Consider the following 142,984-nt stretch of genomic DNA (forward strand, 5'->3'; position numbering starts at 1 on the left):
AAAAGGGCTCCAAACTAGTCTAAAAAAGATCTGTATCGGTTATAGAATCGATTCAGGTGTAAATAGTAATTGGACCTGTTTCAGATCTGATATGATCCAATCTGGATCCAAATCTAGTTAGAACAGATCTCGGGTCAGATACCCCTAGTTCAGATTTAATCTGGATCCATACCCATAATGACCGGGTCCCAAATTGGATCCATTGATCCAAAAACTAATTTGAACCCAAATCCAGTCCATGGCAGGACCCGGTTCGAGTCCAAAAACCGTACCCGATCCTGACCCAGATCTGGTTGGGTCGGGATCTTGACTCGGTCTAATCGGATCAGATCAGACACAATCCTTACCCGGTCAGATTGGATCTGAATCATGACCAGGTTCGTTCGTATCGGACCAGACCTGGAACCCAAATGGGTTTGATTCTGATCCAACCGGGTCGAATCCAGTTACCGACCCCAAAGATTCGGATCAAACCCAAATTTGAACCATATCTGGATTCGGTTAGATCCTGATTTCAACCTGGTTCATTTGGATCGGATCAGACCCGAAATACAAATGGTTCTAGTTCCTATCCAACCGAGTCGGATCTGGTCATCAACCTATTGTACGGATCAGACCCAAACCCAGAACTGTAATGGGTCCGAGTGCAAGGCTGGGTTGTGACAAAGCCAATTGGATCTGGGCAAACCTGATCCACCCAAACGGGTTTGGATCAAGCCTGCCACTGGGTTGGAATAAGCAATCCAACTCGGGTCGCGACAACATTAAACCGAAGTGTTGTTTTGGTTTCTAAGATTTCTAAAAAATCGAAATCCATAGCATTCAACGGCACCGACGAGGCCGCCAACGATCCACAGCGGAAACCCCCTTTCAACGAAGGGCATCAGCCATCCGATCCTGCTGACAAAACCGAAAGCACCACCGGCGAACGACGATGCTCCAGATCTGCAAGCGGCACCGGCGAGGCCGCCAGCAATCGTCGACCCCTTCACCTCCCCGACGAAAGCCACAAAGGGTAAAGGGTATAGTTTTTTTTTTTGTACATGGTTATCCATTCCACTGGCTACCGATTGTAGAGGACAGCTCCAGTGAAGGCCGACGACATCGTGTTTCTCCCGGTTCCCCTTGTTTCCTAGCAAAAGTCGTTTCTGCGAAGAGGGGGCAGGATCTCCCCCCTGTTGTTCTAAAAAACCAACTATGGCATGGGTAGCGACACGCATACCGTCGGCGACCCCCTCACCTCCTCGACGAAAGCCACGAAGGGTAAAGGGTATACTTTTTTTTTACATGGCTATCCATTCCACCGAGTGCCGGTTGTAGAGGACAGCTCCGGTGAAGGCCAGCGGAGCCACGCGTCTCCAGGTTCCCCCTTCCTTCCCGACGAAAGCCGTTTCTGCGAAGTGGGGGCCGGATGCCCCCCCTGCTGTTTCAGAAAACCAACTGTGGTAGGGGTAGTAGCACGCATACCGTTGGTGACCTGCATCCAGCAAGGTCGTCGGTCACCAGCAGCACACAGGCAATCCTACATGCCGGCCTCGATCCTGCTACCCGTTGTCTCCAGCACCAGTGATAGTTACCGTTAGCGGCACAGGAATGCGACAGCAGACCCGAGTCTGTGTTAGCAGCCCCAAGTCAGCGTCATAAGCGATAACTGGATATGCTATTATCGGCGAGCGTAAACTGAACGCTCCTGACGTACCCATATGCACAGTGGAATGCAGTGTTGCGGGTCTATAACCCACTATTATGCTTCAAAATCAAATTCTGAATGCTAATTCAACACATACCGGTAGACGTCAAACCCAAATCCAAATCCAAATCTAAATTTAATATTTACCTCAGAGACCAAATCCAAATTTAGTATTCAATATTTAATATTCATTTGACAAGCCCAATTAATGCACCTTGAACTCTTTAAGACAACACTCTTCATTTTAAATACATAGAGTTTTTAAAAGATGATGAATACGAGACTAAACATTTTTTCATAAAATAGGCTTTTTCAAATGACCTATTCTTCCGTACTTCATATGAGTTTCATAATAATTGGAATTAGTTCTACAACAGATGCGAGAGACTCAATGGAGCCATTTTACAAATAATCTCTCTATGAATTTATTGGTGCTGCATTTTTTTTTCCTGGCAGGAACAAGTTATGATAAAATTCGTCTTTGTTATCTTAACAAATGGGAGGAATAACTATACCAATGCCAATAATCTTTACGATGTTCAATAGCTTCTCGATGGCTTCTCTTGCATTACAAAAAATGCATGGTTTTGTTGCAGAATTGGTGATATTTTTTGAATAATTACTAGCCCAAAATACCTTGTAGTGTAAAAAATACTAGTTACTTTTGTAATGACAATTGGAATGATATTGACTCCTATTTATTCATTATTTATCTCACGCTAGATGTTCTATGGATACATGTTATTCAATATTCCAAACTCTTTGCAAAAAATTCAGAACTGCATTCTTACTGTAATGGGTAAGGCATTAGTCTTTATTAAGATCGTGTTTGGTTAGAATCCTGCCTTTCATGTCTTTTTTCGCTAAGAATTCTTAGTATGCATAGAACCTTTTCAGTAATAATAATCAAAAGACATGTTTTTGCTTAATGATAGGTCCCACAATATTTTTTTTTAATAAATCTTGTTTAAGCTCGGCTCGGAACCGAACCGAGTTCAGACAACACCTTACAAGCTCGGCTCCGAGATCGAGTCGAGCCTGGACAAAGTGATTTTGAACCAAGCCGAGTTCGAACAATCCAGGCGCGGCACATGTGCATCCTTAGGGGTCGGGTTGAGTTATGATTTTTGCCAGATTTCCAACTCAACTTGATTGCCCTAAGTGTTGTTTTAAACATTTTATTTTAAAAATGTAAAAAAAAAATTGCCGTAAAAAATTATTTTTAAATTATTCAGGTTAGGCTTGAGATTCTATTCTTCTCAACTCAATATAAGCTGAACACAAACCTAAGCCTTAGTGCTCGTTGTTTGGGCGGTTTCGATGCATCTGGGCAGGTCAGATATCTGACCCATTAAAAACCCTAAATATATTGAGGTTCAAAGGGTTTTTTTATAAAAAATTGAAAGGGTTTTTTTGCAAAACAGTTCCCTTCCTTTTCAGCGATTTACAGATCAGTCTCAGCCTTATGTGCTTTTGCAAATGTGTCCTCGCTTTTTTATTAACTCTTGCAATTTAGTCCCCAAGGTTAACATTCTGTTGTATTCTCTGGCGCTCACCATTAAGGGCAGGAAAATTGATGGTTTTGCCCTTATGAAGGATCATGCTGCAAAATACAAATAAGTCATTGATTAATTTATAAAAATTGGAAAAATTACTCTTCTAATCCCATCCAAGGACCATTTTGAGTGTAAGACCATAACAATCCCTTTTGAAACAATACCAAAATAAAGAAAAAGAAAGAGAAGATTTTATTATTGTTGTTTCTTGAAATCCTTCCTTTTCTCTTTTACTTAGGCCCCTGTTTGGAAGCTGTCAGTTGGTGCAGCTAAGGATGCAATTATGAAACTCCCAAATTTTTGTTGTTTTAGCAAAACCCACATGGTTGTTTGGAAAAAGTGGAATGGTTCAGCTGAGGAATGCAGTTGAAAATCTGAAATTAAAACTGGAAGAGCATTGAGAAGGTCGTCAAAGCAGTCACCTGTGTGGGAATTTTTGACCATCAAGAAAGTTGCAGCAATGATGGAAGCACAAGGGAGATGAATGACAGAGAAGACTAGGAAGAGAGAGGGAATTGAGGCCACTTTGGAAGAGAGGGAGAAGGATAAAGGAGAGGAAAGTTGAGATGGTTAGAGGGTAGTGAGAGAGTTAGGATGAGGAGAATCTCTAATCAAAGTAGTTAGAGCCAATTCTTTAGCCAATGTGCTCAGTAAAAGACCAAAAGAAATTATATTACATGCATGAATAAAAATGAGTGGGCTTGGGTACTTACAGACCCTAAGCTAACCCACTTGCCACCTTAGCTAACCACCTCAATCCATTCTTAATGACCATTTTACCCATTACAAAGCATAATTTTTCATCCCAAGTTTCCTTGAACCTGCCTAAGCTAAACCCTCTAGCTAATTCTCTCAAACTAAGCTAGTCGACTAGTGTATGTCATCTGGGTTTGGCCTTGGGACATATCAATTTCCCCATTCTAAAAAATGCATTGTCTTCAAGGCATGAAGTCCGAAAATAAGCCATGAGTGAATTTTCTTTTTCTGAGTTGAGTTATTCCTTGTTGAGTTTATCTATATGAGTTTTCTTGGTCTTCTCTTCAATATTACTAGCTGAGTTTGAAAATTTGATGATTTTTTCTCAATTTCTTTCACATGGTGAGAATCTACAGGTAGTGTGAGAAAATATTTTCATTTTTTATGGTGAGAATCCATGGGTGGTGTGGGAGAATGCTTGCTCCTTAATTCTCAGAGTAAATCCTTGAAAAGCATGAGAGTATACATTTCTGTTTGCCCCAATGATCTTCTTTCTTGGGCATATGTTTTTTGCTTCTTAATGGCTTGAATTCTTTGATGTGTGAACCTCTTAGACTCTTGAAAAACCTCCTTCAACTTTCGAGATGTGACCTCATGATCTGATTGGTGAGGCTTGATGTTCAAGTATTGCTCCTCTAAAGCATTTATGACAAATGCTTGTAGCCTTTCTTCAGCAAATTTGGCAATTTTTTTGGAATCGGTACACTCAATTTGAGGAGTCTTGTTGGCCTCATGATCTTAGATTGGAAGCCTCTTACTGCAACTTAGGATAAGAATTGAAGGGCACTTCACTGGCTTTGTGGTGGCCATGAGTACTTGTAATCCCTCTTTTTCAATTCGGTTCATTCTTTGGTGCTACTTTTGTTTAGTCCCATATCATGATCATCTTATCTTTGTAACAAATATCATAAGATTTATAAAAATCTCGTGATAATATCATGAGAAATTGCCTGAAAGTTTAAAACGGTAATTTCTTATGAGATTTTTAATCCGTGACAAATATCATGATATTTACCATTTTAGTAGATATTTATCACAAGATTTTCATTTTTAAATGTGTTTTATTTAAATTTTCCTATAAAATTTTTTTTTTATATTTTTAATTTTCAAGATTTTGCCAAAAAAAATGTAAGATTTATGAAAATTTTCAAAATCTCTAGAGTTTTTTACTCCCTAGATTTTGCCGTTTTTAACTTTTGTCACTATGCATCCTTTTTCTTTTTTACAATTCTAGCTTGCTCATAACCTTGCATCAAGCTTGTGGGTCTTGAGGCCTATTCTTCAATCATGATATCAGCCTTGAGTCTAGCAATAAAAGTTTCTGTGAGTGTTTCTTGTGACCAACCCTTCACAAGGTCCCTAATCCTCTCAAATTCAGCTTGATAGTACATGATGCTTCCCATGATAATGTGACATTATGGTTGATGAAGGCTGATGGTCCTAACCTCAATAGAATTGCTTTTGCAAAGAATTCCTAATATGAAGTCCCAATTTGAGATTCATACCATGAATACCATCTAATAGCTTCTTCTTCTTCCAAGTGGAAATCTCTCTTCTTGTGTCATACCATGAATACCATCTAATAACTCCTATGGATTTTTCATGCTAAGAGATATTTCACTCAACAAATCTCTCTTCAAACTTTCCTTTAAAAGTCATCAAATCTTGTTGTAACCCAGTCCTTGGCTCAGCTCTCACTCCTTCAGCCAATTCTTGTGCTCTAGTTGTCATGGTGTTAGGCTATGGGATTGGTTTGGATTTTATTTGGATGTCTTGTCTGTCTACAGTCCAAATTTAGGCTAGGTCTAAGTTGGGTTTTAAAGGCTCACAAATGAAACATGTCAGAATAGGTCAAGTTCGGTTGGTCACAGTTTGGCTAAAACAGGGTTCACCATGACATTGGTTTCTCTGAGAACAGGTATTAAAAAATTCTGAAATTTGAAGGGCTGGTAACTAACACATGCAGAAAGCTACAATAAAAATTTTGGGTTTAGATTCTAAAGAAATTGAGAGATGAATTTTTGAAGTTGGACAATTTTCTGGATCTGGTTGTGTTGGCCTGAACTGAATAGGTTACTTCCCAAGATCAAGAACATAGTCACTCTACCTACAAACGAGATTTCAACACTCCAAAAAACATCCAACAGCTGCAAAATCACATAAACTTCAACTGCAACTCAATTCTAAAGTGATCAAGATCAAGATCTTGAGAACTCAAACAAGACCTTGAAAGAACCTTGTGAATTCAATCAAGATTCTACCCAACTTTGTTGTGGATCACCCCAAGACTTCAATTCGCATGTCAATAAATTTATTAATGTTCTTTTCACATGTATCATACCGAAAAGAGAATTGAAACAAGAACTATGAGAATTTTTAAGAAAATAATCTACTTAGAAACACAACATGAAGGTGGCCATGCAATACGTAGTGCAATCAAGACTCAACCCAAAAACGTGGGGAATTGTAATTGGCTCAAATTCTTATAAAAGCTCAAAATCCAGTGTTCTTGAACATATATATAGGATCCAAAACAAAATGAATATCAAATTTCATGAAATTTCTTTAAAATCGTCCAAGGGTTTTCTTCTTGAAACTCAATAGTGGAGTGAAAACTCTCACTAGAGCTCAACAAGGTATGCCGATCTTCTTCAAGAATTACCACCCAAAATGAGTTAAAGTTGTAACTCTCCTATTTTTCAGCCCTTGATCAGATGATCTACATGTGAATTATGATGCAACACTTTCTTCTTCACACATTCTTGGAGATGGAATGGCGATTTCACCAAACTTCAAACGGTAGAGCTAATCTAGCCGAGTACAACTCTTTAAGCCTTCTTGGGATTGAATGAAGATGATCCACCATCCTTTTGGGATCCGTAGCTCTAATATCAAATGTTGTGACCCTCAAAAAAGTTGCAGCAATGGTAAAAGCATATGGAAGATGAAGGAGAGAGAAGAGGGAACAGGTCAGCGAGGGGAAACTAGGGAGAGAGAGGGAATGAGGGTGACTGGGAGAGAGAAGGGATAAGGAAGTTGCAATGGTTAGGGGGTTGTGAGGGAGTTAGGATGAGGGAAATCTCTAACCACAGTAGTTAGAGTCAATTCTCTAACTAATGTCACTTTGAGACTAATTCTTATTAAGAGATCAAAAGAGATCATGAATACAAAATAAGAGAACTTGTATTTTATAGACCCTAAGCTATCTAACCAACTTGCCACCTTAGCTAACTAACCCAATCACCTCAGCCCATTCCTGATCACCCTTTTACCCATTTCAAAGCATAATTTTTTAGCCCAAGTCGCCTTGAACCCACCCAGGTTAAACCCTCTAGTTGATTCTCCCAAACTAGGCTAGCCAACTAGAGTATGTGGTCTTGGCTTTTCCTTGGGTTATATCCCAACTGGTGTAGTATTTGGCAACTACCACCTCATCTAGGTTAAGTGAAATATGTAGTTGGAGGTGTCAAATACCACCCTAGTTTCATCATTTCCTACAACTACATCCATCCCAAACAATTTTGGCACAGGGTATTTCTCACTACACTTAGTTTCCAAACAGGGCCTTAGTCTTCTATTGGGTGGGTTCTTTGTTCAATTTAGCATCAAGCAGCAAAAGTTGCCATAACAAGGAAGTGAAGCCTAAGAAGCACATAGCCAAGGAAATCACTGCATGAATCGATGCTACCATGACAAACGAGAGGAGAGGGAAAGCTGGTCAAGCTGACCGAGAAGGCCTCGAAAAGGGCCGTTACACCAAGTTTGAATGCCCTCTCTGCAAGCCGATAGCCCACGATGATAAATCCATGCAGATGCACACAATGATGCCAAGCAGGGGCGGAGCCAAGATTCTAAACTAAGGGGCACAAACACAAAATAAAAAATAATAATAATTACTAACAAATTATAATAACAATATGCTTTAAAAAACTAAATCAAAGCCTCATAAATTCAGTATTTATGCTAATTGGTAAAAAAAACCCAATATCCTTAACCAAAATCAAATCACACAATATTCATGGATTCAACAAAAACAACACAAAAGAAAACCCTAAACCATATCATTCTAAAAAAAAGCAAATCAAAACCCTAATTACTATAACATCATAAATTAGGCATTTATGCTAATTGATAAAAAAAAACTAATATTTATGCCTAATGATAACTGAAAAAACCACAACAAAAATCCTGAAACACATAACTAAACATTTGTCATTCTAAAAAAACCAAACCAAAACCCTAATTCCTCCATACATCATAAATATGCATTTATTAATAATTAATAAAAAATCATTAATATTCTAACCAAAATAAAATCACATAATATTCATGGAGTCATGCCTAATGGTAATTAAAACACACCCACACAAAAACCTTAAAACCATGAACTAAACATTTATGTCATTCTAAAAAATCCAAATAAAAACCTTAAATCCTAGCAAACATCATTTATAGATATGCTAATTGAAAAAAAAAACTTAATTAAATACTATATCATTTGAAAAACCAATATAAAATATATAATCTTAACAAAAATCAAAGATTTGGGGGTTTGATAACCAAAACCAAGCATTTATTAAAGGAATCACACTTAGTGATAATTAAAAAGAAAATAGCAAATAACAAACCCTAAAGTCTTAATTATATATTCATGTCATTTGAAAAAATCCAAATCAATACCCAAATTCCTAAAAGAAGTCATAGATTTATGATAATTAAAAAACAAGACATAAAACCCTTGATATTCTAACCAAGTTCAAGCATTCATTACTCATGCCTAATGCTAATTGAAAACAACCTTAATTAAACGTTCATGCGATTTCAAAAAATGACTAAACCAAAAACCTAAACCCTAACAATATATAATACTAATTGCAAAAATAAGTAAAACCCCTAAAATCAAAACTATATCAAGAATTAAAAAAAAAGTAGAAAGAAGAAGAGGAAGAAGGAAATCCAACCACTAGGGCCAGGGAAGTGTACCATAGAGGCCGGATGGAAGATGGCTGGACACAATCCCACAAAGTTTTGGGAGCAGGGATCGGAGTTAGAGGGGAAGGGGCATGGGTCAGGTCTTACAATGTCCACCTTGACCTTATAGAGGGTGAGGGTGGGCATGTGACCACCCTCGACTGAAGGTATCTCCGCCCCTAATGCCAAGCACCCTTACGCCTGTGAATATGAACATGAATTTTGTTGATGATTGCTTGAATTAGTTGCGCCCTTGAGTATGTGGTATTCATAGAAGCAAGGAGAGTGATGGATCCCTCTTATATATATATATATATATATATATAGGCCACTAAAACATGTTAACTGAAAATATGTGAACTAGAGTTAAGGATGGTAGTGGAACGGGCCTGCCCTGCCTCTCTCCGTTTGGACCGGAGATGGATGTTAAAATTAAAACTCATGCGGGGATAGAGGTGAGGATGAATATCAAAATTTTGAGACGGGGCAGGGGTGGAGACCTTGTCCCCCACCCCTGCCCTAGTCCACTGCCATCCCTAATTGGAGTGTGAATCGAGTTTTTTATGGGTTTTTATTTTTTTTTCTTAAATTTCACCATAAGAATGTGATCTAGATATGCTTGGTTTTATAGAAATAGACTCTTGGATCATCTGTTTGAAGGATCTTTTAAGGCTTGAAAATCAATGACTTTGAATTTTCATAAATATTCAAGCATCAAAAATCACATTTTTTAATAAAAAATATATGAGCCAACAGTTTATTTCTAGTAAATGGACCCCACTGAATGCATCTGCCGGTGTTGGATTTTGATAAAAAAATTGTGTCGAAAATGCTTAGTTCACATTTTGGTTCACATATTTTCAATTAGCATATCATTACTATATATGCATATTCTAACAGATTTTCCTTCGAACACGTTTGAACCCACGGCGTAAGGCTGCACATTCCTTTTTTTCGAAAAAAGGACATTTAGCAGCAGTTTTAAACAGCCGCTAAATGTCATTTTTTTCGCCCAGATATTTAGTCTAGACCACTAAATCTTTAGAGCACGCAAAAAAACAATGAATTGTCGCCATTTGATTCATCATTTAGTCTAGACCGCTAAATGATGAAGGTAATATCTATCATGTATGCTTAGAGTTAATAATTTGTGGGGGTGTAACGGTCATTTTAAGTAGCATTTAACTCTGATCACTATCTGATCATAGTTTGTCTGATGCCTTTCTAAGAGAAGGATCATTTTGCACTTATGGCAGAAAAGATGAGTACTGATTTGCAAAATCGTATAGGTTGGGGAATAATTTGTAAATCAGTGAAAAGGAGAAAACCCTTTTGCAAAAGACTCAAATATAAAAATCCAAAGGTGAGCAGTGGGCATCAGGAGCTCATCCTATCACCCCCAAGCTTTGCTTTTTCTGTAATCTTAAGACAACCTTGAAATAGAAATTATTCCATGGGCATGCATATATTCACTTTTAGCTCACACAGGCACTCACAATGGGCCCCACAGTGAGAATGTTCCACTGAACAAGCTATTGAATTGAGAGTCAGTGGGCCTCACACTGCACACTAACTCATTAAAATGTATTTATTAAAACCCTTTCAAGAATAATGTCATTCCTTCAAGCTCCTGGCAGCCCAAGGAGGAGCAAAAGCAAGCCAATGATGGCAAAAAAGATGTTGCCAGTATCGAATCTCATCCAGCCCAGTCTTTCATCAATTTTTTACTAAATCAATTGAATTGGTTTTTATTTTATTTTTAACATTTTTTGATATTTATTGAATGCATACTTGAGAGTTTGTTTAGACCCTACTACAAGACATCATTCACTACATTTTTGTAGTTTTCTTGTTTTAGTTTTTTTTTTGTTTTAAATGATAAAATTTAAAAAAAAAAGTTGTTTTCAGTGATTTGATTCCATTAGATTGGGGCTGATTCTTTGAATACTTTTGAAAAGACTTCACATTACAAGTAGTATCTTTGCATGGTAGGCAATTAGGGGTGTCAATGGGTCATCTTTGACTGAACTTGACTCATACCAAACTCTATAGGGTCTGGGTTTGGTGATAAAATAGGAAGTCCGATTAAGAATCAGGTTGGATTCAAAAGGTCTGATTAATATACGGAGACGAGTATGGTTTGTGAGTTTTTTTAACTAGACCTGTGTACCCGAGTTTTAATTAATACATCTGATTTTTTAATATAAAAAGATAAAAAATATATAATTTTATAGGTTATGATTCATGTAATCTTTAGTAGGATCTGATGTGTTAGCCACTGACAGACCTTGCGGATGTCATCAGCACACACCTACGCCCAAGCCCCACTTAGCCATAGTGTTTTTGCTCAAAAGAGAGAAGCTTCACCAAATTTTGGAGTTGGCTACATCAGCACACATGTGGGGCCCACGAGTTTGCCACATCATCAGCCACCTCATTTTCTAAGGGGCCTACCTAGCCACATCACCGTTTGATGTGGACTAAGAGCTTGTCTAATAGACAAGCCCTTGTCATCATGGCTTAAATTGGTAGGCTGGCCTAAACCACAATAGCCAACAAAGCTAAGCATGTGGTTTTAAAAAGCAATCAAGTATTAGAATGTGGTTTTCAGTAATACATGTATTAAGTTGTAAACCATCTCCCTTAGGTCTATATAAACCCAAGGGGAGCGATTTTTCAAGGAATGGAATTTTAAGAACTTGAACTCACTTCTAAGCATTAGTTCCTAGTTAGGAAAAGTAGGAGCATAGTCTCTCTTCTTCTTCTTCAGTTAAGTGAGAGTGTATACTTAAACAAAGTGTTAGGATCCTTCCTAATCCTTATTATGTTTACTTAAGTGCCTTGAGCATTTGTGTCTACTTGGGCCACCTTTGATGATTGATCAATGAACAACGTGAAATCGGTGCACTCCCGAAGAACTTTGGGAGCATCCTCATAGATTAAAGGCTTCTTTAGGCTTTCCTTTTCACCTAAGGGAGGTTCTCCACATTGGGCTGATCAAACGGAGGTGTGCTCGTGTTGAAGCTCATCCTACAATCGCATCGGTATTTCCCGATCCTCGGTGAACGTAGTTCTAAATGTTTGGATCTCCTCCGCCCTTGTTTGTATTAATATCTTAAGCGTGCTTATCTAAACACCAAGTTAGAAGGCACATGAGATTATGCTTGTACGAGTTCCATGCTTTTATGCTTTTACAGGGTTTCGAGTAGTTAGGTGCACCTTGTGTGCACTTCTTTTGTTCGCACCCTCTCTATGCTTCTCTTAGGTAATACCTATATATGGTCTACAGGAGGGTGTTGTGTGTTCTCCCCGGAACACAAATTTGCACGAAGGAATATCTTGGGACCCATGATAATTCATATGCCAATGTTGCCCATGGTGACTTTATAATAAAATAACAAATAAAAAAGGTAGATATGCTTTTGACGAAAATGTCCTCCCGTAAGATAAATATGCGTTGGACGAAAATGTTCTCACGCTCCTCGTAAATAGATTTGCACGTTCTGCCTTTGTTTTTAGCTTGTGTTACAACACATGGTCGCCTTCTCGTTCCTGCCTTGTGTTAGATAGAAAACTTTTTCGGGTTCGTTCCTACCTCGTGGAGATAACTATAAATTGAACGGCTGGTTCGATCATCGGTGGGTGTCATAGAGGAATTTGTCGCTCATCTCTTTTTACAGTCATCTCTTCTTCTTTTCGTTAGGTAGTATGAAAAAAAACAATGATGCACAAACATTCCAACAAGTGCCATTAAAGCATAGTGAGTATCTTTCCATGTCATCATGCTATTGTTGAAGAACGTATGTCATTGTGAGTGTCATTAAGGCGTTGTTTTGTTATTGCGGGTAGATTTTATCGTTTCAATGGTTGAAAACTTGAAAATATTTGTAAGACGCTGGGACCTGTTGACAAGAATGCTTGGTTACAGATGCGAGCAAAAGCCTCTACCCTATCCGGTATCGTCCATTCACTCAGTATATGCAATGTAACGCAAATCGCGATTGTAGTAACACGTATATCAATTTGTGAGATATTGTTTTATTTGTTAATATCAATTTGTAATATATTATATTGAATTGCCGTATATCGATTTGTAAGATATTATGTATTTTCTAGTGTCGATTTGTGAGATATTGTTTTGTTTGTTAATATCGAGTTGTAATATATTATGTTGAATTGCCATATATCGATTTGTAAGATATTATGTGTTTTCTAGTGTCGATTTGTGAGATATTTTTTTGTTTATTAATATCGATTTGTAATATATTATGCTAAATTGTCGTATATCGATTTGTAAGATATTATGTGTTTCTAGTATCGATTTGTGAAATATTATTTTGTTTGTTAATATCGATTTGGAATATATTATGTTGAATTGTTGTATATCGATTTGTAAGATATTATGTATTTTCTAGTATCGATTTGTGAGATATTGTTTTGGTTGTTAATCTCGATTTATAATATATTATGTTGAATTTTCGTATATCTATTTGTAAGATATTATGTGTTTTTCAGTGTTGATTTGTGAGATATTATTTTGGTTGTTAATATCGATTTGTAATATATTATGTTGAATTATCGTATATCGATTTGTAGGATATTATATTGAATTGCCATATACCGATTTGTAATATATTATGCTTAATTGTCGTATATCAATTTGTAAGATATTATGTGTTTTCTAGTGTCGATTTGTGAGATATGGTTTTGTTCGTTATTATCGATTTGTAAGCTATTATGTTGTTGCTTTGATATTGTGATTCATTCAATCGTTTATTTGACTTGCTTAACTAATTGGTAGTCGTTGTTATATGCATCCTGAATAAATCGTAGTAAATGTATGTGTTGGCTAACACAATTTGATATTTTGTTCATGACAGTGTTGAGCATATCAACTAGTTGCAGTGAAGATGATGTATCTCAATCATTGGAAAGTCATGGAGCATCGGACATCCATACTATTGACGCACCTGAAGAAGTGAATATGTGCACTAATGATGCACATGATAAGAAGGGTGCATGCATTGGATTCACTCTTGACTTGAATATTCCAGCAGACGAAATGCAATTCGATAATGAGATAGACGATCATGACAAAGCACTTGACAAAAACGCAGGCACCTCAAGTCTACATGATAGTATACTTGACTTTATTCCCGTAGAGAGAATGCAGTTTAATAATGAAGAAGCTGCATATAAATTTTACAATGATTATGCCTTAAAATTTGGCTTCAGTTTTAGAAGGTATTCTTGGGCAAAAAATGCACAGGGTGTCATGGTGAGAAAGGCATATGTTTGTTTTGTTTGTTAATATTGATTTGTAAGCTATTATGCTGAATTTCTGTATCGATTTGTAATATACTTCACATGTACATGCTGATGTGGACTAGGAGCTTGTCTAGACGATAACCCCTTGTCATCATGGCTTAAATTGGTATGCTACAATAGCACATGCATTAAGTTGTAAACCATCTCCCTTGGGCCTATATAAACCCAAGAGGGGGCGATTTTTCAATGAATGAAATTTTAAGAACTTAAACTCAGTTGTAAGCATTAGTCATTAGTTAGAAAAATTAGGAGCTTAGTCTCTCTTTCTCATTTCCAGGTAAGTGAGAGTGTAGACTTAAGAGGGTGTTAGGATCCTTCATAATTCTCATTCAGTTCACCTAAGTGCCTTGAGCATTTTGGTTTACTTAGACCACCTTCGATGATTGGTCAATGACGAACTTCGAATCAGTGTGCACCCAATTATCTTTGGGAGTATCCTTGTGATCTAAAGGCTTGTTTAGGCTTCCCTCTTCACCTAAGGGAGGTTTCTCACATTGGGCCGATCAAACGGCAGTGTGTTCGCCTGTGACTGCGCACGACACATTAGTTATGTGTGGTAGGGTAACACTTTCAGCCTTGGCTCCATGCAATCTCGCGATTCACACATGCATTTTAGCCCATCCTTTGCGAGGTTGTCAATCTATAACTTAAGTGTTTGCGTGCATATTTGGAGCCTCATACAGGGCGTGTATCTGGGTCTTTGTACCCATTGACATATGCTTGTATCCCTAGTCTTCGGACTAGATGAAACCCCCTCTCGACCTCATTGTGTTCGTTTGTTCCTTGTGTGTGTTGTAATTCTTTCAAAGCACAACACACACCTCACACGGGCACCTCCCGGCACACAGGGGCGTAGCTAGGGGGGGGGCAGGACTGGGCTGTAGCCCAGTCCTGCCTCCCGAAACAGTTAATTTTTTTTTTTTAAAAGCCCAGTCCTACCCCAGCCCTGATTCCATATGAAATAGAATTTTATCCATTTTTGTAGCTCAGCCCTGACTGCAGCAAATAGTTTGATTTGTCCATATGAAATAGATTTTTATTAATAATTGTAGCCATTTTTTATTTTATCTCAAAAAAATTTTTTTTTTCGCTCCATTACCAATCCGCTGCGTCACCTATAAACAAAATTGAGCAGTTGATCGCATCCTCATCTGAACTACCCGGGCAGACCGCACCAGATCCGGGTGCATTTTTTCGGATAGGACCCAGTAGCAGCACCTCAAAGACAGATCTGGGTTCAGACTCACCTAAGTCCAAACCAAATCCGACCTATTGATACTCCTAGTGATCACAACCATCCATCTTGGCATTTTCCAAGATGAGTGTGGTGTAGATCTTGAAAAATGTTGAGATGGATGGTCAATAGTAGTAGTGAAGTATAAAGCTTTGCCTCATAAAACATGACCATTTTTGAAAAAAACGATTTGATTCAGAGACTGATGTTGACAACATCATCAAAATGCTCACACCCACCGACCTGAAAGCTTGCTTGAAAGGCAAGAGACACGTCTTGTTCCACTGCCTCACCCCCCATATAAGGATGCAAAGAAACAAGACCCCCAAAAGCTATCCCCACAAAAGCAGTTGAACACTTTGCAAAATGCAATGGTGGAGGCCAAAAGAAGGGGCATGCGCTTGTTGATGATACGTTGTGAGACCAATTCTTTTGTCTATGATGAAAGAAACAAGAAGCAAAGCAACAAAAGCATTGGAGAGTGGAAACACTGTTGTTCCATCCTTGTAGTCAACAGTGATCACCTAATATTGTTTCACCAAATATGACAAAAACTTGAGGCTGCAAGTTTTCCTCTCTAATTAAAGCCAAACATATCTTGTGTTGGTTAATATCCATGGCAATAACTCTGCAGGCTGTGTCACAATTAGTGCTCATATCTTGAAAATGTAAAGATTCTCTCCTGATGCTTTCAAAGCTTTTGATCTAGTAGTACAAAAGAAAAAAAGTGTACAAATTTTAAAAATATTATTGCTCTTTTAAATAGCACCTAATTTTTATGATGTTATTAACACTATAACAATAACTTATAAAAAAATATGGTACAAAATGTCTTCCTTTGCCGTGATCATGGACAGCCTCACACCAAAAGTATGCAATCACATTGCATCTGATCTTGTCTAGTGCGGAAGGAGAAGGATAAGGTTGGAGCTTTTTTTCAAAAGAAAAATGAGAGACACACACCATTCAATAGTGTGGGCCTTCCACATGTTTCCCATGGAGGTGCTTGTTTCAGCTTCCTTCATCAACATCATGTGTTTCATAAAAAAAAAAGGGGGTCTTTTTGGGTTGAAACCAATGTTGTCAGTATCGGAATTGGACCTGTATCATTTGGTCAACGATTCAGGTGAATCGGACCGATACCAATTCTCAAGTGAATCGTTCTGAATCGGCCAAAAAAAAAAATATTGTGTCAATCAAAACATGACATGTGTTAAAATTATAAAAATAATACTAAAAAATTAATTTTAAGCTATTTTTTTTTACATTTGATTAAAAATTCATTGATTCAGGTCAATATCATATCGATTTTCTGACGATACGATATTGACAACACCGGCAGAAACAAATGGCTCATAAATATCACCACAAATTTTTATTTTTCAAGATTTTTCGAGAACGAGATTTGTGACATTTGTCCCAATCAACTTTAGTTGGTCAAACCAACTATGGGTAGAGCACCATGGTACCTAGTTTTGCTGTTCACAACAAAGCAAAGATAAAGCTGAAATAAAGCTCTATGAGTATTAAGGGGCACAAACTTGCAGAGGGTTTTCCTAACCAAGCCTTTTGATTTGGTGCATGCATGTATAGATATTATTAACATAAAAGCTGCACTGGATATTTACCATTGAAAGAAGTTCTTTTCTTCCTTTTAGATGATGATGATGATGATGTTGAGAACGATACTCCATGGATCCTAAGAAAAAATAACTCTTGCTCATCTTTTACTTTATATTTCATGTCAATTACTAATCTTTGGTAAATTTTTAATCTAGTAAAGTTTTTATTTTACCTTTACTAAAAGCCATGATTGGATCTAGGCATTATCAAGTCCAACTTAATCAGGTTTGGCTTAATTGGGTTCAGATTCGAATGGAGAAAGATAAAACCAAACCCGAATCTGACTAGCTTTTTTTTATATATATAAGAACAGAAAAAACACCTTAAAGGGGTGTAAACCTAGGCGCACCCCTTGACCCCAAGAAACCACCAGCTTCCGGCTTAGGCAAGCAGAATAATGTCTGGAAATCGAAGGCCCGCTCCAACTGCGCTACCCCACTAGCTTAATACCTGATTTTTACACTTAATCAGGTCGGGTTTTTAGTCGGATTCGGATTCAAGTTTGAATACAAAACTTAATACCAAACACGGATCCAATTATTAATCAGATTCATATTTGACTACCAGACCCGCTTAATGAACTCGGATTCGGGTTGGGTGTCGGGTTGCATACCCTTATTGCAAGATTAAAGCATGGTGCATTTCTTAGTGGACGAAGAGGGCTTGCAGTCTTTATGCCAATGAGTTCATGACTGAGGGAGTTTTTGCCAATTTCCAAAAAACAAAATGTATGCTGCCCTTTTAAACACGTGATAGGACCAGTGAAGAAATGAAGGGGCAAAGGATAAAGAGTATTTGGTAATTTTTATAGCTTTTAACTCTGATTGTGATGTTTTTTTAGAATCGGAATTAGAGGTGAATTGATTGGACCGACTCACTTTCAAATCGAATTGAGCTGAATCAGCCATTTTTTATTTTTATTTTTAAATTTAAAACATTAAAAACATTAAAATATTAAAAAAATACCTGAATTGGCTGATTCAAACCCAATTCAGCCTGAATCGGGCTTGAACCACCTAGTTTTTTAAAGCAGTTGTATCGGTCCTTTCTTGCATGATTTAAGGCTGATACAGACCTATTTGATGTGATATTGACATAATATTACTTTTGATTGTGTTTTTAAAAAATTATTGTTAAAAAAAAAAATTAAATCTCATAATATTTCAAATCTCACCAGACTTTATGAAAAAGTGAATCTCGCAAAGATGAGATTTCCTTTCTAAATCTTACTTTTGAGGTACATGCCAAAAGTTTTATCTTTGATTATTTTTTGAGTAATATTCAAATGAGATTCACTTTTTAAAATGTATTATGAAGTGAATCTCATGCTATCAAACCAAACACATACCTTAAATATCACTTTTGGAGGTATGTACTAACTCACTTTTCATGAGACTTTGTGCACTGTTGAAATGAAATTCACTTTTTAAATATCAATCACATCAAGCAACTAAACGTACTCCAAATCTGCCTTTATTCAATTAGAAAATAATCAATTCACATATCATTTCAATTCATATTTTTTTAATAATTTTTAAAAATTTAACAAAATTATTTAATATTTGCTATTGTTTAATAACTCATCATCTTATGGTAAAAAAGTTGTCGATTTGTAAATGATTTGATTCGATTCTTAGACCTCTTTAAGAAACCAAGTTTAACAACATTGTTTGAAGGTAATGTTAGGTTACATCAGGTGCTTATACTACCATGGTCAGAGAAACTTAAGCTTTGTATGAAAAAAAAATCAAAAGGGTGATGTCTTTTTGAAATTTTAATCCAAAGCTAGCCCCACTAAATAAAATTTCCCAACACCTACAACTCCAAGCAAACCGGATGATTATGGTTGGTGGGACTCCCCCAACATCAAAGAAGGCACAAAAACTTTCAAGGAAAAAGTACATATTGAAAATAGGGAACCCAAAAAAAAAAAAGATCAAATCCCTAATTTCATATCAATTAATCAATCAATCAATCTTGTTTTATGAATCAAATTAACCAATCAATCAATTTTGTTCTATAAATCAAATCAAATCAAATATCAATTACTTAGTCTTCCGGATAAAACCTCTTAATTGGAAAACATAAGCTTGGGTGCAGCTCAACAACCAAAAGTTTTCTTTTTGTTCCGATAGCGACAAGCCTAATAGCCACCAAGTGGATGCGCTTTCTCCATCAAGGGAATGAGCATCACACAAACGAGGTGGTATCACATGCAGTAAGAGGGGTCCTGTGTCAAGCTGAAGCCCAGGATCAAATCCCTTGGGCACATGGGACGGCAGTTGCTCCGCCTAACCCAGCTTCTTATCAAAAGAAAAGAAAAGTGAATGAGCATCACAGATAAATTATCCTAATTAAAGTACTGTGTAACAGACAACAACGAATTTTCAAAGGATATTTTATTTTATTCACACAACCCAACTGGAGGAAAGAGATAGCAATGCATTTTGCAGGAATAATTCAAAGAAGAATGGACAAGGAAGAGACATATTGGTAGGTGGTACCTCATGCTTATTTTTCCATTAGAAGGATGGAGAAATGGAAAAATATATTAGTTAAAAAAGGTCGGGGTAGGCCCAGGAAGACTTCGATGGAGATGATAGGAAAGGATATGAATGCTTTGAACCTCACCGAGGACATGGCATTGGATGGAAATCATTGGAGGAGAAGGATTCATGTTGAAGACTCAGAATGATTTTCTTTGTTGGTTCATATCGCCGAGCCCAAATGTTTTGGGATGAAGGCATAGTTGTAGTTGTTGTATATATATATATATATATATATATATAGATATGGGTTCCTTAGGCCTCCTTTTCTTTTGGTCCCTTAGGCCCTATTCAAAAATCATAGTTTTAAGTTTTTTTTTTTTACGTAGATATTATTTATAGGTTTGTTTAGTAGGAACCAGCTTTTTGATCTTCAAATACAGGTTTTGCCCCGGCTATGAAGGTACCAGTTTTTCTTAGCTCATAAGAATATGTATATTCATTTAAAAAAACATGATCCAAGAACAAATTCTCACTAAATCTATCATGGTAAAACACATCTAACGGTCATAAAACACTTAAAAGTTATAAGGCAGAACCAGCCAGAATCAGAAATGGGGCCTAATATCTTCAGTTCTTATATATATATACTTTTTTTTCTGCCCTTTTGGTATTTTTTGAAAGTTTTGACCTCATAAATGTGTAGGGCATGGTTGATTCACGAGGAATCCACCTAGATCATGTGTTTTCGATAAAAAAAAAAAGATATTTGGAGCTTCAAAATTTTACAAGGATTTTGGACAGTTGATTTTTTAAACCTTATAAAAAACTCACCAATGTGCCAGAATCAAACACTTCAAAAGTTGAACCCTATAAAATCAAGTACATAGATCACATTTGTAAGGTTAGAATTTAAAAATAAAATAAACTAACCCTGAAAAACTCGTTTTACAAGTACCATTCAGCACCTATCATTTAGCACCTACCCATTACTATATACATTTTGACTCCACTACAATGTTATCAGTATTGGCCCTGAAACATTGGGCCACCAATTCAACTGTATCGGGCCATACCGATAACAAAATCGTTCTATATCAGCCTAAAAATAATAATAATTTATTACGATACTTGTTAAAAGCACTAAAATAGTATTACAATTTTTTTTTTGGTAAGTTTTTTTTTTTCACCGGACCCTTTACAAGCTGGAAACAGCCATAAGATGTATCGGAGAAAGGACTAACACGTAAGTGGAATGGTTTCAGTAATGAATTCCCAATCAACGATAAACAATTGAATCACCAACTGCTGGTACACTAACTGCAACTATTGAAGAAGCAGTTGGAGGAAGAACCGCTGTTAGAAAGGTTTTTCCCGAGCCGCTGTTGGTGAAATACCTAGAGCACCGATTAGAAACCTGAAGACGCAGCTCTATGGAATAGAAACCAGTTGTGGGAAGCTTGAACTGTACTAGAAGATCCGTGCTCCCGGATACCACACTTTATTTTGGCTTTGGCACTCGGAGAAAAGCACTTTGACCGAAGTGCTAGGCTCCAGTCCTTAAGAGAGTCAATGGTCTGGCAAGGTTTCGGCCGAAGAATAAGGGTCCACTTCATGCCTAGATTTATAGTCAATGAATAACTGACCTAAGCTCAAATCCTCTTAATTTCAAAGAGCTTTGTATTTATCAGCATATCAAAATTCTGCCTATGCACCGATACTGATAACATTGCTCCACCCAATTCAACCATACAATTCTTATCATGAACCCGAGCCTAATGTATAGATACTCTTTTATGCAGCAGGAAAGACAATGTGGCATATTACAATCATGTACAAAAGTGTGCTGCCCTTCAGCTAAAAAATATAAAACCTCTCCACTGCACCCATTCCTGGTTAAGATATTATTGGGATGGGCAGGCCCCAGCTTTCCCCTCCTCCTAATCGAGCACACCCAGTTTCCCACACCTGACAAGGAGTGATTATATATATATATATATATATATATATATATATATATATATATATATATATATATATATATATATAGAGAGAGAGAGAGAGAGAGAGAGAGAGAGATGTGTAGGTGATTGATTTGTTATGTCCTTGATAAAACTTGATCGTGCTGACAATCCATCACGTCTGTGATGGATGGGCAGCGTGCAAAAAACAGTAACAAAGACGCAAAATGCCCAAAAAAAAAACTTTTTACGGCGGTTTTGAAGCACTGTTAAAGGTTTTATTTTTTCTAAGACTTTTAGGGTGCTCAAAACCGCGATAAAGGTCATCCGGGGATGCATCCAGTATTTTTTTTGTTTTTGCCGCTAAATGTTGTATTTGTGTGTTTTTGTACAATAGAATGTTGAGTGTCCATCACAAGTGCGACAGACGCTTAACAAGATCAAGTTTGTTATCAACTAAGTAAGAATCAAACACCTACCACTCACTATATATATAGTGGGAAGCTACCCGACTGCATCCCTACTAGATGATACCCTATTGCTTGAGACCATCAATTTTTGGTGTTTTTTTTAAATTTTGACCTTACAGATGTGTTCAGCATGATTGGTTTACTAGAAATTAACACTTGGATCATTTGATTCCGATGCATAGATAGGTTTTTATAAAGTTCAAATATCAATGGTCTATAATTTTTATTATTTTTTTTTTTAAGATTCAAGTAGCTTTCTTTCATCCAAAATGTATGATGGATTCGTTTTCCATCCCGTAGGTTTCCATTTCTCATATATGTATATATAAAGAGAGAGAGAAGCCCGTAACAGTAACAGTGGACAATTTATCAGATGAAATCCTGTGGGGATCAATGGTGACAGTTTTTTGAACCTAAAATAGGAATTAGTGCTGGTTGCAACCGCCGCTAATTCCTGGTTGGTTCGATGATTTTATATATATATATATATATATATGCCAATTGAATTGATAGCACACTTGTAGACCTCTAAAAAGATAAAGCCAATTTGGTTGGATGCAGGCATTGGCAAATAAATGCCTTTTCTTTTCTTTTCTTTTCTTTTCTTTTCTTTTCTTTTCTTTTCTTTTAGTTTCTTTTTTTTAACAAAATGTTATCCTTTAGATTGAAACACAAATTTGGTTGGGGATGTTTTGGAGGTATCTTTTACAAGTGGGAAGAGAGACCCCAATGTGAAAACTCAAATTCTTTAGATTGGAAGTTACAATCTCAACATCTTATGATGGCGTGTTGAGCGATATAGAATAGTGTTAAACTAGAGATGAATTACAAGGAATAAAAGTATACAAAGTGATAAAGGATCAAGAGAGAAACTCACAAAATAGGCAATCTCTAAATTAGCTAAAAACTCAATCTCATACCATATTCTTAATGATAATCAGGTATACATCATCAAAGTTAGATGTACAAGGGTAAAATGATTATTGCAGTAGTTCCACAAATATAAACTTGTTTCTTAGTGCAGCAAAGTGGCAAATGCAGGTTAGTTATTTCCCATTACTGATAAAGTATCTGTCACAGTGACACGCCACGATATGAGTCGAAACATGTTATGACAAGCCGACATGACCCTGACATGTATGGACATATTTTGATAGTTTAATATTTTAATATAATATGTATTTTATATATTAAAATATAAAAAATAGGTGTTGCATCCGTTGAAAATAAGATGAGTGAGAATAGTTTACTGTGGATTGGATATATTGGGCGAAGGTCTAATGATGCTCAAGTTAGAAGGATGGAGAAATGAAAAAATATATTAGTTAAAAGAGGTCGGGGTAGGCTTAAGAAGACTTGGATGAAAATGATAGGAAAGGATATGAATGACATGACTTTGGATAGAAATGATTGGAGGAGAATGATTCATGTGGAAGACCCAGAATGATTTTCTTATTTGGTTCATATCGCCGACCCCAATTATTTTGGGATGAAGGCGTAGTAGTTGTTGTTGTAAAATATAATTAAAAAATAGTTTTTTATTGATTAAAATTTTTAAAAAATCTGTTTTGCTGCATCTTATTTTTCAAAAAAAAAATTTTGAACCCACATGTGAATGTGAGTCGGGTCATACCCGTGTCTTTACGTCATATAGGATAAAGTAAAAGATTTCGAAATTTTAAGAAACTTATATGTAGATGTTGTGTCACAAAGACATGAGGACACGTGACACCGCTTCAACTCATAAGTTGAAAATTGTTTTAGAAAACAGGACCTGAGGACATGAAAAAATTTAGTTTTTAATAAATAAAAAACTAGTTTTTTTTTTAATTTTGAGGTTAAAAGATGCAGTTTTATTAAAATAGCACAATAAAATACAATAAAATAATGATATAATACTGTTCCCCGTGCCCGTGCCCGTGCCCGTGTGCCCGTGTCCGAATCTGTCTGCTCATGTCGCTAACAAGGACATGCCACCAACATGGCGTGTCCATGCATGTGACACGGTGTAGATGACGAGGATTTCAGATAAGAAGAGTGGAAGAGATGCCAAAGAGTTCATGAAGCATTTGCCTATTTAATAAAGTTTTCCTCTAAACGGAAATGAGCGTGAAGGAGGTACCAACTGATAACTCTTTACAACTAATTAAGAGTCTCATTTGTTGAACACGTTAAACTTGAGGAGTCCTCTTTAAGATACAGTACTTGTGAAAAGAGGTATCAAAGTTTTGTTGAATGTGGGACTCTTGCTGGGATGGTTACATATGGACTCTATCTCATTAGCAGCTTCTGAAAGCACAGAGCCCTGCTGTAACGAAGTGTACATCGATTTTGATGTGCTTATTGCGACTATGTAGAATCGGATTGGCAGCGAGTTTCGTGTTTGATACTTGTCACACCAAGGTGGATGGAGAGTACACAGGTACACCAAGTTCAGGGAAGAGAGTCTGGACCCAAGAGATCTCTGTGCAGCATTGACAACTGCACGGTACTCGACTTTGATGCTGGAGCGGGCTATGACATGTTTCTTAGAGCTTCAACAGATGATATTGGGCCCAAGAAATGCAACTTAGCAGGATGTGGATTTGCGATCATCAGGAGATCCAACCCTGTCAATATTTGAGAAAACATATAAAGACATAGATGTCGACAGTTTGATTAGGAGACCATAGTGGATTGTTTCCTTGAGATAGCGAAGGATCCACTTAACAACATTGCAGTGGTCAACCATGGGTTTGTGCATGTATTGGCAGACTCTATTCACAAGGAAAGATCAGGATGAGTCAACGTTATAAGATCATATGACCATAAGTGACTATTGGAGTGGCTATTCCAACAATCACGTTTCAAGAGAAGTGTCTCTTGAGGTTGGCAGCCATTTCAACAGACACATTTCAAGAAAAGTGTCTCTTGAGGGATGAAGAGATTTCTCTCAAGGGTTGTGTCTTAAAGCTTGAACTCTCTTCGTAGTCTATAAAATGAAAGTGAAAAAGTGTATGGGATATACAATACAATATACACAAAATCCATAGCATTAATCAAAGAAGAGTGTTGAGAGTTCGGACTCCCTGGCGATTTCGAGCGTAATTGTGAGGCGTTCATCCCGCTGCAAATTCGGATTTGTGCGAAGTCGCATCTCAACATTGGTATCAGAGCACAGGTTGTGCAAGCTTGACAGGCCTCTATTGGTGAAAGTGTGCACACCGATATTTCTGCATCGCCATCGCCGGGAAAAAGAAAAACAAACAATTCAAACAGAAAAATATGTGATTAAAGTCAGTGAAGATTTTTTTTGTTTGAGAAAACTCGGTTTATCAGGGTAAATAAAAAAATTTATTTATCGTCGGACCGACTCTAGCTTGCGTTGAAACCATGCACGCCCAAATCGGGTTTTAGTGGTTTCCTCCATCCTGTAGGGTTAATGCCGAAAAACCCAAAAGAAAAAAAAACTTTCATCGTCGGTAGAAGGACGTCGGTTCGACGCCAGTCATCATGCAAGTAACATCCACTCCGGCATCAGCAAGAAGTCGGGTGTTGTGTGCAGTCGTCGGAGGTGGACACTGTGAGCTGTCGCCTGACCGACGTCTTGGTCAATCGGCAGAGAAAAAAAATCAATAGATTACCTCAAGAAGGGGCCTGGTCGGATAGTGCTTCTTTTTGCCAGAAAAATCGAACGTCGGACCGACTGGCCGACGCTAAAACTGAGAATGCCCGAATCTATAGGGTTGTTGCCAGAAAACCCAAAATGTAGCAGGTGGCTGAAGAACGTCGGGCCAACGTTGGTACGAGTTGATCCGGTGAGCCATTTCCGAAAAATCGCAGGTGGCGGCAATAGCTAACGCCCAAACTGAATAGGAACCGACAGCACAACGAAAATATCACCTGGCTGCAACCCATTGCCGAAAGAAAAAAAAATGAAAAAGAGGAAGAAGAAAGGGTTTGCTTACCAGATTTTCTCTAGAGAGGCCGGAGGAGGTCACCAAAAAAGCTGACATTGCTCAGCGCTGCCCAGCGGCGGTTTTCTCAAAACATTTCAAGAGAAAACAAAAAGGGAAAACCAGATTAGGGTTTTCCCTTTTCGTTATAACATATACCCCTTTTACATTTAAAAAAAAGGAAATTTTAGATTAAACCTGAAATTTAATTGCAAATTCTGAAAAAGGGGTTACTTTTTCTTGAAAAACAAAAAAATCGTTTCTTACTTTTCAGAAATTTCAAAAGGGTGGTTCCTTTTTTTCTGTTAAAATCATAAAATCTCTTAGTTTTGGAAAGGCATTGATTTTTTCTAAAATTACAGAAAGAAGATAAAGCCTTTCACTTTAACTCAAAAAATTTTATTTTGAGATTTCTCTTTCCAGTTTTGCTTAAAAAGGCTTCTGCCTTTCTGGAAATTATAGAAAAGTATCTGAACTTTCTGTTTAACTCATAAACTTGCAGAAACAGGTTTTTGTGCTTTTGTTTACACAGAACCCCTCTTAAATACTTTCTGGAAATTGCAGAAAAGTGATTTTGAGTTTCAAAAAACCACATGTTACTTATTTTTGTCAAAAAATACTTAAATTTAGCAATTTTTGTGAGTTTCTTGCATACTTAAAGATCGTATTGCATGATAAACTAGTTTAAAAGGATTAAAACTAGTTATATTTACAAATATTAGTTAGAATATACTTTATGGCAAATCTAGTAGCCATGGCTGAGTTGTCCAAAATCGAAAAACTCAATGAGACAAATTTTAGAATATGAAGAAGAAAAATGGAATATCTATTGACATATGACAAGTCCCTATACGTATTGAACAATGCAAAATCTGCATTAACTGATAAATCAACTGAAGAAGAGAAGAAAGCTTACAACAAGTTTATTAAAGACGATCAACTTGCCCGAGCAACTCTTCTAACATTTATGCAAGATGATCTCATCCGAGTATTTGAAGATTTTGACACTGCAAAGAGAATGATGGAAGAAGTCAAGAAAAAGTATGATATGACTTCATAAACCCATATTCAACTTCTTCTAGAGCAGTACAACTCTTGCATGATGAAAGAGTCAGATAACGTAGTCGATCATGTAAATCAAATGCTGGTTATGGCTAAAGACTTAGCCATAGCAGAAAATGATATTCCCGAGCGTATGTAAATCTCCACCATATTAAATAGTCTTCCTCCAACATAGAAGATGGTGTCGATTGCCATGAGGTTAAACTAGAAAAGCCTTACTCTAACAGAGCTCCCTCTGCAATTAGCTCTTGAGCAAGAGCACATGTCAAAAGACAAAAAGGGAGAAGTTATGAATACTCAAGAATCTTTTTCAGCAAATTCTCAGAAGTTCAAGCCTAAAGGCACATTCTTCAAAAAAATTAAAAAGAATAAATTCAACAAGAAGCGTCCAGTGCAAACCAAAAACTCTAAGACTACAATCAGGAGAGCATGTTTCTCTTATGGAAAAGTTGGGCATTTCAAGAATAATTGCCCAAATAAAACCAAGAAAGAGACTCTAGGAAAGCAAGTAAATGAAGAACGAGAATTAGTATGCATTGTATATGAATCATTGATCGCAGATAGTAATCTCCCAAGGCGGTGGATAAATTCAGAAGCGACGCTACATATGTCTAAGACAAATAAAGGACTTGTGGAAATGAAGGAGTTGAAACCTGGAGATCATAAGGTGTATATGGAAAATAACACCTATAGTGATGTGGTCGGGATAGGGACCTATAGGCTTTAGGTAGAAGGGTCGAGTCTTCTACTAACAAATATACTTTATGTACCTTCTATGAGAAGGAATCTTTTAACAGTGGGAGATTTTGTTAAAAAAGGCTTCGAAATCCGCTTTTGGGGTGATAAGGTCACTATTGGAAATGATGGAAAAGTGAAGCTCGTTGGTCGCTATGATGCTGACCATGGTTTTTTTCGTCTTAATGTAACTCCTTCTACAAGTAATGCAATGAATATTTCTGGTTATATTGATTCTACATTTAATGTAGATGCATATTTATGGCATTTAAGGTTAGGGCATGTAAATGTCAATAAAATGAAAAGAATAATTCACATGGGTTTATTACCTTTCCTTAAAAATGTAGAATTTAAAAAATACAAACCATTCATATCAAGGAAAATGACAAGAAAATATTTTCTTAGATGAAGTAGGTCATGTCATTTGTTAGTTTTAGTACACACAGATATTTGTGGACCTTTAACCGTAGAAACACATGAAAGAAAATTATATTTCATTACATTTATAGATGATTAATCTAAGTATGGATACATATACCTAATTTCTAAGAAATCAGAAAGTCTAGAAAAGTTTAAGGCATACAAACATGAAGTTGAAGGATTACTAGGAAGAAAAAATCCAGATTATCAGGTCTAATAGAGGAGGTGAATATAGCTCTGATGAGTTTAAGACCTTTTGTACTGATAATAATATAAATCCTCATACAACGATGCCTTATACGCCACAAAAGAATGGTGTAGCAGAACGAAGAAATAGAACTTTAATGGATATGACATGATCTATGTTGGCACATGCAAATCTTCTCAAGAAATTCTGGAGAGAAACAATTTGCAATGTCATGTATATCATGAATAAGGTTCCTTCTAAAGCTGTAGAGCTTACTTTCCATGAATTGTGGACTGATAGGAAGCCAGACTTGAGTTATTTATGAAAGTGAGGGTCACCTGCTCATGTATTAATTCTTAGTCAAATGAGAGACAAGTTAGATAGTAAAACTATCAAATGCATCTTCATGCGATACCTAAAGAGATCAAAGGGATATCGACCATATAATCTTGAAAAAGGATTTATAGTGAATAGAGAGGTAGAATTCTTGGAAACTCAAGAAAGCATTTTTTATCATGAAGATGATGATGTCTTTCTGGATATTATAAATGATCCTGGGATACTCATTCAAGATTTAGAGCATAACGATCCAGTTGTGAATAATGAATAAACTTCACAACCAATAACTGGACAGAAAAGAACAAGAACTCCTCCATCGTATTTGAATGATTATTATGCATTTTTGGATGAGGAATTATGTTATTCCATAGATTTGGATGAAACTCTTGATAACTTGAGTTTTGAAAATACAATTGCTTCTAATGAGTCTGGACTCTAGAAGGAAGCAATGAAAGATGAGTTGAACTCCATAGAAAAAAATGAAGTTTGGGAACTAGCTACATTGCTTAATGGATATAGGGCAATTGGTAGCAAATGGGTTCTCAAGAAGAAACTCAAGGCAGATGGATCTATTGATAGATTCAAGGCTAGATTAGTAGCAAAAGGCTATACTCAACGAAAAGTGATTGATTATAAAGAAACTTACTCTTCTGTAGCCAAACTAGCATCTATTCATATTATTTTGGCATTGATAGCTTATTTTGATCTTGACATATATCAAATGGATGTGAAAATGACCTTCTTAAATGGTGAATTAAATGAAATTATTTTCATGCAACAACCATAAGGTTTTGAAATTAAAGGTTATGAAGATAAAGTGTGCAAGTTAAATAAATCCTTGTATGGTCTTAAACAGTCACCAAGACAATGGTATTTGACTTTTCATAATGCTATAACGAAATTGAGTTATAAGGCAAATAGTTTGGATCATTGTGTATATGCCAAGAAAAGTGGGAGTAAGTTTATTGTGTTATCCCTCTATGTTAATGATATATTAATTGCAGAAAATGCTATAGACATGATAAATATGACTAAATCATGGTTAAATTCTTGATTCAAAATGAAAGATATGGGTGAAGCTTCATATATCCTTGGAATTAAAATCCACAGAGATAGAAAATTGAGATTGCTATGTCTGAGTCAAGAAAAATATTTTGATCACATTCTAAAGAAATTTAGAATGGAAAGTACCAAGGCAAAAGGTACTCCTGTAGTAAAAGGCCAAAAGCTAAGTAAGAATGATTGTCCAAAGGATGGACAAGAAAGATTGAATGTTCCCTATGCTTAGGCAATTGGAAGCCTAATGTATGCAATGCTTTGTACTAGACCTGACTTAAGCTTTATTGTAAATCCAGTAAGTAGATATCAAAGCAACCTTAGGCTCTCTCACTGGGAAGCAGTGAAGAAAATTTTTTGATATCTAAAGGAAACTAAGGAACTTAAGCTATGCTATCAGTCAGATAGTTTAAAGCTTGTAGGATACTCAGATGTTGACTTTGCTGGTGATAGGGATTAAGCAAAGTCCACCTCTGGTTATGTATTTATGTTAGGAGGTGAGGCAATTGCATGGTCTTGCAAGAAACAAGGGTGTGTGGCACAGCATACCCAGGAAGCTGAGTATATAGCCTGTAATATGGCGGCCACATTTAGTATGTGGATAAATTATTTCTTAAATGAGTTAAAATTAAACATTCCAAAAGATCTAGTTCAACTATATTGTGACAATAAAGCTGCTATAAGACTAATACAAACAGAAGCAGATAGCTCTAAAAGTAAGCATATTGAAGTTAAGTATCAATATATTCATGATATGCTTATGAAAAATGAAATAGCAGTAAACTATGTTCCTTTAAGTGACATGGTAGCAGACCTGCTAACCAAGGCAGTCACTGAGGATGTTTTCACTAGACATGTAAGTCAGATGGGACTTAGATATGTCTAAGTGGTAAATGAGTAAAGATTACTCAAAAAGTGTGTATGCAAGGTTCTGGTTGAGAACAAGCATATAAACACAAGAAGTCCCTTATAGTCAAGTGAGAGATGTAAGATCATATGGGCATAAGTGACTCTTGGAGTGGCTATTTCAACAATCACGTTCCAAGAGAAGTGTCTCTTGAGGTTGGAAGTCATTTCAACAAACACATTTCAAGAGAAGAGTCTCTTGAGGGATGAAGAGATTTCTCCCAGGGGTTGTGTCCCAAAGTTTGAACCCTCTTCGTAGTCTATATAATGCAAGTGAAACGGTGTATGGGATATATAACACAATATACACAAAATTCATAGCATTATGCAAAGAAGAGTGTTGAGAGTTCGGACTCCCTGGCGATTTTGAGCATAACTGTGAGGCCTTTATCCCGCTGCAAATTTGAATCTGTGCGAAGTCGCTTCCCAACAAACGTGACATACTGAAGTGTGCTCACAACATTGTAATAAATGGTTGGATCATGGAAGAATGTCCTTTCGTACATGAGTGTTGATGGAGTCATAGGGGTGCTGATGGACTTGGCACTAAGCATAGATATTCAGTGTAATATATTAAGCATATATTTTCACTCACTGAGTAGTAGCTCATTAGAGGTGTAACTGCTTCAATGCCTAAGAAATAATGCAAAGGATTCAAATTCTTTAAGGCAAAATTCTGACTAATACGATGAATTAGATACCTAACGAAGGTAGGTGAGCTTCCTATAACAAGAATATCATCAACATATATAAAAACATATAAGTCTTTAAATGTGATTTTCTTAAGATTAATGATGCATTCGTTCAGGATTCCACAAAACCATTGGCTAAAAGAGCATTACTCAAGTGTTGGTGTCATGCTCGAGGAGCTTGTTTGAAGCCATAGAGGGCTCTATTAAGCTTACATACATGGTACGGAAACCATGGATCCCGAAACCCCAGTTATCCGTTGACAACTTGGTACTCAAGAAATATTGAAAAATAGTTGGAGTAGGTGAGATAGAACTTAGCTCAGAGTTGGTACTTGATGAAGTCAACATGATTGTGGCACTCTACGTACACACTATTACTGTAATGCCCCAAAATTTTAACCCAAATTTAAGAGGAACTTTTTTTTTATAACAGCGAAAACAAGTAATATTATGGGGTTACACATTCTTGAACATTACAGTGGAGAGAAAGACAAAACATTTATTCTATTTCATTATCACTGAAAAATTAATGTTAGAGTTTTAAATAACATAAACAATTAAATTACAATAAACCTAAGTGATCCCTGGAACAGTAAATCCAAAAATCTCGATCCGATGCCTCGTCCTGCAGCCGCTCATAAACCCTGTTCTTTACCTGAAAAATAGTAAATTGATTGGAATTATACTACAACTGTCTAAGTAGGAATTACTGTAATTTTTCTTGCAGGTATATCATGTGTCAAGTATGTGATGTGGGTGTCGTGTATGATTTTCAGCCTTTACAGAAGCCCGTAAAGAAGTATATGCAACAACAATAACATACATATATCTAAGCAGGTAAGTAGATTATACAACAGTTATAAGCAAGTAAAACATTTTATACAACAACAACAACAATTGAGTAAGTAAGGTATTAAGCAATTAAAGCATATTCTGCAACAACAATTACAGTAACATGCATAACATCCATGCAACATTCACAATATGAATTCAATTATCTCATGTCTACACATTTCAGGATTTCGTTTCATCATAAGCTTCGAATATAAAATATGCTAAAAGAGTATGAAAATATCCCTCTAGTATCTTCACTCACTGTGATACCTAACTGATCTAAATAGTGATTATTTTATCTTATCCCGCGGGTACACACGAGCCGAGGCAACCATCACAGAAGAGAGCGTTCAGGGGTATATTATTCAAAGTTGTTTTATTAACTCGAACATTCTAACTGAGACTGAAATCCCAAGGGAGCGGCCAGTGATCAAGAGAACCTCCCAAAGGCCAAAACCAAAACAGAATGCATCACTAACTTCTGCAGAAGAGCAAAGAGCTACCACCTAGGACATATTGGTAGTCTGGGTCCCCCCAACTCCGAGGACTGGGGACCAACGAGTCATTTTAGCTCGAAACAAATAAACATGTCCCCGTAGTTTTGTACCACCTACCCTCTCCAAGGTAAGCCTGAATCTGAGTGGGTTAATCTTTTCATTTAATTATTTTCCCGAAATATGGGGGTGTTTCTCCATCTACCTCCTACTACCATAGTAGTAAGTTCTCAACCTTAGTCATTTTGCCAAGGTACACATACATCCATTTTTTTTTCATATTCATTGCACAAACCCACTCAGAGTGCTCCGGTGCCATTAAACCAGTCAAGCACACAAGCCCCGGTACCTTTAAACCAGTCAGACACTCAACCTTTAATATTAAGTTTTTCATCAATTTTATTGTCATAGCATACAAGCTAATAGTCCGAGTACCCGTATCGGGTATTCAACCCATATTGCCCATTAGGCAGGGTTTCCCAAATGACCCATTCAGAACACGTGGTAATGTAACCATGGAATCATACCCCAAACATGTCATAGCTTGAGCATTCCAATATGAGAGTCCATTATATTTTCACAAAAAGAAAACTAATCAGAACAGACTTAATGCTTTGGATTCAGCCGCAAACAACTTGCCCATACGCAGTTCTTGAACCCCGAAAAACAATAGTATTTTAGCAACCTGTGTGAAACACAATAGCATGCAGATGTGCTTTAAATAATTTACTCATGACATGATCATTCTATCATTAGAGTTTAAAACACAAGGTTTCACAATGTGTAGCATCACATATTTTCCACTACAAGTAGAATGCCCATACAAAATTTCATAGTGAATCACCGTTCTTAACAGCGATAAATATTAAAAACACAGTTTTTCACAAATGTGTAACATCACCCATTTTCAGCCATAAATATAATGCTCATACGTAGACAGCAAAGGACTGACTTATGTTGTGCCAGGGTCGAGGGTAGACTCTCTGGTCTTCTCAAGATGTTGTTAAATGAGCAATTGAGTATCGTCTTAATATGCAGCTAACTATGCATTGAACATAGAGTGAGTATGTTGTTTAATATTAAATTGAATCTCAACTTAATACGCAACTAAATAGTCATTGAGCATTAGTTTAATATGCAATTTCATATGAACAGAATATTATCATAATATGTTGCAGCTAACTAGGCATCTAGCAGTTGAATAACATGCAACTTCATACGAAATCAAAAGTCATTATAACAAGCAGTTACTAGTCATTGAGCAATCTGGAATACATGATGTACCTGAGACAAAATGTAACCAGAGACACCTTTATATATATGTTGTTTCATTTGTACAACTCCTAGGTATTGTTGTTTTTCATAACCCACTATATACATAGGCAAGAAGAGTATGTCCCAACTGAGCATGCAAGTGCAGCATAAATGTGCAGCCATTTTCATCATGGAAATGTATATCTATGTGTGTGCAGAGGTATGTGTGAGAATATTTGTATCAGGTGCCAAAAATACAGGCACGTAGTTGGGTTTACAAGAAGAAAAATGCAAACATATGATGCTATGTGTTAAACACGGGAAGTACAGTCCCTAGTAGCATGTAACCGACGTAATGTCACATATCAAGGTTGGACATGTTAAACCTATTGTATCCATTCTTGAAATCACTAGCAATCTTATATATATATATATATAAACATAAGGGCATACAGTATCGATTTATAATCCTAATAAGCACTTCGATCTCCCATCATAATACCTACTCTTCAGAACATATGAATCGCATTTTAACAGAGAATGGCTCTGAGTAACTGTTCCATAATTGATGCCACTTGACAGGATTAATCACCCAAAATTTTCAGTACCAAAACTAAAATTAGACTAACACCATCCCATAATGTCCAAGCGAAAGATGCAGATCAGGGGTTCTAATATCGAATATAAAGCCCGAGCATGCAGTTCAAGAGTTACAATATGCATACATTTCAAAATTTAAAGCATGCATACATGATCTTAACAAATTCCAGAAAATATACATAACCCCTACGTCTAGAACATGTTCTCCAATGCCCCACCCGCAGGCCAGACCTTTCACTTCAATATTCCACATGCAAAATCTAAAGCAAAATAAGCAAGCCCACACATCTACCGCCTGATTTCCCGCCGATCAGTGATACCCAAGATATTGACCGATTAGTTTCACAGAAATCACATTCTTTTGCATCTACACAAAAGCCCCCTTTTTTTCGATTTGAGATTTCTTGGACTCCCACACACACACACCAGCACACTCAATACCCAGAAGAAAATATACAGAACCCTACCTGTTCCGGCGCTCAGAGGTTGTTGTCACGAGTGGAGGGTCGCCGGCGACATCGGCAGGTGCCGATGGTCGGGGTTGTCGACAGGGATGGGAGCGAGAGAGAGAGAGAGAGAGAGACGAAAGGTTTGCCGGCGTGGGGTCTCCTTTGACAAGCCGATGAAGTTGAGGGAGTATGTGAGGGAAGGAGGAGCAGCAGTAGCATTGCCGGCGGCTGGTGGCCGGAAAAGAAACGAGAGAGAGTTGAGGAAGACTGAGAGAGAGGGTTCGGCTAAATGGGAGAGGTAGGAGGCGAGATATGGAAGGGTGCCACAAAAATCGGAAGGGGATCCATTATCCTCCCCTTCACCCGGCGGCTGCGCCTTGCCCCCTCCCCCTCCTCTTGTGATTTGGCCTGTGTTAGGGTTTTGAACCCTAACACTCCTTTTATCGGGCCTGCATAGTGCCCCCATACTTAACTTTGTTTCCTTCTTTTTTGCATTACGCGGGGTGTGGTGCGGGGCATGGATCAGCCGGATCCACGACCCGTGATCTAGCCACAGTTTGGATCAACGGCCCATCGATTGGGGTCTGATATTTGGACTCATACCGATCCAACTACAGATCCATATATATTTATAAATTATTATTATTACAAGCTTTAAAATACCCCTAATGGGCCTTGATGTGATATGGATCCTCGATCCATGGGCTCAAATACACCCATCAGGATCCTACCATCCAAAACTGTTTTCTTCATTACCAGGAGGTGAAACTTTGGATCCAGGATTGCTATGAATCCACCCAATTTTACCTTGACCCACGCATCTTTGATGCAAGGATCCGAAATACGATGTGTCCCAGATCCAATTGAAATAAAAATTAAAACAGCGATTCAAGTTTATTTATTGGATAAAAAACACGGGTATTAGAATTACTCACAAATTTTAGCGTGGTTTAAGCCGAAGAGATCTTACGTCCACGGTATCCCTCACCTCAACACTCACACACGGTGAAAAATTCCCTTCATCATGTATTTATAGATGTACAGTGTTGGCCATTTGGCGTAGACTCTTTACAATGAAGAGGCTCCTTTGTGGAACACGTTAAGCTTGAGGAGACCTCTTTAAGATACAATATTTGTGAAGGAGGTGTCCACATTTTGTTGAACGTGTGCCTCTTACTGGGGAGTCTATTACTAATACAGCGGTTTGAGATACAATGCATACGATGAATGAATGTAGGATACCTGATGGGGTAGAGGCCCTTCCTAGCATTTGCAAACAAGCATTCTTGTCAATAGGTCACAGCGTCTTACAAATATCGTATGTATAGCGATTTGTAAGATATTGAAAATCGATACGGTAGTTCAGCATAATAACTTACAACTCGACGATATAAAACCATACTATCTAAAAGGTCGATAAATATATCGTATAATAAATTACAAATCGATAAGGAAGAACTTGAGCATAATAGCAAACAAATCGATATTAACTAACAAAAATGTATCTCACAAAAACGGGAGTCTGTTACTAATACAGCGGTTTGAGATACAATGCATACGATGAATGAATGTAGGATACCTGATGGGGTAGAGGCCCTTCCTAGCATCTGCAAACAAGCATTCTTGTCAATAGGTCCCAGCGTCTTACAAATATCGATAAGTTTCCAACCTTCGTAAGAACAAGATCTACCTGCAATAACCAAACAATGCCTTAATGGCACACAAGACGACATGCCTTCTTCATCGATCGCATGATGAGATGAAAAGCTACTCACGCTGCATTAATGGCACTGGAAGGAGTGTTTGTGAATCATTGCTTTCTACCATGATGCCTAACGACAGCAAAAATGAAGAGAAGACACTGGAATGTTTTGTAACGCAAGGCAGGCACGAGAAGGCGACAGTGTGTTGTACAACAGGATAAAAAACAAGGCCGAAAGCTAGACTGGAGACGAAGGCAAAGTTTTGGTTGATAATGAGAGCAACTGTTACAGCAGATGGCGCAGGAGTTTAATGAATAAGGAACGTCTCCACTTTTAAATGGTTAACATCAAACTTTCTGGATGAAGGACTTTTTTGTCTTTTTATCGACCCGTCGTTTCACAACTTTTGAATGAAGGATATTTTTGTCATTTCCTCGAACCATCATTTCAGGGCAGGAAAAGCAAGTAAGGGTGATTAAGTCTTTGCAACAGCACCAGAGTCCGATGCAAAGTTATGTCAACATACACGGGAATACGAGCCCCATGTGCATGAATACGTGGCACTCATTCGATCCCCCGAACACAGACGTGGGATTCAGTGAATCATCGGGGGCGAACATACACCACCCTCTTTGTTTGGTTAGACTTGGTAGAGAAGGTTGGGTTTAGTGAATATGCATATTTGAATCGGTTGTAAGTTTTTTGCTTTCAAACTCAAATCCAAATTCAAGCCCAACTTACAATATGAGAAAATCTGATCAAAGAAGGTTCCAGCCCAGCCATTTTTGGGTCGTTAGCTTAAAGTAAAATGGTTGAAAAGCAAAAAAATACAAAACAGGGCTAAAAAATAAAAAGAGTTTGTCTACCCATTTTCCGATCAGCCATTGACTGGAAAATGGTGGGACTGGTACCATCCCACGAGGACGGTACCAGCTCAGTCATTTCCGGGTGGGTGTCTGGCCAGAAAATGGCCAAAAATTAAAAAAGTTACAACAAACATTAAAAATTTGGCAAAATAAAAAATATATATATATATATATATATATATATATATATATATATATATATATATATATATATATATATTTGTTCGGCCTTTTTCCAGCCAGCCACTAGCGTGAAAATTTTTGAACTGGCTCCCACCCATGAGGGTGGTACCAGCCGGGCCATTTTTGGGCCATGGCTTGCTAGAAATTAAAAAAGATACAAAAAAAAGTTTAAAAAATGGTCGGCCATTTTGCAGCCAGCAACTTATCAAAAAATAGCCGGAATGCTTCCCACCCACGAGAGTGATACAAACCCGACCAGTAGCTGGTCAGAAAATGACCAGACATAGAAAGCTTTTAAAAAAAAATGGAAAACTGCCCTGGCATTGGGTGGGTACCAGCCCGGCCATATTCCAGCTGGTGGCTGGCCGGAAAATGGCCACCGGCTGGAAAATAGCTGGCCATAGTGATGTATGAGAGTGAGGGATTGGGTACGGTGAAGGGATGGGAAGATAAGCCCCCGATAAACCCATTTTTCACCTGAAAAAACTGGCTTGGGTTGGTTCTTCATAAACCAGGTTTTTTGTTGAAAACCTGGTTTATGAAAACTGGGTTGTGTCACTCAAATGGACACAAAACCCAGTTTTCAGGCCTTAACCAGTTTTAAAACCTGATTTGCGGAGTCATCGAAACGGAGCCTAAGCTGTCCGCAAGCCCCTTTCTCCCACATTGAGTTTGTAAAGGAGTGTAATTAACTCTATTTCCATCGCATTAATGAAATTAAATTTTCTTCAAGGTTCTTATTTTTTATTTCTTGTAGATTCGAAACAGCCTTGCACGCACACACACAACCAAAAATAAAAGAAAGTAGAATCCAATAAGAAACATGGTAACAAACAGAAATGGTGTAGAAACGAATAGGAATCAACGTGAAAGCAAATATAAACCTTTTATATAGATGAAAATAACATCCAATAACATGAAAACATAAGAAACAAAACGAAAGCGATTGCAAAGCGAATAAGAAGCAAGGTGAAAATAAAGATTGAAAAGCATATAAGAATTGAGTGGGGACTGCTCTTTTCAGATGCTTCTTTAGGAGAAACATGGTTTTTCTTAAAAAGTGCACTTTAAAGGTCGAACTTTAGCTCCTATACTTTAATACAAACGCTTAAATTTGATATTTTTTTCTGTATAAATTAAAGCTAAGCCACATCCTAATACATTATTCAAATTCTGTACCGATCCAGACTATCACCATCAATGGGTACACAAACAAAGCTTTCATAGTTTCATATAGTGCAGGTTTAGCAACTCATTTGGCACCTTCAAGTTTCAAATTCTTCATTTTCAAAAAAAAAAAAAAAAGTTTCAAATTCTTCTATATATATTGTTTTGAGTCGCAAGCTGCAACCTGTATGATGCACTAGCACCATCGTTTTTTCACCTAAAAATAATACACCCAAAGGTGGGAAAACTGCTGTTAGCATTCACCAATCTTTAGAAACCACAGCCCTAAACCATACCTTAAAGCCACGTTCAGGTCAAAATAAAGAACGGAGAGAGAAGGCCAGTAGGGTATGCAGTGACCAAAAAGCAGGTGAACCGTCGGAAACCGAAACCATGAAATTCAGTTTGGGGTAATTATTTTCTTTGGCTGGAGAGAGAGAGAGAGAGTAGGGTTACCTTCTTTAGAAGGAGACAGATTGGGGTTAACTTTTTTTGCAGAGAGAGAGAGAGAGAGAGATTTGGGTTTAACTTCTTTGGAACGAGAGAGAGAGAGAGAGAGAGAGTTGGGGTTCAGATAGTTCTCCCTTTTCAAAGAAAAACATTTCTTAGAGAGAGAGGGAGTTGAGGTTAAGATAGTTCCCCTTTTAAAAGAAAAAAAAATCTTAGAGAGAGATTTGGGAGTTCCCTTTTAAAAGAAAAAAACTTCTTTGAGAGAGATTTGGGAGTTCTTTTGCACGAGAGAGTGAAAGAGTTTCCTTTGAAAACACAAAAAAACTTCTTTGAGAGAGAGAGAGAGAAGAAAGAGATTTGGGTTAACTTGTTTTGCACGAGAGAGAGGGTTAGGGTCAACCTCTTTTAGAGACAGTTTCCCTTAAAAAAAACTTCTTTGAGAGAGAGAGAGAGGGGGGGTCGTATTACCATATTGGTCAAGACCAGATATTGCGCGCCCTTTGGACGATTGAGTGGATCGAGTGCACTACTACAATTTCTCCATTTACCACCAAAAGATGCAAAATAATATTACGAAACTAAATATCTTTTTTTTCCACCAAAAAACAAAAAGGAGAAACTCATCGGAAGGATATACCCGTCTTTCATATACATGCAATGTAAACAACTAACAAGTAACAACAGGTGAAAGAAAGAAAGAAAAAAAAACAGAAGAAAAAGAGCTAAAAGAAAGGGACACTACAAAATATGACTGCCATTCTCCTGATATGGCAGAGAGTTGCATGCACTTTACTCAATTATTAAAGCCTGCCGCTCCATGTCATCACCAGCACTATCACGATCATCGTCATCACCACCGACCACCACCACACCACCACCACCGCCGCGGCCGGCCATCTCCATGCTAGTAAGCCTCCTGGCTTTCTCGGCTTCTTCGATCCAGTCGGTTCTGAGCACCACCCAGAGAACGCAGACGACGCACGCGACCTGAGAGGCGAGCAGCCCGCACCACAATCCGATGAAACCAACGCCGGAAAAGAAGGCCAACCCTATCGCCACCGGCATCCCCAAGATGTAGAACGCCACCAAGTTGATCCTCGCCCCCACCGACGGCCTCGCCGTGCCCCTCAGCACCCCGCAACCCGTCGTCTGCGGGCAGTTCCCGAGCTCGCAGACACCGATTAGAGGCAGAACAGAGCAGGCAAGAGCCACCACCGCCTCGTCGTCGGTGAAGAACCTCACCCACCTCTCCCTCACCGCCACCGTCCACCCCAGGTTCACCACCCCGACCGCTGCCGCGCACCCGAGCGCCACCACCGTCGCCGTCCTCGCCCTGCACGGCCGCCCGGCGCCGAGCTCGTTCCCTACCCGCGTCGAGACGCATGCAGCGAGCGCCATCGGCAGCGTGTACATCAGGCTCGTCGTCTGTATCACGATCGACGTCGTCGCCACCGCCACCTTCGGCTCCGGCAGGTACCCCGCCACCAGCGTGATGAGCTCGTACCACCACCACTCCAGGCATATCCCCAGGCAGCTCGGCAGGGCGAGCCTGAGCAGCGGCCACCACTGGCGGAAATCGAGCGCCGCGGCCGGCGCCCAGCCTGTCCAGGCCACCGTTCGGCCGCCGTAGAAGTAGAGATAAGCAGATAGACCGAATGCCATGTTGAAATTGGTCAGAACAGAGGCCAAGGCGACTCCCGGTACGCCGAGCTCCAAGACGAAGACGAACAAGATATTGAGAGGGACGTGGAGCAAAACGGCGACGCCGGAGCATACCATAAGGGGGGTGGTGATCTTCTGCGAGCGGAGGTAGACGCGGAGCGGCTGGAAGACGGAGTTAGTGACGAGGTCGGGAAGAGAGCAGAGGGCGTAGGTGGCCGCCACGGCGGTGATATCGGGGTCCTGTCCTAGGGCGCTAAGGAGGCGGCCGAGGTTCAGCCAGAGGACGCTGATGGGCAATGCTGCTGTGAGTAGTATGAGGATGGTCCTCTGCAACGACAGGGAGATGAGGTCCCAATTCTTCGAACCGAAGGCCTGACTGCAGATGGGCTCCATGCCGGAAGCCAGACCGAAGAGGATCGAGTACCCCGTGATGTTCGTGAACCCTACAGATAAAGCTCCGCCGGACAGCTCCAGGCTGCCGAGGCGGCCGAGGCACGCCACCGAGATGGTGGAGCGAGCGAAGACGGCGAAATTCAACAGGGCAATAGGCGCTACCATACTCCACAGCTCCTTCAGCTCCTCGGCGACCTTGCGAACCAAGTCGCGCTTGGAATCGGAGAAGAGAACGAGCATGGAGACCAGGAGGCGCTGAAGGAAAGAAGCCACCCCGGCCCCACCGGCGAGGTCTTTTGCTGCCATGTATGACGATGGTTGTAATATCAAATATGGAGAAAGAGAGAAGGGGATGGTGGTCGGTGTGGGGGGTGCTGCTTTTTAAGCACTCGTGGCCGAGGAAGGGAGAGAAAGACTAAGGGGGGGAAGAGCTAAGAGCAGAAAAAGAGAGGAAACCCGGATGGCTTGTCTGGTTTGCAGCGAACAAGTTAAGAGAAGAACTTGAGGCAGAGATCATCAAACAAACAAAGATGGGTGGTTCTCTTTTCTTTCTTTCTTTCTTTCACAAGAACAGGAAGATTTCTTTGTAGTTTCTCTCTTTGTTTCTCATTTTTCATATATATTTTTTGATAGGAGGGAGGTGCGGGGAGACAAAGAGGTTCAACGGTGAATGGGGGAATCTTCAGGAGCAGCAGGAGTGGGGATCGACCGAAGGGACGGCTGGGTTTTCTTATATATTTTTTGGGGTTTAAATAGGGTTTTAGGGGAGGGAACTGTGGTGGGACATGGGTTAGTTAATTTCTTAACTATGGTTAATCTTTACTCTGAAGTCTGCAGTCTCCAGCCGTCGACTCTGCCAGGAAGAAAGGACGGGACGGCTGCTGGCGGCGGAGGACGCAGTCACAAAAACGTCGCTTCGCACGTGCGGATGGCACTCTTCCCACCTGTGAAAGTGAAACCCCCCACCATGGTCACGTGATGACGGCCTGACGGAGGAGGCTTTATTAAGGGTGAGATTTTTTTGCCCTTTTCTTTCGTTTTTGGTTTACTTTGCAGGATAATGATGGTATCTTCGTGGTACAGTACATGCATTTCACAACAATAAAAAGGAAATTTTTTAAATGTGATGATTTTTTTGGCGTGACTGAAGAGAATGGTTTCCTGGTTTTGGAAAGTCATCAAAGGTTTATTTTGGTAAAATAGAAAAACAATTTTTTTGTAAAATTAATACTAACTCACCTTAGGTTTGTACTAAGATATGCATTTGTTTAACCTTCCAATGATGGGAGTATACTCTTGGCCTTACCCGCTAACTTGGGTTCGGAAGGTTTAAGAATTAGGAAATTTTTTATTTGACATTATTTTTTTTATTTGTGAATTTATTTTTTATTTATTTTTAAAGGGCAAGGTTACCAAACGAGAAGCCAGGTATTTTAAAATTTATAAAAAAAATATGAAACTATAAATTAATTTAAAAACAAAAAATAAAAAGTATTATGAGATTGAACGAGAAGCAAAATATTAATCAAACAAGAAAAAAATAAAAATAATAATTCTTAAATTTTATGATTTTGTAAAATAAGAATTAAATTCTTCTCAAAATGATGATTGCAAGTTGGAAAAAGGATATGAACAGTGAACGAGAAGTATAAAGGAAGCACATGAAAATTATGAAAACAAAGGTTTTCAAAATCTAAAAAAATGATTGTCAAGCGGTAGGAAGCATATAAGAAAGCAATAAAAAAACACGTGAGAAACATGAGAAAATGGAGACCATAAGTTTTGAAAGCGAAGAGTTTCGCATTTCCGAAGCGAGTTTTTGGGAAGCACGCTTCTTACCCATATATGAAGCTTTCGGTAACCTTGGGTTGGAGTCATCGAAAATACACCGGCAAAAATGTGTCAAGGGTATGATTGTTTATTAAAAAATCAAGGGTAGGGTTTTAAATGGATCGGATATAGTCATATAAACGATCCGAATGTGACATATTTTTTTAGATATGAATCATTTAAGTAAAATTCAAATCAGGTTTGGATTTGTTCAATAGGATCACTTTCAAATTTGGATCCACATTTTAAATCAGATCTAAAGTTTATCCAAATCAAAATCTGACTCGAATGCATTTTTTTTCATATAAATAGCTTGTTTTATTCTAATTTTTTCAGATCTAAAATTGTCATATATTGTATTTTGCATGGAGAGCCTGTTATGAAGCGAGGCGTAAGCCTCGAGGCGTTGAAGCCTAAGCTTCATGGTCAAAATAATAAAATATATAATATTAATAAAATAATGAAAATTTTAAATAAAAACTAATAGTATAAAATAAATTGTGTCTTCACAAGATCTATGATGGCAAATGATGGATGGTTGTGGTTGTGAGTAGGATAATCCGAATACGGAATTGACCCATAAACTTTGGATCAAGCATGCCCCACCATATCCAAACCACTTTATCACGATCTGTACTCTGAAATGGCGTTTCTGTAAATTTTGGAAAACACTGTGTTGTTTGCGAAGCAAGAAACGGGAAAGAGCCAAGTCGCCAACCATCTCTCCGGCCCGAAAGCCTCCCAACACGTCGCACTGAAGAACCGCCACCCGAGAAAAAATGCCACCACCGCCACCGGGAAATGCAACTACAGCAGCAAACCCTAGCGCTAACGTCGACCTCGACGAAGGAGGGGAAGTGCCTCCTCTCCACCTCCCTTGTCTCCCTCCTCCTCTTCATCCTCTCCTTCTCCTGCCACATGCCCTCCTCACTCCCCCCTCTCCGCTCCGCCCACTTCCTCCCCAATCCTCTGAGCCTTAACCCTAACCCAACCTTCGCCTCCATCTCCGCAGTCCTGCACCCTCCCTTCCTCGCCTACTTCATCTTCGGCTCCAACGGCGACTGCGACCACGTCCTCCGCCTCCTCCACGCTGTCTACCACCCCAAGAACCGCTACCTCCTCCACCTCGACCTCTCAGCTTCCCAGGACCAGAGAGAGCGCCTTGCCGTATCCGTGCAGTCTGTGCCAGTGTTTTGGGTTGTCAGGAACGTGGATGTCGTCGGGAAGGCGGACGCCGTCAACCCGCGGGGATCCTCCGTCATCTCCTCGACGCTCCACGGTGCAGCGATCATGATCCGGTATGCGGAAGGGTGGGACTGGTTCATCAATTTGTCCGCTACGGCATCTCCGGTGTCCTAGGCAAGGTTTTTCATTCCCTCCTCCCGCCCGCTACGACAATAAGTGGGCCACCATCGCCCACATTCTCTCCGGCCGCACAGACAACGCCATCAAGAACCACTGGAACTCCACCCTCAAGCGCAAGTGCTCCACTGTCGGCAACCCTCCGGCCAAGCGATCCAACAGCTCCGCCGGTGCCAGCCCCTCTTCCGTCACCGCCGGCGTCCTGTGTCTTAGTCCAAACAGCCCGTCGAGCTCCGATTTGAGCGACTCCAAACATGATGCGCACGCCTTAGAAGCGAAGTGCATTTCGACTTGAGGTGTGCACTTCACATGAGTGAAGCGTGTGTTTCAAGCCTGAAACGCTTCACTGCAATGCCTCAATACCTTGAGCGTGCGCTTCGCCTCTGAGGCATACGCTTCAGGCGTAGACCTCTCACAACACTGCCTGTACATTTACACATAAATCCTGTGGATTTCTGCAACATGAAAATGCACCCTCAAGGGTAAAGAAATCAACACTACATACTGGAGACATGGTTAAGATGTCGACTATTACGTATAGATGAACCGCACACGAATCTCGCACACACACATTGAGAATCATGTTTTAATGTGGTTCGGCCTGAATGACCTACCTCCACGATTCCTCTCTCTCTCTCTCTATTCAATGTGAGACATGGTTTTCTATTTATAGAGTTTACGTACATATATGGATTAACATGTTTCCTTCATGAGGACTTCTATTAACAGGTTTACATAAGTAGTCTTTCTTTACAATTTTGTTTTTGGTAAGAGTCGTATAATCTTGGATCTCCTTGAAGGACTTTCCCTCTTTAGAGGTTTCCTTCTTGGGCATGCCACCATTGGAGGTAGGCATGGCAGTGGACCGGGGGAAAGCGGGGACCCGCCCCGCCTCGCCAGGTTTGGACCGGGGATGAAGGGTATGAAACGGGGATGGAGGCAAAGACGAAGGTTAAAATCCATCCCTGTCCGGGGATGGAGGCGGAGATGGACATACACTTTTCCCCGCCCCGACCCCGTCCCCGTCCCCCCCCCCCCCCACTTTTCCCCGCAATAGCCCCGCCCCGCCTCATCCCCGTTTGAACCGGGGATGGAGGACGTGAAACGGGGATGAAGGCAGGGGTGAAGGTTCAAATCCATCCCCGTCGGGGATGGAGGTTCTAATCTTGAGGCGGGGCGGGAGTGGAGACCTTGTCCCCCGCCCCGCCCCACTGCCATCCCTAATTGGAGGAGTCCTTGCTCTGTTGGCAAATTGGATTTTGTTGGAGTTGGATCTAGTTTCAATTGGGTTGGATCCGGTTTACTTTGTAAGTCCGGTTCACATGTCTTGACATCCCCCTGTAAGCAAAACGGTTCGGCAATAATGTTAAGCTTGAAATTTAAGTAAGTGTACCGATTTAACTGAAGTGGTTTGGTGTGGCTTTGAAAGGTAGGATGGGCAATAGGGTATGTGGCAAACACATTGTCACAATAGATAATAGGCACATGTTGTCCATGTTCGCAAAGCAAGAACTGAAACCACAGACTTTCAACAGTTGCATTAGAAAAAGATCAATACTTTATCTTCAAGATCGCTAACCAATGGTCATAGGTAGGAGTATGCATGGATTGATACACGATTTATAGAAAAGGACAGGTTTGAGCGCATGAGTGTGACATACTGAAGAGCACCAATAACACTACAGTATAGCGAAGGGTTGTCAAGAGGTGTCTCGAAGTGTGTTAAGAGTTGAATAGAGGATGTCATAGGGGTAGACATAGGCTTGGCATCAAGCATGTTGGTCCACACCAGAAGATCAAAAATATACTTTTGATGGGAGAGATGAAGACCAAGGGCAAAACGATCTGCCTTAATGCTCAAGAGATAGTGCAGATCACTCAAGTCTTTAAGAGCAAAATTAATAGTGGATGAAATATCTAATCATAGGAGTTGTCTGTGTGACAATAATATCATCCACGTAGACTAACACATGGAAGCAAAAGCTGCCACGGATAAGAATAAATAATGATGAATATGTCTAAGAGTTGCACAACCCATGAACAGTAAGAACTTGACTTGACTTATGAAACCACTCATGGGGACCCGACGTAAATCATAGAGCCTTGCTCAAATGGCAAACATATTCGGGATGCTGGTGAGCATCTTGAAAGCCAAGCAGCTGAGCCACATAGACAGATTCCTTTAAATTTTCATCAAGTTGTTGAATAGGCAAATGATAACATACAGTTATAGCAAGCATAGTGTGAATAGTTTGGGGGCTTGACGATAAGACTAAAGGTCTCAAATAAGTCAAGGCCTTCTTCTTGGTGAAATCTTTTAGCAACAAGTCAGATCTTATAAAGTTTAAGAGAGCCATATATCCCACATTTAATATGAAATACCCATTTACAATCAACCATATTATGACTTCGATGAGGGAGAACCAAGATTCAGGTGTTATTATAAACAAGAGTTTGGTATTTGGTGTGCATGTCTTATTGCCAAAAAGGGTCATAGGAGGCATGTCTGTAGGTGGTGGGTTCACGGTCAGCAAAGAGTTGCACGACAAGAGTAATAAGAAGATAGTGGGTAGAGGCACAAAAGATCCTCGGTTTGAGAGTGCTATCCTGGGCATGGGTAATCATATGATGGGGGCGTTGGGAAGGGACATGAGGGATGACTTTGTTCAGAAAAATCACCAAGTAAGGTAGCACCCAACGAGGCAATGAATGCTAGGGAGGCAGGGCTTTGTGTAGAGTCAGTAGGAGGAAGTGAGGCTGGTCATAAGAGAGAAGCAGCAAGGGGCTTGGGTACCAAGGATTCACCTACAAGAATTGATGGAGCAAGGAGGGCCACTGGTTGTATGTCAAGGAGTTCAATAGAATTTTTAACAGGTACTGGTGACACCTGAAGGAGAAACTGATCTTCATCAAAGACATGGTTAGAAATGAGGGTTTTGCCAATGGTAGGGTCTAAGCAAAGGTACCCATGATGAGTAGGACTATAGCCCAAAAAAACATGAAGTTTCGATCTGAAGTCTAATTTATGGGAATGGTAAGGTCGAAGATTGGGATAACAAGTGCACCCAAAGGTTTTCAAAATATTATATATAATTGGGTTTCTTTTTTAAGAGAACTTCAAGAAGGGTTTTATTGCTTAGAATAGATGTGGGTAGGCGAATGATTAGGTAAACGGCCGTAGGGAAGGCATATGACCAATAACTAGTAGGCACCCCTGTATGTGCCATGAGAGACAAACCTATTTCAACAATGTGCATGTGTTTTCTTTTAGCCCTGCTGCTTTGCTCTTGCGTGTGAGGGCATGACACACGATGTTGGATCACACGCTGACTTAGATAGGGTCAAGGTTGTGAATTCTCTCTCCACTGTCCAATTGAAATTTTTTAATTTTCTTACTATTAGTGGTTTCCACTAAGGTTTTGAACTTTTGGAAGGCATTAAAAACATTGGATTTATGAGATAATAAATAAATCCATGCATACTAAGAGAAATCATCAACGAAGATCACATAATATCATAGTCTACTATTTCCTGGAGTAGGGGTTGGTCCCCAAACATCAAAGTAAATAAGCTCAAAAAGTTGTGTAATAGAATTAACAGAGTTTTCAAATGACAATTGATGATATTTGCCCATTTGACATGCCAGACAAACACACAATAATTTTTATTTATAAATGGCAAACCAAAATGATTAATAATTGTTTTAACAATTCTAAAGGATGGACGACCAAGTCGATGATGACACTGATATAAAGAGGCATGCTCACCAACATTGGCATCCCTATTGCATTCATTAAAAGTAATAATATATAGTCCTCACTTACTCACACCCTGATGTAGCTCACTCCCAGTCTTACCATCCTTGATGCAACAAAAATTAGGTTGAAACTCAAAAACTACCCCATTGTCTTGTAAGAGTCTCTGAACAAAAAGTAATCGCTTAGTAATCTCATATAATATACATGCAGAATATATTTTAACACAAGATTAGAAGAATTCAAAGTAAATGAACTAATTCCATTATAAAGAATATGCAAACCTTTACCATTGACTATTTTCACTGAACCAAACATCATTATTGCTCTATGAATCAAAGTTGGCCGAGTAGGCATGAAGGGGTTCACCTTCAACCTAATTTTGCATATAATGATTGCAAGATTTGGTAGTATGTTTGCTTTTGTCACAGAGTTGGCACACTGGTAGGACGTAGGACTGATCAGAATTTTGTCGAAACCCATAGCCAGAGGTATTCTGATAACCATGCCTAGGGGCTTGGTTCTGCAGAAAATGGCCTAAACCGAAATGACCTATGTTCCTTCCACTTAAGTGATTATTCAAGACACTACCTCTATTACCACAATTGGTATTGTGATAATTGTCATTGCGCTGAATAACATTGGCCTATATAGGGCTTGAATTCTCTTTGCCATCGAGGAGTTGAGCCTCATATGCAAGCAACATGTGGTGCAGTTCATTCATGGTGATGAGCTCAATACAAGTATATACAAATGTGCGAAAAGCGGCATAATCATGTAGCAACTCTCTGAGGATGTACTTCACCATGTCATCATCACTGGCTGGCTTGATAGGCATGGCCTTTTGAATATATTCTTCTACAGATTTATCACCCTTATGCATAGTCTGTATTTATCCTTTCAATTGCATAATCTTGGATCAGCATACCCCTCCCTCAATGCCTTCTACATGTCAAAGGAAATTCACAATCTGATAGCCTATATATGAACAAGTTCAGTGAGTAACAATATGATCCAGCTAATAAGGGCTTGGTGTCATCTTTTTCATACAATATTTTCAGGATTTAAATTGTGTTTTTCATTTTGGGTGATAAACTGATCTGCGATTCATCAAGGAACCCTTTCAAATCATGAGAAATAAGAAGATGAGTAAATTGGGACTCTCAGAGCATATATTTGCAGTTAACTTGGTGGAGAGCAAGTACTGCAATGAGCTTAAAGATGGTAAAATATGGTTCGATAAAGTGGAAGAACTTATCTCATAAGCTGGCGACTTCATCTGAAACGATGGTATGTGGTGGCATTAATGATGAATACTTTATCGATTAGGCTGCCTATGACTAAGCTGTTATACCGTAAAGAAATCAACACTACATACAGGGAGACATAGTTAAGAGTGTAGACGAACACACACACACATTGGAACGAATCTCGCACACACACATTGAGAATCACGTTTTAACTTGATTTGGTCTTAACGACCTATGTCCACGATCCCTTTGTCTCTCTCTATTCAACGTGAGACAGGGTTCTCTATTTATAAAATTTATGTACAAATAGGGATTAACATGTTTCCTTCATGAGGACTTTGATTAACAAGTTTATATGAGTCTCTCTTTACCGTTTTGTGTTTAGGAGTCTTATAATCTTAGATCTTTTTGGAGGACCTACCCTCTTTAGAGGTTTTCTTCTTGAGCGTGTCACCCTGGAAGGAGTCCTTACTCTCTTGGGATGTTTGGATTCTGTTAGAGCTGGATATAGTGAGCTGGGATCCGGTTTACTTTGTAGGCCTGGTTCGTATGTCTTGACAAAGGGTACCCCTTACCTGATCCCTCTCACTTTTAAAGGTCACATTTGAATTTTTGTCATAAATAAATGCTAAAACTGCTCATGAGTTTTTGCTAAAAAAAGGTTTTGCATTTTAAGATTTTTTAAAACATAGATATACTTTTTAATTATGCCAAAAAACTTGGGTGCGAAACTGAAAGTTATCCAAAAAAACAGAATGTTTTATTGTTGGTTGGTACTTATAATGCTCTGCGCATTTCACTACATCTGTCTACCAATCTTTTACTAAAAGGTTACAAAAGAGAAACAAGGAGTGGAGCTTTGGCTGTTGTGTGGTGTAATGCATGCTTGGGGCTCAAGCACATGATATTGGATTGTTGGAGTGTTTGCTTTTTCCAAGTGGGTCAGTGTAGAGGGTGCTGTTAATACCATGGTTTTAAAATCCAGTGACTCATCACTCGACTCATTCTTGAGTGACTCGTGACTCGGCCGGGTCAACTCAGTGCCTCGGCCAGGTCATGTTAACTTTATATTTTATATAAAATATATATATATATATATACTATCTATATTTTTGTAGTATTTTACCAATATATTATATATAATATGCATTATATGATATTTTTATAATATATTTAATACATAATTTTATTAATACATGTATAACCATATTTTTATATATAAAATACATAATATTTATATTATATTTTATATAATATATATAATTATATATACAAATATATTATATGTGTATATATGCATGACTCGGCTGACTCGCTCATGACTCAGCGAGTTTTGTAAAAAATGAGTTTAACCAGTTTTTTTACCCACTGATTGGGCGATCCGGGCCGAGTCACCCGGTTGACTCTACAAGTTTTTAAACTATGGTTAATACCGCTGGTGGAGCAGTGTTGTTAAACATCTAAGTCCATGTACCTTGGTTGAGGCTCCATTGGAGTTTTGGGGGTGAGCATGATATAGTTGGGGTCTTACGTATATATTTTATGTCAATGTCCCTTGGTGGGGTGCCATAGGACGCCTAGGATATTGCAGTGAACCTCCCCTTAGATAGTGGTAGGTCCTACACTTGATCATTTGTCTATTATTTCAGTGAAGATTTTTTTCAGGAAGAGTTAGGTCACAACTCTCTATTATTGCAGTGAAGCTTTTTTGAGGAAGAGTTAGGTCACAACTCTCTCTCTCTCTCTCTCTCTCTCTCAAAGCTTTCTTTATGGAGAGGCATGAGTATTATCTCACTATCAATTACAAGACTAAAGACTTGACCTTAAAGAAATAGTTTTAGAAGCAAGCATATGGAAATACAACTAAGCTAATCTTTCGTCATAATTAATTAGAATGGATCATGGAAGGATACCCACCCCATGGTTCATAATTTTATGAGAAACTAATGTAGATTATTTCCTTTTCTGTTTTTGTGAAATCTACATTGCCTTTATATATGCAAATCACACATGAATGTCCCTTTTTTGTTTGGACAAGAATTAGGTTATTTCAATTATTCATAAACTTTAGGTGAAATGTAGAAAGTTTCTATTTTCTCTGAAATTCTTGGTGGTTATTAATTCTACAAATCCAATAAGATATAACGCTTCCTTATTTTTCGCCTATGCTATAATTTCTTTTAGATTTCGCCTGCACAACTAAGAAAATTAAAGCTCTTTATTCTATGTTTGGAAGCTGGGAGCTGAATTTGGAGTTGAGGATTTGGCTTTAAATTTGGTCAGACAATTATAGTGGTCATTGTTTGGGAGAATGGCATTGAGAACACAATTTATGGAAACGAAGAAGGAGGTGAAACCAATGTTGTTAGTATCGGCATCGGCCCTGAATCGTTTGGCCAATGATTCAGGTGAATCTGCGGATACCAAGTGAATCCTTCTGAATCGGCTAAAAAATAATTAAAAATATTTCATGTCAATCAGAATGCGACATGTGTTAAAACCATTAAAATAATATTAAAAATATAATTTTAAGCATTTGTATATTTATAAAAATACCTAATTAAGGTTAGTACCATATTGATTTTCTGCCAATACGATAAGTAGAGGACGATACTGACAACATTGGGAGAGACCGACTCCTATGCATTTGCACTAAAATCTTAAAGTAACCGCTAGAAGTGGCTGCCAATTCCAAGAATTGATAGCTTCTACTTTTCCAAATGCATAAACTTCATTTTACTCAGCTTCCAAACAAAGCCTTAGTCACCAAATTATCTCCATACATTTTTTTTGGGGAAATAATTTACAGCATTGGTGTTTATCCAACTAAGTTCATTACTCTTTAATTAATAACATATTTTTAAGGATTTTGCTTGCTCTCAACCATGCTTAAGAAACCTATATACCAAAACAAAGAAATAGAACACAACATCAATTGAGCCACACTAGCCTGTGATATATATTCTAGAAGAAAGTCCCATGAGTGTGGTGCATCTGCTTAATGTCATCTGATGCATGCCATTATCTGCAACAGGATGCTCCTTGCTTTCATCACATGAAATGAATTTTCAAATAGTTCTTTGGTGGGAAACCTTTAATTATATGTTGGATATGGCCCGTACAATGAACTTTTAAGTTTGCCCTACTTCTCAAAAAGGACCCTCAGCTCATTGAAGAGTTACTTGGTTGTTTTTTCAATTAAATATGAGGTTGGGGTACCCAAGAAAACAAGATTCTGTTTCTTTTCCTTTTTTTTCCTAAAGCAAGGTGCCTTTAGGAAGATGAGCACCAAAACCCACCATGAAGGTACAACTTAGAGAGAGAGAGAGAGAGAGATTTGGTTGCTGTATACTGTATGAGGGCCTATGGGCATCCAAAAATTATTTTTCAATAATTGAAAAAGGAAGCAGTGCAATATCCCGTATTCGACATCAAAAGTCCCATCACAAGCCACATCTGAATCCATGTTTAGCTTGTAAATTATTAAAGAAACTATGACTTTTTAGCATTCATTAAAGCACAGAAAGTTGGATTGCAGACAAGCACGCATACATAAGATTGAAAGTCACAAAGCTTATTTGCCATGATCGTAACAGTAATTTTGTGATACAAAACTACTCTATGCCATGATCGTAACAGTAATTTTGTGATACAAAACTACTCTAGGATCTGTATATCTAGATTTTGTGCTTAAAAGCTAAAGGTGGAGTTGCATGTAATCTCCAAGACAAATCAAAAATAGTTTAATGCTATTATCTTCATTCAGAAAGAAAAAAAATTATGCTGCTATCAATGCACTCTTAAGGCTTCTAAGGCTCTGTTTGGGCGCCCTAGTTGGGATCAGCGATGGGGGGATTCACGGTCGTTCCAATCGAATGGGATCACATTTTTGGGAGGAGAGATGGAGATCGGAGGCGATGGCATTATAAATGGATGGATTTCAACAATATCCACATGAGGACGGTGTTGCCAAATCCTGCAATTTTTCAAAGCCCACGGAGTTTTACGCTGCCAAGACAGTGATAGTAAGTACGACAGGCAAAGCCAGTGCTGCTAGGTATCTGATCCTTGGGGTGGTTTCTTCTTGTAAATACCAAAAAAAAAAGTGACCCAAAACTATGAGCTCAAGATTTTTAAGGGGCGTTTGGAAACACCAGGCAACAGATTCTAGGTCAGATTTGGCGTGGGGCATGTGGGGGGTGGCAAAACCTGATACGACCCGCCAACCCGCCTCTTAGGCGGGTTCAGGTTGGGCAAAAACGAACCTGTTTAATAAACGGATCGACCCGCCTAACCCGTTTATTAAACTTGTCGGGTTCGTGTTAGGGGTATGCCAACCCGACTGATCCGGTTAATAAACGGGCTAGGCGGGCGGGTCAACCCGCCAACCTGATCATCTCACCCCTTAACAAAATGGGGTTAGAGGTCAAGGATCTGAGAACCGAAGTTCTTAGGTCCTTCATTTCAAAACAAAACCTACTATGAAAACCTTGGTATCCAAACAGACTCTTAAAGTATAAGCAAACAAGTTTTAATTTTGACCACAAGTTTTAATTGCATGAACAGTAATAACTACAATAAACATGTGGATTAGCGATGACCTAAATCTGTCGCTAATCCATCGTTAATTCGTCGTTAAACAGTTTAGCGACGGATTAGAGACGGATAGCTTTCATCGCGAATTTTTCGACGCTAAGTAGCGACAAAACTTATCCGTCGCTAATTTGCGATGGATTAGCGATGAAAATGATTCGTCGCGAGTCTGTCACTATTTTAAATTAGCGACGAATAATATATGTCACTAATCCGTCGCTAAATTTTTAAAAAAAAAATTAAAAAATTTTTTTGCTCATTGCCGGAAGGTATTCCGGCAGCAATAAGCCGGACTTGGAACGATTCGTCGGTGGCGACGGAGGAGGAGGACGACCCACCACCGGATCCCAGCAAGTCGTACTCCCTCGACCCCAAGATCTCCGATTGGGTCTCGCAGAGGTCGGAATGGACCGATCTCGTTGTTGATGACCATGACGGAGACGAGGCTGATGTCGGGGCGGATGGCATCGTGGAGGCGGTCGAGGTCGAGGAGGTCGTTAGAGCCGACGGGGAGGTAGGTGGCGTGGAAGCGACCTGCTCCCTGACGCGCTCGACCGCCTCGTCCGACTCCCAGCCGTAGAGGTGAGTGCGGGAATGGGGGTTGCCGAAACGGCCAGTGAAGAAGGGCAGCATCGCGTCCAGCACCCGCGGGTCCACCGGCGACGTCGCCTGCATGTCCAGGTACAACGGTCACCACGCGATCCGCACGCCCTTCATCGAGATTCCTCCGCCCTCCTCTGCTGCGTCGGAGTTGGGCGACGACAGTCGCGGCGGTCGACATCATCCGACAGGATCGTCCAGTGAGCCTTACTGTGGCGAGCATGAGGCTCGGCTTCATCGACCAGCGGGAGCACGAGGCTCAGTTTAAATCGAACATCAATTTAAATTTCGAATGGGGGAGAGAGGAAAAATTTCGCGCCTTAGGTGGGACGGTTTAAATCGAAAATTAGCGATTGATTTAGCGAGAGATTTTTCGGTCGCTAATCCGTCGCTAATTAGCGACGGATTAGCGATAGAAAAATTTCCTCGCTAAATCCGTCGCTAATTTTCTACAGTTTTGCAGTGAAAATTTTTTGTCGCCGATCTGTCGATGATTAGAGACGGATTTGAGACGGAATTTATATCGTCGCTAATTTCAAAAATATTTCAAAGATTGACGACAGATAATGTTCTCTCGCTAAGTCCGTCGCTAATTTGCGATGAAAAAAATCCGTCGCTAATAAGGGTTTTTCTTGTAGTGTCTTCACCAAGTGAACCTTTTTTTTTTCTGAAAGGCAAGCTGGGGTACCATTGGGATTTGAACTTGCAACGTCCCAACAAAAGGTGATTGTGCACTAGCTGCTCCTACCAGACAAGCGGAGCCCCCCCCCCCCCGGTGGTAGCACCAAGTAAACCTAATGTAATGCGATTGAGGTTGGTCCCAGCAATCCTTCTAGAAAGGGTTGGATACAAGTTCAACTAGACAGGGTGGCCCGTTATGTATATATATTGGCCTGCACAAATTCAAGCTCAGCACACTCAGACAGCGTTTGATGGCAGGATACTGCCATCCTGGCTTGCAACATCCTGGACACCAGCTCGTGTCCCTTGGGTGCGACTGTTAAGTCTCATTCTCGCAGGGACGTCGTGCGTTTGCGGGAAGTGGGGCCCACAGCAGGCGGGGACGCACTCATTCATCACGGTGGACGAGGGCGTCCCGCCATCAAATCGGCTCCTCAAGGTCAAGCTGAGTTTGCACTTAGTTCAAGCTATAATACATGATTGAAATAATCTTGCTCGTCAAAATCTTTGCTCAAATAAAGGAGAGGCATGAGAAGAGAATCGTCAGGCACTCACACAAAAGCTAGATATGGACCCATCATTCATATTAAAGTAACATATGGCATATTCCACGTGCACAGACTTAATAGAAGATTATGAGAAGCTTGGCCCGTTTAGCATCACTATTCCCTACATGCAACTAAAGATAGAATACTGGATTCCATTTACAACCTATAGTGAGCACTTGATTTCAAAGAATGACAAGAAGATTCTTTAGAGTGGAACAAATGCTTGAGAGATGACCAAGCAATAAAAGATAAAAGAAAAATGGAAAAGGTGGTTAGAAGAATATGTTCAATCCTCCCCTAAGGTTATTGATTTTAAGAATGTTATTAGGCTAATATATTAATAGTCACACTGTATTAAGGAAAAATGATTTGCATGATTGCCTAGCCATTTGGTAAAGAGGGTCGTGCCATTTTCTACCATCATTTACAAGGATAATAGATTTTTCCCAAAAATATTTGTAAATTTGGTATTTTATAGGGTCCTACATCTTGGATCCAACTTTAGATGATATGCAGAGAAACTATATTAGAGATCTTTGATGGAGTTGGTAAAAAAAGGTTGAAGCAACAAGGTTAGATATGGGGGATAAGAATAAAAATGCATTATACCTGGATGATATTCCTATAGAACTTAGAATTTCAACAAGATAAGTTCAATGAATGGAAAAGATCACTTTGGTCCTATGACACGTGCAACCAAGGATAGCATACTAAATTCCTTTTACATGCTATGGTGAGCACTTGATTTCAAAGAATGAAAAAAAATCACTGCGTTTTAGAGAGAGAGACTATTGTGGTTATACACTAGCATCCCCCCAACCCTTTTTGAGAGAGGAACAGTGGCAGACACCCTTGCTCACCTAGATCTAACCATCAATTGTTGAACCTAACAAGAAATATTTGTATAATATATGATTCATAAACCATGTGAGCAGATTTAATCATTTCCAATACAAGACAAGATTCAATTTTTAGGATATCAAAAAATTAATGTCATATTTCATGAACGAGTACGGTTTAAAACATCAAAAAATGATCATACGCACAGCTAATTTGACGTTCTTTCTTAAAAACCTTACAATTTTTAATATTATCTACATGTGCAAAATCACAAATATATGAATTTAAAAAAAAAACTTTTCACCCTTCGCACATGCGAACTTCATCTCAAATATGTAACTTTTTTTTGCAAAATTGTCTTTGTTCTCATATCTGCATCTCTTCTATTTGACGTTAAAAACTTACATTTTTATAGTTTTTGGAGAGCTGAAACACAAACCTATAACTTTCATATTTAATTCAAAACCAAAAACTCCTCTAAAATTTTCATTTATAAGTTCCAAAACCAAAATAGAAACATGCTCTGCAAACTGGAACAATCAAATAATAGGAAGTTTCAAATGACGTTTCGACCCAAAAAATAAAGGATTCTAAAAAATACATAAAAGAACAAAGAAACTAAACAAAAATACATTTTCAACTATACCTGATTTGTTGAAAAACAATGAAGGGGCGCTAAGAGACAACCCTGACAACGTTTTTAAAACTTGAGGGAGTCCATTGTATCTCTGTGTTCCTTTGTAATTTTCTAACAAATCAAGTGTTATTTTGCAACAAATAAGATGTAAAAGATAAAAAAGTCTTTTTAAACTCAAATATTTGCAATTTTAAACAAAAATATAAAAATTGTAAGGTTTTTAATAAAACACATCAAATTAGCCGTACAATACTATCATGTCAAAATACAAGCATTTTCTGTTAAAACATCATGCTGATTCAAATATCAGTTTTTGCTTTTGAACCAACTTAATAAACTTAGAAGTTTCTAGAACGTCTCTCTACTACTAAGCAGGCACCAAAGTTCATAGTATCTAGTGCTCAGGCTAGCACCATCCAAATGCACTATTGGCAAGGTGAAAACACATACAACTATTACTATCTAACATAAAATCATCTGGGCGAACCTAATCTGCTTGATCTGACTATAAACCCCTTCGGTGTGGTCCATTTAAGAAATTCTCTTTGGACCAAGTTGCTTCAGTGTAAAACCTTTTTTTATTGTTACATTTTGTTGCATTGCAGATCATTGATTTTTGAAGCTCCTCAAAAAAACACTTACCACAATCCCCCAATGAAAACATGTATTTTATAGATAAAATCTGCAGATCATATCCTTAGGACTTGATCCACAATACATTTGAAAATTTGTTGAAAAATAAATGGGACTCGATAGATAATACAGTATCAATGACGGTAGCTAATAATTAGATAATTTCCCACTAGCAACCATTACTCATATAATTGCCTCTGTTCCTTCCACCCAGTCTAGGGGAAGTAGTGACCTCCTTTTTTCTACTTTTGATAGAGGTTGAATGATGGTAAGCATATCAAAAAACTCACTACTTAACTGTAACAGTACAAAGTTGTATACAATTTTGAATTAATCACCCAAATAAGTATTTAGATTACATACTATCAATAAGTGGCTGCACTAATCATCCATGCATTATTATTTTCTTCTTTACCCAGCTCATTCTGATATGCTGCTCAACCATGTCTTTGTCTTTTGGAGTTCTCTGTGAAAGATTCCCACTTACCATGACCAAGTTGGCTCAAATCTTCAAGGTCTGCTATGCCAAGAAGATACTGGGTAAGCCTCACTAGCTCATTGTCACTCTTACGGTTTAGATGTGCTTTCCTGAAAGGCTTAATCACAAGTCCATTTTGTGGATTCATAACGAAATTTCTCCTGAGATCATCAAACATTATGGTGTTTTTCGAATTGTAATACTGCAAGAAATACAGTTTGTCAGTAGATAAAAATGACCATGTGCAAGTTAGGGTATAACAGAAACAATCTTACATAAGAGTACCTCTGGAAAGAGAGCCCATATCAGCCCAAGGGGCTTGCAGTCAAAGATACCATGTGAATCAGACAGCACGGTAATCATCGCCAAGTGATCAAGAAGTGCTGTGATTTTGTAGTTTGGATTATTAAGCACACCAAGCTGACCCATCTTGAGCTCAACCCACCTCATACTGAAAAAGGCGGATAAGAATTTCAGGAGCAAAACCTATTGTTGCTATAAACACATTGTAAAAGGAAAACTAATTGACAAGAAAAGATTACTTTACCTAGTTGCAGACCATATGATGATGTCATACTCAGAGTAAACAGCAGACAAGAATTCATGGAGATCTGACAAAGGAAAAGGATAGGAATGACATAAAAGTGGAGGAAACTACAGAGGGAAACAGGAGAAACTGGAAATGATACTAACAAGGCCTCATCAACTCTAGGGGATTCTCTGCTGTGGAGCGGTGATCAAACAAGGTGTAGTCAATATCCAAAACAAGCAGCTTCTTCCCTTCACGACATGGATTAAGAAGTTCAATCTGCTTTACCCAAATCAATGATCCTGTTTCATCTTAGCAAGATGGGAACTAGATTGCAGCACAATCAAATTCTACTCAATCTTTTCATGTTTTATATTTTGTACACTTACAATCTTTGAACATGACTAAGTTGAATACAAAGCAAGTTGCATATATGTGATTTATATGATGCAAATGTAAGAACAAAAATAAGTGAAACAAATGCAGGCAAGGTTGCAAGCACAATACCCAAACAAGCAACTTTTGTACATAGAAACATGGAGGAACAGTGGCAGAGCCAAAGTTTCTTTTTTTATTTTTCAGGTATATATATACAAAGAGAGATGGAAAGCTGGGATTGTATCTTGTCACTCATGGAAAACCTACTTAATAATATGCTAATTCTCTTTTCAGTGAATTGGACTCGTTAGTGTTTGCCTCCTCTCCTTGATAACCCGGACTTGAATTTCCATCTAAGAGTTCCACCTATTTCACACAAGAAAGCAAGTCGACCATAATTCAAGCCATCACTCAAGGGTCGACTCACTGCTTTTACTGCGTCCGCATTCCCAAGCTGAAGGCGCATCTATCTCTATGACAGATGATTGCCCCTTAGAGCTTGACTGACTTCGTAAATGCCACTACTCACTATAGAATGAGTGACTCTTCACTTCTACCTAAAATCTGTATAAAAGTGATCCTCGCTACAGGAGCAAAGGTATCGAAATGATTGAAACCTTTCACTAGATTTTTCCCATTTTTTAGCTAAAAATCTCATGTTACACTTGTCCAATGATCCAAAATGGAATTTTATTCAGATGAGCCAGTAGCAACCAAAAGGTTTACATCGTGTTGGTACATCTACCAGAATCCGGGTTTTATTGGACCCCTCCATAATATATATACAACAACAACAACAACAACTACGCCTTCATCCCAAAACAATTGGGGTCGCCGATATGAACCAAAAAAGAAAATCATTCTGGGTCTTCCACATGAATCCTTCTCCTTCAATCATTTCTATCCAATGACATGTCCTCGGTAAGGTTCAAAGCATTCATATCATTTCCTATCATCTTCATCCAAGTCTTCTTAGGCCTACCCCGACCTCTTTTAACTAATATATTTTCCCATTTCTCCATCCTTCTAACTGGAGCATCATTAGGCCTTCGCCGAATATGTCCAAACCACCGTAAACGATTCTCTCTCATCTTATTTTCAATGGATGCAACGCCTACCTTCTTACGTATCTCCTCGTTTTGAATCTTATCTTTTATTGTATTTTCACACATCCATCTAAGCATACGCATCTCAGCTACACTCATTTTTTGAATATGATATCTCTTGGCAGCCCAACATTCCGTGCCATATAGTAAAGTAGGCCTAATAGTCGTCCTATAAAACTTTTCCTTCAACCGCAATGGCATTCTATGATCGCACAACACTCCAGTTGCACTTTTCCATTTCATCCACCCAACCTTTATCCTATGATTTACATCTCCATCAATTTCTCCATACTTTTGAATGATAGATCTCAAATATTTGAAACAATCATCCACCGGTATTTCTTGCAAACCAAGCTTCACTACACTCCCATCACTACTTCGTTGCTTACTAAACAAACATTCCATGTATTTTGTCTTACTCTTACTCAACTTAAAACCTCTTGCTTCCAATGTATGTCTCCATAATTCTAACTTAGCATTAACCCCAGCTCTAAACTCATCAATCAAAACAATATCAGCAAACAACATACACCACGGCACATTTTCTTGAATTGATCTCGTAAGCTCATCCATCACTATAGCAAATAGGAAAGGGCTTAATGCAGATCCTTGATGTAACCCAACCGTTATAGGAAAATTGGTTGTCACCCCTCCACATGTTCGGACATTGGTTACTACTCCTTCGTACATATCTTTAATTATACTAATGTACTTGAGAGAAACACCTTTCTTCATCATTGTCCACCAGAGAACATCTCTAGGTACTCTATCGTATGTCTTCACCAAATCAATAAAAACCATATGCCTCCATAATATATATATATATAGTCACTTGTATTGTTAAAGGTAATTTCTCAGCGAGGGTATTTCTCAGAGAGATTTTCAAAAGTTGATAAATTTCAGGAATGTCTCTGGCAATATATAAAAATTTAAATACAAATTCTAAAAAATAAGTAAAAATACAGAAAAAAATAAAAAAAAAACTAAGATAAAAACCTTCAAATAGACAAGATAAATTAATAAATGAGCAACTAAGTTAGCAGCTAACAACTAACAAACAATAAATTAGTAACTACGTAACTAACAAGTAACAACTAACAACATAACAAATAATTATAGCATACATCTAACAATAGAAAAAAGAGAACAATTTAGAACTTAGAAGTAAACATGAAATGACTAACAAGTAAAACGTAAACAACTCCAAAAAAAAGTCATAACTCATTTTTTGAGAACAAGATCTTTTAAAAAAAATCATGAAATGTGCAAAACTCATCGATTTGATTTGGTTTTTTAACCAAATCAAACCAAATTTTGAGGCCAAGGTAGCCTTTTTTTTTAATAATTATAGTGATTTTTCCAAATATTTATCTTTAATAAATTTGGAGCTTTTTTTAAAAAGCAAAATCTGAAAATAGACGCAGTTTTCTGTAGCGATATTTATCACGATATTATTGCAAGATATAATTTGGCAATATATTGAAAATATCGCGATATATTCTCAATAATAACGGCTACCTTGAAATAGCTGACAATATTGCGATATTTTTAATATATCGGCGATATCGGTGACTCTAATATATATATATATAGGGTAGTGGGAAGCTACCCAACTGCGTCCCTACCAGATGGTACCCGATTGCTTGGGACCATCAATTTTTGGTGTTTTTTCGAAGGTCTGACCTTACAGTTACAGATGTGTTCAGCATGATTGATTTACTAGAAATTGACACTTGGATCATTTGATTCCGATGCATAGATAGGTTTTTATAAGGTTCAAAAAATCAACGGTCTACAATTTTCATAAACTTTTTAGGCTTCAAATATCATTTTTTATATCCAAAATGTATGATCCAAGTGTCGATATCTAGTAAATCAATCATGTTGAACACATCTATGAGGTCAGAATTTTGAAAAAAACACTGAAAAAATTCTTAGTGGGTAGGGTTGATACGTTTTCCATCTGTAAGGTTTATATATATATATATATATTATATATATATATATATATATATATATATATTGTTGGGTAAGTATTTTCATGCCAAAGTATACCTAGGTGTAATTGGTATATCCTTTTTCCCTTTGTATATCTTTTGAATTTCCTTTTGTATTCTAGGTATATCTTTGATATACAAAGATATACCCATCGAATTTTAGTCATTAGCCTAGGTATTGTATAGATTGAGTATACTTAATGTATACCATTAGGGGTAGAATAGAAATTTTACTTTATTTATTTCTTAGTCATTTTTTTAATATTTGTTTTTTTGTTCCTTAATTTTTTTTTGTCAAAATATGTGACCAATCTAGCTGTTGGACCTCTCCCAACTAGCCATTGGGATAGTCCCTCCTTTTCTCCCTCTTCCTCTCTTATATATATATATTGGTGTGTGTGCTTTGTAAAGGTGAGAGAGTGATGGATAGTTTAAGTGTGTTTATAAGTGTGTTTGTAGTGAGGTTTCTCTTGTATATTTTTGTGTTTATTTCACATCAATAAAATATTTATTTTTTATATTTTGTTTCTTCTCGTGTATTTGAATGGCATCTTGTATCTAGCCAAATGCATTTTTATAATGCATTTGGATTTCATCTATGTTGTTATTTTTTTGTTTTGTGTGTCTCACGTTTTGTGCCCTTTCATGACAATATATATATATATATATATATATATATATATATATAGAGAGAGAGAGAGAGAGAGAGAGAGTGGGGATCATCCTGCCCCTTTTTCATTAAGACCCTCCAAAAATCATATTTTATGTGCTTTATGCTCAATCTAAATCGTTAGATGTGTTTATCATTGCTTATTCATTAAAAAACAAGCTTTGTTTTCTTAAATTGTTCGTTTACACAGTGGTGATATTCTTTGTTTAATGACCCAAGACATAATCTTGTATGCAAGGAATAAAGAATAATAGATTTTTTGTTTCCTTTTTTGGTTTCTAAATCTATGAGAGCCATAAAAGATGCTTTTTGACCAATAGCTACATAAAAGCATACTACATTTTGACATTTTTTATTACGAATAGTATTTGTAGCTATTGTTGTTTTACTGGCTGTTTGTCCCCAATAATTAATTCTTGTTGACCATGTCCTATAGGGATCATCGAATCAATAGCAATAAGCCTCGTTTGAAGAAGCTCATATACAAAACTTCTCGAAATAATACCCAAAGCAGGAGACTCGATTAACTGATATTCAGAAGCTAAAATTTTACCCCTCCCATCAATAGGTTTAGCTAGGACATTTATAACATGACCCAAATAAACCTTGCTCATTGATACCTGAGCAATTCGTCATATTGCTTTTACAAAACTACCCTCTTGTATCATCAAGATATCACCCATTAATACAACACCAACATTATTTGATTCCAAATTCAAAGCAATACCTATTGTACCCTCTTCAAAATCTACTAATTCACCCGCCATTACTTCATCAAGACCATGAATACGAGCAATGTCTTCGCCCACTTGATGTATGATATCAGTGTTCACAATCTTTACTTCTCTATTATATTGCTCAATTTGTTTGCAGATAATATTACTAATTTCTTCGGCTCTAATGGTTATCATTAGTATCCATTAGTATCTCTTAATTCTTTCTAAGAAGCAAAAAAGGAAAAAAATAATACATATAGTTAAAGGACTAATCGGTTATTTCTTTCATGGCATTGAGTATGCCAATATTAGCACCGATGGTGCATAAATGTAACTTGTTCAAACAATTATTCAAAGTTCCTAGAGCCCCTCGTAAGGCTTGTTGGAAAATTCTTTGTTGGACCTGATTAATTGCGCTTTGTTGTTCAAAATGAATGGTTTTTTTTATTTCATAATTGTTTCATATTCTAATAAGCGACAATAATCAAAGTCACATTTTCTTGTTCTATCTTAGAGTATCCATTCACTCGAAACTCTGCTTGCCTTTCCACTTTTGGTAAGTGAGCCCATGCTTTTTCAAGCTACTCAACGGCTCCTCCAAATAGTTCTTCGGAATTGCAAATAGTACTAAAGATCCTCTTATTTCAGTTATCTAATAAATTACTTAATGAAAGTAGATTATCTCCCCACTAATCAGACCAAAAAGAAACTTTGGGATTGTTGAATCATAGAAGAGAGATGAGATAAATATATTATCTAAAGCAACTGAACCATCATAGTATTTTTTTTCTATGAGGAGAACGGTGGTAAATGGATTATCCAACAATCTGGATCTGATAGATCTATTTATCTCTTTCTTTGATGTAAGAGAATAGTAGATTCTATTGCAGACCCATATGCAATGCACAAAAACTGTTTGTACGGTTTTCTATCTTTTTTATTGTAATTTATTCTTTTGTCCCATTTTGTGAGATAGAGGAACTGTTCATTATGACATACTATAATCAGGGTTATGATCCAACAACCTGCTAGTTCTTTTTATGAGGCACAAACAGGAGAATTTATCGTGGAAGCAGAATTTTTGAAACTCCGCGAAATACTCACAAGAATTCATGGGGGTAGTATGGGATCCTATCTCTCCCAATTATTACGGTGTGTGCTTATGGAGGAATGCACATGCAAGAAGGAAATTTGAGCTTGATGCAAATGGCTAAAATATATCAATCAAATAAAAATTTATTCTATGTATTAGTCCTTACATCCCCCACAACTGGTTGGGAGATAACATTATTGTTGAACTCAATGCTTACATTGCATTCACGGGTAAAAGAGCAATTGAACAAACATTGAATAAGACAGTACCCAACAGTTCGCAAGTAGCAGAGTATTCATTTCATAAGGGTTTATTTGATCCAATCGTACAACATAATCTTTTAAAAGACGTTTTGAGTGAGTTCTTTCAGTTCCATGGTTTTGGACGAAAGAAATTCAAGTAAAAAAACAGTAGAGATATAGATTTGGTTATTTATAGGCAAAAAAGTAGAAAGTTCAAAACAATTGGGACTTTTTCGGAGATTGCATGCAGTTACTAATTCATAATCTGGCATGTCTAAGATATATATATATATATAGTGTTTCTACGGTGGTACTTGAAACAAAGAAATTCAAGTAAAAAAGTAGTAGAGCGACAGATTTGGTTATTTATAAGCAAAAAAGTAGAAAATTTGAAACAATTGGGAATGTTTTGGAGATTGCATGCAATTACTAATTAATGATGTGGCATGTCCAAAATATATATAGTACCACCATAATTTATGGTGGTACACACTTGATTTAGATAGATCTGAGCTCCAAAAGCAAAATCTAACCTTTGAATGATGTTTAGCATGTCCTATTTACTATTTTGGGGCAGGATGATCTATGATTTCCTATATAAGGACAACTAAAATATGTTTACTGGTATGAACCAAGAGTTTCATAGATTTTTTTACTTTTTTTTATTTTACCATACAGATGTGATCTAGACACTTGGTTTTATAGAAATAGGCTCTTGGATCATTGAATTATGATGTATAAGAAGGATCTTTTAAGGGTTGAAAATCAACGACTTAGAATTTTCATAAATATTCAAGCATAAAAAATCGCATTTCTTGATCCGATTACGATGATCCAACAATCGATTCCTAGCAAATGGACAATGCCGAATGCAGCTGCAGGTTTAGATTTGCAAAAAAAACTATGAAAATCTCGATTCATACCAGCAAACATATTTGGTTGGTAAACATATTTCAGTTTCCCTATATATATATATATATATATATATATATATAGAAGTGCTTCTACGGTGGTACTGTGGTACACACTTGATTTACATAGATCTAAGCTCCAAAAGCAAAATCTAACCTTTGGATGATGTTTAGCATGTCCTATTTACTATTTTTATGTGTTAAAGGTTGACTTAAATAGAATGTTTTATACCATTTCTAAACCACCCTTATTTTCATGAATTGTGAACCATGGATATTTCTCCATCTCAAAAATGAATCTGATGGCGTATTAGACATGATATAACCTTATAACATATTAAATAAGCCATGCTAAACACATCTGTATGGTTAGATTTACCATTTGGTGGCTAGATTCATACAAAGAGTTTGTACCACCATAAGGTATCATGGCACAAATTCACCATATATATATATATATATATATGTGTGTGTGTGTGTGTGTGTGTGTGTGTGTGTGTGTGTGTGTGTGTGTGTGTGAGTTAAGTCAAATTAAAACACCAATTGCCTTGTACAAAATATAATGTGGTCTTTGTGCATCTCTAGAGACTCAAAAGTTATATAATGGAAAATAAATAACTTAAATCTAAAAAAATAGTAAACAAAAGGAAATAGAAACTAGTGCAATGAAATATGTCCTAAATATCGGAAACAGTTGTAATGAAGTTGAAGAATCCATTGAAAGTGGTAGGGATAATTATACTAGCCCTGCTAAAAGGGGGTTAGATGAAAATAAGCAAGAGTGTGACCATTTATAATAAAATGGGAAAATATGCATGCTTTGTAGTATGAAGAGAAGAGGCAATATGGAAAGAATATACTAAGCAAGGAGTTGCTAATTATTTCTTGTCTAAAACTACCCCAAGGTTTTAGCTTCATACTCATCATACCATCACTTCTAAGCCTATGATTGAAGATATATAGATAACAGATGGTGTTTCTTTTTCTAAAATTGTATATCATTTAACATGACAGTTTTTCCAAATTCCAAGAAATGATTGGTGCTGTTAAGCCCAATCATGAAGTACCTTCTTACCGTGCAATTAGAAGTCAAACCTTGAGTACAGTTATAGTAAAGCAATGTGTAGTATATTTAAGGAGTCTTTCAAGACCAAGCTGCTGTTATTAGGGCATTGTACAATTGAGTGCTGGTTTTGATGACAAAATTCTCAAATGGCACAAAGTTGGTACATCATGCACTAAAAAAATTTGCAGCAAGTATCATGATGGTGCAAAACTTTGTTTTACATCAAAATGGCATAAAGCAAATGTTTGCAATTTGCATCAAACGAATGGCATGCTTTTCTTTATGAGGGAAAGAGAGCAAGGCAAGATAGTATAGTTGGTTTGCATAGTCTCAGTTTTTTTTCAAAGAGTTGTTTTTCTTAAGAAAATATTGAAAGTTTTAAAATTTGAAAAATATAAAGAATAATAAAAAAAGATAAGAAATAATAGGTTTTGTCGCAAAAATGTAAAGAAACAATTACAAAGTTTTTCACATATAAAAGAAAAGAATACTTAAAATATATAAATTTTTTTAAATATTGTGATAATCATGTTTGGAAAACTCGGCGAGTCAACTTGTGACTCGCCCGAGTTGGCTCGGATCGGGCCCTAACCAAGTTAGAAAAGCGTATGACTAGGTTGGACCAAACTCGGCCGAGTCAATTTTTTTACTCAGGCTTAACTCGACCGAGTCTTGCTTACTTTTTGTCAATATATCATGATATTTGGCAATTTTATATTTTGTAAATTTAGACTTACAAAATATCTAAAGTAAATATCAATATATCATGATATTTTTGTAAATGTAGAACATAAATATCTTAAGTAAATTTATATTTTGTCAAATATATCATGATATTTGGCAAATATTGTGTCATTGTACAATTTAAAATAATGAACTAATGTATTATTATTTTTTCTGTGATATTTTGAAAATATTGCCAATATTTGTCACGATAATTTTTTTAGGTTATGTCTACTATTATATGTAATAAATCACACCCATATATTAATTTAAAATTTCTTGTACTATAAAAATATATATTATACATTTTTAATAAATTAAATAAAAAACCTTGACCCATACCAGTTGCCAAGTTGCATGAGTCTTATATGATACCGAGTCCCAAGAATGCCAACCATGGTGATAATATTGGGAAAATATCGGTTGACCTTAAAATACCAATAATATCATGACACTTTCAAACTATGTCACATAGGTGCGGGTGCGGATGCGGATGCGGATGCGGCGATGCGGCACTTTAAAATCCTTGGGTGAAGGGGTGCAAGGAGGATATATATATATATATATATATATATATATATATATATATATAATTTTTAACAGTTTTAACATTATGTGTATGTGTGTGCATTTATGTATTTATATATATATAATATAGATAAAAATGGACTTAATTAGGGTTAACTGAATCTACTTTTGGATAGAAATGGACCTCAGTGTGGTTGACTTCACCTAACACAAAGGAAGTTGTGTCCAAGTGTCACACCAGCTTGGGTGCGGGTGTGGTGCCCTGTTAGAAGAGTCTGTGTTACATAGCTTTCAAAATATCAGCGATATCGGTGGCTATGTTGGTTTGTGCACATGATTGGCAAGAATGCAACATATTCTCGAAGATAATAGTGTCACTAATGAACATATTAAAAAAATTATCCCGTTAGCTCTACTTATATGATGACATGGACAAAACAAAATACAACTTAGAAATAATAAGGGTCAAGAATGTCATCATGAATAAGTCCGGAAGGTGATTGATAACAGATAAATTGATCAATTTCATCAACATATTAATGTTGTAGCCATTTTCCACATTATATCATTAGATTTGACACTAATCTCATTGAGCATAACAAGGATATGAAGGGTTACTTGGACATATTTGAGGATCTAAATGCAAATGCAAAAGCAGAAAGAGCTGTTTATTTGGAGACATTATTCATGCACACATACATCGCATATATGCTTCAAGGAAGAACATGGCATAATCGTCGAGGTAAAGTAGGGACCTAAAGGATCGAATGGAACAATATATAGACAAGCAAATCCTTTGTGAGTTTCAATGTATTCCTTCTTAAGGGGATTCATCATTCGAAGGGAAGTAGACTAAATAATTTAACATTTATGTTGTAACTGACTGGCTAGTTGAGGAAGTAGAGGGAAGAATGAAATCAATAAGGGTTGGTCCTCACTTGGAACTTGAGTAAGGAGTAGATCCTTGTGGGGTTTTTTTAGAGCAAAATTTGGAAGTTAGAACCCCCTTATATTTGGTATAACTACTTGAGCTGGATGAGAGAAAACCTTCACGTCTGATTTTTAAGGGGGGGGATCCTATAGGAATCTATCCCAATTTTTCTTTTGCTAGGCCCATAGCTAAAATACCTACTTTCTTACAATTACAAGGTTCATTCGAATATGAAATCCAATAACGGAAATACAGCATCCAACTTTTTTTTACTACTCAAGGCTTCAATACATATACAAATATGTGTGTTCTCTACTTTTTTTTATGGAAGACAAGAAAAGAAATTTGTTAAAATGGAGAAAATTAAAAACACTGCAGCATGAAAGAAAGTGTGAGAGTGATAAGACGTTGTCGCATAGGCTCATAAAAACCAAAGGACCAGGTTCCAAGATGAAGTTGATATGCAGAAGTGCCACTGAAAATGTGCAATATCTACAGGGTACAGTTTCTGATTCTAAAAGAGGCATGCATGCACTCCAGAAAGTTTAAGCCACCCAATGTTTCGCTGCTGGTAAGAACAATTGGTAGTAAAAGATCGCTAGGTGAGCAATGATTTGGAGGGACGTTCAGAGTTCTAGATCAGGCCAGAGCAGACAAACACTGGAGTGTAACATCATTCCAGGCATGTAGGTTCTTAGGTTTGGACATCTTATATATGGAGTGATACGAATATGTGAAGTAACCATGAAAACTGGGTATTTCCAAAACTTCTTTCACAAATTTGACCCTGTAGATGTGTTTGACATGGTTGATTTGCTAGGAATAGACATCTGAATGATGTTTTTCTGATGAAAACATAAGATTTTTAATGTGTTAGACATGGTTGATTTGCTAGAAATACACCTGAATGATGTTTTTCTGAGAAAAATATACAATTTTTAAGCATTGAATATTTTTGAAAATTTGTGATCCTAAACATACAATTTTTAAGCATTGAATATTTATGAAAATTTGTGATCCTAAACTGGTTACCTTGAATGGAACTCAGCTAAATGTTATAGCCATTATTATCTAAGCAGCAGTAAACTACATACATGCCCAAGATGTCCTTTGGCAAGTTGTCCTTTGATCATGTTTACCCGTTTAAGCATATACATGCCCAAGATGTAGAATTTGCTGGGTATGACATGATTTGAGCTAGCAAAAGAGATAATTATTGCAAATATGATTAATTAAAATTTGTGGAAATAAAAGGAATGGGTAACAAGCAGAAGATTGTTAAAATGTATCATTCAACATTTGTAATATTATATATATTTTATATATATAAAGTATAATACATATTCATATATGGTATATATGCATATGTATTATCCTAATTATATATATAAAATATATATTTCTCTATTTATAGGCATAGGGGTAGTTTAGACATTTCCAGTTTTACGCATATTCCATTTGGAATATGTTTGTAATTTTATCTTTTATTTTATTTTTTATTTTTTCCTTTTTTTTCGTGGTTTGCGCAACCTAGGGTGGCTCCCAATGACTCCTTTGGGAGCCCCCTAAGTGGCTCCTTTCTTGTGTTATAAATAGGGGTCTCCCCCTTTGTATTTTCTAATTCTTGAGGGAGCTTATGCTCCATTGTAATGGGGTTTTTACCCCTTCTCCATTATTCTTCAATGATATGCAACTTATGACTTTATGTCATATTTTTCCCTTTTTATGGGTTTTATGTGTTAGCACATTATGTGCTTATGTTGTTTTCCTTTAATGGGTATATTTGCACTCCACGTGCATAAGTATGGGTTCATTATTGAACCCAATGTATTCCAAGTCACTTTCTAACATGGTATCAGAGCCAGGTTGAGATCGAGTTGCTCTTTGGTGCATCGGGAAGCGTGGTATTCAAGAATTTGTTAAAGAAAAATGGTGAAGTATTCATTTCTCTCTATTGTCTTTCTTATAGTTATTCGGTATGCATTCTATTTCTTTGAGTATTGTATGAAGAATGGAATATGTTCTTTTCTTTATGTGTGATTTTTGTCATTATGTCTTTTTTGAGTTTCTTGCTACTCCATTGAATCGTTTTCGTATGTTTTTCTTTGAAAAACTTTAAATGATAACTTGTTTGGCGAAAAATTAGATATATGATTGCTCAAAACTTGCTTTAATGGGTCGGTAAAAATTTATGACCGTTGGAACTTTGAATTTACATTTTAAACCTAACCTTGTTTATGAAAATACCTTTATATGAATGTTTAGTCTTTAAAGAAAGGTATGTTAAGATTAAAATGCTTGTGAAATATAGTTTTTTGAAAAATGTTTGGCATATATGAAAAATTCCATATTATGTGTCCGTTTTATATGAGCAACATTTAATTAAGAAAGTTTTTTTTTAATACCGGTTGAATTAAGTTTTAAAATGGTCTTATGGAATATGGTGATTTTCTTTCCATCTTTACACTCTTAAGGATGTTTTCAACATTTAGAGAGTTCTCTCTCTTTTCAATAAGAGACATTTATATTTTTATGTTGTGATTGTCTCTTGTGGGTTTTGGTGTTTGCCCTTTTGTTTGTTCATTAGTGAATGTTGTAAGTGCTTAATGCACTCTTTTGCTTTTCCGCATATTTCATTACAAAAGTTATGGTCTTCACTAATGTTTATTGTGTACTTATTTCATTAGGAGTAGGTAATAATCTATTAAGTCATGTTTTTCGATAAAACTTAAGAGTGTTAAATTTTTCCTCAATAAATGTTTACTTTTTATTTAAGCCATAGTACAATCTTATTTATCATAAGGTTTTGTTAATGAATCTATTTTGTTGGGATTTCTTCCACTTTAATGGAGTTTTCTCCTTCTTTGGGAGTTGTATATGTTTGTTTGTTCAAACTCTCCTTAAGGAGCCTTTCGGTCCTTATAATCTTCTTGTGAGTATATACTCTTTTATGAAGATTTCATGATTGTTTATCATTTTTAAGTTGAAATAGTAGATTTCATAAGTTTTTCGAAATTCACCATCTTTATGAATGCCTATATTGGCCTAAGTTTGTTATTTTTGAACTTCACCAACTTCACCGTTTAATTGCACCTTATGTCTTTCATAGTTAAGGCTTGTTTGTTCCAAATCGGTTCATACACATGATGTTGCTTAATATTTCATGTTATGTTGCATAGTAAGCCTTTTTTGGTGTACAAGACTTCTTTTGAAGATTAAGCATAATTCGTGGTTATGCAAAATTGTTTTGATGGATTATATTGGACCTTTGATTCAATTTGTTAATCGGTCCTCTTTGTAAAAAATTTTTATTTGGAAAATGATTCCTTATGTGTTTATTGCCCTTTTGTGGCATTTATGTTTGTCCATCACATGTTATTTAATGCATCATTGTTTTGGCCTTATTATTGTTTTATTAGAGATGTTTGTTGAGGTGAGTTATGGGCACCTCGTGTTATATCATTTTAGATTGTCCAAATTGCCGTGGTTGAGGTGAGTTATGGGCACCTTGGGACTCTAGAATGATTTGGTATATGATCTCTAATTATGAGTGTGACACTCGTTGTTATGTCTTTTTAGATTGTCCACTTACCATATTATAGATGGTGGTTGAGGTGAGTTATGGGCACCTTGGGACTCTAGAATGATTTGATATATGAGTGTGTCACTAGTTTGTTCTTGTGCCATTGATATTATGGATGCTTCTAAGTAAATGTGATGGACATATGGTATTTGAAACCTTAAATGTTTTAAGGTACATTTAAAATCAAGATGTTTTGGGATTATAGCCCAACCTTTTATTTGTTTATGAATCTTATGAGTGCATTTGCACATTTGTGATTCTGTATGTTGTGCTCGTTGTGCACATGTGTTCTTGTGATTTTGCACAAGTATTCTAAGTGTTCTTGGTGTGTGTATGTTCACACATTTGTTCTCAAGAATTTTACTTTATCGATTATAGTATCTTGTTGAAGATATTTTTTACATGCATGTTATTGTTATGAGAATTCATTTTAAAAGGAGTATTGTTTTATTCGAGGTTTATTTTCATTACAAGTTTATTGCCTCAAAAGTCTTTTCCTTTTATGCCCATTATCTAAGTGTCATCATATGTAGACAAGAATTTTATTACACCTTCGTGTATTTTTAGCCCTTTGTTGGCTTTTGCTCTCTTGGTCTAGTAGCTGAACACACTTGTCTTGAGTGTTTTTATATGTAGACAAGGCACGTTGATTCACACCATGGTGTGTGATTTTTAGCCTATGTTGGCGTTTGTGTCCTTGTTCTAGTCGCTTAAGATGTATGCCCATGGTTGACTTATTTCATTCATTTCAAGTGCTATCATATGTAGACAAGAGATGTATTATGTTTTAGCCCATGGTTGGCTTATTACTCTTGTTCTAGTAGCTGAACATACTTGGTTTTAAGTGTATTTTTTACGTAGACAAGAGATACTTTTTAGTCCATGTTGGCATGTATTCTCTTGTTCTTGTCGTAGATGCACTTATTTCAAGTATTATTATATGTAGACAAGAGGTTCTTTTACACACCTTTGTGTGTGTCCTTGGCCTTTAATGACTTTATATTCTTGATCTAGTAGCTTATACACTTGATTTATGGGTTTTGGAGGACTAATGAGGAAGATGTTTGTAATGGATAAACTATTGTTGAAATTGGCAAAATTTCATTCATGACTTGTGTTTTTCAAGCAAATCATATTTTTGATATGCATATCAAGTTGATTTCTTAGCATTTAATCTATATATTAAGTGCTTATGGTTTTTGCCACCCTTATATGCAAAATGTGTATTAAGTATGTCTTTCATAAATGATTTTAAAACCTTGTGAACTCTTGGGTTTATTTTGCCTAAAGTATGCTTGGAGACTTTGTTTCTCTTGTTTGACACTTCATTACATGTTTGAAGCATGTTCATTAATGAGTTCTTTGAGTATTAATTCATTTCATGATAAGTATATGCATATGCTCTTTATGACCTTTTTGGGCCCTCATTCAATAATGTTTATGTATATCATGCTTCTTCGTAGGCTTATTGTGGTGTCCCTTAGTGGACCATTTTGTTATTCCCCATTATGGGGTTATATTTGTCCAACGTTGGACCTTATGAATGCATTATGCATTCTTGCAATTTATTTCTGCATAATTTGCTTCCGCTCATTTTGTTTTAAACATGATATATGATTTTGAAACTTTGGTGTCATTTTTGCATAATTTGCATCTCTTCTAACCTGTGCTAGTTAGAAATGTTCCATTTGAATAAAAGTACAAAGATTTGTTTTACTTGTTTCTTTGTTGTTTTCTTTTCTCAGGATCTTGAAGATAAGAGAAAAGGAAGTCCCTTGGATAGAAGGTGCTCATCGATAAAGACATGGGAGGAAGATATTTACAATGGCATTCGTTCTGAAGGCTCTTGAAGCTTTGAGATTCTTCTTCTTGCCATCTTCAACCTTTTCGTTCCCCCACGCAAAGCTTGAGGGGGGGTGTTAAAATGTATCATTCAACATTTGTAATATTATATATATTTTATATATATAAAGTATAATACATATTCATATATGGTATATATGCATATGTATTATCCTAATTATATATATAAAATATATATTTCTCTATTTATAGGCATAGGGGTAGTTTAGACATTTCCAGTTTTACGCATATTCCATTTGGAATATGTTTGTAATTTTATCTTTTATTTTATTTTTTATTTTTTCCTTTTTTTTCGTGGTTTGCGCAACCTAGGGTGGCTCCCAACGACTCCTTTGGGAGCCCCCTAAGTGGCTCCTTTCTTGTGTTATAAATAGGGGTCTCCCCCTTTGTATTTTCTAATTCTTGAGGGAGCTTATACTCCATTGTAATGGGGTTTTTACCCCTTCTCCATTATTCTTCAATGATATGCAACTTATGACTTTATGTCATATTTTTCCCTTTTTATGGGTTTTATGTGTTAGCACATTATGTGCTTATGTTGTTTTCCTTTAATGGGTATATTTGCACTCCACGTGCATAAGTATGGGTTCATTATTGAACCCAATGTATTCCAAGTCACTTTCTAACAGATTTCACACAAGCTTCAGCTTCTTCAATAGCTGCATGAGACAAACAATTGAAAGCAGCCAAGGGTGGAAAATTATTTTTACAAACTACAAATGGCTACCAAGACAAATCCATCAATATCTGCAAATTTGACATTCAAAAAATATGATCAGCCTAAACTTAAACTGCATTATCTTTAGAAAGGAACTTCAAATAACATAATATTTTTCTCAATAGGAGAAAATAGCATAATATCCACACACCAAGTTGGCAGATAATACGAAATGTAAAGAAGATAATAGATATTGAAAAGAACCTTGTATTGACTAATTCGTCGCCTCAGTTTCTGCTTGTTGATTTCTTTGTCTTTAATGTCGATTACATCATCTTGAACGAGTTCAAAATCATCAATGATTTCTGGGTCATCAACTTGGTCAACGATAATTTCATCTTCCACAGTACTGGAAAACCAATGTTAGGCTCTGCAAGTTGAAAGTTCATATCCAAATTCAATGGAATACAAACAACAAACAGCTATGCATCCAACAACATGAGAAATACCATTTGGCCCATCTCCAAAGGCCATATGACATAAATTTCCATGCATTTAACAGGTACGCACCCGCACACACAGACCTCATAATGTGTATTCAATATTCATTTATTTGTTTATGGGCTTCTGGAAATTATATCTGCCAAATCCCTCTGTGCTACTGCAAATCTGTTTCTCCCATTCAATTTATGGTTAATCCATGCATTTCATCGCATACTAGCAGGTCTTGACATCACTATGAGCTTGAGGCAACTCTTTCATTCATTCTAATATTATTATCCTGTTAACTTCTCCATCATTGTTATTCATCCTCCCCAATAGGTACATCATCAACCTTCTTTTATAAGCATATGATTTCTTACATGAATATTCCAAATCAAACAGGTGTTAAGTTCATGACAGGTAAATTCATATTTCATCTGTTATTAAACATCTTCAAATCCATGTTTTGTTTCTGCATTGGGCTAGTTCTGAAACCCTAAAACACTCGCCTCAACTTTTCTGTATGAATTTGAGTCATCATGTAATGGTACCAAATCAACATGGCACCGCTTCACATGCAACCAAAAAAAAATGCAGGCTCATATATAAGCATATCTGCAGCTCTATCTGGTTAAATTTAAAAGTTGAAAGCTATGATTTTCTTTGGGAGGAAAATAAATTAGTGTAAATATAAAAGGAAAACAACAGTAGGTGATAATGAATCATCAAAGCAGAACAAGCTAAAGGGAAAAAATACTGATCCTCTCAAGAGCTCTGATTCTTGATACCCTTATCCAGGCTTACTTTGTACCCAGCTAGCAATGATGTGCATATAACAGAGTGCCAGCTAGAATTATCTGGGATAGAGCAAGGATCCTAATGAATTTCCCATGAAAATTTGTCATTATACTCTAGCCAGCTAAACTACGAACTGAGAAATAAGCACAATCTCCTTATTGCTTTGTGCCTGAATGAAGCATAAAATGAACCCTCTAAAACTCCATCCAGCTCAGCCGAGCCAAACTACTCAGTTTCTGGAAGAAAATAAATGCAACAAAATGTGAAGTCAAATCTTCTTTCTTACAACACATCATACACCAAGTAGCCAAGTTCAGCTCTATTAGTGGTCTATCCAACTACACTATCTAGGAGAAAACCTTGGCTCTAGGGATTGGAACCTTTCCCCAAAAGATTTTTCTTAGGATAAAGGTAAGTTAGGATCCAAGAGAAATCTACGTCATGGTTCGACTGAAGATACACTCTTAGGACCCATTTGGCTTCAACTGCATCAACAGCCAATAGCCCCAAAAGGTTGTAACCAATCATTAAGTTCCATCCCTGAAGGTTTCCTTCAAACAGTTTTTAAAACTCCAACCTTCAAGCAGAATTCAGCCATCCATCAGTCATTATCCCTTATAATGGCAAAAAGAGAACAGAATATTCTTGAAAGGGGTTTCAGCCCTATCCAGGGGTCTTTCATAAAGATAACTTTCAGACAGAAAATTTTGTTGATCCCAATTGTATGAGCTCTTCCCAGATCATACTTTGCCCTTGAGAAACAAACACACCAGCCATCTTCAAGGTAGAAGATTCACCATCATTTAGACAAGAAAGGTTTATTTGTTAGACTTTCGCACGTCCAGCACCCAAAACCTTCCAGGTAATTTGACTTGCCTCAAAGAGATTATGGGCATACCTTTCAGCCTTCTTTTTCCATTTTACAAGGATTTAAATGACCTTACTGTTAAAATATATGTATATATATATATATATATATATCATACCCGATAAAGGGTATTTTTGTAATTCTGCCCATTAGGGACATTTTAGTCTTTTTACATCTTTTTACATGTATTTTATTTTACATTTTCTTTTTCTACATTTTCTTTTTCTATTTTTCATTTATTGTAAAATGCATTTAATGCATTGCATTGGGGGTCCCAACCAAAGGAGTCGTTGGACCCCCAACGGTCACAAATGTGACCGTTGGGGGCCCAACGAGTCCCCTTTTGGGCCTCCCAATGTCCTCTCTCTCTCACTCTTTCTCTCACTTCTTTGTGTATAAATAGAGGGGTATCCCCCCATGTAAGTTATGGCTTTTCAAGCCCTCATTCAATAAAGTTCATATATTGTTATGTGTTGCCTCTTTGAAGGCTTCTTGTGTTGTCCCTTAGTGGACTATTTCTATATTCCCCATTGTGGGTTTGGGTTTGTCCAATCATTGGACCGTGTTAATGCATTAAGCATTCTTGTTATACCTTTCCGCATACTTTCTTACACTTACATGTCTTAATTAAATTTTTTTGAGAATTCTGCACAAAGATATCAGGTAACAGTGAATGCTTCCTCATACAAGCCTAACTAGGCTAAGTTTCCCCTTCACAGGAAGGTATTTGTGTCTCTAAGACTAAATCTTCTTCCTGACTCTATGTTCTAAACGCCAAATACTTACACTTTGATTATTATACTTCCTTTCTGCTCTTGACTCTCCACTCTTTGCACTTGACAGTCTTCTTAACACTTGTCAGTTGTCACCTTTTTCATTTGTTAGTGCATACATGCTTTTTGCCACTATTTGGCACTTGAAACATTTTCAGCACTATTGTCACATTTCATACTTCCAATCACCCTTCGCACTTTCCACTCTTTGAGACTTGCCACCGTGCCACTAATGCTTGCAACACTTCAGCTGCCACTCAAAAAATTTCCACATTTTGGCACTCCAGCTCATTATTCAATGAATGCTAATGATCAGGAAAATCAAGAATTAGAAAGCCTATCCAAATAAAACTAGCAGGAGAAAATCATTTCTATTTATCAAGTATAACTAATGATCTAAATGAAAAGAGCAGCTATTAATGATGCATGGCATCCCAAGCGGACAAGTAGATAAAACCACAGCATGGTTATCACTCACATGATAAGCACAAAGCTCCTTACTGATAGCACAGAAGAGTTAAAAAAGGTCTAGGAACATGATTAACCTGAAAGACGAAACACTCCATAGTATGGGAGAAACATTAAAATGTGAGTCTGACCTTGTCTGAGGTTGTCATGGTTCCTTCACTTGCAACTAATAGCAGGTTAAGTGAAATTTATAAAGCTTATTCTTGTTACAAATTATGATTCACCAAAGATCTCAAGTCTTTCTGCTTCCATGAGCTACATAATTGATAACTAAAAGACCATAGAGTTTTAGCCTCATTGTTGGAATATAATAAGGAGACTAAACACGTGCTTATCATGGAATTGTCAGTGGTAACATACATGACAAATACGCCAGGTTTACCATTCCTAGATGCTCAGTCATGAAAAAGATATCACAGGGATTAAATGACAATCATCAATGTAGGTCAAACTATAGTTGCCAGAACGGGAATCAAATACGGGGAGCAGTATGGGAAATCGAATTCGGAAACAGTGATTCCAAATTTTTAGAGGATTGGAGAAGAGAATCGGAAGTGATATGTGAAATCATATGAAATATTAAAAAGTTATTGGAGATAAGTAGAAATCTTTGAAAAAAAAGTGCACTATCAAGAACTATATCATTCTATTAGAAAATCTTTTTTACAAGCACAAAATATTCAAAAAACATCTTAATAAGCTTACTTTGGCCAAGCTTGTGCAGTAATTTATGCATACTGTATCACACAATACAAACCTAGGAAATCATTGATTTTTTCATCTAAAAGAACTTATAAAGCAATAGCAAAATATACTCATATCATCTCAAAATTTGCAAAAGAAATCTTACATCTAAACAGTGCCATACTTATATCACTATGATTTTACAGAAAATTCTAACATCCAAACAGGGTCATGACTTGGAATTGTGATTCCTACTTATCCTAAGAGATTTCAGTAGTAAAGTTGCCTGGAATAGATGTTCAGCCAAAAAGTCAACTGCAGCTTGTCCTTTTAGACTTTTGAGGTCATACAAGACACTGAACTCATATAACCTCATGATGATTGGATATCAGGTACTTTAACAGATCAACTCTTGGAATTAGAAATTGGTCACTAAGTTCACATTTCAATGCTTTCATGTGTGAAAATTCTTAAATAGAGAATTTGCTACATGTCATGCAGCCCATAAAGACCAAAGAAGGATAAAGTGATGATAGAATAAATGTTGTGTTATAGATTTTGGCACCATTTGAAAGTATAAATCAGTCTTGTAAGTATTGTATGATATGTTATGGTACAAGACACCCTGTATCGTTTGTATCACACGACATAGGGCTGCATCATACGATACACCTCGACATGGGTGTACTATATGAATACTGATATTGCTGGAATCGTTTTTTTTATAAATAACTAGATATAGATAATGACATATTGTGGATGTCTGCAGCCCTAATGGAAGAGAATCCGTGATCCGTACCAATGAAGAGCTTACAAGTTCCAAATACAAGCTGAAAAGGGTATAAGGAACATATTCATGACCACAATCAAGTAGTCACAATAGAAACGATCACAAGTCCTAAACGAACTGACAGATAGATGGTGTGGTACTGTAATCTGCCAAGATCGATACATGAGAGATGGCGACAAGTGTATCAAAAATTGAAAGATTTTTATGCAGATACCATATTGTCCCAAAAAGTTTTTCTCCTTAATAAGAATGAACAGGGCATTAAAAACAAAACACTACGAACAGAACATGGGTATCCCTGAAAAGTGAAAAGAAAAATGGGTAGTTAAGCTTAGTCTCACTACAGCACAATTGACACAAAAACTAATAACAAACACCACGCAACTTACCAACCAATAACACTGATCCAACCCAACCAACCAAATGCTTCAGATCTGGCTACATCACAATTGCACAAAAACTAAGAACAAACACCATGAAACCCACCAACCAACCAATAACACTGATAGAATCCCGCTTACCAAATGCTTTAAATGTGAACACGCCCGAGAGAGAGAGAGAGGCTCACCCGATCATGGTCATCTTGAAGGTGGGTTTGAGTTGAAGGGTGGAGAGAATGGTGGCGTCGTTGGAGAGCTTGGGGCCGAGTTTTGGGTAGAGGATCTTCTGGCGTTTGGGGAGGACGTTGGTGGCCTCGCAGATGCGGCGCTTCAACTCGCCAACGGTGTCGTCGACGCACACCCTCACCGTGTACTCCTTTCCGTTCCACTTCACGCACAACGTCATCTCCTCCCAACTCTCTTCCGCACCGCCCGTGCAAGACGCCATTGTTGTCCTCCTCCTACTCTGCTGGTTCCTCTCTCTCTCTCTCTCTCTCTCTCTCTCTCTCTCTCCAAAGACCACGCCCACCCTTTTCACTGCTCCCCAAGTTCTTCGGTAAATTACAAAGAGTACGTATCACGTCAGAGCACGCTCTAATGCCGTTCATCCATGAAATGAACGGCATCCGAAATACCATAGACGGGACCTGTGTCTTTTAGATGGGTGCCATACTTTTTTTTAGAGCCGTTGATGCCCTGGATGAGCCGCATCTAGGAACGGTTGAAAAGCAGTTTACCAGAAGGTATTTGGGTGCCCTTCATCACATGGATGAACGGCATCAGAGTGTCTGACGGTAATTGTCAGCATTTAGGTTAACTACAATCAACCATCTGCTCTCTTTTTTTCATTTCAAATATTTGCCTAAAGTTTCTCTCAAAATGAAAATTGCCTAAAGTATAAAATTATTTGCTTACACTATATATATAAGAAATGGGGACCGTCCAACAAAAATCCTCTGACTAATGATGATTGGACAGCATTTCTTCTCTAATGATCGAGTTTTTCATCTATCAAACTCTACAGATTGGACTTTTATTATTTATTTAGTACAGATTGGACTTTTCATCTAACAACATATTTTAATTTATGAATTTTTTATATTTATATGTATTTTTTAAAACAATATAAATTAACTGTCCAGGATACTTTGTATTGTAAAATTTTAAATGTATTGTGAGTTATTGATTTTTCACATTTTGAAAAACATTTTTACATATAAAATCTTTATATAAAGCATATTTCTTACTAAATAAATTATAAAAAAAGGTTTGATCGGAAGAAATGCTTAGAACAATGAAGGAGTGTCATTGGATCATCATTGATTGCAGATTTTGGACTTTTGGTTGGATGGTCCCCCTTCCCTGTATTTATTGGCACACTATGAGTACGGTACGCTCTAATTGAATCTCATAGGTGCCAGCTTTATTTTATCATTTGACTCGTGAATGCAATCAACTTGGTTCATTTACTAAGAAATCCACTTTGGATTGGGTAGTTTGGCATAAAAATATGAATTTATTAATATCAAAATTTTGAAATATTGTAATCCATGAATTTTGTGACCCTTAGAAAATTTGTTTATACAACATGAATGGGTGATCTAGTGTAAAATCCATTCAAAAATGGACCCGGGTCAGATCTGTATTCAACCTGGATCCAAATCCGATAGGACCCCCCACCCGTGCTTAAAGCATGAACGGGGAAAGGTTTTTCATTCGAAAAGCCCTTCCCCCTTCAGCAGTGTTCTCTCTCTCTCTCTCATCGTTTTCCGGCTATCGACGTTGGCAGCCTCCCTCACCTCGTTGTCCGGCCACTTCACCCCCCTCCTCCCTCTTGGTTTTCCCTCTCTCTATTGACGAAACCCTCATTGAAACTAGGGAACCCCCCCCCCCTGCGTGCACTGGTGACCTCCAGGTACGCCCCTGACTCCCTCCTTTCTTATGTTGTCTTCTTCTTCTTTTTCCCTATGTTCTTCTTGGTCGACCAGCAAGGGCTAAAGCCCCTACCTGACGTTTTCTGACAGGCATGCAGGGGCAATGCCCCTGCCGCCTAAATTTTTGGTCAATCGGCAGGGTCCAGCCCCTGCCTGTCTTTTCCAACAGGTCGTAGGGGTGACGCCCCCTGCCTCTTGTTTCTTGACAGACCAGCTGGGGCAACGCCCCTTGCTGCCTGTGATAAGATGTTCAGCAGGGGCCTTTGACCCCTGCCTTGTTTTTTCGGCAGCTGTCGCCTGGGTATTTTCGGTGGACAAGGGCAAAGCTCCTGCCCCTAGTTCGCTTCTTTTTGCATTAGAGGGGTCAAGCCCCTTCCTTACCTCGTGTTTCCTTTAGCAAAGGGAGAGGCCGAGCTCCCCTATTTGTTTATGGGGCCCAGGCTCGGTCTAATAGCCAAGCCCACCTCCCGCCCCTGGCCGCTGTAGGCAGGATTGGGCTCAGTCTAAGTGTCAAGCCTACCTGAGCTTTGTTTGTATATTCATGCTTTGCTCTTTCGCAGCTCGCACGGTGGATCCTGCTCGCGCCTCATGGCCTGTGCCCTTCGTTACTTACTCACAAAGGCAAGCGCAACCCCGAGACTCTCCAAGGTAGGGAAAAAATGTGCAATGAACTTTGGACGAACTGAACTAAGTTAAAATAATTAAAATGTAAATTAAAATAATTAAATATATATATATATATAGAAGTACGCTTTTAAACTCAAGGACACAGTTTTGCGATCCTTGTCCTTATTACTTTATGTCATGTACTTTCGTCGTCGTGCTTCAGTGCACATGCTATTTTCATTACGCATTTATTCATACGCAAAATTGTGTATCAAGCATCGCTTTTTATCATTTACTTTCGTTGCCGCACTTCAGTGCGCAGGCTATTTTCATTACGCATTTATTTAGTTTGATACGCGGTTTCGCGTATCAAGTATCGCTTTTTGTCATTTACTTTTGTCGTCGTGCTTTAGTGCATAAGCTATTTTCCGCATTTATCTGCTTACGCATTTGTTCAACCGATGTACAGTTTCGTACATCATGCATTGCTTTATGCATTTATTTTGCTTATGCTTCTATTTGCTAGCACGTTTATTTGGTTGAGGTACAGTTTCGTACCTTGATGAACTGCTTACGCATTCTTACGCTCAATGAGTGTCTTCATACTTTAAGGATTGCTTGCACCTTGTTGTCGCATTGTGACTCGGCTGACTCGGCTCGGCTCGGCCCTCCAACGAGTCAACTCGGTAAGCTAAACTCGTTCTGCGAAAACTCGGCCTTGACTCGGCTTGACTCGGGCGAGTTTTGGGCACTTTTTTCTTTTTTCATTTTTCAAAGGCTATAGGCATTTTTTTTCATATGTAAGTGTTCATTTTTCAAAGAACAAATAGCATAATAACAATAGGCTTACCAACTTAATATAAAATCACAAAATTAGTAAAAGTCAATCAAATTTCACATGTCCAATTGTCAAGCATTCATTCCTTTTGGTAGCTCCAGGTAAGGAATCAAACCCAGTACCCCTCAATGAACATAGAGTGAATCCACTAATCCAGCTAACATAACTGATCCCTCATGCAACCATCTCTGAGACCTACACAATAGTTGGCAGCCAGCCTGTTCAAAACCAACAGCATAAAATGCCCACATTTATCATTATAATATATATATATACATCACAGCATTCTCATTATCCAAAGCTTATATGCATTTATGTGCAGATATATAAGGCATGGTCCAATCAACTCTACTTCAGAAACACACTTATAAATATCAAGATAAAGTTCAATGTTCCCAAAATTTTGCAAGGATTTTCTGTGGCCCTGCAACACAACAACTATGTCCATATATTCAGGATGTAAACCATGATCGAGCATGGCTATTAAAGTTCTTGAAGCTAGTAATTAAGTCATTCTTAATATATTGTCTTGAAAGACTTGCTCCTGCTTGTGTAGTTTCTTTAGTAAATGTGAGATTTGAATTAAGAGCAGTTTTACTTGATGTTATTTTACTTATTAATCAATTAAACTAGTAATTAAGTCATTCTACAAACCTTTATATGTTTAAATGACAATTTATATATTGTCTTTGTTTTAAAATCAAAAGTTAACAAAACCCGGTCCGAGTCACCGAGTTGACCCGCCGAGTCACGAGTCAATAAAGAACGAGTCGAGTTCCGAGTCACGGGTTTTAAAACCTTGCATGGGCTCGCATTTTCTTACTAACTTACATTTGTATCATGTTTTTGCTCGTTTGTTTTAAAATGACACGAGTTGCACTAGGGGTGGCAAAACCTGACACGACCCGCCAACCCGCCTCTTAGGCGGGTTCGGGTTTGGAAAAAACAAACTCGTTTAATAAACGGGTCGACCCGCCTAACCCGTTTATTAAACGGGTCGGGTTCGTGTTAGGGGTATGCCAACCCGCCAACCCTGCTGACCCGTTTAATAAACGGGTTAGGCGGGTGGGTCAACCCACCAACCCGACCCGTCAACCCGTCTGCCAACCTGACCCGTCAACCCGCCAACCCGTCGACCCGCCAACTCGACCCGTCAACCTGACCCGCCAACCTGACCCGCCAACCTGAGAACCCGTTTACCCGACCCAACCCATTTATTAAATGGGTTGGCGGGTCGTGTTGGGTTACCCATTTATTAAAAGGGTCGGGTTCGTGTTTGCCACAGCCGACCCATTTAATAAACGGGTCGGGTTCGGGTTCGGGTTAAGGTATGCTGACCCGCCAACCCGTCGGGTCGACCCGCCAACCCGACATGATTGCCACCCTTAAGTTGCACTTATGTGTTTCAGTTTTCAAAAAGGGATTCCTAGCGTGAATCTGTCTACGAATGTGTACCTTTGATGAGCAAGTTTTGAAAGTCTTTCTTATTGCAAAAATTGCAACCAAGTCTCTCAAATCGATGCATTTGGAAGAAGTATTTTTACTACCTCTGTTTGCGTATTTGATACAAGTCGAATAACCTCTATTTAGGGGCGCGAACAAGTGTTTGAGCAAAATTTTGTTGAGAAACTCGTATCCTGTTTATAGAAGTTAGTATTGAGCCATGCGCTGCATACAAATACTCTGATAAACAGACGAGAGATCAGTAGTGATCTCATACCGTGCAAATAGCATAAATGTTGTACTTCTGTTTCGAAAGATAGATCATGTCAAAGGAATTTTTATATTACATTAAATCTTTGTGAAACTTGGTGTTATGGTTTCTTTTTTAGAAACCTATACCCCCCTTTCGTCGTAGCGTACTCGTAGACATGCAGGTCATGTCAGTAATACAATGATCGGATGAGACTGTCATGTGACCTCAAATCATGCTAATAACATAATGTTATAATCATATAAATAGTGATAACTCGCCTTGACAGGCAAGATGCTCAAGTTGGGTCAAAAAGATTAGAGTATGCAGAATGAGTCTTCATTTAAATAAAACTTGAAACACCCATTCGACCTACTGTTTTTCGTCAAGAAAGAGGATGGGATGATACAAAAACTCCGATGGACAAGTTATTAACAACCACCCCTCGGGCAATGACTCGGTGTCCTCAGTCATCGGAGTTAGGGGATGAGACTACTAGAGATTATCCTAAGTGGTAGATCTCACAGACTTCTGTGGAAGTAGGATGCATATGTTGTCTATGTATGCCTTTAGAGAATCTTTTTCCAGTCACCGACAGTCCCCTTAAGAGCGAACTCAACTAATTATTCGGGGTATTTGAAAATACATGGTATAATAGACCTCCGAACTAGTCTCAATTATTTCTACGATCCGTGCCTTGCGAGTACCCGCAAGTCAGCTAAGTATCAAAACAAAAGTTATCATGTTCACGCTTCTTGTTTATTATATACTATTTGTTAATTGTTGCTTATGTTAGTTGTAGCATTTTAAATGTATTGATAAACTGCTTATATAGTTTTTTCACTTGTATAAACTGCTAAGCGTGATATAATTAAATGCATATCCTTAATTTTGTTCTATATTGTTTTACTTGTGTAGCTACTAATTTTTTGTGCAACTGACCCATTTCGTAGGTACAGGTGATGAATAGGTTACGAGATAGACGATAAGACAATTGCGAGAAGGTCTCGAGATCTCACTGTTTCTGCTGGCAGCTCGCGTCCTGCACGTTTTGGTTTTTGGCAAAGGTTTCTTCGAAAAATCCTAATTTTGTATAACTTAAAGTTATTTCTAATACAAATAGCTTATTAAAATGTTTGCAAGTTATATGTTTGAAATGTGGTTTTTTACACTAACGCGCTCAAGGTTGTCAACTTACCTTTCATCTTTCAAAATAAAAATGGTTTCTGCTGATTTGCTCAACACAAAACTCTGATAAGAAAAGAATTTTTCAGTCTTTTGAAATGTTTAAAAAGGTTTATAAGTTTAAAATTTTGGGGCCTTACATCTAGAATACATTTTTACTTAGCAAACCACATAAGATCATATATGGGGCTCAGGTGATAGCTAGAGTAGTAAAAAACAACAGCTCATATTGCACCAACACTTGCATGGTTTTTAGTGAATAAGCAATATGAACACATCTAAGTGTTAGGATTAAGCAAAAGACGTGCAGCTAGGCATGTCAATCGATCAGATTTAGGCAGCAAAGTTAACTTAATCGGATTCAGATTTGGATGGAAAAAGATATAACTGAATCCAAATCCGGCTAGTCTAAAACCCAATGTTTACACTTAATTGGATTTGGATCTTAGTCTAGTTCGGGTTTTAATCAGATTCGGATTTCAATGCAAAATTAATAATGAATCCAAATCCAATTTTTATTGGATCCAGATTTTGGATCCCGAATCCGAGTAATTAGATTCAGAATTGGGTCGGATATCGGATTACAACCCGTTGACATCCCTACGTGCAACTATGCTTTTTAGAAGTGTTTAGGATGGCTTAGGATATAAACTAGTTATGAGCTACTCATATACTTTCTCAAATAAATGTATGGAAATCACATCTGTATGATCAGATTTACAAAATGTTTAATGTAATGTTGATAAAACAATGAAACTCTTACGGTGTGTTTGAACATATTATATTTGAGATTCTTGTATTGAACATGGCATAAGGCCAACTCCAGGATCCAAGATAAGCAAACGCTGAATCCCATGTCCACTCTAAAAGGATACGAAATTCACATTTTTTATAGACTTACCTCAGGCTCAAGTGGAGTAGGGATCAGGCTAGATACATGCATCTCTGCTAAGCAATTAAATGCCTCCCTTGAAACTCCAGACTTGAAGGCATCTAGATCTGAGCCAAGCTGAACCTTAGGGTTACCCAGACTTGGTTTCTTATATCAAGCTAAACTTTAGCTTTATGGTAACTCACTCCATTTCAAGCTTCTATAATGTAAGCAATTAACAAAGTAAATTTTGCATAAGCTGATGTTGGTCCATGCATACATGGCTGCAACCAAACTTCAATATTATCTTCATCAACCACATAAAAAAGTGGTACTTTTCTAATCATAAGGAACAATGTTCAAAGCTACTTGTTCATGTTCCAACACAGTCAAATACATGAAACTACTACTGAGACAGCTCAAAGCTACTCTGACTGATGAATATATACAACCAAACAATCAGCGTGATGATGAAAGAAAATACTAAGTTGCTATGGAGTTACCAGATGCATATGGAAGGAAAAAACCAAGGCGTTTTTCTTCAAATGAATATTCTATCTCAGGTTCAATCTCCTGGTCTTGATTCATGAGCGCAGTAGTGGGAGCAGGCGTTGCAGCAGTTTGCATTGGGACTGTCACTGACATTGGCGTGATAGGCACAGGAATTGGCATGGCTTTTGGGGTCCTGTTCTCCTCATCAGTGAAAGCACTGCTTTTGTTTGGTGTATTGTATAGACTGCTCTTAGCTGGAACATTCGGCAACTTATTCTCACTGAGATCATCTAGGAGATTTGTTGAATTGGACCTTGAAGAAAATGAAGATACAGGAGAGAATGGCATTCTCTGCTCAGGCATTGATGCTTCATTTTCCTGAACATTTGAGGAAATGGAATACTTCCCTGATGGGAGGCCAACAACATCCAATCCTCTCCTCCCTGCCCAAAAATACGTGGTTCAGTCCACAGCAACAAAAGTTCAGAACAACAAAATAGAACAGCCAAATTCTCATAAGAGATTGATTGTTTTCTCACATTTTATCAGAAAAATATCAGCAAAACATATATTTTTCAAGGTTAATTTTTTGAGAAAAAAAGTATCACATATATATACACATATATTCAATATACTTTTTTTCCCAAGACATAGCTGATATAAAAGTATACAAATCATGACATTTTCATTTAAATGATATCTTCAACATTTTTAAAATATAGTGACATTTTGGCTGTTTACAGTGCGCGACTAAAACATCCCATTTTTTCACGATATTGTCAAAATATTATTGATATTTGTCACACTTGTTCAGTTTGACAATGTCATCCCAAGTTCGTTGTTCAGATCTCCCCAAGTTTGACATATTGCAGTTAGACAATGTGAGCCCTCAGATCCCATGTGCTCAATCATGTCCGATCAAACATGGGATGAGCTGAATCAAATTGATTGCTTCATCATAAATAAGATGCATGGTATAATGAGATCCCAATCATGCATGCCAGACTTCGTGAGTTGCGACACGCTTGATTCGTAATTGATAGCTAGCTATCCTCAATCCACAATAGGCACTCCATACATCTTTGATACAGACTGAGTCAGATCGAGCAGATTGAGTCTTGCGGCCTTATGAAATATGAGCACAACTGAGGCACGCGTCAAGCACAAATGTTAAAACATTCACATAAAAACTAACCAGCAGATAGTGCAGCAAAATCATCTCCATTTTTCTGATTATGAGAACTATCGACCTTCTTCATTTGCCTTGATAAACCTGCATGTCCATGAATTGTCGTTTTTGACTGTGAGAAGTCAAGTTGGGGTGATTGCATTTGCATCATTGCACCTCCAAGAGAAAGTCTTCTGTTTGTGCTTCCCATGGAAGTTCTGGGCACTTTTCTAGCACTCTGTTGCTTCGAAGGACTTGGTTTGGAGCCAAAAAGTGCTTCTTGTTCTGTAATAAGTTGCCCCTGAAGTCTTTTCTGGTCCTGTTTTCAAATACTGTTAGTTGGTTTGCTTCCTAAAGTGGTACTATTCAACTTTGAGGATAGAGGTAAGCTCTCCCTACCCGCTGCCTCCGACGTTCTTGCTCCTTCTCCTGTTTTAGTATGGTGTAATCTTCCAGCAAAGACAGAAGGCGTAGCTGTGAAAACACAAAAGCAGAACAGGAAAACCATTAGATAGAATTGACAAAGCTCAATAATTAATACTTGAACCAACATAGTGAACTCCAAGGAAAGAAAGTACTTACACCATCATATGTGAACTCCATGCCTCTTTCTCTCTCCCATGATGAAGTCTTCGCTACTAAAGACTCCACCATTGCTGAACCAGCCAAAATATGCAAGCAAGCCAAGAATTTCATGAGTTGGGTTAGTTTGTGTCATGAAAGGTGGTGACATAAGGAGAAAAGCCAGCATGTTCTGGTTAATGATGTAGCAAAAAATCAGAAAGGAACATCATCCCAAACCAATGGAGCTAACACGAAATAACCAATTCATTGAACATTGTCTCAATTCATGTCAAGAAATCCATTTATGAGATTTACCTGGTAGTTTGTTGACAGTTGCACGAGCTTTTTCTGCTCTCTTCAATGTCAGATGTGCCCCTCTGCCAGCACTGTAGCGGTTCTCATCCTGAAAAAGATAAAATCTTTAGATTCTGTTGTGTGAAATCCTTGTGAAAAGCTTCCAGGATTATCAAAAGAAGCTCACCCTGTTATATTCTTCAAGCCAATTTTCTTCCTCACATGCAGTCATCCATTTATCTACTTTCTCCAGAATTTCCTTCCTGCTAAAGGCTTCCTCTTTAGCTTTAGCTATCTGAGCCTCCAGTTGCTCCAGAACAGAAGAAAGATCAACCACCCCTGCACAGAGATTTTTGTAAGCAATCAAGAATCAACAGATTACCAAGGACTAGACAAAGCAGCAGCTTGAGTAACTATAATACATATAGCTATACAATTCACAGTAAAACTATACCTGATTCTATTGCAGTCATTGTATACTCTAATGAAGTATCAGGTTCTGGTACCATGTGCGCCTTCCTGCATACATCTTCAAGCTCTGCCCTCTTCTTCAGGACAAGATCTTTCATCTTGCTCTCTTTCATCTCTTCCAACCGCACAACTTCTGCCTCTACCTGCACCGAGAATTCAAATCAATATCCGTTGCAATTACATTGTAAGACAAATGGTAATAAACAGAAGAGGTTGGCATTGTCACATGATTCTTACATAATTGATGAAATCTTCAGAGAGAATGTTAGGCTCATTTATTTCATCTTCTGAGGCAGCAATATTGCAGGTAACATTCTGAAACATCTGCTGCTCCTCAACTGGTGTGTCCATCAAGTTCCATAGCTCCAACATTGTAGTAGCGAGATCTTGAAGCTGCCACAACTTAAATATTAGATCTCAGGAAGCACACGACAAACCATGCTTGAGAGGAACAGAAATGTTACCTTTTGCATTCTCTGCTTCTTAACCTCTCTTAATTTGTCCATGACATTGGAAAATCTCTCAATTGTATCATCATCAATGCTTTTTGATACCTCAGAATCATCTAAACTAAGGTGAACATCTTTTAGCATATGCTTGAAATCTAAACCAAGCACCAAACAGAGAGAGTTCAGAGCTTCAGTGTAGTCCATAATCTGTTTTAGCCGATCACTCTGCAGAAAGAGAAGGTCAAGAAAACTCAAAACTCTGATGCACATTTTGAGGTAATATCTTCAAATAAAAATTAGAGGTATGAAACTGGATGTAACTCGTCCTGGCAATCACAAAATATTGGTAATCATTGTCAAGAATGAACCTTTGATCTTTCTTTAGAACTTTGAATATACCACTAAATAGCACTAACCTTTTCTTTTTGAAGGGCCTGCAGGTGTTTATGGAATTCTTCAAGCTTTCTGAGAGACAAGTCAGTTTCATCCAAAACCATCCTGGAAGAATCATACTGTGTTGATCTCGAGATCTCATTGGAAATCTCCTCCATTTTTCCCAAGACATCAAGAAATTGGTTCACTCTCTCATCTTTCCTCCTCTTCATCTCCTCTAGTTGAGGCTGAATCGCTCTAAGCTCTTCCTTCAAGCTCCTAGCACTCTGATCTTGCTGGAAAAATCAGACCCATATCAGGTATATTAGTGACAATAACAATAATGTTCTCTATTCAAACAAATAAGATTTTTGGTTATTGAAGCTCAAGCACGAACAAACATCAGAAGTTGACAAGCTCACCTGTTTCAGAGTCATAGGTCGCTCGCCCATGGTAGAACAAATTGAAGCAAGCTTCGCCTCAGAATCAGCAATAGCTTGACGTAGTTGAGCTCGGGAGTGATTTGCTTGATCAACCTTTCTTCTGTATACCTCCAAACACTCCTTCTCAAGCTCAAGCAGCAACTTGTCCCGCTCATCATCTGGTTCTCCTACTTCATCCCATATTGTCTGAAGTTGGAAGGCATTATTAAATACATCATCATTTAATGTAGAAGGGTGGGGTTAAGGTAGGAAAGTCTTGAACACTAACAGAATCAAGGAATACCTGAAGTTCATATAGTAGTGACCCGCATGTTGTTTCCACTCGCAGAAGCTGATCGTTTTGGAAGTGCGCCATATCGTAAAGAAACTTCACGTAAAATCTCCCTATAAATAAGTGCAGTTGCTCATTAATACAGTGCACCAGAAACTTCACTAGAATACTTGTTACGTTATAGTGATGAATTTTTGTAGACCAAAAATTTCATCTCAATTTTGAATACCTTCAACATGACACTTCATTTTTCTATTATTCTTGCTTAAGGACATTTATGCACTCATTCACATTTCCCCTTTTCATTTTGCTATTTGAATAAGAGACAAGAGCATGATAATTTTTTTGGAGGCTCATTTATCTATTATTTCGACTAAATTTATTCCTACAGATATATATTTTTGAAATACGCCAAAAAACTAGAGATATTAAAGCACCGCCTTACATAATAAAAAGGAAATATGATAAATTGTTTAAAACAACATAGCTAGTAAATGAGGTCTGACTTATTAGTATTTGTTTAATGAAAAAAGTAATAAATGTTGAAAAGAATAATACAAGTAAATGACAATCATGGCAAAGAAATACGCATCTTCAAGAACGGCAGAAACTATGAACTATGTAACAAACCCATTGATATTTTCTTTTATACATAGAGAGAATTAATCCCCATATTTTTTTGCCTAAATTTCCTAATTTTTAAATTAAAAACTAAAGAAAAAAAATAATCCTAGATCTGTTATTTAGAAGGACACCCAATTTCATTGTCAGATTTCCGTTCAGATAGAAGGGAACGCCTCTTTATTTTTCCGATAAACAGATGAAAATAAAACAAAAATAAACCCTGGTTATAATATAAAAACAACTTGATTTTAAGGACAGAAGGAGCTCAGAAACCCAGTAACCCACTTTGTGTTTTGTTACTCAGAGAAACACTTGATTTTCGTTCCTCCATAATTCTCCATTTTTAGAGGCAACAATCTCTCTAGCTAGAAGCACATTATTGTCTTGTCTATTGGATACAGAAAACCTTTTTCATTTGAAAATTCCAAATAACCTCATATATGCATTTACTCCAAAGCATGTGTTGGAACCTAAACTTATGAAACAAATGTCGCTGATATTGGCCCACAAGGGCTCCGCTCAAGTGAAGGCGGATAGGAGAGAATAGTTATTACCTGGTTTATCTGGATCTATGTTATCTTTGAGAGGTTGAGATGTAGCGACACAGACAATACTGTTTTTTATAAGCCCTGTATGATCTGTGTGAGCTTTTCATCGATGAGAGGGGTTTGAGCTTTAGCGTCTTGGGCAGTATGAGCAATAAATTTATTCTTCTATCTCTCAGGTTTGGATGATCCGGGTTTGCCGATTATTTTCCAACACCCATCTCCGGTGTGTCCGTCTTTCTTGCAGAATGAGCATGAGAGTTTCTTTTCCACATGTTTATTTTTTTCGGCCTCTTTTGATCATGATAGGAGCGTTCGGCAGAGAGCAGATTTTTCCTATTGATCTTGTCCATTTTCCTCTATTGGATTCATGACCCGCCTGCGTGTCTCCTCCCTCATGATGGAGTTTAGGGAGGGCAGATCAGTCATGAGGATGTGGCTTCTAATGGCCTCGTAGTCTAGTCTCTCAGACCAGCAAGCATCTGAAAGATTTTTTCTTGCTTGCAGTGTTTCTGGATGGTCATAGGGCCTTAGGATGTGGAAGTATAGAAATCAAATTCGTCCCACATCCCGCCAAGAGTCCCGAGATATTCGCTGAAGGGGCAATTATGCTTCTTGAATTCAGCTATCTCTTGGGTAAGCTGGTACCTACGGGCTATGTTGTTGTGTTCCCTGTAGAAGTCTTGCGGTTGACCAAATAGCCTCCCCTGAGTTGAGGAACAGGAACCCTTCAGCAATCCTTGGCTCCATATAGTTGAGGAGACAAGACATCACCAAAGTGGTCGTTTGATTCCCATTTTTCGAATGAGGAATTGGGAGTGGGTTTTTCCCCATTGATTCCCTGTGCCGCTTAGGAATAGGGTTGCGGGATTTGGACCACCGCAGGTAATTGGTGCTATTCAAAGGTGTGGTCATTGGGGATATTCAAAGGTGTGGCCGTGATTTTCATGCCTGGGTTCATTTGTTCTTGGATGACCACCTTATGTGTGGTGGAGTCACGCTCAGGATGAGGTACGGACCGGGACTCGCAGTAGGAAGACATGAGGGAGAGAGATACTTCACCTGGTGGTCGGTGTCTGCAAGAGGGAGACCGCACGCAGCGTGGGGTCAGCGACGTCAATCAGCGGAGACGGTGAGAGCGGAGTTGCAGACGGAGGTTGTGCGCTGTAGAGATGGGTGGTGACGCACAGGGCAGACCGCGAGCGGATGGACGTGTGCGGCAGGCGTGGGTAGATGCGCGCGTCTTCAGCAAGAGCGGTGCGATGGTAACTGAGGCACGCAGGGCTCCGTGATGGCAGAGACGATTGCAGAGGTCGGTGGGAGGGGAGGAAGGAACCCTAGCGCAATAGAGGTGGCCAATGACGGAATACTTCAAAAGAGAGAGCGCACAAGTTTTCAAATGGAAAGGGGGTGGGGCACTCCCCTGCATTCAATTTCGACGTTACCGTTAGCGATCAATTTTGAATTTCTTTTAAGATTTGACGAAAATATCCTCACATTTTTCATGACCGGACGAGTAGATATCCCCTTGACTCACTGAGAGCCGGATAAGTACCCTGTTTTGAATCCTTCGGGTCTTAGATCCAACAGATCATCCCCGGCTTTGAGATCCAAGAAACTCTAACTAGTTTGACCCGATCTTCAGATTTGGGGCAGTTTCAGCGTAAAATGAGGTAGGGATTCAAATGGGTTGGATCTAGGATAGAGGTTTTGCATTTTTTTACTGTTCTAGATCCGATTTCAATCTGAATCTTCATGTATTGAAACCATTTTTTTATAACATGAAGGAACCGCACCCAGCAGGAAGACCTGATCGTGCTGGCTCAGCCTGTCGTATTAAGGTCATCGTACGGACAAGATAAAACTCTGAGGCTAGGACTCCTGCCCCTGGGACCTATGCTAGGCATTGTCTTGCACAGAGGAGTGGCGCCCACGAGAATCGAACCTTGACTTCCGGTCCCACCCCACTATGCTAACCCCCCTTGGGGGCGGATCAAAACCGTTTGCATCCCTAAATTGAGGTCCTCCATCCATTTCAGAGGGACCCACAAACTTGATCCGTGTGTTCTCAAACTTACCCTTAAACTGTTCAATCATAAAGCCGTGACAAGGGCGCCCAATTGGCTAGGGTGGCACGTCGAATGAGACGGTGCAAACCCCACGTCGTGCATTCAAACCTAGAGAAAGCCTCCCTATTGGGTAAGCCCAAGCAATAAGTTCCCTTCTATGACAAAGGGACACGCCATTTTGGCATCGTGTCACCAGTGACACGTATGGAATTATTTTAATATTTTTTAGATAATATTTCATTACATTTTAATTTTATTTTAATAAAAACTTATTTTTTACATCTTAAGATATTAAAACATATTTTTTATTGATTAAATTTTTTAAAAAGTCTGTGTCCTCGTGTCCCATTTTAGAATAAAAATTCAAACTTTCAAGTCCAGTCTTAATCCTGCGTCCTCGAGTCCACGAATCATTGTGACATAGGTTCCCTTGGGGCAGAGGGGGGTTTTATGCCTTTGGATTAGCGTTTGAATCCAGGTCAGACTCAAAGGGTCCCACTAATATATGGAGTCAGGTATAGTTTTTGAAGCTTCATACCAGACCCGGGCCGACTCGAGTTCGAATTAAGATCCTCAATGTTTAATATAAAAAAGATAAAATTTATTATTTTACTGGGTATGGTCGAGGTCTGGTTCATGTAATTCTTATAAGACTCGAGTATGGTTTTTCTTATGGTAGGTCACATTGGACCCAGAACCACACCCGTTACCAGCACCTCAAATCAGTTTTGTGTTCGCTCTCACCTGGATCCAAACCAGATCTGACCTGTTGCCACCCCTAAACCTAGGGCTGACAAGGGGTCCACTTTCAAACAGGTACCTGCCCTGACCCTATCCCGACTTTCCGGGCATGGACAGGGAAAGTGCCAACCTGAATAATATTCGGGTCAACCAGAACCAGACCCGAGCAATATTCCGGCCGGGTTTGGGTCATGACTTTTGCCAGCTACCAGACCTGACCTGGCTTTTTTACTGGGTACCGGACCTGACCCGATTATTATTATTATTATTATTATTATTATTATTATTATTATTATTATATAATGAATTTTTTTTTAAAAAATATGTGGATCCGGGTCAACCCTGAACCGACCCATTGACAGCCCTAACTAAACCCATGAGAGTGAATGGAAAAAGGCAATGACGTATCCAAATGGAACTTATTATAAGATTCAGATATTTATTGGAATGCGCAGCTGGATACCAAATTGGAATCTGATGAGTAATTGGATGGTTACCTGCATTAAGGAATCTGACTATTTGGATTCAGATTCAGTGGGATGTCCAACCCAAACCGGATCCATTGGCACCCCTATCTTTGGGGCTAACTAGAATTTAGGGGTACAAATGGATCGGATTAGTTGTGTCTCTGACCCGAACCTGACACATTATTCTAGGGTTTCAATCTTAAAATAAGTTACCAACGTAAATGCAGAGAGATTCTGACTTGCATGATTTGACTTTTATGATTCGAATTCAAATCAATATTTTATGCCCAACTTAATCTCATAAGACTAAATTGGAATCGGTTTGTAATTTTTAATTGCAAGAATCTTTCTTTTGACGTCTTTCTGTCAGTTAAGTATGATCGTGTCAAATTCAAACGGCCTATATCAGATCTAGTTTGGATTTGGATCTGAACATAAAATTTTTACATAGTTTTATATGATCCGGCTCAGATCTGACTCGTCCTCAATCCTGAGAGCATGACTATGCATAACTACATTAGGAGATAATTCTACTATGTTCATCTTAGGTAGGGATGCAAATGGGTCAGATCTGAAACAGCTAAATATATAGAGAGTCAGATCCGGATAGGATCTAGAACAACCAAAATTGCAAAACTTTCATCCTGGATCTGACCCATTTGCATCCCTAATCTTAGGTAGGATATTGGCCTTTCATTTGAAACAGCTAAATACATAGAGAGTCAGATCCGGATCGGATCTAGAACAGCCAAAATTGCAAAACTTTCATCCTGGATCTGACCCATTTGCATCCCTAATCTTAGGTAGGATATTTGGCCTTTCATCTATAGGGAAACTAAAGCAAGATTGCATAATCGTCTTGCTATCATCATGAGCAGTGTTGTGAGAGGCTTACCCCTCAGTACCTGAAGCGTACGCCTCGCATCCCTAACCTCAGAGGCGAGGCGCACGCTCAAGGTACTGAGGCGTTGCTGTGATGCGCCCCTCATCAACCTCCGACCAGTTGTGACCACCGACCACCGGAGTTGCTGTGCTGCAGCTGCTGCTCAGTCTTCTCCGACCACCGAACTACCGGCATATCCCTCGCTTCCGTACCAGCTGGGCGCGTGGTCCTTCTCTTACTGCCTCCCCTCCCACCGCTTCACTTCCATACCAGTTGTGAGAGGCGTACGCCTCAGAGGCGAAGCGCAGGCTCAACGCCTCGCTTCGCCTCATCGCATTTAACAACCTTGATCATGAGTTCTTAGCCCCTTAGTGAAAAACTCTAATTTTATTTATTTATTTATTTATTTATTTAGTTTGCACTTCTACTTTTCATATGTAAGCTACATGTTTGATTTAGTAGAAACAAGCCATTTGACTATATTTCTCATATATTATGGATTTTTCAATGATTGAAAAATCAACAGCCTACAATGCACCGAGTTTTCAACCATCAAAAAATCAATTTTTTATATAAAAAAATATGATCAAAGGGTCGACTCTTACTATTTTAATCATGCCAAATACATTTATAAGAACTCGTGAATGTAACCAATATTTTTCACATACAACACACACCCCTCCCTAGAGAGAATTGGTATATGTAAATTTTTTTTTTCTGGAAAGATTAGTCTATTGTGTACCGTTCATTTTTAAATTACTTCATGTGTACACATCAAAACCTATTAATCTATTTTTTTCACTTAAATCATAAAAAAAAGAAAAGATTTGTAGGGCTTGCACTCTCAAGTGTAGTGGGTTCAAGGAGCCCGAGCTGAAACAAGATCCAATCATGATGAGCCATAAAGATCCAAAGAAGAAGAGCAAATGGGATTGGGATTCGAATCCAGATTCCAAACAGATCCTTAGTTAGCATATAGGTTTTGGATTGCATTTTTTTCATGTTTGAATCTGATCCAAAGATCTACCCCAGGGATTAGGGTTTTGTTAGTTTGCTATACATAGTTATGTGGATTTTGGTAGATGATTGATTGATTGAGACCTTGCTTAATTTGTTAGAAAATTTTCAAATATCTTCCAAACGTTTGGGACTAATTCATCTGCACACCAAACTATTTCGTACTTTGCAAATCCTCACCGAAGTCTTTACTTGGGTTAATCAAATGACCCCAATCATAAACTAACATTGAGGTTTCTTGGGTTAATTTAACTCATGTTGTGAACCTACCATTTTACTACTATAACTACAAAAATAAAATTATTAGTGTACCTTACTTTAGGATGACGAGCAAAGTAAGTTTGACCATGTGTAGAGTTGTCAACTAAACGTGTTTAGCAAAAATTTTATTGCTTACAACAATTGTAAAACTTAAAAAAAAAATTAACTTGGACTCAGGTCGGATCCGGACCCGACCCGACCTGGACCCAATGGAGGCACTGCCTCCCTCGTGTCTTTTAAAGACAACGAGGCAAAGGGAGGGGGAGGTTCTCGAAACCCCCCTTTCCCCTCTGCTCTCTCGTCTCTCTCTTCCCCGACCATCTCCCACTCACCTCGTTTCTGCTCGCTGATGACCCACCGCCACCGTCGACCTCCAGGTACGTTCCTCCTTCTCTTGTTTTCTCTCATCTCCCCCTTTTCTTCTCCTTCTTTTCAGTCAGCAAGCCGGCAAGGGCGACGCCCCCTACTGCCTGTGTCTGACGCCCCTGCCTCTCGCCTTTCGGAGAGCCGGCAGGGGGCGACGCCCCCTTGCTGCCTATTTTTGCTCGGTCAGCAGGGGTTTTCAGCCCCTGCCCCTCTCCCCCTCTTTCTCTGCGTTCGCTGGAAGGCCGGCAGAAGGCTAGTGGCCCCTGTCGTGCCTTCCCCTACCTCTCTCTCCCTCACTCTAGGTCTACCAGGAGGGTGGTGCCAAGCACCCCTCCTGGTCTGTCTTCTCTTCGGAGGGACGACAGGGGTGAGGCCCTATCGTCGGCCAAATCCAGCAGGCTGACAGGGACCAAGCCCATGCCGCCCCCACTCTCTTTTTCAGCAGGCAGCAGGGTTGTCGCCTGCGTTGCCTCCTCTCTGGTAGAGGGCTCCCGAGGGAGGGTTCTCAGGTGGCCCTTGTGCCTTGGTTGGCAAGGCCCCCTGCCTGCCTCTTGTTCAGGCAGGTCGGCAGGGGCCGAACCCCTGCCACCTCCTTTCTTCGGGTTCTCGGTAGGTTGGCAAGGGTCGAGCCTCTGTCACCTCCCTGAGTTCGGGAACGATGGCAGGGGCCAAGCCCCCTTCCTCATGTTTCGCTGCTTTCTCATGTTTCGCTGGGAAGGGGCCGAGACCCCCTTCCTCCTTCTATTGGTCAGGGGAGGGGTCGAGCCCCCTCCCTGCACCCTCGTTGTTCAGAAGAGGGGTCGAGCCTCCTCCCTGCTCCCTCTTCTCTGGCATCAGGCAGAGGCTTCACCCCCTGCCTGTTTGCGTGTTCGACAAGCAGAGGCCAAGCCCCTGCCTCTTTGTATATTCGGCAGGCAGGGGCGAAGCCCCTTGTCCCCCCCTTTGGTGGCTAACGGGTAGGGGCCTAGCCTCTGCCTCTTTTCCTTTTGGCTGGAAGGGGTGGCAGAGCCTCCTTCCTCTCCCCCGGCATCAGGCAGGGGCTTCGCCTTCTGCATGTTCACATAATCGTCAGGCAGGGGACAAGTCCCTGCCTCCTTGCATGCTTGACAGACAGGGGCAAAGCCCCCTGCCTCTCTGCTACTTTGTCAGGCAGGGGCGCAGCCCTGCCTGCCCTTGCTTTCTGAGGGTGGGGGTACAACCCCCTGCCTCCTCGTAATTTGCTGACAGTAGGTCCGCAGGGGCTCGCAACCCCTGCCCTTGCTTCTTGTGTTGATAGCAAGTGTGCAAGCGCACGATGCCCTTGCCTCTACTTCCTTCATGTCAGGTCAGTAGCAGTGCCCTTGATCTTCTATTTTTGGTGTTAGCTTGCTAAGACTGTCACTTTTGCAGCTTGTACGACGAATCCCGCTCGCACTCCGTGACCCGAGCCATCAATAATTTACATCCGCAGGCGCCAGCAAGCTTGCAACTCCCCAAGGTAGGGAAAGATTGCACGGAGGACTTGAACAATTGAATTGAGTTCAATTAACTAAAATTGATAATTAAATAAATATATATGCATATATATATATATATATATCATATATATTTATACGAGTACGCATTTAACTCAAGGACGTGGTTTCACGATCTTTGTCTTTTACTTTCTGCCATGTCTTTACTTTACCGTCGCGCTTTGCGCCCAAGCTCTTGCTTTTGTAAATGTTTCGTTACTGCCTTACCATTGCAAATGACGCTCAGGTTTCCGCTTATTACATATGTCATAAAGGCATCCTCGTGGAGGATGCAAGGGGCATTTACCACTCTCCCTCTTGTGACAAGAGTTGAGTCGGGAGCTAGCGATACATCCTCATCTAAGGAGGGGGATCCCTAGCAGGGATCTTGGCTTTTCGAGCGAGCAGTCCTGTAAAGTTGACTTGAGCGAACTTCTTAGCGGGGGTTCTGTTGAGAAACTCGTATCCCAACTATCAAGGCTGGTATCGAGTCATGCGAGACATGTAGATACCACGATAGCGGATGAGATTCTAGAAAATCGCATGCTAAATGTGGCACAAACTGTTGGTTGTTTCAAAAGATAAATAATGTCAAAAGTAAAGTTTAAGAGACATTACATTTTTGTGAAACACTTCTGTTGAGGCTTCTATTGAGGAGCTATACCCCTTTAATCCTAGAGTACTTGTATTCGTGCACTACACACTAGTACTGCAATGATCAGATGAGACAGTCATGCGACCTCGAACCGTACTAAATGCAAATATTATAATCACATAAAATGGTGATCGATCATTTTCACAGGCTAGATGCTCGAGTGGTTGAAAGACAACAACATAGAATGGGTCGTTAGTTAAGCAACACCTAACACACTCATTCGCTTCTTGTTGTCTGTCAAGGGAGAAGACAAAGCGGTACAAAACTTCAATGGACAAGTTGTTAACAACCACCCCACAGGCAAAGATCCGGCCTTCCCAGTCATTGGAGTTAGGGGAAGGGACTACCAGACATTATCCTACGTGGTAGATCTCATGGACTTCTGCAGAAGTTGGATGCATCCGTTGTCAAGTACCTGCCTTTGAGGAATCATCTCTCGGCTAAAGTCGTCCCCTTAGGAGCGGACTCAACTAGCTATTCGGGTTATTGAAAATACATAGAATAACAGACGTCCGAACTAGTCTTGGTTGTTTCTACGTTTTGCCTACGTGTACCCGCAGGCCAATAATATCGAAACATAAAGTTTGTTCACACTGGTTGATGGGTCATGAGACTTGCTTATTGCGTAGTAGTTCACAGCTTATGATCAAATGAATCGTCATGCTGCATTTGACAGTTGCACTGCTTACTTGCTTTGAACGACTTACCTACTTGAACTGCTTACCTGTTTTGCATTGCTTACCTGTTTAACTGCATGTCTGCTTTAAACTGCTTAGCATGCTGAATTAAATGCTCTTAATTCAGTTTTTTGTAGTCTCTCTTGTGCATCTACTAGTTTTTCGTGAAACTAACCCATTCTATAGATACAGGTGATGATTAGGTACACCACGGGCGATGGCGCGATGGCAAGATGACTTCAAGACTTTCTTTTTCTTGCTCTTAGCTCGCGTTCTGGATGTTTGTTGGTTTTGTAACGGATTTTCCTTGGGATATCCGAATTTTGTACTATTTAGAAACTTCTTTTAATGAAAATGGCTTTTCCAAGTGTTTTGCAAGTAGCATGGATTATGAGTTTTGGTTCTTTTAACTAGCGTGCCTAAAGTTGTCAGCTTGTCTTTCTAAATTTAACAAAAGAATAGTCTTCTGCTGATTTCATAAACAAACTCTAAGGGAAAGAGATTTTTTTTAGTTTCTTGCCTGTTTCCTGAAAGGTTCAAAAGTTTGAAATTTTGGGGTGTTACAATAATACCTCCCTAACAAAATCTACAACACTAACTAATACACCATACACTTGTTGCTGATTATTTTTTCAAAAACAATTATATATTTAGATTGTGATAAGTCAATCCAATAAGTACTCGACCCACTAAAATCTGATCATATAGATGTGATCATATAAAATTAAGCATGTAGATCACACCGATCTTCATAGAATTGATTGTATTTACAATCGATTTATCAAACTCGGTTTTTTTTGTTATCACATCTAACATTATAATAGATGTGATCTACATTTTTTCTAGTGGGAACTGACTTTTGGATCACCAAATCCAACCTATGTCCATGTTTTCTTGGTCATGCAATTCTTAAAACTGCATGAAAAGAGAAGGAAAGAGGCTCATAAGACACATAAATCTAGATACAAAAGAGGCTCGGGTACGTTTGGGTATGGGGTAAGGAGTGGAGTCTAGTCGGGTAATTGGAGGTACGAAACTGGGACGTGTTTCTTACCATGGGGATGAACCCTCCGGAGACTTATAGTGATATGTTCTATGTACTGGTCTTCGCTCGAGTCCTTGTATGCTGAAGTTGTCAAGTTTGTACGAGCGTTTCAAGAGAGTGATTTCCTTTTCTATTGATAAGCAATCCTAGTGGGCTTGACGCCACTAGTCAGTCATCTTTGATCCTGATTGGCAAATTGATGGTTATAAAGGGACTGATTTCTTTTTCTCAACTCAAAAACCTATTTTTCATTGAAAAACATGATAATTCACATTAAATTGACGGTACTGAATACATTTACGAGGTCAGATTGAGTCAATCACTTGCATTTTGGGATCCCAACTGGATTGTAGGTACAATTGATTGAAGCAAATATATAGCATATCAAAAATATAAGGATTTCTAATCTTTTGACAAATATTGTAGAGAAGCAAATTGTATTGCTTCTTTGAATGGTGCTCCAAGGAAGACTGTTTGTAGGTAGGGCCGTCAACGTGTCGGGTTTGGTTCAGAGACGGGTGGAACCAGACCTGCCCCCCCCATTTTCGTGTATGGAAACAGGTCCAGACCCGGGTCTAATCGGACCCACCATAAGAGAAACCATACCCAGACCCGATAAGAACTACATGAAACAGACCCGGGCCATACCCGATAAAATAATATTTTTTATCATTTTTACATTGAAAATTTGTGAGTCTTAGTCAGAACTCAGGTCAGGCCCGTGTCTTGTATAAAATTTCACAAACTATACCAGGATCCATGTATTAATCGAACCTTGGGGTCTGGACTCGGGTCTTAATTGAGTCTTATTATTAATCATCATACCCGCCAGAGCCTATAGGGTCTCGTACGGTCCAAGTCCGGGTAAACCCAACCCGTTGACACCCCTATTTGTAGGTAGTGAAAAAGGAGAACATTCAAAACTTTTATTCAATCGGAGGATGCATCAAGTGCATGCAGGTGATAGCAGACCAACAAAAGAGTCAACTAAAAGACCTTCATAAATTTCAATCATGCATCAGCATCATATGAAATAGTTATAGGGCTCAAAAATTTGAATGTCAATAAGTACATATACAAAAGAAGTTGCTTAACAATTATGGTTGACTAGAGAAAGTATGAGTAGGAGAATTGATATGCATACAGTAATGCATTTCTTTGTGCTGGAAAGGTGTTCAATTTTCCTTCAATGGCATTATTTGGGGTGGTAGATTGGATTAATATTAGGTTCCGAATTGATATCACGCATTCACATGATACTCGACTGTGCAGAATTTGAAAATGGAATGTCATTGTTGCACATTTCTAGGCTCGGTTCAGTACATCCACAATGTAAGAACAAGTAGTTGTAGTTAACCATAGGAAAAAGAATCTCTCTCTCAATGGGCGATTACGCCAAATGGTGCGTTCCTCACCCACAAAGTGTATAGATCGTTGCTCCCCCCGGGGGCAGATTGGTTCCCTGAGTGTGTGTTATGGGCTAAGGGCTCTTCTCCAAGATCTCGGGTCTTGGGTTGGTTAATTTTGCATGATAGGATTCAGACTCACAGTTATTTAAAGAAGTTGGGCTTTCAGTTTTCTAGCTGGTGTTTGCTTTGTCAAGCTGCTGAAGAAACTACTTCTCATTTATTTTGGTCCTGCCCAATTTTTGTGGCCGTATTTAATAAGACGTGGAGATCTTCAGACATAATTGTCAAAGAGGAGTTTTTTGCGCTCGATCTGCTCCTGGGCCCTATTGGAATTAGACATTGCAAGCGGTGGAGACTAATCTGGAAGACGTGGTTGCTTACTACTTGGTGGTTTGTTTGGATGGCACGTAATGATGCTACTTTCCATCAAATTTCGGTCGTCCTTAATAATCTTGTCCATAAAATCTTGGTTGATGTATATGTGATTCTACGTATGCATCTTAGAGACCTCTCATTCCCTCTTAACAACATTCACTCATCGGTGGTTTCTTCTAATCTAATGGATCCTGGTTGAGCTTGGCTTTGTTGTCGGTTGTTATCTGTCTGTAGTTTCTTTTTCTTTTTCTTTAGCTATTTTTTGTTTTGTTCTCTATAGTGTTTGGTTCATGGGTTCAACATTTTGTTAATCTTCATGAGTGGTAATGTTGATCTCTCTCTCTCTCTCTCTCTCTCTCTCTCTCCACTATAATAGTTATGAGATATAACAAAATGATAGGTGTATTCATGAGATAAGGAAAAACACAAACTACAGAATTATGTTTGTCCCTGCATCTGCCATTGTGCATCTTAGCATCTATGAAGTTGGGTTGTTGGACCTAACTACTTACTGACACAGTGATGCTCTGACAAGTGACAAAGGTCGGTCTGATTAGGGCCTGACCCACATCATGCTCTGAGCCTGGCACGAGTCAGTTATAATCAGGCTCGGACTGGCGCTGTCGGGCCTCATATATTTCATACATGGACCTAGCCCGAATTGGGCCTGATTATTCAATCAGGCTAGAGCCAGGCCTGAGCTGCGTTTTGCAGCCTAAGCCTGACTTGATATGGGTCGGGTACTTGACCGCCCAAGATAATCCAAGAAGAATTCTGGCAAAATCCCTCGAAAGAGACCTGAGAAGAATAGCTCCAGGAATGTTTAGATCAATTGACCCAAGGTGAAGAAGGATGCAGAAATCCTCAAGAAGAAAAGTCAAAAATTAAATTAGAAGTCAGAGTGTATGCAGACATTTGGGGCTACACCTATAATGCCCCAAAATCCTAACTTGAAATATTTAAAAAAAAAATTGAAACTTTTGTAGTTTAAACCTTCTTCAAAGTTTAAAAAAGTAATGCAACGAAATAGTTTGAAAATACCAAGTTAGCGAACTCTAAGCGAGTCACAGGCAAAAAGTCCATCAATACCACATAAACATTTAAACACACCAATTCAAATAAAAAAGACTTAGATTCAAATGAGGGAAAGAGTGAGGGCACAAATGGGTTTCAATCGTCGTGTAAATGATGCCCCTTCATCATAGTATCATTAGGATCTCATTGTTGCAAGTTGTTTCGATCAAATCTGACCCTGTAAATGGATTCAAAATACTTGATTTAATAGGAATCAACCATTGAAATCATGGATTATGTTTCTTTAATGAAAAATATGATTTTTTAAATAACAAAAGATTTTAGTATTTTGATGGCCATTGATTTTTAAAGCACCAGAAAATCCTATGCACGGGTCAAATTCTGGTGATTCAAACAGTGAATTTTCACTAATAGGACTATGCAGACCACATCCAGGGTTAGATTTGATCAAAACATCTTGTACAATGAGGTCTAAGGGGGTGGTATTGTTGAGATCGGCAGGCTGAAGCTAAGCATGTTCAGGATCTATATTGATATTTTAATTGTTTTTTAATAAATCAAATTAGATTATGTTAATTTTAACATAATAGGGATGTTAAAATTCATCTAGATATAGTGCCTGAGAAGCCTTTGGATTGGGTTTTGCATTTTGCGAAATGCAAGCCAGGCCATCCGATCTGCATAGATCGAATGGCCAGTTTTCGTTTATGTTGTCCACAATCAAAAGAGTTAGGAGGAACCAGTTCATATGTAACTTGTAACAAACTAACAATGTAAGTTGAACAAGATACAGAATGTGGGAAAATAAGCTTGCAATCTCCCTCAATCCAGCCCCAAGGGGGGTTGGCTTAGTGCGGTGGGGTTTTGGCTGTTAGACGGGCAGTCAATGATTCTCATGGACGTTGCCCCTCTGCACAAGCCAATGCGTAGCATAGTTCCCAGGTCAGTGGTTTTAGCCTCAGAGTTTTACGCAACCGGCACAATGACTGTAGGTATGGCAGGTTGAGCCAGCGCGACCAGGTCTTCATGCTGGGTGCGGTTTCCTCAGGTTATAAATTCAAAAAAAATCTCGCTCAATCTAACTATAACACATAAAAATGCTGACATAGGCCATAAAGATTAGGAAAATGAGATGAACGAACCGAACAGGGAATATTCGAGCTAGGCTCATTTACTAGTAGATCATGTTGGTGACTCAACTCATGTTTGTGTTTAGCCGAGGCTCAAGCCCAGAATGAGACAAGCCAAACACGAGTTGGCTCATGTAAAATCATTCAATGTTCTTTATATATAGAATATGCACAATTTTTATATATTACATTTAATAATTCATATGTATATATTTTTCATACATCTTTACCTTTATATACATATTGTCTGCATTTTTTATTTATAAATTGCACTAAAAATATATATTATATATAAAAATTTACTTTTTTATCTATACGAGCTCTCCCGAGTCGAGTTGAGCCAAGTACCTTGTGTCTGGACTCGACTCGTTTAAGCTAAACATGTTGCTCATGGTTCGGCTCGCCAGCTATACAAACCAATCATGAATGAGTTTGTGACAAGCCAAATTATGAGTTGCTTGGAATAAACAATGTCTCAAGGTTTAATTAGTTTTGGCTTCTATGAGTGCCTCTAAGCTAGCAAAAATTACATGTATATATACATGGGCGTGGATGTGTGTGTGCATCCGAGTTAAGGGTGTCAACAATTTGGACCCCCGCTCAAATGGGTGGTTTGAACCCGGATCTGACTAAGTGATGCGGTTATTGGATCTGGATACAGGTCTGCCTAGATTCTTTATAAGAAAACCCATATCCAAATTTGATAACTGTTACATAAAGCAGACTCGAGTCCATTCCGGGTTAAATAGTATATTTTAGCCCTTGCTTGTTTCATTCTCATGTAAATGAAAGGCTTTACATTGGAATGGGAATTGATTTCTAAAAAGTATTACCAACTCAATCCATGTGGAGATACAAATGGATTTATGTATAAAAAGTGATAGGTCATGAAAAGGGTGCACTTGTTCCAAAATGGTACTTTACTATCATGATGATTTGATGTTTGTTTGAGAAAGGATTATACAAGGTTGCTAACTCAGTGTTCTCCCATGTAAGTGAATTGCATGAAACAAACAAGGGCTTGAGTTTTTTTACATTGAAAAATTGTGGATCTTAGTTAGAACTGGGGTCGAACCAGGTTTGATATAAAATTTCATAAACCATACCTGACCCATTTAATAAATGAACCTCATGGGTCTGACTTGGATAGTTAATCAGACCCTTTCTTTGTAACCAAACATTGACCCTATAGGACTTGATATAGGTCAGGATCAAGTCATACCCAATCCATTGACATCCTTTAATTAGGAGTGCATTCTTTGTTGGTCCTTGATGAAGGAAAAATCTCTCAATCACAGCATGCAAGATCAGCAAAGAGGAAACCACAGTGGAAGAAGAAAAAGAAAAGATGGAAGGCTTTTCTGAGGTTTGCTTCAAGAGAGCTTCAATTTCAAGTCTTTCTCTTTTTTTTTTGTATGCCGAGCACGCCTCTTTATTTTCTCTCTTAGATTCCCTCAAACTCGACGAGCAGTTGCGCTAGCTGGGAGAGGATCTCGGTGGACCAAGGATTTTGATAAGGATGTTTTTTGAAAAACGGTTTAGAAAAGGGTCCAGGTTCATCCACGAATGGGCCCTTGTTCGTGGATGAGACCGATCTATGTGGTTTATGGCCACATAGACTATCAACTCCCACTTGGCCATAAATCTGCTGGGCTTGCTCCCACTTTTGTGGGTTTTCTTTTGGAGATTACGGTTTTTCCTTTTTAAGGATTTTCATCGTAATCATAAATATCTTAAACCCATATGAGTAACATGTTTTGAAAATAGATCCTTAGGGATTTCTTTTGTAAGAGGATCAGCTATCATGTTTGATGCTGGTATATAATCAACAATTATCTCATTTCGCTCAATCATGTCATGTATGTAATGGTATTTTACCATCATATGCTTGCTTTTTTAGCTATCAGCTCCACTTTTCATTCGGGAAATGACAGCCTGATTGTCACAAAATAGTTGCATAGGTTCAACTTCTAGATTTAGTTTTAAATCATTTATGAACCTACTGATCCAGACTGCAAATATCGTGGTTGCATTACACGCGATATACTCAGCCACTTGAGTATGCTGAGCCACACAGCTCTGTTTCTTACAGGACCATGCAACAGCTCCTCCTCCAAAGAGGAAGATGTAGCTAGAGGTTGATTTACTGTCATCTTTGCATCCAACAAAGTCAGCATCAAAATATCTCATTAAATCAAGGTTGTCAGCTTGAAAACTTAGTTGTAAGCCTTTGTAACCTTTTAAGTATCAGAATATTCTTTTTACTGATTTTCAGTTAGGCCAACCGGGATTACTTTGGTATCTACTTACAAGACCAACAACAAAGCTTATATCCGGTCTTGTATACAACATAAGATACATTAAGCTTCCAACAACTTGAGCATATGGCACATCCAGTTTTGTTGGCCTTAAGATAGGCAGTCACTTTTACTCAGATTTACTCCTTTAGCAACAGGAGTACCAATGGGTTTTGAGTCATGCATCCTATATTTCTTTAAGATATAGTCAATGTATCTTTCTTGATTCAAGCTGAGAATTCTTAATTTTCTGTCTCGAATAATTTTAATGCCTAGAATATTTGAAGCTTCACCCATATCTTTCATTTCAAAGTTAGTATACAACTAGATTTTTGAATTGGCTATCATTTCATTATTATTCCCGATTAATAATATATCATCTAAGTATAACGACAGAATGCAAAAGTGACTCCCACTTTTCCAAACATAGACACAGTGATCTAACTGATTGGCTATATACCTAATCTTTGTTATTGCATTATGAAAATCCAAATATCACTGTCTTGGTGACTATTTAAGTCCGTACAAGGATTTCTTCAACTTGTATACTTTGTTGCTATCTGTGACATAATCCTCTAGCTGAACCATATAAATGGTTTCTTTTAAGTCACCATTCAAGAAGGCAGTTTTTACATCTATCTGCCATACATCAAGATCGAAAAAAGCCGCTATGAACAAAAGTATCCTTACAGATACAAACTTGGTCACTGGTGAATAGGTTTCAGTGTAATCAATTCTCGCTTTTTGGGAGAAACCTTTAGCCACCAGTCTAGCCTTAAATTTTTCCATGGTTCCATCAGATTTATATTTTTTCTTTAGAACGCAGTTGCATCCAACATGTTTTCTCCCTTCAAGAAGATCGGTCAATTCCCAGACCTTATTCTTTTTAATAGATTCTATTTTCTCATCCATAACTTTCTTTCATTTTGATGCTTCATGTAATTTTATTGTATCTGAATATGACAAGCTATCGGTAATTTCATCCAGGTCCACTAAGTAGCATAGCTTTTCAGAGAAATATACATAATAATCATCTAAATAGGATGGAGGAGCTCTAGACCTTTATGACCACTCAATCTTTGAGAAGTAGAGGGATCAGAATCAGTAGATTCATTGCCTGAATGTGCCAAAGTTGGTTTATTACCAAACTGTTCTGCAGTTGGTTCATTGCCTAACTACTCATCATCATCTAGTAAATCAAACAAGTCATCACCTTGATCATTAGATTCATTATTTAGTTTTTCAAGGAACTCTACATCTCTACTCTCAATCAGTTTCAACCTTTGATGATATAACTTATAGCCTTTTGATCTTTTAGGATGACTAATAAAAATGTATCTAGCAGATCTATTGTCCAGTTTATCCATAGTAGCATCTAGAATCTTAGCATGTGCTACAGATCCTCATCTTTTAAGATGGGCTAAGTCTGGTCTCATACCAGTCCACCTTTCGTAAGGTGTGTTTGGGACAACTTTGCAGGGCACACGGTTCATTGTATACATAGTTGTACTCACAACTTCTCCCCAAAATACTTTGGGTAACTGTGTACCTGCCAACATGGATCTGACCATGTTCAAGAGTGTTCTGTTACATCTTTCTGCAACACCATTTTATTGAGGTGTTCTTGGCATGGTTCTTTGCCTGACAATGCCAAGATCTTTACAGAACAGAATTCATTAGAGGTGTATTCACCGCCTCTATCTGAGCTTATTTTCTTTATGTTTCTTCCAAGTTGTCTTTTAACTTCACTTTTATATATTTTGAATTTCTTGAGTACTTCAAATTTTTGTCTGATAAGATACAAATATCCATACCTCAAGAAATCATCAATGAATGTTATATAATATAACATACCACTGTGAGTTTAGACCCTGAATGGTCCATAAATGTCTGTATGAATTATTTCTAATAGTTCATTAGCTCGCACAACATTTGATGAAAAGAGTTTTTTTGCCATCTTTCCATATATACAAGACTCACATTTTTTAAAGTGAGACTCATTAAAAGCAAAAATAATGCCTTGTTGGGCCATTTTCTTTATCTTTTTAATACTTATGTGACCTAATCTTTTATGTCATGTATTTATATCAACACTAAAGGCACAATCAATATAGACAGAAAAAGTTTCTTTATTGTCATATAATTTGAACATGTTGTGTTCTTTTACATGCCCTCAAACAAAACTCTACCATGTTTACCCACAATGACTTTGCTAGGGACAAACCTGACCTCAAACCCTTTTCCAGTGAGGGCTGGTACAGACACTAGATTCCTTCTCATAGAAGGTACATACAAAACATCATTAAACAAGACACTTGTTCCACCAATGTTCAATCTATAGGATCCAATTCCTAGCACATCGCAATAGGAGTTGTTTCCCATATAGACTTTATGTTCACCAGGTTTCAGCTCTTTTAGATCCACAACCCCATCGGTAGTCTTGGCTATGTGACGAGTAGCTTCTGAGTCTAGCTACCCACCACTCTGAAAGCTCCTTATTCGTAAAGTGGCATTTTTGACACAACACAAACAACCTCTTTGTTGTCATTTTTCTTATGATTGTCATTGTTGTATCGATTATTCTCATAAGTCTTGTTGTTTGAAATCTTGGTTCTGCAGTTTCTCTGGATGTGACCCAATTTGTCACACTTAAAGCACTTGACTTGGGAGCCGTTGTTCCTTTGTGGTTTGCAAAAACCTAAGCCCTGCCCTTTGTTGAACTTGCCATTACCTTTTATTTTAAAGTTATTGGTTTTAAAAAATACTCGACTGCTAGTGGGCGTCTCTTGAGCAATCAACAACTCAGATTTTTTCTCTTTGTTCATATGTTTTTGTTCTATAGCTAACTGCAAGGGCAACTCGATTAGGTTAAGATTTTTGGAGTTTAACCTAAGGGCAGTAGTTACCATCTTCCAGGAAGGTGGTAGGCTGTTCAGGATAGTGGATACTTGCATACAGTCTGGAATAACATTCCCAGCTATGGCTAGGTCTTTTGCCATGTCTAACATCCTATTGACATGGTCCACTACACTCTCATTTTCTTTCATTTTATACGAGTTATATTGCTCTAACAGTAGTGAGATGTGAACCTCAGATATTGTGTCATATTTTGCAGCAATTGCTTCCATCATATCTTTTGCTAAGGTGTAATCTTCAAACACCATAATTAGGTCGTCATCCATGTAGGTAAGCATGATTGTCCTATCCATTAAGTCATCCTTCAAAAACTTGTCATATTTGTCATTTTTCGTCCTTAGTTGGGGGTTCTTCAGGCTTAAATACAGGGGCATTTAGGACGTACTCTAGACCTTCTAAGGTAAGAGCTAAGGATACGCCTTTTTCAGATGGCAAAGTTTGTTCCACTCAATTTGTCTGTTTTGGCTAGTTTAGAAGTGCACACTCGACTAGCCATTTTATTAAGACTATTGATTTTGACAAGTTCAGCAAATTCAGACAAAAGACAAAAAAATTAAGGAATTAATTCACAACTTCAAGACCTTAGAAGAATACACTCTCTTAAGAAAAATGCCCCTTTATATATATATATATATTTGTTTTTATATTATATATAATATTTTTATTTTATTTCATTAGATAAACCTCTTTCTGAGAATTTCAAAAAAACTGGGTACTCAGAAGTAAATTTTGAAAGAAAAAAAATTAAAATAAATTTTAAACTTTAACCTTTTTTTTTTTAAATATCCAAAAGTTTCAGGGTGAAACAATTTTTTCTTTAGATCCAGGTTTAAAAAAAAAACTTTTCGAGTTTTTTTTTAGTTTTCTTTTGTTGGTTCTCTCTTCTCTCTCGACCGACTTCAGGGCGGTAGTGCCGTCGGTGGTCTTTTCGATCAATCCCGGCGACACTCCAGTTTACTGGTGGCTTGGGTTTGTAGATTCGGTTACAGGCTACTAGTTTCTGAGCGTTTTGATGTTTTTCTTTCTTTCCTCTCTCGGTTTCTCAGAGGTACAGGTCTGCCAGAGATTTTTTCGGCGACACTCCGGCTTAAGGAGGTTTGGGTTTGTAGATCCGGTTGCAGGCTACTAGTTTCTGAGCCCCAACCCTAGATGCCTTCGGTAAAAACTTTGTTTCCCGTCTGTTTGGGTTTCTCTGTGTTGTGATTTATTATTTTTTTCTTTTTAATGAGCTCTCTAGTTTTGGGTTAAAGCTCACTATGCCTGTGGTTGTCTTCCAGTCGGTCTTAGGTGGTGGTGTATTGACAAATACGCTAGTGGTTGTCTTCCAATCGATAGTTCAGAGAGAGGAACAGAAAAGGGCAGGATTTCAAGGTGACGCTGAAAAAACAGCGTCAACCTGAATATATCCTGCCGACAGAATATATATGTATATATATTTTATGTCTAACATTCAACTAAGTTTGCAGGTAAGTATGTATATATTGACATGCTAGTTTTCGAATTTCAAATGAAACATATATAGGCTTATTTGCAAAGAATGACCTCTGTATGTCGAGGTCCTAACAAGGACTTGAGTAGTTTTCAGATAAGCTTTGGTGTGCTATTTCGCACACATAAACCTTTAAAAAAAATTCATTTTAAAACAAAAGAAAAAAATCTTACCTGGTTTTGCAGACACTGATGTGCGGGAACTGGAGGAAAGATCGACTGCTTCAGGTCGCAGGTTGTGATTTGGGACCTAGCCTGGCTCTGATACTACTGTTGGTCCTTGATGAAGGAGGAATCTCTCAATCGCAGTCTGCAAGATCAGCAAAGAGGAAACCACAGCGGAAGAAGAAAAAGAAAAGATGGAAGGCTTTTCTGAGATTTGCTTCAAGAGAGCTTCAATTTCAAGTCTTTCCCTTTTTTTTTGTATGCCGAGCACACCTCTTTATAGGCTGCTTTCTCTCTTGGATTGCCTCAGGCTTAGCCAGCAATTATGCCGGCTAGGAGAGGATCTCAGTGGACCAAGGATTTTGATAAGGATGTTTTTTGAAAAACGGTTTAGAAAAGGGTCCAGGTTCATCCACGAACGAGCCCTTGTTCGTGGATGAGACCGATCTATGCGGTTTATGGCCACATAGACTATCATTCTTACACATTAATTTCTAAGATTAGTCTTCAACAAATAAGCAAATTTAATCATTTAATAGATATATTTTCAAAACTTGAAGCATCTTTAAACCTGCACTTTTTTTGGATATATTTTCACATAAAACTAATGGAAAATTTACCAACCCTTGCACATAAAAAAATGTTGTTTGAGTTGTCATTTTTCAGCAAATCAATATAAATAAGTCTGATGCTTTAGTAATATGTTCTCTAGGGATGAGCAGAAGACTATATTCAATCATGGCTATTGAAATCTAACAAATTAAGCAAAGTATTTTAGGTTTCATGGAGTGTTTTCTTCATTAACTAATTTTGTTTTTTTTAGAAGAATCATTAATGAAATATTTTTTGCAACATACATAGCATCAATATCTCAAATGTTACAATATGGAGTACTTCAACAAATTTCTAGATTTGTGGTATGAAATTATCCACAGCTATTTCTTTGTTTTTAAATTGTTTCTTTTCCCAAAAATTTGACTAAGATTTTCATCTAAAAAGAACTCTCTTAAAATCTTAAAAAATATTTGCTTTGACATATGTAATTCTCTATTTCTTTGTCAACGGATAGTGCAGGAAAATAACAAAATATTTCCACTAGTACTACTACTGGTGCGATCAAACTTTCACATGAAGGATTTAGTAAGGAGGGCACCGAAATTGGCATAAATTATGTTTTGTTCCCATACCTTTTAGATGAATAAAAATATTAAGCTAAATGCTCAAAAAGTTCTCCTAAGGACTCCATGCACCTGACTAGGTAGGTCGGCCCATAGTGACAAATATTGCGAGATTTATGAAAAGCTCGCAAGAAATTACCTGAAAGTTAAAAACAGAAATTTCTTGCGATATATTCATAATATTATGATTTTTTTCGCAAAACATAAATATTGTGATTTAAATGTGATATTTATGTTCTTAACGGCTTTTTATCGTGAAAAAACTGTGGTTTTTATTTTTAAATTCTTTTTTATATTTTCTTATAAAAATATTTTTATTTTTAAAATTTATTTTGTATTGCCCAGATTTTACCAAAAACATGAGATTTAAAAAAAAAAAATCAAAATCTCGAGACATTTTGACTGCCAAAAAATGTGGTTTTAACTTTTGTCACTATGGGTCGGCCTTAAGGCACACAGGCTGAAGGATGTCAGGAGTTCGATACCTAAGTGTATGTCCCTTGCCTTAAGACTGAAGTAGCAGGCTCCATGCAAGGAGTGAGGATTTGGTGCAATGTGATTGCACACTTTTAGTGTGCTGCTGTACCTGATCATCCTCCATCCTTTGGATACAGCCTGTCAGCTGTGGTGCCCAAGCAAAGATGGAGAGACATCAGGTGCAGCAGCACACTAAAAGAGTGCAGTTATATTGCACCTGGACCTCCCTTGCAAGGGGGAAGTTGAGGGGTTTTAACTGCTTGGGAGTGGATCATACTGCCATATGATAGGTGACAATCTCTCCCAGGCCCCACCACTTAAGTTGGGATTTTCCTTTGTTAAATATCCATAAAAAAGCTTTAGAAACCAAATAACAGTGAAATGTAACATAAGCATCTATAGTTCACCTGTTCATATCCAAACCATTGTTGATTCACCATTAACCAAGCTGAGAGGTTGCTGACCACCACTAAAGACCTTTTTCAGAGTAAAATTTTTTGTGTTGCTAATCATTCATATGATCAGCAGCACAACAGTGTTCATTGAGCATTTGCCCTTTAACACTGTTTGAAGATACTCTTGTATATATATATATATATATATATATATAGGTAATGTTTACTATCCTCGTGGGTAAGGATTTTTTTAGTTAAAAAATATAATATTTTTATTTTTTTCCATTTTTTTCTCTACATCTGACCCTTCAAATGTGATCTATGTATTAAGTTTAGTATAAATTGACCTTTAGATCATGTTTTTCTTTTGTATGTCATATTTTAAGATGGTTAAAAAAATCAACGGCTTACAATGTACCAAATTTTCAAACCTCAAAAAAACATGTTTTACATCAAAAAACTATGATCCAAGTGTCAATTCCTACTATTTTGATCATGTTGATTGCATTCATGTGGCAAATTTAAAACAACTTCACCTATGGGTTCTTTACGGATGAGCAATAGGGTATATATATATATATATATATATATATATATATATATATATGGTAAATATTGGCTACCAATGAAGGTATGAAACTAATAAGTAGAAATTATTTTTTTATTCAAAAGTTTCTAATTTTTTGTAGATCAAATGTTACTGATGTGATCTACATGGTTTTTTTAGTAAGAAACTTGCTTTGAATCATGTGATTATTACAAGTAATTAGGTTTTTTAAGGGGTCCAAAAATAAATGGTTCATAATGTGCCAAATTTTTATAAAAAAATATCACTTTTTTACATCAGAAAAGCACGATCCAAGGCATGTTTTTCCTGATTATGTTTACAAGCTCAAGAGAGCCCTTTACAAACTCAAACATGCTTCCCGAGCCTGGTTTGACCCCCGAGAGCATTTTTCTTCTTGACTTTGGTTTTCAATACAGCATGGACAATACATCTAATATTCATTTATCATTGTCAATAGGGAACCATTATTTTACCATGTTGATGACATGGTGTTGACTAGGGGTGGCAATCGTGTCGGGTTGGCGGGTCGACCCGACGGGTTGGCGGGTCAGCATACCTCAACCCGAACCCGACCCGTTTATTAAACGGGTCGGCTGTGGCAAACACGAACCCGACCAGTTTAATAAACAGGTAACCCGACACGACCCGCCAACCCATTTAATAAATGGGTTGGGTCGGGTAAACGGGTTCTCAGGCTCGCGGGTCAGGTTGACGGGTCGGGTTGACGGGTTGACGGGTCGGGTTGGCGGGTTGGCGGGTTGGCGGGTTGGTCACCCCCACCATAATTGACTTTGTGTGAGCTACATTAGTCAGTTTATGTACCCCCATTGAAGATCATTTTCAAGCCGTTGTGACATGCAAAACGTAGTTTTGATTTTGGTCTTCAGATATTATCTAAAAGTACTTTGGATCTTTGTGCCTTCTCTAATGTGGCAGAATGTCTGGATGCAAGGCGATCCACCACCGGTCTTTGCAGTTTTCTCCGTGCAAACTGTGTTTCATGGAGTGCAAAGAAACAGAGTACTGTTGCCCGATCTAGTCCAAAAGCCGAATACAGAGTTATGGCTTCCACCAGTGCTGAATTAACTTGGATAACCTACATCTTGCTAAACATTGAGGTTCCTATTTAAAATCCGCCTCTATTACATTGTGATAATATAAAGTGCTCTCCATATGACAGTAAATGTGTTTTTCATAGCAAGCCCAAACATATCTAGATAGATTTATATTATGTGAGAAAAAAAGTTGCTCAAGAGAACTTGGGTCACAAAATTCGTCGGTTGAGATCGTCAAATTGCAGATATTTTTTTCAAAGGATTTGAGAAAAGCTGTTTTTCAATGTCTTTGAAGCAAATGGGCCTCTACCAGGAGGACCTCAACCGCAGGGCAAATCAATATTGGTGGTTATCTTCAAGCCATCTTCATTACTGATCTTTGTGAACAAATAAAAAGCTCAGTTTTTTTCACATTCTCAATTCAGTCATTTTGACATTTTTTACCAACTGTAGTAGCTTTCAAGGTTAAGTCTGTCACAATGACATGGATGATATGACACATGGACACGATCATGTCATTATTTTAATATTTTAAATATTATTTTATTAGGTGTCACCATATCTTATTTTCCAAGTGGCTAATCTTTCAAAACCTGCTTTCTGCTTTGAGTGCTGTAGAACTTGCAATTACCCTGTTTCATGTTATTCGTTCTCGCGCCTCCCAAGCTAAAACACTCTAAAAGATGGCACCAGGTTTGGCGATGGTGGCGCTTATCATCTGGTGGGCTGTATGGAATGAATGGAGACAAATCAATGAAGTTGAGACAGCGATCCCAAACTATGTTAAGTAATGCAAGGTGATATTTATCTCTCTGCTCGTTATGATTGTGTCCTAGTATTGGGTGACCAAGGCCAAGTAAAATTCCTTTCTTCTGCAATTGATGAGTAACTAAAGATTGTAAAAGTAACTGAAGTTTTAACTCTACATAGACAGGAATGTAGAAATTGGTCTATAAAGTCGACCATGATGATAATTGTGGTGATTTTTCCGTTCTCCTATCAACAAAAAACTTGCAATTACCCTCCCCTGTTACACATTTGATGCATACAATGCACACGCTTGCATAACAACCAGGCACCGAGAATATCTTCACGTGAGGACACAGACTTAAAGGACATGGCATGTCCTTTTTTGTGTAGTTTTTTATAAGAATAGTATATAAGGGAACAAACACAACACCACAAGTCCTATAAATGATGAGCTGCACACCAAAATTTTAGGCTGTTACATGACCTTTCACCATCCGATACGGGATCCACTCATCTCTATCTTCATGCCTTAACGCCATTTACCCTTTGTGAATTTTCTGTTGGAAGTTGTTTTCACTAAACCCTATGAATTTAACATGGTAAATTTGATAGGAAATTGATCCTTAGATAGTGGTTTTCAACCCAAAAAAATATGTTTTTTAATCATTACTAATGTAAATCGCATCCATCGGATCAGACCTAAATGAAAACAACATGCAACAATGAAATCCCATAGAGAGATCATGACATCAGGGCACGAAAATAGGGATCCTCTTCCTCGCTATCCTGGTCCAAAAGTTCAGAATAGTTTTATAAGAAATTAATGGACAGACTGGTTGCATTTTGCAATCGGCTTATAGAGGCTTCCTCAGGTTGTGGTGAGGCAGTTTAACTGAACTGTTGCATCTGTGTGAGCTGTTTGGGAGTTTTTGTTACCCGTGTGTAACTCAGAAAGATGAGAAAACATATTACTGTAGAGGTTGTCCGCCTCTTTTTTGGGGATTGCTGCCTGTTTATCACAAAGAAAAAGTGTCTAGCGAGCTTTAGTTGGCGCTTTTTCTTTTCTGGTGCTTGTTCTTTCCTTTCTTCCTTTTCTTGATGGATATTGCTGATTCCTTGGCATGGTTTTGGAGATGAGCCATAAATGGATTGATGGAGATAGTCAGATAGACCTTAGTGTAACTTGAATGATTCATTGGCTTCTACCATTTGGAGATCAATCAAACTATACAGAAAGGGTGCTAGAAAGGCCAAACTTCGGATGCTAATGCTATTTATAGTTTTATTGTTACAGTTACAAAGGTGTTTTACAGCAGAGCCCAAGCAATACAAAGAGACAAACCCATCATGGTCACATGGATCAGGCTAAAAGCCAGAAGTTCTTCTGCCATCTGGTGCTGATGAGATACCCTCCAACGCTCTTGCTCTGCTTCCTAACAGCCAACGTTAAGCAGTCAGCATGCTTGATGCATTGCTCCACAAATTCCTCACTGCTGCTCTGGAACAGGCTGCAACAACAAACCCACTTGATGAAAATCAATTCATACAATGGATCTTAGAACTTAAGGGGGCAGATCCTGCAAATGGAACACTACCATCTTTTTGTTTTCTAAAGAGAGCACGTTTCCACATACCAAAAAGGAGAACAAATAAATATGCTACTAAAGCTAGTGACTAATAGGGGAGAATATTTTTCACAATGGTGGTAATGCAGATAAATAGGTAAAAATATTTTCGAACTGAGTTGTTTCTTTAGGAAAGCTATGTCTTGGGGAATGATTCAGATCTGTAAGGATCAGTCTTTTAGAGATCAACAAACCAAAAATAAGGGAACAAATTAGAGGGACACCAACACAAGAAAATGTGGAAAAGATATGCAACTAGAAACAGTGAAACACAATAGATCAAATAGTGAAGCTACCAGCTGAGAAGTGAAGGCTTCTTCTGGCCCAGAACAAGAACAGAGGCTTCAAGTTTCTTCACTTGGCTGATGACAGTTGATATTCTGGGGCCTTGGATCACAAGGGCTTCAACTTCAACCTGATCAACAAAAACAGAGAGCCAAAATGAGAAAATCAGAGAGCAACCCAAGTTGTAAAAAACCCTGTTTTGACAATGTGCATTTCCCTAACAAAAGATGTTTTCAAAAAATCAAAGCAAAGAAGATGGGCTTGGCGGAACACCTCTGGCCTGCATGCCTTGCAGAGAGATCCAAGAGTATTGGCAAGATGGGAGGTTCTATCAGCACTGGTAACAAGGGCCTCCCTGGGGGTGCTTGGTGGTATGATCTGGAGGAGGGTGAGGAGATCCCCCTTGTTGGTCACATGTGTGAGAGCCCACATCATGGCATGCTTAGCACGTGTGGAAGAATCTATAACCACCATGACCCTCTTCCTGAGGACCATCCCATTCTCATGGAGGTTGAGGCCTGCTATCTGGCTGAGGTTATTCTCAGGTGGGTGCTTCCTGTTCCACCTCTTTGATGAGCTCCAAGGGTCCCTGCTGCTCAACTGCCTCAAGAAAGACCCAACTGAAGTTTCAGAAAGCATCTTCTTCTGCACTTTTTCAGTTTGGTTTGGTATGAAAATGAGTGAGCAGATGACGAAGAAAGAAAGCAGAGTGAAGAGGTGGTGGAAAATGTTTGATTCTGTGAAAGGGGAAAGCCAACACTTGGTGTTTTAGTAGAGCAGGGCTTTAAGGGAGGGAGGGTGATGGAGATATAGTAAAGTAAAGTTGGGGAGATGAGGACAAAATATATGATGGGAGAGGGAGAATTCTTCTGCACGGTGGTCACGAGACAGACTGAGCTGGATGACCAGCCACAGAGTCCATAATGACTTGTTTAACCCTAACCCTTTTAAGACCAACTTATTTTTGGTAAAACAGGTCTCACATGGGTGCAGTCATGATTCCTATGAGTCGGTTGGGCCATTAACCGGTTCGAGTCATAGCTTATCTGTTTAATGGGCTCAAGAATCGCGAACCAGTTCGAGTCATAGCTTCTCTGTTTAATGGGCTCAAGAATCGCTAACCATAGAGTGGATCAGCTTAAAGTTGGCTTGTTCTATAGTTATCAAAAAGTGCTTTCTTAGGCTAGCAAGCATGCTTTTCCCAAACTGCTCTCAAACACAATAAATAAATAAATGTGTTTTTCACTTGCTTTTCAAATCATTTTTCAAACTTCATATTACTTTCTCTTTTATTTGAAAGTGTTGTGGTCACTTTTTGTATTTATCATATTAATATATATTATGCAAGCAGTAATTGTTAAATCATTGTTAGGTTACGAACTAAATGAGATTGTAAGCTACATTTCATGATACAACTATAACAAGTACGTTCATTCAAAATTCCACCAAGTGGTTCGTAATCTATTTTAGCTTTTGCTTGTTGCTTCTCATATGCTTCTATATTGCTTTAAAAACATATTTGTAGACCAAGGGGCTCCGCTTGTTTGGCAGGAGCAGCTAGTGAAAGTCCCCTTGTGGTGGAACGTTTGCAAGTTCGAATCCCAATGGTATTTATGTATAGCTGATAAGGGTCTGCCTAAACCCAGCTTGCTTTTAAAAAATTTATTTGTAGACACACTCTATACTACTTTTTAATACTTGTTTTATGGCTTCTGTTTCATACGTCATTGCTTATTTCTATTTTGTACTCTTTAAACAATTTATGAGTTGCTCCAACTTATATAGCCATGTTACAAATTCTAGTGAACTTTGACTTGGTTTGAGCCTCGTGTATGACGGTATCTCAATAAAGACCGATTTTAATATTCATTGGTGGGTGCGACTCGCTGAGCCCTGACCGTCTTGGCTCGGACCATGGCTAACCCTAACAGATGAGGTTCAATTTTCAAACTTGGTGGACACCCATGTCCACATATTTTAACCTATTTCCTAGCTTGCAGTACGGTGATGATGGTATTCCATATTCTTGTTTTTCAATCGTGACTAAGGGGTGTCAACGGATCCAGGTAGAACCAAATCTGACCATGATTTTTAGGTATGGTATCAGGTCTGATCCACTATAAGAGAAACCATACCCGGACCGGATAAGAACTACATGAACCGGACCCATGTCATACCCGGCAAAACAATATTTTTTATCATTTTGATATTGAAAAATTGGAACACAAGTGGGCCCGAGTCTTAATCAGGTCTTCGTATTTATCACCTTACCGCATAAACCTGACCCATTGATACACCTAGACTTATGTAGTACAAATTTAATTTGTAAGTTTTAACCGGTACAAACACCTTTAGTAATTCTAACAAAATATGAAAATATAAAACTTGGATTTTGACTTTAAACTTTTTTTCTTTTGGAATTTCTTTTTTTTTTTTTAAATGATCGTAGCATACAACAAAAATGACATATTTTCTGAAATGCTTTGAAAATTTTCAAATTGGTTTATTATTCAAAATCACAAATATTATACTTTTTATGACCATTTTAACCTTTGCACCTATCATTTTAAGTACAAATTTCTTTCATTTGCAGATTCGCTCTATCTATATCGAAAACGCCTTAGTCGCACATATTTTATACGAATTTAGTAAATTTTGTATGCGAAGTAATTCATGTATGTGCAATATTTGTTATCTTTCTCGGTTTGACTTTAAAAGAAATTTCATTAATTTTTTATGTAAATTTAAGAATTTATGATTGGAGTTACTTTGCATAAAAAAATCTGTGATTTTTTTAAACTTGAATAAAAAATATAGTAAAACCTGAGTTACTTCACCTACAAAAATTCTTAAATTCGCATAAAATATCTATGAATTTTTTTTAACTCGAACCAAAAAACATAGCAAATATAACAAATACCTGAGTTACTTCGCATAAAAAATTTAAAAATACGCATAAAAAAACTGCAAAAATTCTTTTAAACTCAAACCCAAAAACCTCGCAAATAGTTCAGTTACCTCACATAAAAAATATACTAAAATTCTCATAAAATATGTGTGACTAAGGTATTTTCGATAGAAACAAAGAAAATTTGCATATGAAGAAAAAACACATAAAAAATTATAGGTGCAAACGCTAAAATTATCCTAAAAAATAATAGTTTTTGCGATTTTAAACAGTAGACAAATTTAAAAAAATCCAAGGCATTTCAAGAAACAAGTCATTTTTTGTCGCACACTATGATCATTTTTCATTGTTTTTTCATCTTTAGTGTTTATCTTAGCCTTTGTTTCCTTCTCGTGACATGTATTAAAAAAATTCAATCTTTTATTTTTCTTATAGGCAATATGGGGTTAGGCAGACCCCTACTAGATATCTCTTAAGCCCAATGTGGCAGAGGGGTTCAAACCTCAGCTTTAAGCTTGGCACAGGACCCTGCTTACCACTTGGGATTGGGGGTGTCAATGGGTCGGGTTTGGTTCAGACCTAGGTGAAACCAAACTTGAACCGGATTTTCAGGTATGGTATCAAGTCTGAACTTGGGTCTACTCGAGTCCACTATAAGAAAAATCATACCCGATAAAACCATGTTTTTTTATTATTTTTACATTGAAAATATGCAGGTCTTAATTGAAACTCGGGTCGAGTCCAGATCTGATATAAGATTTTACAAGCTATACCCAAGTCCATGTATTAATCGGATCTTTAGGTCCACAGATCTTAATCGGGTCTTCTAATTTATCACAATACCCAGACCCTATAGGATTTGGTTCGGGTCCCATACGGGTAAACCAAACACGTTAGACACCCTTACATGGGATACCACCTCAGTGGTGGGAAAATCCAATCCTTGGAACCATGAAATTGTGGAACTCTACCAACTGCTCAAAAAATAAACGGTCACCTTTAGTCATCTAGTGAGACATCTGCCATTTGTCTTCTCTCATTGAAAATCTGTCTCCCTTATCACAGTTCCAAAACTTTGAAGAAGACAGAAAAGGGACACCTTGACCCTTTTAAGAGAAGATCAAAAGTGCCTTACTTATTTTTTAGAGAGAGAAAGCAAGAGAACCGTTATAAGAAGTGAGAGAGAAAAAGAGAGTGACCCTCAAAAGAGAAGAGCTGGGACTCAAAGGTGTCTTATTAGTCCAGAGAAGAGACGTTTAGGGCGTTTTTTCACGGTAACACTCTCCGTCCAAACCAACGGAGGCTCGGATTGTTAGGTAGGAACAGCTAGTACACGTCAGGATGTTGCAAGTTCAAAACCCAATGGTATAGTTGGTATAACTAGTAGGGATCTGCCTAACCCCAGCTTACAACAACTACAACTACAACTACGCCTTCATCTCAAAACAATTGGGGTCGGCGATATGAACCAAAAAAGAAAATCATTATGGGTCTCCCACTCAGTGCAGCAAAATTCCACCAAGAGAGTTTTACAGCGGAAACAAAGTCTGACCACGCAGTCGAACTTTGTGTTCATTGAAAACGGGATTGCAAAGTGGAAAACAAGCAGTAGGCAGAAAGTTTTCTGCAGAAAAAAAAATTCACCCGTTTGCATGCACCACAAATCCAAGATGTGAGCTTTACAAGAAAAGTACACTTTACTAAGACAAAGGAAAATTTTTCTTGATACACAAACCGGCCCTTTAGAGAAGAGAAGGGATTTCTTAATACTACCTTCACTCCTTTGCCAGAAAGAGAAAGAGCAGTGACCCTTTTAACTAGGGGTGGGCAATGGGTTCGGTTGGCCAATGGGTTTAGGTCAAAGTTTTAGGTTCTGATTCATTGACTATTGAGCCAAAACATGTCCCACTCGAATAAATCATGGACTACTACTAAGCTGACTCGATGAGCTTGAACTATCTAATTCATATTTTAATAGTTGGTGGGATCAAATTATTTGTATTGATGATATGAGAAATAGAAAGATAATTAGTTGTGTATATTGTTTTTTATTTAATTAATCAATTAGTTTAGTATTATAAGAATTAATTAATGAATTTCATTAGAAAATATCTTATAAATGAGTTTGGGCTGGCTTTGAACAACCTGCTAGACATTGGGGTCGAGTCATAAGCAGTTGCTCAAACTTGATCTCATTAAGAACTGGGTCAGAACCTGATCTATTAATAAAATGAGTCAGGCAGGTCGGGCCGCACTTGGGCTGAGCCAGCTCATTTGCTAGAGAGAGGAACAGAAAAGAAGGACCCCTTTTTTATTACAGTGAGAGAAAGGATGTCTTGGTCATTTGCTTGAGAGAGAAAGAGAGTGTAACAGAAGGGGGGGGGGGGGTATTATAATTTATGATCATTGTAAATAAGAAAATTGGCAGATGGTCAGGGCCTCGTGAATTGGTGAAGAGGGGACCGTACTCTCCCATCAAACAATTACCAGAGGAACTTGTTCCCAGTCGATAACAAGCTGTGATTGGTTACTGCACGCTGTTCTGATAGACTTCTGTTTCTGAACCAGTCTTTGCCTTCTCTGTGTTTATATTGATTCTGAGTTATAAATCTTCTGATTCTCTTTCTGTGTTTGATCCGAAAGTAGTGTCCAACTCCCAACATTTCATTAACTTGGTGACATTTGCAAATCATCCTTGCATTTATATGAGAAAAAATGAGCTCATAACATATTTTGGTTGGTAAGATCAGACTAAGTGATGCATGCTAGGCTCAGACCCGGCCTGACCCCTGACCCATGTTTGAAAATTAGAGTTGGTATCGGGTGCAATCACATGGCACAAAATTTGTGCATTAAGTACCTGATAGCCCTCCATCAGGCCTTGGGCCCCACAACTGACAGGCATGTGCTTAATGCACAAAATATTTGTCACCTGATTTAAGTCAGGCTCACCCCTTATTTTTGTTAGACTTGTCGGGTCAGACCAAGTGGGTGCAGATCAATCTGGGTGTGGATTTAGTGGATCCATATCGATTTGATATTTTCTGTCTTGTCCTTAGGACCACAGCTTGAGTCATAAATACACAGATTTGTGTTACGTCACACGGACACTTTATACAGGACTAGGATGTACGACATGACACATAGGTCATGTATTAAAAATATATATTTTATATTTCAAGATATATTTGTCTTTGCTCACGTTCAAATTAAAGAAAAAAAAAGACTTTACATGTCTTGATGCTTACAAAAAATGCACGTTCACGTATCGTCTAGGTATCCGTGGATAGGTTACGTTAAGTGTGCCCAGCCCAGATATCAGTTGAAGAAAAAAAGAAAAAAAAATTAAATAAATGAGGTAAGCAAAATATTTTTTATATTAAAAAATTACGGATCTTAAACAGAAACCATACCCAGCTCCTCCTGCTAACCGACATCACAGGTCCTACCCGATCCGGTATGAGTCAGGATCAGGTCATAATCAACCCGATGAGCATGGATCACCTGATAAGTAAAACGTTCAATCTGAACTTAGCTTAAACCAAGCTCGAACAGCTGGTTTTTTATTTAAGATTTTATTTTTTTTGCTAATGTTTTGAGGGGGGCCGGATTCGAACCAGCCACGATCTCACATGAGTCACATGTCTTAACGGAAAATGACTGTACTTTACCGTTAATTTGATGCAATTTCTTAAAAATTATATAATTGTTGATATTATCCCCCGCCCCCCTCCCCCAAATCATAAATCTAGATTTAAAAATACCTTTTTACCTTTCTCACATACAAACTTCTTAGTATATATGCGAACTTCCTCTAAAATATGTAATTGTTTTCTGCAAAATAATTTTTGTTCTCAGATTTATATTTCTTTGATCCGACATTAAAACCTTGTGTTTTTATAATTGTTGAAAATTTGAGACAAACGCCTATAACTTTTATGTTTTGAGTTGGGATTGAAAACTCTTTTATGATTCATGTTTCTAAGTTTTAAAACTAAAACCTAAAAATGCTTTGCATAATAGAACAATCAAATAATTGGTAGTTTCCAATGACATTTTGACTCATAAAATAAAAGATTTAAAAAAATATATACAGAAAAGAACAATGAAACTAGACAAAAATATATTTTCAACTATACTTGATTTGCTGAAAAACAATAAAAGGGCACTGAGACATAACCCCGATAATGTTCTTAAAACTTAGAAAATTCATATAAAATATATGCATACTTGAAAAAATCCGTATAAAATATGTGTGAACTTCTTCAAATTCGCATAAAATATATACAGACTTAAGAAAGTCCGCATAAAAATATATGTGAACTTAAGAAAGTTTACATAAAATATGTGTTGACTTCCTAAAGTCTGCATAAAATATATGCAGACTTAAGAAAGTCTACATAAAATATATATGCAGACTTTAAGAAGTTCGCACATATTTTATTAGGATTTCTTCAAGTTCGCATATATTTTATGTTAACTTTTTCAAATTTTAGGAACGTTGTCGGATTGTATTTTAGCACCCATTCATCATTTTCTAGCAAATCAGGTGTTATTGAAAATGTATTTTTTTGAAATCCTTCATTTTCTAGTTCGAAACATCCTCTGAAACTACTCATTATTCGGTGTTTGGGTCTGTAGAGCATATTTTTGTTTTAGTTTTAAAACTTTAAAACAGAAACCCTAGAGAGGTTTTCGGTTATGACTCAAAACATTAAAGTTATAGAGTTGCGTCTTAGCTTTTTAACTACTATAAAAATAAAAGTTTTTAATGTTGAATCAGAGAGATACGTATATAAGAACATAGTCTATTTTGCAAAAAAACAATCAAATATTTGTAAGAAAGTTCATACGTACTAAAGGTAAAAAAGTCTTTTTAAATTCAAATATTTACAATTTTAAACCTAAGAGTATAAAAAAACTGTAAGATTTTTAAGAAAATGCACCAAATTAGTCGTACAATCATTTTTTTCTGCACATCCTAATGCATTAGGTAGGACTTTTTTTGTTCCCTTTTAGACTTTAATGCAACATAAATCATATTGAAGCATTTTTTGAATTTATAACCAGAAGAAAAGACAACCATCACTAAGACTGTGACGCCCCAAACCCCGACCTTGTAAAAACCTTGAGTTTTTGAGCAAAAATTTTTTTCTGAAGGATATACAGAGTGAAAAACAACTAGCGGAAGTAAAGGAGGGAAACAGGGGTAAAGCAAAGGCCGCAAGTCTGAGCGAGCCACAGTGAGAAAACCAAACCACAGTAGACAAATAAAGTATTCTTCATTTCCACAATAGTTATAATGATACAAAAATGAGACTGGGTACAAAAAGGAACAGTCTCCCAAAAAGGAGGGGTACAACGCCTCAAACCCCAAAACCAGAAGAAGCCAGAATCTGCTGCAAAGTGTGGGTCTCAAGGCTCCTGCTGTGCGCCGTCGCATCGCGCTGCATCTACTCGTCACCTGTATCCCCATAAAACGGGGTCAGTACTCTTGCGAGTTGGTGAGACAAACCATCCATACATTATCATTTTTAAAGAATAGCAGAGGGTAAGCAACATGCTACAAGTGTGCTAAGTACAAGACTATAACTAGCATGATGGAACAGTTAGAAACACTTGAATAAAAGTACCAGTGCGTGTCAGGTAGGTGCACGTGCCACAAGACTGTAAAACTACAAGTAAGTAACAGGGCAACTACTAAAGTAACAAACAGAAACTGAACAACAGAAGTAGCAGCTAAAGTAACAGAGTAGGAACCAACCAACAGAGGGTAGCAACTGAACAAAAGTGTGTACTGCTCTAAAGTAGCAACTACAGTAAGTCAGTCTGTTTGGTTAGTCTTTATGTTCATCTTTTAACCTCCTTCGGGTACGCGAAGGAAAACCCTCAAGTTCTGTGAGACATGCACCCGGCGTCTGTTATTTAATTTCTAATGTGGTAACCGGGGATGCTACAAAACGAGAAAACCACCTGCGGGCGACACGCAGCCAGGAGAGACCTTTCGCAGGGGTGAAGGATTGCAATCCGTACTACTACAGTAGTAAAGGTCCCTGAAAAAGGGTACCTTGACCTCCCTAACTCCGAGTGACTGGAGGTCAGAGGACACATCGGCTCCTCTAAAGAACAAGTCGTAGTAACGACACGTCACTCGGGGTTGTACCATTCACCCTCTCCCTGGGTGACCAAATTGTGAATGGGGTGCGGCAGGTTTATCTTATTTAGGCTCATACTTCAGGTCATACCTCCTCTCGAGGTAGTCGTGCCTCGTGGTCCCCACGGGGTACGCAAACGAGGACTTGGCCTGCCCATTCACGTGCTCAGCCTCACACGGCTACCACGAGCACACCGCCTGTGAGGGCGATAGTTATACCATTTTATTTTATGCCTAGGGTGACACGAACATGTGAGCACATTCTCACTGACCTGGGCCATTGCCCGTAGACTCCAACCGAGTCTCAAAACCTCAACAGGGCAAAAGTGTCAACCCCTATGATAATTCGAGTACCTCTTCAAGTGTATGCCACGTAAAGGGCACCTCTGGTGCAGTGTATATCTATCGATATACGAGAGAGGTCCAAACCCGAAGAAGCTCGACAAGTGAGCTGGTGATGTGAGTGTCCGAACGTGCCAACCTGCTCTCACGAGACGGAACAACCCGCATTGGTGCAAGTTCGTCAAACCACACGCGTACCATATTAACACGACAACTCTCGTGTAGCGAGGCCATCAGCCAGGGGTCCTCGCAAATCCCACACTCACAAGTGTCAGGGGAAGAAAAATCAATATTATCCCATACTAATGGGAATAACATTGGCATAACCAAAAGTGGGGGTAGGCCATCCGCCAGGGGTCCTCGCAAATCCCACACTCACAAGTGTCAGGGGAAGAGAAATCAATATTATCCCATACTAATGGGAATAACATTGGCATAACCAAAAGTGGGGGTAGGTCATCCGCCAGGGGTCCTCGCAAATCCCACACTCACAAGTGTCAGGGGAAGAGAAATCAATATTATCTCATACTAATGGGAATAACATTGGCATAACCAAAAGTGGGGTCCGCACGCCTGGGGCACGAAATCGACCGCAACCTTAAAGGTCCGTAGGATCGGACAACCTTATGAGAGCGTGAGTCGCAACACCGCTTGCAACCCATCTGCACTAACTCCCTTACGGGGCCACGGAGTATGAGCAATAGAAGCCTCCAACCGAGACATATGTTGCTAGCAAGGGACACACTCCGCCTAAGGCTCGATATTTCCTAACGGCATGGAAAGGCAACCGCCGCCGCAGATGAATTCCACGGAACTCCAAGGGGATTGCATCAACCTTGTGGCTACCCATAAGGGGTTCAAACCCCGGGTCCGAGCACTCCAAGGGGCTGCCCAATGATGTGACAAGGTTACCGGGTGCCTTAGCACCCGGTGCCGCTGTGGCGCCAACAAGGGAACCTAAAACCCGAAAGGGGGGGGGGGGGCTGACCAAATGGCTAGGCCATGGGGGCTCTGTCACCCTTGATCCCCGCCTAGGAACTGGCCCCATGGGGATGACAGCCATACTGGCCTCAGCCCGCATGCGCCAACCCGGGTGTGCCAGCACCCGGCTAAGCCTAAAGTGCCCACAAGAGGGCTAGGCTTAGCCCAGGGCCCTACGGGCCAACCGAGACCTTAAGCGAGGTTCGGCTCGCTCATGACCAGACTCAGCTGGGTCATGAAAGACCCCTGGTCTGAACCCAGCAGTGGGTTCGGACCAGGGTGTCGGGCCTTAGCCCACACCCATAGGGGTGCGGCTAACCCAACCATCCGGTTGGGTGAGCCAAGCCAAAGGCTCTGGCCTGGACCCGATTGGTCCAGGCCCGGCCAACCGAAAAGGGGGCAGGGCACTAACTGGGGTGCCCCACAGACACCCCTGGACTGACCTGGGGGCGGGTCCTGACCAAAACACCCAGCGGGTGCTCGCCAGCCCGCAGTGGGCACCAAGGAGGTGGCCAAGGTGGGGCGCCAAAGCAGGGTGGCGGTCTGGATCACTGGAGGTCCAGACCCAGCCTAACTACCCCAGCAACCAAAGTTGCTGGGGACAGGCCACGCCTGGTCTGACCCAGCCAAGGGTCCAGACCAGGCCCAAAATGGGCCAGCGCACCACTAAGTGGTGCGCCCTGCACCATGCCCCGGGTGCACTAAGCACCCGGCTCTAGGCGGCACTGCAGCCAACAGGCCAAGGAGGAGGGGGGGCTGCCTGCTACAGACTCCTAGTCTGTAGCATCTGGCTCAGCCCAACCATGGGCCGAGCCAGGTCGCACTCACCTAGCGCACCCACTCAGTGGCTGCACCAAAGAGGTGACCCGGGTGCCATGCGCACCAGGCCACCCGCCTGCCAAAAGGGCCTTGGCCCGGTCAAAGCACAGAGAAAAGGGGCCCATGCAGGCCCCTGGTTCAAGCCAAGTGGTGGCTCGAGCCAGGGCCTGCAGCCCCGATATGGCAGGTCAGACCTTAACAAAAAAAAAACTCCCCGGGTGCTAAGGCACCCGGGTGGTGCGTGTATACCCACCAAGGAAAGAAGGGCGGGGGGGATGTGGTAGTGTGGGTGTGTGCGCGCACCCACGGTGGGCTCACCCGTGGTGGGCTCACCCATGGGTGGATCCACCTCGGGTAGGTCTGGGTCCAGTGTGGCCCAGACCACCCAAGCCAACCCAAAGGCTGCAGCATCAGCTGCAGCCAGCCCAACAAAGGGAAAAGCCGGACTGACCGACTTGGGTCAGTCCGGGGCCCGTCCCCGGCCTGCAACTGCCCAACCCACCAGCAGTGGGCTCGGCAAGGCCACCAACCGGCCTGGGCTGGCCTCGCAAGGGCTCAGCCCAGCACCTTGCCCAGCTCCAGCACAAAGGGGGGGGGGGCGCTCTAGCATCACCACGAACCAAACACACACACACACTTACAGAATTTTTTTTTTTTGAAACACACAAAAAAAAACTTAAACAAAGCCAAGGAAGGAGGGCCTCACCTTGTGCTAGGTTGGCCCAGCTGAACAGCAACTCCAAGAGGAAATGGAGAGAGTGTAGAAGAGGAAGAAGGAGAAGTGTGGAAGGAGAGAGAGACAGAAGAAGAGTGGAAGAAGGGGGGCATCGACCCTCTCACTCTTCCCTTGCTTTGCTTAAAAAGGGGGAGGGGGAAGATGGATGGTGGGGAGTGAAGGAGGGGAGATGTGTGGTCTCCCCCTCCCACGCCCCACCCTACTCTAACACCCCTAAGGGGGGGGTCTAAGGTACCTTGTACCTTCCAACCACTCCCCTTAATCAAAGGGGAGTGGTTGGCCTTGACCTTCAAGGTCAAGGTCAAAGCCTCCCACCCAAAATAAATCGCCCTCCCCTCCCCTTTTTTTTTATATATTATTTTTTTTTTGAAAAAGGGGGCAAGGGCTACCCCCTAAGGGGCGCCCAGCCTAGTCCCCAAAACGTGGGCTGTGCCCACCCACTTTTGAAAATGCCTCTTTAAGGCCTCAAAAAAAATAATTTCCAACTTTTCAAAAATCTTATTTTGAAAAGTGGTTTTTTATAAATACTTCTTTTCATAAGCCTTTAAAAGGAGACATGGGCTGGGGTGGAGCCCATGTCAACTTCTCTAAATTCACAAACCTACCTCTTGTAAAACATTTTTCTAAAACCCTCTACTAGGTTTTGAGGATTTTGCAATTTACCTCATCTTTTTCTTTTTGAAAAATTTCAATATAATAACCGTTACAAAGAACTAATCTAAACTTATTTAAAAATCAAGATTTTTAATTATATTTTGTAAATTAAGGTTTAAGCTTTCATAAAGTATATTTAACTTCTCAGTTACGGCGAAATTGGGCCTCGGTATGACTCATAATTACCGATATAACCTTTTTCGCCAAAATCCGTGAAATAACGAGATATCCTCTCGTTTAAACCCCAAATCCGAGGTGAACTCATGTGAACACAATATACACATAATCTATAAATATTGAGGTTGGATCCGTCGCGGTTTGCCCCGAATCTTCTCATAGAGCAAATCCACACGATTCAAGACCTCAGAAAGCGATAATTGCTAAAAATTGCGAGTATTGCCCGTGCCTAAACAAGAATTTCTCAACAAGTAGGAATATTTCATTTAGAATTCTTCAAAAAAATAGTGGGGCTTACAAAGACCTTAGATTAGGGGTGCAAATGTAAACAATAGATCCAAATTATATTCTGATCCAAATTATAAGAGTTAAGGTTGAATCCAACTCCAAAATACATTTGGTAGTACTAAAACAAAAACAAGCTATTTACATGTAAACAAAATAAACTATTTTTTTACACATAAAAAAATGGGTCAGATTTTGAATCGGATAAACTCCAGATCCAGCTTAAAATGCTGATCCGAATCTGACCTAAATCTAAAAGTAATCCCATTGAATAGTTCTGAATCCATTATGAATGCACATTCAGATTTTACTTAAAAGATCCATGTCATCCGATCAGTTGGCAGCCCTACCTTGGATAGAACCCCTCCCCTCTTATAGGAACTGCCTAAGTGCTTAAGAAACTGATGCAATGTTGGTAAAATAGACTCACAAGGTGAATCGTATATAACTTAATTGAACCGACTCACGATTTTGGGTCGGTGCTTGGCCACAAACTAGAATCATTTGCTCACAATGGTGAGAAAAAATCTCATTTACTACATTTCTCATGTGCAAGCAAACATGAGAAAACGGGTCTGTGAGATTTGAAATCATATTAGAATCCGCTTTACTTACTTTTTTATGTGATTCCCAATGGCATTCTTCCCTTTTTTATGAAACACTGAAATTTGATATTTTGGTTTATGCTGAAGGTAATGTTTGCCTAAAAGGTCAAAGTAAAAGAAGGACGATAGGAGTGTCAACGGGTCGGGTTTGGTTTGGATCAAGATCAAACCAGACCTAAACCTGATTTGGGATGCTGGTATTGGAACCAGATCAAGATTCAATAAATTATACCCTGATCCTATAAAGATTACATGAACCAGACCCGGTAAATTCATATTTTTTTACAATGAAAATATATGGATGTTAGTTGGAACTCAGGTTGGGCCCAGTTCTGGTATGAAAGTTCACAAACCATATTCGGATCCATATATTACTCGGACTGGATTCTATTTGAACCTTCTTATTTATCACCAAACCCTGACCCTATAAGATTTGGTACAGGTCGAGTCCATGTCAAACCCGACCCATTGACACCCCTAGCCTGTTCAATAATCAATTTATAATCTAGATTGGGTCCAACCCGATCAACATAAAAACTCTCAAACTTTGATGGACTACTAACCAGCTGGTCAAATAGCATGATCCGGGACTTGAGATCGATGGTCAGGATTAGGATATTATGGGATCTATGATAAACCATGTGATCTAATATACTCCATGCCATTCTCTGAAAAAATGGTGGGTGTGCTTGGCTTAAGTGTGATAGACACTATTTTTCATTTTTCGATAGTTTCAACTTTCACAGTATAGTTGTATTTGGCATGTTTCATTTGCTAGGAACGGGACTTTCAATTTATGTTTTTTATGAAAAAATATGATTTTATAATATTTTAAATTTTTAAAATTTATAATTATTGATTTTCAACACTTTAGATAAGGGTCGCAATGGGTTGGGTTTACCCAGGCCCAACTCGTGCCAAACCCTATATGGTCTGGGTATGGTGATAAATAAGAAGACCTGATTAAGACTTGGGTTCGTTCTGGAATGTCTGATTAATACATGGATCCAGGTATAGTTTGTGAAATTGTATACCATACCCAAGCTAGACCCGAGCTCCGATTAAGACCCACAAAATTTTAATGTAAACATGATAAAAAATATTATTTTACTGCATATGGCCCAAGTCTGGTTCATGTAGTTCTTATCGGGTTTGGGTATGATTTCTCTTATAGCAGTCTGATTAGTCCTAGGTCAGGGCCCATTACTATACCCGAAAAACATTGGTAAAAAATTGAGTACATTTTTCGTGCTCGCATATATCAACACGTGTCATGTGACACGTGCACTTGATTTGTGTGATATGGGTGCTGGACGGTCCCGTCAGATGCCACATGATCGGGCGGTTTTTTGTTTTTAAGAGGAGAAACCAGCAGTTGATTTATGGTTAGTCCATTACACCATAATAAATTACAAAAAATGACCCTACTGAAGGATGAAAATGACATGTAAATTGGCAAAAATGCTTGCTTTCTTTTTATAACCTTTTAACCCTTGGCACGGGCTAACCCTCTTAGGTTCACGCTATATATTAATACACTCTTCTTATATCGCAAATTCTTACTAAAATGTAGATTCACATCATTTTTTTTGTAAACTTTATTAAATTTGAATAATCAAATTTGTGAACCTCATATAATTCAAGCATGCATAACTTTAACTTTATGATTACCATATTAAATTCACATATATAGTGCGACATTCACGAACATTCTTTTAGCAATTCATCTCTAAGGATATTCACAAATATGTGGTGATTTGCATATATAATATGTTATGGATTTTTGTCAAGTTCATACTTCAAAATGATTTTCACAAATAAGGTACTAAATTCATATATATAGTGCAACGTTAACAAGATACCGTGTGAACTTTTTTTTAGTAATTGGTCTTTAAAGAAATTTGCAAATATAATATGTAAATTTTTGTAAAGTTCACGCTTTGAAATGATCTTTACAAATAAGGTACTAACTTTGCAAATAAGTCATTACTAATATACTTTTTATATGCAGATTTGTCAAAACATCATAAATACTAGGAATGAATAAAATGTGATTTTTTTTCTTGTTTGTGGATTTTCATATAAGCGTTAAGTGCAACTCTTCGATTTAATAAATCGAATGTCCACACTTTAGGGTTATTTTTGCATAACTAAATTTTTTGGTGGTTCTCCAACAATGATTTTTTATAACTTTTTTCAATAATTTATCGATGATACTTAATTGATGAGTTTTTCTGGATCCATGGCGATGAGTTTTTCTAGTAAGTACATCTTAAAACAATGCCTTAAATTAGTTTTTTTTAAACATTGTGTAAAAAAATTACATGGTTTTTGAAGGTATCTTTTGATGCTCAATAACCTATACTGTTTTGTTTTTCTTTGATTAAATAGCAAGTATCCTTTGTTTTCTTTTATCCTCCTTTAGTCACTACATAGAAATGATAGATTTACGCGCCATTAAAATCACCGCTATTTTGCTTAGCGCCAGTGAAGTGAAGCGGTGTTTTAGGCACACGGGCACCAATTTTCCTTTTTACTGGCGCACTTAAAAAGAGCGCTGGTGAAGAGAACTTGTAAAAGGTTCGTCGCCGACAGTGACCGATCGAGCTAGGTTTTCGAGAGCTTCTTTTACAGGCATGTTTTTTCTTTTTCTGTTTCTGCGATTGTTATTATATGTTTTTTTGTGTATTTTTTGCTATTTGTTTTGTGAATGCTTGATTTGGCGTACGAAATGAGGTTTTGAGAGGAATCGCGTTCTTCTGAGGGGGTTTTAGGGTTTTGATTTCTGTATGGGTGGTGTTTTGGCTAACTTGACAGCATTTGAGGCGTTTTTTGGTTTTTGATAGTTTTATTTTTTTGCAATTTTTTGTGCATTTTTGGGCTTGATTTACGGCATCCTCTGTTTGCTCTGATCTTCAGAGGGTTCCACATGTTGATGAACTAAGCCATCCAAAGCTGCCAGTATGCTGTTAGCAGCGAACCAGCGCCACACAAACACACATGATAGATGGTGATGATGCCATGGCCATCTTCTGCACCTTACTTACTGATGGAGGTTCTCCAAGTCTGTCTGGAACTCCATGTGCTTGGCCTTCACGCTCTCCATTTTAAAGCTGGATGTTGATGTCCTTTGTTGTGGCTCATCCTTCTTGGAACGACCGTGGTGTGCCTTCCAGCAGTTCCTCGGGTCCGTTTGCAATTTGGAAAATAAATGGAAGAGAAAAATTAGGATAAAACTTGAAATACTTAGATCATGTCATCCTAGTTTTCGAGGACGTAAATGTGGTATGGGCTCAGTGGAGTCTTGAATCCCTTGGAGAGAATGCATTTTTTCCAAGTCTTCCTGTATGCTTATACAAATCCATCATGTTCCTTTTTTTACTTGGTTGCTTGGTTGTGATTGACTGAATGGATAACACATAATGCTTTGTTATTGACTGATTGGGTAACACATACTGAAATTTCTGTGCAAAGTCATTACAGAGCCAGCTTGGTTGTGCTTTACTGATTGGGTAACACATACTGAAATTTCTGTGCATATTCATTGCAGAGCCAGGAATTCCTTGTTCTGGGGAAGCAAACCCTCACCGAACTGAGGGACAAAATATATTGCTCGACAGATAAGCTTATGCAGCAAAAAAGAGTGCATGATCCCTCTGAATATTTTCTAATTGAAGTAAACTATTGATTACACACTAACAATAAACAGATCATCATGTTAGGTGTAAGAAGGAAGGTAGAGAGAATTCAAAGGAGAAACTGGGCTGTTTTGAAAGAGGTGGTCTTGATGAGGTGGAATAGTCCCATATTGCTTTTGCTTGAGTTTTCTGAAAGCTTTATAAGCAATTAGTGAACTCATACACTTGTTCTTGAGAACAAGGGACTTGTTCCTGAGAACAAGGGAGTGGTATGACCACCACACACACGCGCGTGCCCGCCGTGCTGAGCCGGGTTCAGGTAATTGGCCCTTTAGGGCCATATCCAATCAAGACAAGTATCTTTTTACCCAAAGTTTCTTTGACTTCGGTAATGGGTTATGGGAATGGATAACGGGTCACGACTCCTCGGATTCCATGCCCGTTATGGAACTTCGGATTCCGTAACGGATCTCGATCTTTCGAAGGTCCGTTAATGGATCATGTCCCCTCGGATTCCGTAACAGGCTCCTTCCACGTTTCATAACCGTTCGTGGGTTATAAAAGCGTGGTCAGGGGTGGGGTTACGGATATGCTGGGACAGGCGATTTTCTGAAGGAGAGTTCTGCGATTTCCCATCTCCCCTGTTACTCTCTCTCTCTCTTTATTGTAGATGAATTGAATAGTTGCATTCTTTTCAAGTTAAAAGACTTTAAGAACTCTGATAAATTCAATTTCCATGATATTGTGGCAATAGGTTCATGACATTTTTCCAAGAAAATCATCTTTAGAGGTATTTCTTTTTTTAACTTTTATAGTTGTATTTGTTTTCTGTTAAATTTCTTGAGATTTTCCATTATCATCTTGCAAAACAATTTTGATCTCCCAAGAAACTAATTGCAATGATTTGAGGGACCCTTCTGCTATAGACTATAGCGAACCAATAATTAACTGGATGCAAAACAGCAAGGATGAAGCACTAGCAAAGTGGAAGGCTATTGTATCAGGGAGTTCTTTAAAGAAGCACAAAAGTTTACTAGATATGCCAACAACTCATCTTCCTATCTTCAAATTCCTTGCAATGCATAAAACTAGATTCTGTGATTTGCGATTCCGGCTTGGTTCTAACTATCTTTATTGTCACCAGGTACATAATTCTTTCTGTTTAATTAAGTAAATACTTACACTGTTTGTATTCATTTATTAAAGTAGTATAAAAAATGTACCACAATGTTCATTTTTGCTTACCAAGTCTCTGCACATCATCAAGACTGTCATTGTTGAAAAGGGAATTTCCTCTGGCCTGTCTTTACCAGTAAAATCCTTGAAACACTTTCTTTGTCTTTTTATTTCCTTTTTGTTTTCCTTCAGATATCTTGCAGCTTCACATTGTGTACTTGTTTCTGCATCACTTTGAGATTCATAGTGAAGGTTTTATGTATTGTTTTTTAGCTTCAATCATTTATAATTGCACTTTAATCTGTTTTAACTTTGTTGGTTTCACTTGTCTATCTGCAAGCAATATGTTTTCAATTATATTTCAATTACATTGCATAGGAAATGCTCTATCTGTGGTATTTATAGAGCAAAGAAAATAACAGATGATGATAAATATGCTCCTGAAAACCCTTCATATTTCTGTGATAACTGCTATTTTTTGCTGCACTATTCATAAGATGGATTGCTGCTGTATGATGACCCAAACTAGGGACTGTATATAGCAGAATTTTAGTGTTATTCACGGGTCTGTTAAACCAGTTTATATAGCACATCAGAGTGTTTCACAGTCATATCAAAGGGTGTTAGCTCTCATATCCAAGTGATAGCTTAAAGAAAATCAATTTTATTTGCCATAAAAATTCACGGACCATAAACTATTTTTCAGTTATGTTAGAACATGACATAATTTTACTTCACAAAGAAGCAATCACTAGACTAAATCCTAGAGGAATCTCAACCTCTCAAATTTTCTAATGATAGCTATACTTGTTAGCTTTTAAATGAATTTTATTTTGCCAAAAGACTCCATTATATGAATTTTTTGAATTTTCTGAACCGGATCTTGTTTAAGATAATTTCAGATCCAGTTTTTTAGAGAATCATGAATTTTACCCGAAATATGTGAGATTATAGGATTCACAAATAACAAAATTGATTTTTCTATTATTTTTTCAAATTCACCCAAATAACAATGTCCGCACTTGTGGAGGGGTGACAACCAATTTTCTTATAACGGTTGGGTTGCATCAAGGATCTGCATTAAGCCCTTTCCTATTTACTATAGTGATGGATGGGCTTACGAGATCAATTCAAGAAAATGTGTCGTGGTGTATGTTGTTTGCTGATGATATTGTTTTGATTGTTGAGTCTAGAGCTGGGGTTAATGCTAAGTTAGAATTATGGAGACAGACATTGGAAGCAAAATGTTTTAAGTTAAGTAAGAGTAAGACAGTATATATGGAATGTCGATTTAGTAAGTAACAAAGTAGTGATGGAAGTGTGGTGAAGCTTGGTGAGCAAGAAATATTGGTGGATGACTGTTTCAAATATTTGAGATCTATCATTCAAAAGTACGAAGAAATTGATGGAGATGTAAATCATAGGATAAAGGTTGGGTGGATGAAATGAAAAAGTGCAATTGGAGTATTGTGCGATTGTAGAATGCCATTGCGGTTGAAGGAAAAATTTTATAGGACGACAATTAAGCCCGCTTTACTATATGGTAAGGAATGTTGGGCTGCCAAGAGACATCATATTAAAAAAATGAGTGTAGTTGAGATGCATATGCTTAGATGGATATGTGGAAATACAATAAAAGGTAAGATTCGAAATGAGGAGATATGTAAGAAGGTAGGCGTTGCATCCATTGAAAATACGATGAGAGAGAATCGTTTACAGTGGTTTGGACATATTCGATGAAGGCCTAATGATGCTCCAGTTAGAAGGATGGAGAAATGGGAAAATATATTAGTTAAAAGAGGTCGGGGTAGGCCTAAGAAGACTTGGATGGAGATGATAGGAAAGGATATGAATGCTTTGAACCTCACAGCGAACATGGCATTGGATAGAAATGATTGGAGGAGAAGGATTCATGTGGAAGACCCAGAATGATTTTCTTTTTTGGTTCATATCGCCGACCCAACTGTTTTGGGACGAAGGCGTAGTTGTTGTTGTTGTTGTTTGTTGTTGTTCACCCACATAACAACTATAACATATCAAAAAAGTAATTATAAATACAAAACCATTGATTCATTGAGATTTTTTTGCAAGATTGATTGTTGGAATTTGCTCTGCACGCAAGGACAAAATTCTTGTCTTGTATTGCAGTAGTCATAACCCTCATTTTTGTACCATAATTGGGCTCATTTTTTTTTTCTATGACACCTTCGAAATGTCTAGAATGCTTTCATAAAGGGATTTGGCCAAAAGTGCTTCGGTTTGGGAGTTATAATTTTTTTACCATAATAGGTTGGTTAGAAAAAAATCAGGACATGTGAATTGTAAATCAAGCATACTTAAAATAAGGATACACATGCTTCAACATGTAAAACTAATTTACAGTCATGCAACAACCATATAAACAGTACCTATACACCATGTAGGCTCTGACAATCATTACATCATAAAACATGCAACTGATCTTAAACTATCCATACACCACGTAATACTAAGTTTTGGATCCATATTTGACCTATCTAAAATCTATTATTTAAAAAAAAAAACAAATGACTTGGGATCCACCTGGAATTCTCTATGCATTCTAAAATTGCCATATGGTGTAGAAAGGGTACAAATGATTATAATACCCCTAGCCTCCTCCACAACCCCTATGGGCCCCCACATTGACATGTGGCACCCCACTGGGCTGGGTGTGACCCATTGAGCCCCACAATGACTCTAGGTTGGGTCCTTATAATAGTTTGGTCAATTTTGAAAAATCCTTTTTTGGATCCAATACAGGTTTAAAGACCCAAAATTGATGCTGGTACATTTTGAAAAATGTATTTTTTGAAGTAGCCCAAACCCAAAATCGTCCAATCAGATCTCCTACGAGATCTACAAATCTAACTAGAGTCCTAGTTTAATTAAAATTATTAAATTTTGCATGAATTTAACCTAATTTTAACTCAGATTTAACTTAAATTTTTGTTGAATTTAAAAGTTAAATACAAACAAAATTCACAGGTGTTACATCTAATCAGTTTAGCAGTCATAGCCAAACCACCTTGAAAAAAATTGAATATGCAACACAACATTAAACCTACCGAGTATGAGAGAAAAATAAACATATTATTGAATAAGTAATGCTATTTTACTATTTTTTTATGTTCTTATTTTTATTAGTTGTAGACCCTATGAAATTGTATAACCTAAACTACCTCGCATTCATATCTATTTTTCAAAGAACCCAATGTTGGTTGCCCTAATTAACAGAAGATAAGATTTGCAATATAAATCGGGTTTAAAGTAGTTGTGTATATAAAAAATTATATTTTATAAGTACGCAAAATTGTCGAACTGATACATTGTCAGATTCAAAGAGAGGATACGATAATTCACTTGTGTCCAAGCATCCACAAGCCCTATCTTATATCCCTTTTCAACCATTTGATGTGAAAAGTTAATGTTTACCATTTAGTTTTTATTAGTCATTAGAAAAATAACATAAACATCAATTTTGAGACTCACAAAGAAATACGAGGTAAGGTAAATGGTCATTGGTTGTTTCGTTCTTGTTGTCATGTCCTGGTTATGGGACACTTGAAGTTTTTTTATAAATCTTGCTAGATATTGGATAAGCAAAATATATGATATATTTATGGTGGATTCAAATGAATCTACATACAATTGTAACAAATGAACCAACTAACTAACATGCAAACCTAACACGAACGTTGTTGGCCAACATAGTTTCTTCATAAAATTCATGCTCTTTTGGCTCTTTTAGTTATTGCACATCTTTTTTTTCACTAACTTATTCTCTTCACCAATTGATATTAAATATAAACATATACTTGTCATTACCACTAGTTGTATACAACATAACTCAGGATATTAATTATATCTCAAGCATCATGATTGAGTCTTTACTTGTGGGTGAGGCTGGGGTTTAGTTTTCTTTTTGTTGTCATGTTTCCC

General features: G+C 38.2%; 4 protein-coding genes across 4 annotated transcripts; all 4 read right to left on the bottom strand.

Moving 5' to 3' along the window:
• Positions 1 to 40,196: 40,196 nt before the first annotated feature.
• On the bottom strand, positions 40,197 to 41,843 carry LOC149847317 (protein DETOXIFICATION 54-like). Its single transcript, XM_089993981.1, has one exon. It carries the CDS (start codon positions 41,766 to 41,768, stop codon positions 40,197 to 40,199), a length of 1,572 nt encoding a protein of 523 aa, XP_089850107.1. The 5' UTR covers positions 41,769 to 41,843.
• A 16,625-nt stretch (positions 41,844 to 58,468) lies between these two features.
• LOC149847318 (ubiquitin-like domain-containing CTD phosphatase) lies at positions 58,469 to 81,409 on the bottom strand. Its single transcript, XM_089998377.1, has 6 exons — positions 81,096 to 81,409; positions 75,928 to 76,072; positions 59,363 to 59,477; positions 59,217 to 59,280; positions 58,955 to 59,120; positions 58,469 to 58,871 (listed from the first exon to the last, which is right to left on the bottom strand). The coding sequence occupies exons 1-6, from the start codon at positions 81,353 to 81,355 to the stop codon at positions 58,629 to 58,631; spliced, it is 993 nt and encodes a 330-aa protein (XP_089854503.1). The 5' UTR covers positions 81,356 to 81,409; the 3' UTR covers positions 58,469 to 58,628.
• A 6,972-nt stretch (positions 81,410 to 88,381) lies between these two features.
• LOC149847319 (65-kDa microtubule-associated protein 3-like) lies at positions 88,382 to 92,642 on the bottom strand. Its single transcript, XM_089998378.1, has 12 exons — positions 92,571 to 92,642; positions 92,267 to 92,473; positions 91,889 to 92,140; positions 91,488 to 91,697; positions 91,261 to 91,416; positions 91,007 to 91,166; positions 90,740 to 90,891; positions 90,574 to 90,661; positions 90,277 to 90,350; positions 90,094 to 90,168; positions 89,722 to 90,013; positions 88,382 to 88,969 (listed from the first exon to the last, which is right to left on the bottom strand). Exons 1-12 carry the CDS (start codon positions 92,640 to 92,642, stop codon positions 88,518 to 88,520), a joined length of 2,190 nt encoding a protein of 729 aa, XP_089854504.1. The 3' UTR covers positions 88,382 to 88,517.
• A 27,357-nt stretch (positions 92,643 to 119,999) lies between these two features.
• Positions 120,000 to 121,188, bottom strand: LOC149847320 (uncharacterized). Its single transcript, XM_089998380.1, has 3 exons — positions 120,823 to 121,188; positions 120,561 to 120,679; positions 120,000 to 120,147 (listed from the first exon to the last, which is right to left on the bottom strand). The coding sequence occupies exons 1-3, from the start codon at positions 121,186 to 121,188 to the stop codon at positions 120,000 to 120,002; spliced, it is 633 nt and encodes a 210-aa protein (XP_089854506.1).
• Positions 121,189 to 142,984: the final 21,796 nt, after the last annotated feature.

Source organism: Nuphar pumila, chromosome 2 (assembly GCF_984573655.1).
Source record: "Nuphar pumila chromosome 2, dmNupPumi1.hap1.1, whole genome shotgun sequence".
Lineage (NCBI taxonomy): Eukaryota > Viridiplantae > Streptophyta > Magnoliopsida > Nymphaeales > Nymphaeaceae > Nuphar > Nuphar pumila.

Excerpts from the sequence above, each read along its gene's own strand:
- LOC149847317 (XM_089993981.1), bottom strand. The coding sequence starts at position 41,768 with ATGGCAGCAAAAGACCTCGCCGGTGGGGCCGGGGTGGCTTCTTTCCTT.
- LOC149847318 (XM_089998377.1), bottom strand. The coding sequence starts at position 81,355 with ATGGCGTCTTGCACGGGCGGTGCGGAAGAGAGTTGGGAGGAGATGACG. Across the intron at positions 59,121-59,216 it reads ATCATATGGTCTGCAACTAG|TATGAGGTGGGTTGAGCTCA; the intron begins GTAAAGTAATCT and ends CGCCTTTTTCAG. Across the intron at positions 58,872-58,954 it reads TATGGGCTCTCTTTCCAGAG|TATTACAATTCGAAAAACAC; the intron begins GTACTCTTATGT and ends TATTTCTTGCAG.
- LOC149847319 (XM_089998378.1), bottom strand. The coding sequence starts at position 92,642 with ATGGCGCACTTCCAAAACGATCAGCTTCTGCGAGTGGAAACAACATGC. Across the intron at positions 91,698-91,888 it reads AGGCCCTTCAAAAAGAAAAG|AGTGATCGGCTAAAACAGAT; the intron begins GTTAGTGCTATT and ends CTCTTTCTGCAG. Across the intron at positions 91,417-91,487 it reads AGAAGCAGAGAATGCAAAAG|CTTCAAGATCTCGCTACTAC; the intron begins GTAACATTTCTG and ends AAGTTGTGGCAG.
- LOC149847320 (XM_089998380.1), bottom strand. The coding sequence starts at position 121,188 with ATGCTTTCTGAAACTTCAGTTGGGTCTTTCTTGAGGCAGTTGAGCAGC. Across the intron at positions 120,680-120,822 it reads GCAAGGCATGCAGGCCAGAG|GTTGAAGTTGAAGCCCTTGT; the intron begins GTGTTCCGCCAA and ends TTTGTTGATCAG. Across the intron at positions 120,148-120,560 it reads AAGCCTTCACTTCTCAGCTG|CCTGTTCCAGAGCAGCAGTG; the intron begins GTAGCTTCACTA and ends TTGTTGTTGCAG.